Here is a 126742-nt window from a genome sequence, read left to right as displayed (position 1 = left end):
GCAACCAGAAGTCGCACTTTCTCTTCCATGATAGCGTTAGGGCATACTGTTTTTTCTAATATGACACATTTGTTTATAAGTTGCCCAGTGCTCCAAAATGAGAAGACTTTACAATAAGAGGCCCCTATTCATTAAACACGAACATTTAACTTACCAGGTAAAGTGCTACTCCGTATAATTCAGAGTGTCAGTGTCACAACAGATGCAGCTGCATGTTTTTAAATGAAATTTCAGCGACTTCCTAATTTCCGGAATGTCTCCTTATTTGATTGGTCGCTTTGTATGAGTGGGTGGGACTTCTGGCTGCTGCTACCGTACAACTGTCCAACCGCCTACCCAGGCCACAAAGTGTGACGCTTCAGAAAGGTGCGTTTGTCTGGAGTATTCGCAGCAGTAGTTTTTAAAACTTCATAGCTGCTTTCTCAAACGGAGAACAAGGTTTTAGCAGCTCTAGGTATAATGGTGAGTGGAGGCGCCACATGTTCACGGCTTAAATAGAATTTTTGGTTGTTTATTGATTTCGTTTTTTTTTTCTAATTTTGCTGCGTTTCATGCGGAGTGTGTGGCAGCTGGTTAGCACGTGAAGCTAAAACTGGTAGAATCCAAGCGTGCGACTTCCTAGCTGGAGCTGTCAGCGATGGTTAGCTGGCATTCAGAGGCTCTGGTATAGAAGTGATGCTGGTGAACAGCTCAGGGCTAAGCTTGAAAAACTACTAGTTAGCTGCGGTTATCTCGCATGAAACGTTATTTTCCAAATTTCTGCCACAGTTGCAGTTGTTTCCTCATACATAAGTTTACTTTTTTTTTTTTTTTTACAATTGGTGAAGAGTAAAGACTATAATCAATAGAGATGGATGCTAAAACACAGTTGCAGGAGTTGCTCAATTTTTAAAAGAATGAAGCTAACTGCAATATCCGTCTGTGCTTCCAGGTGGCCACTCCAAGTGAAGCCTAATGTGCCAGATGATACACCGGTATGACTGGCAGGAGAGATCGTGGCATTTGATTAGCCTGGCCCTGCAGAGGAGGTCCAGAGTGAAGATGCAGTGCAGTAACCGAGAGCTGGTGGAGTTCTTTATAAGCTATAAACTGTCTCAGAAGAATCACCCAACTTCCCTTCTGAGGCCAACCAATGGGGGCCAAAGGACTGAGAGAGACCTGGCCAAATCCCTGCCTGCGTACAATGGCATAGAGGTTTTAAAATCAGCTCTTCTAGACTCAGGGGAGCAGTTTGGTTTTCTGTTCACACAGTCTTTTAGGGACGTTGCTTCGCACCTCTGCATCACACCAGACACAGCCCAGCAATGCTTCAAGAGTGTGATGGAGGAGTTGTTCAGGGATGGAATTAATTGGGGGCGTATAATTGGTCTGTTTGTCTTTGGTTCTGCAATGTGTCTGGACTGTATTGACAGCAATATGAGTGAGCTGGTACCCGACATTGCAGACTGGATGACTGCGTATCTAGATGATCACATTAGTCTGTGGATCCAACGAAATGGAGGATGGGTAAGTCAGCAGGGGATGAAGTTGACATGAGGTGTGCAACTTTTGGGCTTTTAAAGGGTGGGAAAAGTCATTTAAAACACTGTCTAATCTTTTTTTCCAGGACCGCTTTACAGAGATATTTGGGAAAGGGATGTCTACAAGGAGCTCTGGGGAGTCTCTGAAGAGATGGCTATTTGTTGGAGTGGCATTAGTAACAGGGCTGCTGGTTGGCATGCTCATGACAGATTAACAGTGAAGGTGCTACGTCTCTGCTGTCACTGAACACCCTGTGGAATGCTAAACCGAGGGAGGGAAGCGGTTAATGTTTACATGGAAGCCCAGTCCACATGTGCAGTGACCGTAGTGGGATTCATAATGTGTAACTTGGTGAGCTGTTACAGACTACCTGCTCGCCTTGCTTTGACCAATGTGTTTTTATTTTATTTTTAAACGCACAACAGTTTAGTGGCTGATGTGCCCGTTCAGAGGGCAAATGCTTTAAATGAACCTAATAAAAAGGCGGTGAAAGTGATTCAGCTAGTCTAAGCTCTCTTTTTCCTGTATTATTCAGGGAACAACATGTATGACTGAGACTCTATGTTGTATCCCCCTCCTTTAATGTGTAATTCTCAGCTTCTTTTGACTGTTCTTGAGTTTTTAAGTCTGTTTTGAAAAGTTTTGCTGAGTAAACTGTATGGAGTGCAGAGGCTATCCAAAAAAATCAAATCCATGCTCTAGCAGAGGCCTGTGTTGAGTTCTCTAGGACACACCAACTTCCTCCAACAGTCCAGAGACATGCATGTGAAATTAACTTTTTCCATCTCTTACTAGTATCTAAAATTAAACCATACCAAATTATCCATGTGCAACAGGCTACATATCCATGATTGTATTCAGTGTTTTTTGGCTGTTCCTCTACGGGATCAGATTGGATTATCTGCTACCATTTTGCCCTACTCCTAGCACAGTCTTGTCACATCAACCCCATGCAAGTCCCCTTCACTACATCTGTGGTCTGCCTCTTTTCCTCTGTCTGGCAGCTCCATATTAACCATACTTTGTTCACCAAGTCCACTATTCCCCCCCCCCCCCCCCCCCCCCCGCACACGTCCAAACCCTCTCAGCCTCGTTTCTCCAACTTTGCCTTCAAACTGAGCTGTCACTGTGACATTAACTTCTTCAGCTCTGCCAGTTCCACCTTGTTCTTGTTCTCCATTCTCTTGTCAGTGCCACAGTCTATAAACCATACATCGTAGCAGTGCTCGCTACTGTCTTGTAAACCTCCCCTTTCACTTATGCTGCTATTGTTCTGCCACAAATCAAATGACGTGACTCCATATGAAGTATCTTAAAAGCTGGAATTAAATGAGATGTATTCTTTTACACAATGTGCATTAAAATCTTCTTGAAAATATAAAATCCACATGTCTTTGTCACCATATCAACATGTACACAAAGCTATATACCAAGGTCTGATCTACATGCAAGGGAGATATTCTGCTAATGCTTCTGGGCAGTTATTGAGTCAGTGGGTGCTCCACACCAACTATGCATGAAATAAAAATAGTAGGGCAACAAGAATAAATAACAGACAAGAGGAGTATATACAAAACAGGAGGAAGGCACACAATAAAAATACACATTAGAGGACGGGTTGCAAAGTGCTTGGAAGTAGTGCAATGAAATGAGTATAGAATCCATGTGTGAGTGTCATGAATGATGAGGGTTACTCAGTGGCGTGGATGGGTGGGTGGGGTGTTGGGTGGAATTGCTTTACAGTCTGAATGGCCCAGGGGGAGGAGGTCTTTGTGTCCTAGTTTGAAGTGTAAAGATGTGTACAGTTTTACATCATGCACAGCCTCGCTTAACAGCAGTGTTGCACTTTCTCCACATGGGGGTGCTAATGTACCACATATTCCAAAAGGAGCATGCTTAAAACTAAGCTGTGCTACTTTGCTTTCAGTTACAAGTAATTTCAGACATGACAGCTGTTGTGTTTGCAAGCTGTTCCATCACAGTTTTCTCACAAGAAAGTCAAATTAGACACAGAGAACACGTGAATTCTCCCAGTAATGGGTTTAATCTGTCTGATCACACACCACAACAAGTAGTTAAATCACCCACTTGCCACGCTAGAACAGCTTTTCACAAGATTATTCTGCGAGCTCTGGATGATATAATGATAGTACGAATGGGAAAGGAGACAAGCAGTGAGGCAGCGGGAGAGAGAAGGCTCTAACGGATGGCCTTGTGAGTGAACTGGAGAAGGCCTGTGGTTGCTAATCTATCCCCGTCATTTGTTGCCATTTCCCCAGAGCAGAGCTGACAGCTGCAGCAGATAAACAGCAGATACAGACAGTTGAGGAAAAGAGTATAAATTATGGATGTGCTTGCCAAATCATCTTATTCCTTTAAAAAGAAAAAGATCATGTCTCCCCCTCCCCCCCCCACACTTGTCTCGTGTTTGTTTTGCTCACGATAACTCCTGCAGAGGTGAGCACTGCGGATTGGTCTCCACTTTAGTGTGGTTTAGAGTCAACTTTGAGTAGATGCTGTAAACGGATTCAAATAGAAAGCCACCCTTATCTCGCTCCGTAATTTCACAGGGCACTATCACAAAGTATTCCCATAATCAAGGTCTTTGGGGACTCAGTTGGGTTATGTATTGTAACGGTTGGCTGCTAATGAATGAAGCTGCACTAGGAGGAAACATTTTTCATATTATTTTTTCTACTGTGGATTTGTTAATCGAGTTGAACAAAAAACAAGCAAAAAACGCTTCTATCGATAAATTCTGTCAAAGACTTGGTTTATCACCAATACACCCAGTGGTGCGTGTCATGCAGCGTTATGAGTAGGTGACTTGCCCAGATGTTCACAGGGCCGTACTCGCTGACATGAAACCGAATGCATAAAAGAAAATCTTATTTCTCCTCGAGGTCTGCAGTGAAGCGTGCACGAATCAGTGGGCGACGTGGGTGATAATTTATAGATTTGTCTCGAGGGAAGCATTCTGCGAGCGTACTCGCAGATTATGAAACATGACAGGATTCACTTGGCCCAAACATGACACACTGGTTTTGTAACCAAACTGTTCTTCTACACCCCAGCACCTATTCACCTACAACACCCAGTTACCGGACCTTCAGATGATTACAGTGATATGTGTGTTTGTCTTTGACACCTAAAGAGACACTGTGGCCCTCAATGACTAACTGACAGGGAGTGTTGGAGTGGCTGTGCCAGCAGCAGGTGGATGGTTTGGGGTCTGTGGCCTCAGTGATAACTTATCAGCCACCCCCCAGTACTGAGCGAGCAACCCCAGCCCTGCTGCTCGGCCTAAAAAGTACACAGACATGTATACACTAGTATTAGGCGTTTCTTACATAAGCTGTTGAGGCAAGAGTCTGTTAAGACCCTGAATTCAAGGTGTTTCTTTGCACAGAACAATATGCATCTTGCGTTTTGTCGTAAAATTGTGCCAGAGAGCTTTGCCTTTTTGTACTAATTTAACCCTAATAGGGCAATACTGCTGGGCAATGTGTCCATTATCAAACAGCCTGCCCTGTTTGTTTTTTTAAGCCATATTCCTCTAGAAAAACAATCAAATCAGCTCCAAATGTCTGAATATTAAAATATTAATATTATATCAACATAAAAAAAATCATTCTTTAAGCCTGTTTTAAGTAAATGCATGTACCCTTGTACTTATAAATAATTTTAGGCATTTACATTTTAGTTTATCTGGATTTCTTTTTTTTTTATTTCCTGCTTCTTCACTTGCTGTAGCACAAAGGTCAGAAACTACAGAGAGGTCAGCCAAAAACGAGGCTGAGGAGTCAGTGCACCTAGAGTGTTAAGTGCTTTGTGTTTGTTCAGATAACAATGCATTCAGCTGGTTAACACAATCACAGATGTTCTTACACAGCACATCTTTGAATGCTGTCCCTCTAGGGTTTTTCAAAATAAAACGTAATGGCACCTTAATATGTCACGCACTGTTAGAGTTTAAAGTGAAAAAGTAAAAGTCAAACTAGCCCTTGTTTCTTAAATGTTCACAAGTCACTTTTAATTCCTTTGTAATATATTTTACAATTTTGTCAATCTAGCCGTGATCTCGCCTTTACTTTGTTAAAGTAAATTTGACTGGTAATAGCCTGATCCATTTACTGAAGTAAGAGTTTCAATGTTGGTGAGAAAATTTTTTTTCTTCTACTTCATTAAATTATCTGAACAAAGGCAGAATTCACCTCACAATCTACATGTGCTCAGCTTTCTTTGGCCTACATGGGCGAAAATAAAACACGCAAACGGCAGCGACGTCATGAAACGTATTGTTGTCTTCTGATTTCTAAACACGTTCTCTGTAGTTTGAGACCTTTGACATGAAAGTGGAAAACTGTAAAATTGAAACAAAAATCCCCTTCTGCACATTCAAACAGAGATGAGTAATGAAAAGTACAAACGTGACCTCGTGCGTCCAGTTGTTCTGTAGCTCGTCTAAATATAAAAGCAGTCATAAGTGGTGCACTTTAGTTGAATGTTTGTCACTTATGCGGAAAAGACGATTTGCATACCCGCTATGTACTATTACACTGTCAAAGTGGAGAACTGCCAGCACAAAGACACCATTATACCAGGGCAGGGGAGTACAATAACCTCCCACAGCAGGCCTTGCTGTGGTTAGCTCAGAGAGCTGAGGATTCAAATTACTTAAAACAAAAGCCTTCATAAGTCAAACAGAATAAGTCACGCATTTTTTTTCTTTAGAGTTTTAATATGGTAATATGAATTATGCAAATACAAAACAGACCCCTGAAGCACAAAACTAAGGTATAGCTTTACTTTAAGAATAATAAAAGAAAAATTGTCACACAGATACCGTAAATCAGATTTGTGTTTGTATTTACAGCTGGGAGAATTCCCTTATTAGGGTGTTTACATATGCCAAAACCTGAGTGATTTTATCGGACTTCACACAAGTGCCCAGTCAGCACAGTAACACAACATGTGGATGAAACGCAGGTAAAATACACAGGAAACTCCATTCGCATGACAGCCAACAACACATATGTACAAATAACTGGCAATACAAAGAAGCGGGCTCGTGTCTGAGTATTCACAGGTGCCCGTCCTGTTATGTCACACTAGTGTGGGCACCATGCCAGAGTTGAGGTGGTGTGTGTAGGGTAAGCTGGCAGAGGGATGGAGCGGGGACGGTGTAGGCATGAGGTGAGGCGAGTGACTGTAGGTGAGGAGAGTCCCGGGGCCGAGGGAGAAGGGCCCACCGTTGTCGTCCAGGGAGGGCGGCTGAGTCACCTCCATGTACGGCTCCAACAAGGCGGCCTTCTTGCTCTTCTTGTTCTTGCTGGAGACTTTTCTGTTACGTGTTTGAATTCCGTCCTTCTTCATGGTGAGAGGCCGGTTAACCTGTAGTGAGGAATGAAAGAAAATTTTAAAAAAAAATTAATTAATTTTTTTTAATATTTAGCCAGGTGTTTGTGGATTTATCTGAAATGACTGACTCACGTTATGCAGTTTAAAGTAGAGTCCGCAGGCATTACACACAGGCTCCCCGTTGGCGTTGCGCCTCCACAGCGTTGTTGTGCTTGTGTGACAGTTGGCACAGAGGGTACCTGCGCGCTTGCTGACAATCTGAGACACAGAAAAGGATATAGTCAAGCTTTTCAAACGACCCTGGTAACGACGGATTATTTGTTCGATGGTTTACAAAGGAGGCAACAGAGGCCCGTATCAGCCTGTCATACCAGTCTCTTCTTGGGTCGGATTAGAGGTCTATTTTGGCCGTTCATCTTGTGGTACAGTCCACAGGCGTTGCACAGGTAGTGGCCTGTACCATCCCGGCGCCACAGAGGGGTAGCTGTGGCTCCACAGTTGACACACTCTCTGGCCTCTGTTCAGAGAAATAATGACAGCTTACAGAGTGTAACATATGACCGATGAATGTTTCTTAATATATTATTTCATGTGCAAAGATCTCAGTGACACATTATATAATGGGCAGACTGTTATACTCAATATAGAACAAAATGTTTTAGTTTCACAACACTCTCTCTCTCTCTTGTTTTTGGAACTTGCAGATGCTCGGTTGTTGTTGAAGTACAGATGTTCGAATTTCTATTTTGGGAGAGCTACAAGGGTTGAAAGTTTATTCAAATTTCTTGTAAATGTAACCATCTACAGTTCCATGAAATCTGCATCTGCTGAGAAAAATCTGATAATTTCCAAAACAGCCACCAACTGTCAAGGCTGAACTTTCAGAGCATTTTCATTTTATAGAATATTGTGCCAAAATGGTCCACCCAGGGAAAAGAAAAAGAGGCACCTGTCAATATGTCCTCACCTGGAGTGGATATCCTCATCTTGTTACGGAGTTTAGGGGAGTACGAGGGGTTGATCCAGGCCCCGGGGCTGGAGTAGAGGGAAGCGGAGCTGTAGTCCTGTGGGCCACTCATGTATGAGCTGTAGGGGCTTAGCATGTGTGGGTGGGATGATGGAGTGTACACGCTGCCAGCTGCAGGAGTCAGGTTGAGAAAGCTGCTGCTGGCCCCAGACCCCCCAAGCGGGCTCAGGCGCTCTGCCTTGAGGGCCTCCTGAAGACGGGGACTCTCCCTGCCCTCTCTGCCCGGAGACGAGTATCCATCTCTGGGAGTGGTGAAAGAGGAGGTCACTCCAGGGGTGTAGAGGGAGGTCGGGGTGTGCGAATGCAATGGCGTCTTAGTGAGAGGGCTGCTGCTCCAGGTGGAGACTGGGGGGTTGTAGGGCGAGCTCAGAGAGTGGCTGGGCAGCCCATCCAGCAGCTGAAGGTTGCTGAGCAGGCTCGGTGAGTTGAACATTGGTCGAACTGTGGAAAGAGGGAAAGAAGAAATAAGAGTCAGATCACAATTTAGAAGGCGAACTAGAGGATGGATTTGTTGGGTGACGGTGGCTTTGAAGCACTGACCAGAGCCGTGTCGGTAAGGAGCTGGCGCTCGGCTGAGGCTTGGGGTGGAGAAGAAAGAGGGCAGGCTGGTGTAGTCAGTGTCCTGGCCGGTGAAGAACGTCTCACCCTCTTCTCCCGGAGGCAACAGGCCAGAATCAGAGGAGAAAGCGGCCAGGGGGTCTGAGCTGAGCAGGGATGGAGACACCCAGTGGGACTGCTCTGATGAATCTTCCATGTTGGCAGGTAAAACAGCCTGTGGCGAGTATAGTGAGAAATCTAAATTGTTTTTGCTGTCAAATGCACCAACCCAGGATGAAAAGATCAAAGCTGTGCACAAGCCTCATTTTACACGAGTCATTTATTATTCATTCATGTACTCTTTGCACTCTACACCCTTACACTAATGCATTTGTCTTTACAGTTAGCACAGTTTGAAATAAATATAAAGACACGAGCATCGATTGGCTTTGTTTTTAGGTGTGTGGCTCTCAGTCTTTATGGAGACATGTCGTCAAAATGTCTTGACAGAGACGCCACCAAACTCCTCGCACGCTGGAGGTTTGCGGCTCTCTTAATTCAGATGAGAACGAGAGAGGCCGCGACTTTGATTGAAGCCGATGCATTATCACCGAGCTTCTCTCTTCACAACAACCAGTGCAACTTGAAGTTATCAGGGACAAGATCTCTCGACAGCATGCTTTTTCAAACTTCCTTTTCTAGGATCCTCATTTGACTGCGGCTGAAAGTAAAAACTAAAAATAAACGAGTCTATAAATGTAGCGACACAGCCAGTGACCAAACGGTTAACCAAGTGGCCCTACTACAATAGGTGTGCCAGTTAGATGAATGCAAAAGACGTGCCCTTAGGGATGACTGGCCGTGTGGACAAACAACACAGCAGCACACACAAAGTGTACTGGTGTTTGCTGGCAGATTTTTTTTCTTTTCAAGTCAGAGTGTTAACAGCAGTCTCTGTCACACTCTCACTTATTTGTGTGATTAATAACCCTTTTTGTTTTTGATTTTTTGGGAGCGATTCAATTTTTATCAAAGAAAAACGCAAATTTCGAGCAGATTTTTAGAGCTCGAGATGAAGGCCCCTTTCTGAAAACTGCTTTAAAAGTCGAATCAATGACAAATTCTTCTCCAAAATACCAGCGACGACATCCCACGGCATCATAACGTGCATTATAACAACAGCGGACGAGGCCTCTCCCAGCGCTGTATCTTTAGAGGGAAGAGAAGAGGAAAGAGAAGAGACTGATACTGGCTGATAAACTCTGAGAAAATCTGATAGACAGCATTATTATAATGCTAAATATATCCAGCCCCACTGATACTACATGAAACTAATCTCATCTGATTAATAGAAATCTGTTTGATGAGAAACGCAACAAGCGCAGCGACACAGCAGGGTGAGGCGGCACGTTGTGGAGGACTGATCAAAAGAGACAAAACTAAAAAAGAAACAACCCCAGAGGGATAGATGAAATAATTTGAAAATCACACCCAGCTGCTCATATCACAACACACTTAATTACCTTGAGTGTTATGCCCCTAAACTCCAATGTTAATAGATTGACATTATGCTACTTGCATTAAAACACACTGAACATATATCTACCGTGTAAAGCAGTCGACTTGTTTTTGATCTGGATATAAACGACTTCAAGCTGAGCTCGTGCAGTGGGCGAATTAAATTAATATTATAATTCATCTCTACCGTTACATATACTCGTGGTAATTATTGAAAATTCAATTGAAAATAATGAACGGAAAACAAAAAGTGTCACTTTCACAGAGAAGGAAACAGATTCTCTGTTGCCCTCATGCAAAGTTCTCGCCTCTCGTATCTCCACAATTCACAGTCTGCCAAGCAATAAATTGCCTCAGATGATCGTAATTCTCGCCAGTGAAAGTTTCACATGCACAATTATTCTTAACCAACAAAACTAGCCGGCTGTATTTAACGAATCAAGCTGGTTAACACCAGGTGTTTGGGGTGAAAATATGAGAACAGAAGGCAAAGTGCCGACCGGTCACCTACCTGAGTGGACGCCACCGACGACTGATGGGTGCAGTGAGCTTATAGAGCCGAAAAATGTATGCAGCCAGGTGGGAGGTGGTGCACAGCTGGACCTCACTGTAGGCTGATGGCTACAACTAAAAAAGTTCTCTAACTACCAGCAAAGTTTAGGGCTACGAGACAGTCCGTGGGAGGGGTTGGGGGACAAACATTTTTTTAAAAGACACACCTCTTTGGTCCAGAGAGAACGAGCTTGTGTGGGGCTTAGATGTTACATATGTACAGGCATGAGTTTAAAATCCCATTTAAGCGTGTCATCTACAGATATAAATAATGTAATGAATATTTGTGGCATCTGGAGCGTGTGCGAAAGGTGAAGGCGCTTTAAATCTTAGTTCCTCTGCTCTTCCTTTATGGCTGTGTGTGCTGCTTGTGTAGTATTGATAACGTGTTTGTATCTCTGATGATTTCCACAGAGGAAGCGCCGTACATAAAAAGCATATCAGGACCAAAACCAAGGCCGGTATGAAACAACTACACGTAGTCGATAGGAATCATCAGATCCATTGCACATCATATTTTGTGTGTTATATTGTCTTTTTCTAGATCTTATACTGAAACGCATATACTAATGCAATATAAAATAAACTCCGCTTCCTGCGGTGTGCATGCAGGATGGACACTTTTTTTGTCTGTTGATGAAATGTGCATACAGCCCCTGATAAGACCAAGCCCACATGGAAAAGAGTTTGACAGACATTTGAACAAAGCAAATATAAAATGCAAAGACACAATTTCTTTGTGGTCCAGCAAAGCTTAGAATGGAACACAGTAATGCAAATCGGCGAAGACGCTGCAATCATAGGGAGAGATATGGTCTGAGCACGGCCTGGCTGCGCACAAACCCGACACTGTCAAAGTCATTTGATAGTCAAAGCAGCTCCCCAACTTTCCTCTCTCTTTGTTCATTTACAGTTTTCAGGGAAATCAGGGGAGAAAAACAGTTGGGAAGAATTGATGCCTTTCTTTTTTTTCTTTTTTGAAAAAAAAAAATTAAACACTGGGGGGTTTTTTTAGGAATGAGGCAGATACGTTGAAATGCGTCCGACAAGGCAGCGATGGCTAACAAGTGGTATCAGTTAGGCCAGATGCAAATCAATATATAGGTCATGGCAACTGTTACACAAAAATTCTAACTAAGCCTTTCATTTCCCTAAACGTTCCACACACAGTATCACCGGTTGCTGTGAAATTAGTATCCTGGAACAACAGAAATAAACTGTTAAAGTAGTAAAAGTCAGTGAAGTCAATGTCCCAGGGACCCATAAACAGTTGGATATCAGGAAAAGCAGAGCTGTAATAAAATGTCCTCCTCATCACCTCCGTATAACTTCTGATGACGCCTGTGTCATGTTTTCTTTGTTGTCACGTAGATAAGTGAAGAAGAAACCTGCTCTGTTCGCACCTGTCAGTGTTTGTTTTTGTCCTTTTACGAGATTTGCTGTTGGTTCAATAATAAGACTAAGAGCAAGTGATTATACTAAATAAATAACCAAGCAATACACACACACACACACAAGCGGTGAATACTGTCTGAGTTATTATCTGCTCTTCATCTACCATATAAGACCAATTCAGATTCTTCCAGGAACATTTACACTAAGGCTGATGGTAGTACTATTTGCAAATACTACTTATTGTTCTGCAATGCAATAGAGTACCAGGTAAAACTTTAAAATTAGATTCAGGATTCTGTTATACAAAGCTTAAAGTTTGTCTGACATCATCGTGTAATCAGGGTATGCAGGGAATTTAAACTGTGGATGCTAATTTGTGCAGTGTAAGCCCACTTCAGGCAAAGCTGGATAGGCTCCAGCTTGTGCTATCAATTTATTGTGTTGACAACTTAGGTTTGTCCCCTCTAGGTTTTCCTTTTTAATGGCAGTTATGGCACAGCTAAATGTGAATGTGCTGGATGTGAAACACTGCAGCCTGGGTGAATGAGAGCAGTAGTATCAGAGTGAGATGAGGTCTCTGTGGCAGCGTGGACAGCCGGGCAGGGATGTGGCTGCCGCCACACTGCGAGTGTGCTGCTCTGCTCTGATAAGAGGTTATCAAGATGAAAGGAGGAGGCCAGGAATTACAGGCCCGCCGCTTACTGTCATAAAGCGGTACAGGCATACTGTCAGGGCTACAAGGCCCTACAGCGTGTAAGTGGCTGTACTACATAAATCACACAAGGCAAACACACGCACGCGGACACAGTTTTCTTCTTCTGTTGACAGTATCTCGACAGAGACAGTTTGAACCAACGCTGGAGTGTCTTGTCGGACAGTTAGGAGGTTGCTCAGGGCCTTTGTAGCTGGATGACAGATGACAGTGTGTGTCAACAGTGGAGTATGAGGACAACTTTCAAATTCCCAAGAAACAGGCTTCTGTGAAGGCGGTGGTCTTATCTCTGCAATGCAGGGCTGCAGCACCACTGCTATACCCAGGAGGATAGCGCTCTCTCTTTCTCACCCCCCCCCCCCCCCCCCCCTCTCTCTCTCACACACACACAAATGTTCATACAGTCTGTTTCTGAGGACATTTATTGACACAGTGGTTTCTCTAGGTCCTCACTACAGACTTAACTAAGTGAATAGCCTAAAGCTGTTTCTGACCAAAACCCATAAAACTGAATATTGACACTCACACAGCTTCCGTTTCTTTCTTCTTTCTAAAAGGTGTGAAAGAAAGGAGGGGCGGACGGGGGTCACATCCAGAAGGTCCTCACTTTTTCAAAAAGTCTCCACTCCATTATTGTACACGTCTCCATTACTTTCACTGTGATTGAAATAAATGTTTAGGTGCTTTCTTGGCACCCAAACAAGCGTGGACTTTGTGCAGCAGCACAGCGTTATGAGTGTGTCTCCATCCATTGTCTAATAAAGTTAGGCGGGCACTCACGAGTGCCACTCACAGAGATACGCTAGTTTTTCTGTTGCTGTTTTTTGCAATCTCAGTGTTCTGCTGCACCTCTGACAGTCACTACAGGACATAGATATGAAGGAATCTCAGCATTGTGTCAAGTAGTTGAGTTTTTCTTTTCTTATAGGTTTTATGTTCTGTTTTTAACTTTTATCCGTCGCTGAAGATTGCACAATTTTTTCACCCCTCTTATGATCACAAATATAAATTCTGCATTGTTTCTGTTTTCTGTGTCTGTGTGTTTCAGTAGTAAGTACTACTTCCTAGTTATTATTGTTTATATTTTATATATGCTTTTATGTTAACCTCTTGATAACCACCTTCCAATTTAACTCATACATTAGGATAAATAAGTAACTTTGATACTGGACAAAGAAAAATTGAACTCTACCTCATCTGTCATTAATCTAGAATCGCATTTCTAAAAGCAGGCATCAAGTAAACAAAAGCGTGATAGTATTGGTTTGAAAACACAATAGACAACATGTTAGATGTTGAAACTGATCAATTGTATTGAGTTCTAAAAATGACCGGGAAGATTGGGATTAGAAATGAGTACATCAGGACGGCTCAGCTGGAGATAAAGTTCAAAGGAAAGCTCAAAATGGTCAGGGCGTGCGGTATGTAGCAGATGGAGCCGACAGGCAGGTTGCTGGGGATAGGGTGAGGTGGAAGCAGATGATCTGCTATGGTGACCCCTAAAGGCAGCAGGTGGAAGAGCTGAGGAGACAAGTGACATAAAGCAAATGTTGCTCATTCGTGCCTGATAAAGGATTTTGAGGGTTTCAGCTGCTTGACTCCTTCTGTCATATTTTTGCTTCATAGTGCACCAGATGTTTTCAGTGGGTAGATGAGGGATTGTGACTGACTGCATGGCCTCACTGAAAACAATCAAGGCCTTCACAGAGGCAGTTTATACATCCAGTGTGCGCTGATGTGCCCCATACTATCACGGGTGCTGCCTTTAACCGTGCTCTGATAACAAGCCAAATGATTCCTCTACTCTCCAGCAGCAAGAACACAAAGTCCATGATTTTCAAACACAATATCAGCAAAGAGAGACCAAAGAGTTTACACTTTGCCTCAGTCCATCTCATATGAGGTCAGTCCAGAGAAGAGCTCAGAGTTTCTGGATCATGTTTATGCATGCCTCTATGTCTCTGTATGGTGGAATTTCACCTCACATTTGTGGATGCAGCAAAAAAAGTTTACTGACTGTGATTTTCTGAATATTACTAAGATGGGATTTCCACTTCAGCATCATGTGCGTTTTTTTAAGATCAGTATTGTTTTTTGTTCTTCTTTACGCAGAGATTTACTGAATCGTTTAATGATGCTGTTTAGATGACGAAATTCCCACATTCTTGGCCATTTTATTTCAAGAACCCTTATTTTTAAAGTGTTATTTGTCATTCTGTAAGACCCAACAATGACACTAACTGTATACTGAGTTATGGTAATTATTTCACCTCATTAACCTCATGAATCATGAGATTTTCCCTTGGCTTTTGGCAGTGAATTCAACATATTCTTATGATGATTGTATGATTGATGTATATATATATAGATATATATATATGAACCTGTCCTCAGGCTAACCTGAACACTCAAAAGTGAAACGTAATAAAAGATGTCAGAATTTGATTACTCCAATAAAAGGAAACTCTGAAACATCAAAGTACAAAGTGTGAGTAAATGTCAGCATTTTAGCTTTTCTGATATGTCTCCTTCTTCTTTTAGCCTTTTTTTTTTTTTTTTACATTTAATTAAAATATTGATGATATTTTAACTTTCATTAATAACTGTAACCTCACAATCAGTTAAAAACACTAAACTGGTCATTTAATGATTATTCAAAGCAAGCAACCCTACCTCATGGCTCTTAGCATATCTGTATGAGAAGAAAAATAAACCACCTGAGGTCTATACTGCCCTCTAGTGGGGAATAAAGGAAGGGTTGTTTGTTTTTTTTTACAGTTTTGAGCATTTCATTTTTATTTTTATGTATTTTAATTTGTTTAGTGAACATTTGATGTACTGATGGGCTGTAACAATCCCATTTTTGAGATTTACAGAAAAATAAATCTTTACTGTTCACCAGTGTAACCATTATAGTTTGATCTAAAAAAAAAAATAAAAAAATAAAAAAAAATAAATAAATAAATAAATAATAATAATAATAATAATAATAATAATAATAATAATAATAATAATAATAATAATGTTAAAGGGCCGCTTTCCAAATGTAGAATATAAAGTTTTATTAGTAAAGCCGAACAGTGATCAAAAACACTGATCCATTACAGAGCCTATAGGCTACCTTGGAGTCACTGATAGAGTCACTTAGGTGATCTTCAGTGCAAAATATGTTGAGGTTCAGTTGCTTTAAAATGTTTCAGATCATTCAGTGGCTGAATCTGTGAACAATCTGTGAAGATCAGTCTCACCTTCACTCAAATATTCACATCATATCCAAGATCCAGCTGTGACAGACATTTTTCCATCACCATCAGTATGTGGTGCGTCTAAAGTTTTACACAGATGAGTTTGACTGAAACAGTCATTGCTACAGTAAATGTTTCAGAAGAGCTGCATGACAGTCTGACAGCTACTCTCCACAGAGCCACGGAGATAGAGACTGTGGATTTTATACTGGGTTGATTAGAAATATGCAACGTCATGGCTGTATATACCTGTATATCGAGGAGTAAATGCCTGTATAATGTTAAGTACAAAAATAGAACAAATTAGCGTCTAACTGGGATTTTAGTGCTTGTAAAAACGTCAACTTCTGCAGATTAGTTCACTCCCCTACACAATGACAGCGATTTTATAAATGAGGAAATGATTCGAGGTGTCAGCCAGGTGGTTCAGGTGCAGCAAGAGGGGAGGAGTCAGAGAGAAACTCAGTTCGCTAATTAAAACCTGCCAGCGAGCAGGTTATCTGACCCCAGTTACTGACTCAGAGTTGAAGTTGACTGTTTTTCTGGAACAAGAAGATCCGGAGTTTCCTCAGCTCAGGGTTAACAAACTCAGAGTTGTTCCTGGAGTAGAGCCCTGCTGCTGAGTCTGTGGACCTTTCATACAGGAATGAGGAGAACACGGCTGTGTGCCAATCACCTGTCATGATGCGGTGCCTTCAAAGCACAGCCACTTAATTGGAATTTTAGATACAACAATGACACACAGGGGGCATGAGAAGTATTTATTCGTAATTTGGAACTTGTAGCCATCTACTGGGGATTTAAAAAAGCAACACATAATATATTTGGACATTTAGTTGCAACTTGCCAGCAGTGTGGTAAGAAAGAAAGAAAGAAAGAAAGAATATATTTAACACACGGAGGAAATCACTTGAAAATTTAAAACAATAATAATATTAGTATTTTAGTTATTTTATTTTAATTTCTAAATCTGGCTATAGGCGTGTGACACGTCCAGTCATTGAAGCCGAATATTTCTAGGGACCCGTGAAGGCATCGGCAGCGTGAGCTCTTGTGGGTTCATACCGGCTGGGCCAAACAATCAGACATGGATATGAGTGACAAAAAGGGTCCTATTACACTGAAAATAATCCTCATAGGAAACTCTGGGTGAGTTAAAGGGGCATTTAAAGGTTCTTATTAATTCCACAGTTCCACCGATACTTGTTTCGCTTTCATTTACTCCGGCTCTTTTTCTGTTCATAGTTTAAGACATAATTCCAAATTCTCAAAAGTGTGAAAGTGTGGGCTTGTATTTAACGGCGCAGTGCGATGCAAGAAGAATACTGTGGCTGTCTCCGGTAAAAGAGCGAGAGGTCTTCATTTTGTCGATTTCCACTAAACATGTGAGTGTTTACTTAGGGTGGGAAAATCCTCCGTCATGAACAGATACGTGAATCACCGCTTCACCAACATGTACCGGGCCACTGTGGGGACCGACTTCCTCTCTAAAACAATCAACACAGATGGGGACACAGTCACGCTGCAGGTAATTCACCTGTGGACCTGTGCATTTGGCAGTGAAACAAGCCCCCACACACCCAGGAACAAGACATTCATGTCATATAGGATGATTAATCTCATGTTTCCCACTGTGTGTATGTCAGATCTGGGACACAGCAGGCACAGAGAGGTTCCAGTCTCTGGGTACACCTCTGTACAGGGGAGCTCACTGCTGCGTGCTGGTGTTTGATGTCACATCCAAGGCCAGCTTCTCTGCTCTGGATGGGTGGAGGAAGGAGTTTTTGATCCAAGGGGAACCTAAGGATCCTTCTGATTTCCCTTTTATTGTACTGGGCAACAAAACGGATCTGAGCGACCGAGAGGTTAGTCAAAGTCCTCTTCTTTCAGTCAGTGAGGCATCTCCAGGTTTGCCACACACGTGGCTCAGTACAGTTTTATTAAATGCAGATTTGTTGGAACCACCACTGAACTCTAACATCATTTTTGTCTTACCTGCTTTTCGGCCTGGTGCTGTAGTGGGAACCTGTGTGATCACTTAGGTTTAGGACCTTTAGTCTATATTGAGCTACCTTGTTATAGGGTTTGTTATCTAATTGCTTCAATTTTTCCATTCTGTGTGTATGCAGTCACTGGGCGTTTTTAAATGTAGCTTAGCTTACTTTTGCCTTTAGAACTGCCTCAATTCTTCATGGTGTAGACTCCCCAGGTGGTGGGAAAAGATTCCTCTGAGATTTTGATCCACAGCCTCACACAGCTTCTCCAGATCCATGATGTGAATCTCCCGTTTGACCACATCCCGAGGTGCTCTGTAGGATTCCAATCTGGTGACTGCGGAGACCACTTGAGTAAAGCAAACTCATTGTTAAGCTCAAGAAGCCACTTTGAGATTTTTGAGCTCTGTGGCGTTATCCTGCTGGAAGCAGCCATCTGAAGATGGTCATTAAGGTATAGACGTGGTCAGCAACAGTTCTCGGGTAGGCTTTGGTATTTAAACCATTCTCAGTTGGTACTAAGATGCCCAGTGTGCCAAGAAAATGTGCCCTCTCACCATTACACCACCAACACCACGACCATCAGCCTGAACTGTTGGTAGAATGGAGCCATGCTTTCACGCCTGTTGAGATTTCTCTTTTCTTTCTGAAATACACTTATAAATTACACTCTTGCAAAGGAAATGCAAGTCACAGTGAGTGTTAGATCAAAAGTGAAGTCTCTATTAACATTTTGTATTCTTCTGTTCTATTTTTGGTGTGAGCGCACAGTAAAGTAAGCTGCGTCCAGGGTAACCAGGTGTCCTACTTTATGTGGAGGCTGCACAGCATTATTTATCTCTTGTCCCTCAGTCTCACATTTTGATTGGCTCTGGTATTCAAAAGTCAACACTGCAGGAGAGATACGGGAAGAAAGCATCGGTCAAGTGCAGGTTAACCTCACTGTTCTACTGCCTACCCAAGGAGGAAAACTGTAAATCACAATCAGTGCAGATTTTACTGGAATTGGATGGAAACTACCTCAAAGAGAAAATGCAATGAATCTACAAGAAAGCCTGAAAACTACTTGAAGTCGGTGGAAGAAAATTGTCAGTTGATGTTATTTTGATTATTATTCAGTTTTGCAGAATGAAGAAAGCTGATGCAAAGTGACACACTGCATGTGACTCTCACAAGGAAGTGGCAGCTCAAAATCAGCTGTGACTATCTATAGCCACATCCCGACTCAGACCTAAAAATGATTGATGAAGAAGCCAGCAGCTGAAATAACAGTGAACCCATTTAAGTGTTATTGGGATAGAAAGAGAAACTGTCTAAACAATCTTTAGCTTTCTTTTGTGCTTATGTTATTTGGTTAGACAGAGTTGGAACATTTGAATTAAAATAAAATACAAAAACACAACCTGAAGTCTTACAGAATAACAGTTAACAGTGACTACTATATTACGTATAGTAGTCGCTGCACACTTTGTAGAGATGCGAATGGAAATCATTTTATGCCTGTCAAAGTGTTGTCTTTGGGATTTTTAGATTCTGGTCAAGAAATGTGAACAAATGTTTTTAATGACAGGCTGCTAGTAATGGAGCACCCAACAAATCTGAAATGGGTTTGCTATGTTTTCTGTTATGTGAAGACTTCATGCGTTGAGTTAGGTGGATTTATTTAATGCTTGAATGATTCGTAGATTAGTGTCTATGACTGGATTGAACAGAGGGAAATGCAGTCAGTGTAGAAAGAAAAACTTTGAAAGACCTTCAGAAAGCCTGAAGAACTATTGGTCAGGATCACTGGCTCATTAGGAGCAAATATAAAGAAATCAGGGCTGTGTTTGTCCTTTATATTCTTAATGCTAAGCCTCTAATCTGCATAATCCATGTTTATTAACTCTTACAAATCAGATGTCAACCTCTCAGGATGGCTCTCTGCATGACAAAAGTGACCATTATTTAGTTTGACGTGTTCTGGTCACCACAGGCTTTCCAAGCCCGCTGCTCGTGAAACTCAGTCTGCCAAGAGGCCCATCCTTTAGATTTGTGCGTTTTATTCCACACATTACTCTGATCCGTCATGTGAGTAACATTTTGTTTCCTCTCAGGTGTCTGACAAGCTGGCCCGGCAGTGGTGCGAGGAAATTGGAGCTGAATACTTTGAAGGAAGTGCCAAAGAAGATCTGGATGTAGAGAAGCCGTTTTTGAGAGTGGCTCAGCGTGGCTTACAGCAGGTGATTCAACTCGTCTTGTGTTTACTCTTAATATACACACACGCACAAAAGCCCAATTTTTTTTATGTTTAACATGTTTATTTTTTGATGATAAAAGATACATTACTCCCTACAGTACAAAAAACACACATTGGAAAATACAGGACATTTCCAGATAACCTGCAAACAGCCGAGAGAAACTCGCAACACCTGTGAGTGCTGAGAGGCGCACTCGTCCCAGTGTGGAAGGGGAAAGTTCAGAGACCTCGGCACTGCTGATGAGGACCTATCTAACGAGGGTGCAAAAATAGTGACCCAGCAAAGGTACTGTGGAAGGAAAGGACACAATTGTATACCACATGGAGAGAGGAACAAACTCATTAAATGTTTTTTCTTCTTTTTTTTTTTTTTCTGAGAACCTTCAGCTTATGGTCTAACTTAAGGCATCACTACTAAAATACACTGCTTTTTTGCATGCATGTCTAGTTTTGTTCAACAGACACACCGACACGCACAAAATTATGAATGCATATGAAGAGAAAGTTTTCATTTCTAGAAAGTAATCGGGAGAAATCACAAACAGAACCCGAGGTACGGGCCAGAGAAAAAGCGGCAAACCCGGGCTCTCATCTTCATGGCCGTCGTTACCATCACAACTGAATCCACTCTTACAAAGTAGATATACACTCATGTCCAGTCAGAAACCTCCTCCCTGTACAAGTTTTGTATTGTAATGAACCTAGCAGTGATTCGGACTCCTACAGTGAATCAGCTTGACAGAAGCAAATTAGGGAGACTATATATATTTATATATATATATATACGTTTCTTTTATAAGCAAAGACACAAAAGGCAATCAAGAGATGACCAACATGTAAAAACAGTTTGTTACAGGTAATTATATAAAAGGCCAAGATGTTTCCTTTTTTTTTGTTTTGTCTTTTTTTTTTTTTCATTCTTGCTCTATGAATGAACTAATTTACAAGTGAGTACACTCCAGCTATGTAAGCTTTCTTCCCAAGACATCGCCATTCAAAAGACATATGGGTTTTACATGTCACAGTTAGCTCGCACACCATCTGTAGTCTGGAATACAGAGCCGTGGAAAGGAACAAAAGATTTATTAAATGGATTTACATACATCAAATAGGGGAAGGGAAAATAATTCTACTGATAATTTGCCATTCTAAAACTTAGACGTGAGGACAGCACATTCATAAGCGTAAAAAGCATAGGACAACTGATCGGGATATCATGGAGGGGGAGGGGAAAGGATGGAAAAGATCTGATGTTGGTCTTTTCTAAGCCACTCCTCCCCCTTGTGTTTCCATGTTTGGCAAATGAAGCAACACAAGTATTGAGTAGTAAACAAAGTAAAAACTCCTCTCCCTGGGTCCACATCAAAAGTTCCCTTCAGTCCTATAACCTCTGCGGTTTCTACTTGGAACAAATACAAAAAGTCTTTCTCACTTTCATTGCCATCTGTTAACAAGAACATACAACCAACTGAAGATTTCTTTTTTTTAAAATAGAGTGGCAACTTCAACATTAGCCACAACATCTTCCCATGAACACAAATTATTGGGATGAACAACAGTTAAAAAAACTGATGTATTTTTTTTTCCTCTTAAAAATGCACACAACATACACATACACACAGAAGGAAAAAAAAGCTTAAAAAATACAAAAATAAACTACACAAAAGATCTTCTGCGTCATTGCTTGCTAATTTTTTGGGAAGATTTTTTTTTTTCCATGTGTGCTGCAAGTCTCAGTCCTAGCAAAGTCATTCGTTCTCTACAAATCTCTTCCTTTTGCCATTCTTCCAACATGTTGGCCACCAGTCCTCATCTTGGGGTAAAAAGCGCACAGTGATGACATTACCAGGAGACTGGAGTCCAGTACGATGACTGTACAGACTTGGTTCTCAATGAAGCAAATTAGTTTTGAGCAAAATAATAATAATAATTAAAAAAAAAAAAAAAGTCCTCCTTCACAGAGGACAAGTGCTTTATTTGATTCCATACCGATTTTTTTTCCTCTCATCTATACTAACGCTTCCACAGCCTTTTTCAACACTGTACATCATTCCATGTAGTCTCTCTCTACATCCCCCCCAGAATTCCCCAAAAACACAGGAGAAAAAAAAAAGAAAAAGGGTAACATTGCGCTCAGGCTGGCTCCCAGTTTGTGAAAGATGTAAATGCTTCTCTATACTGTTCCAACTATTGAAATAAGTCAAAAATAGGTGTTAAAAGGATGGAAGGGGATGTGACTGAAAAAGATAATGTGCTTCTAGGTTTGTGTTGCTCTAAAAATAGTACGACCAACAGAACGAGGAGGAAGGAGGATTTTATCTACAGAAACATCTCTCAGATCAACTTTCGTCTCGGCTTCATATGGTTGTTCTGCCTCCATTGCCGTCTTGGTCTGAGACATTGGGGAAGTGGATGGAGGATGAGGTTAGGATGAGGATGAAGAGGAGAAAGGGTGAAGGTCAGTCTTCCTGATAAAAAGACAGCGAGTGGGGTAAAAAAAAGACCAAAAGAAAAGACTGGGAGGGATCTCCAGGCAACCTCACTGGTCCGTCCTTGCTTTCTTTGGACCAGTAGACTTACTGCAGGAGAACACACAAAACCAGAATAAGTGCTGGATGTTTTATTCATCGATGAAATGTTCCTGTGTGCACGATATGAAACATGAATACTGTACTTACGTATCAGGAGAGGTGCCTGGTCTTTTGGGGGCCGGTTTTGCAGAGGAGGCATCTTTGCCAGATTCTACAGGGCATTAAAGTGGAGAGATTCAATCCATCAATAGCAGCCTCAGTAATTAAGTATTTTTAATATTTTAAAGAACTTATTTGTGAACTCACCCTGCAGCCATCGAACTTGTGTGGCAGGACCATAGCCCTTCTCGTTACGGGCGGCAATGCGGAAGATGATCGCTGGCTTGGTGGTGTAGTCGATGTGTGCGTTAGAGAGGCTGGACGACTGAACCAAGCAAGATGGGTTGGGTCCACAATAAACACGCATGAAGGCTAGCTGGGCTGGGGTGGAAGCCTTGGCTTCAGCTGTTTGGTTGCTCTGGATGGCCAGGTACACAGAGTACTCAATGATCTTTCCTGACGTCACCGAGGGTGGCTCCCAGGTTAGGTGGGCACCATCTGGGCTCTGGGGGGGTACAGTGAAAAGATGCTACTTGGTGCCAAAACCATGGCTCATGTGATCACGTATGGCACACCTGTGAGTAAAATCTACAATGCAACAGGGTTTGTTTACCTTGCTGATTTTGATGGCACAAGGTGCCCCCGGGAAGCCTGGTAGGCAAGTCTTGAAAGCCGAAATCTCAGAGAAAGCTCCACGACCGCAGGCGTTGATTCCAGCAACACGGAACTTGTAAGCTGTTCCAGGCTGCAGCTCCATTTTCTTCATCTGGCTGTAGTCTGGTATAATGCCAGAGTCATCCTACCAAACACACAAATACAAGTAGTTGATTAGATAAAGATGGACTCTTGTAACGCACATCGATTTCATTCTGAACAAGAAAAGGCTCCCTGAGACAACTTACATCTCCTTGAGAATCATCTCCTGGCACATAGTAGTGAGTGACAACCATATTTGTCACTTTAACAATCCCAACATCAAACCACTGGTTCTCCTTTTTCACAACAGGCTTCACTGGAGCTGGCTGAGGGGCTTGCTTCTGCATGGGAACAAAAACGGTCAACAAATTCCTCCTTTCCTCTCTTCACCTCAACTGACATAATCAGAAGTGCAGCAGCACCAAAATGACTCACCTCTCCCTCAATGCCATTGGCGACCTCTGCTAGAGTGGCTGCTGCTTGAAGTTTAGCTGGACTTGCCACAGATACAGAGGGTGCAAACGTACTTGATGGCGCAAGCGCTGTGCAATGTCAAGAGCAATACAAAAATAATCAGTCTGCTGTAACAAACAGTAGCATCCAAAGTAACTATAAAAAAAAAAAAAAAATACACAAACATACTCTCAGCTGTGGTGCGTGGCAGGAGAGAAGCCACAGCACTTGTGACTGCAGCGGCCATTTCGTTGTGCCCATTGCTCTCAACAGACGGATCATTGAGGCTGTCGGCAGGAGCAAGACCCTCGGTGGGCAAGCTTGTGTCCACCGTGGCCTGCTGAGCTGCGGCCTGAGCCTCCTGCAATTGTTGCTGCTGTTGGACCAGTGCTGCAAGATCTTGCTGGGTCAGCATGATGGGGATGTTGGTGGGTTGCTGGTTCTCTCCAGCAGCATCGCCTTCATCTGTAAGTTATACATTTTTTATGAATAGCAAGATCACAGAGAATTCAGGAGTTTCACATCTAGAGGAATAGTTTTACTGACAAGTGTCCTGTTAACTACAGCCAGTCCTTGATCTTAGGCTTTGCTATGGTTCAAAATTCGAAAGTCTGAACAAAAAGCTTTGATTCTACTCACTCATTACGGCTTGCTGAGCTGCCTGGAGGACAGCCTGGATAGCGAGGGCCTGGGCTTCCTCTGTGGCTGCTGCTTGTGCAGCCGCCTCTGCTGCTGCAGTGACAGCCAGTTCCTCGTCCGACAGCCCCGTCACCATTAGTGTGGCTCCCTGGCCCTCAGACATCAGCTCTGAAGGAAGGTTCAAGGCTGTCGCTGCTGCTGCTTCTCCCTGGGGAACACATTAAAGCAGTTCCATCAAAAAAACATGGAAAATGCATGACTGCAAAGAGTTTCAAAATCAAAGGCCAAACAGATTTTTTTGCCTTCATACTTTATTCACCTCTGCTTGTGTCTCCATTGCTGCGGTTCCTTCCTCAACAGGTGCAGCTTCTGCTGATGCTGGCTCATCAGTCTGCATGGGTTCCTCTGTGGAGCTAGCTGCAGTGCTTACTCCCTCTGTGATGGATGAGATCGACTAGAGGGAAACAAAGAAATCATACCCCACAATGAGAAAGAAACTCTGGAAATGACATTCTTCTTACATATTCGTACACACATATTGACAAAAGTATCAGACCACACTTCTCAATCTGCAAAGCCACGTGTTTTCAGTCCCATGGCCACCGGTGTTTAAATTCTGGTACCTACCAATACAGTCTGCCTTTACAAACATTTCTGAATGTTTTGTTCTAAAGAGCTCGTAGATATTCAGCACAGTAATGTGATAGGACGCCAACACTCTATCAACACTCTGCTGACTCAATACCTACAGGATTATAAACTTGCTCTGGCTTTCTCGTCAGCACAAGTACTGTGCTCCGGGAGTTTCACAACTTCAGTTTCCATGGTCAAGCAGATCCTTTAAGTGTAATGTGTAGGTGGCCTGGTACTTTTGTCTGTACAGCATATCAACTTCAGAAATGCAGCCCCAACGTGGACATCTACTAGGATTAGTTTTACCACCATCACCTAGTCATACTGGATGGTTTTTAGAAAAGGATCTTATTTTGACAGGAATGATGTGGTATTCTTACAGGCACAGAGGGTCCAGGGGCTGGTGTAGACTGAGTGACAGTAGTGATAGCCCTGCCCTGGGTGGTGCCCGTTGTTGCTGTGGTGGATGCCTCTTCTGTGCTGCTGGTACCTTCTGCTCCTTCTTCTGTCTGCTGGGTTGCTAATGAGACACAGTAACATAGCTGATTTCTAAACAAACTACTTTTACTGCTTAGAGAAAATCAATCATCCGTCATATGAGATCTAGATGTTATTTTAAGAAATATTAAGACAAGTGTAATTAAAAAAAGAAAAAAAGATTGAGTCGCCACACAGTGTATGGAAACCTAACTTGCTGTTAATTATAAAAAAAAAGAAGAAATAAGATTATTCAGGTAAAATGTACACAGTATGTTTACATACCAGTGCCTTCACCTGTCTCCATGCTACAAGTGGCAGTTGTGGCTGTGTTGGTGGTCCCTGTCTCGTGTGTTTCACAGGGAGGGTTGGAGCAAACCCTCTGGACCAGGGCTGTTGTTGTGCTGGTCTGGTCTCCTCCCATGCTGGAGGTGGCTGTGGAGGGAGAATTGGTGGTCCCCGTCTCATGGGTTTCGCAGGGTGGATTAGAGCACACGCTCTGCACCGTGTCTGTCTGGTTTGCATTCATGCTAGATGAAGCTTGTGTGGTGGAGTTGGTGGTGCCTGTCACATGGGTCTCACAGGGCGGGTTGGAGCACGCCTGCTGCACTCCTCCCATGTTCGACGTTGCTGTGGTAGCCGTGTTTGTTGTTCCGGTTTCATGGGTCTCACATGGTGGGTTGGAGCACATGCGTAGCGCAGACATGTTTGAAGAAGCAGTTGTGGCTGTGTTGGTAGTTCCGGTCTCATGGGTCTCGCAGGGCGGATTCGAGCAGACCTGTCCTGCGCCGATTGTAGCTGAGGAAGTGGTGGCCGTGTTGGTGGTTCCTGTTTCATGGGTTTCACATGGTGGGTTAGAGCAGACCTGCCCTGCTCCAATTGTTGCAGACGAAGTGGTGGCTGTGTTGGTGGTTCCGGTTTCGTGGGTCTCACACGGTGGGTTAGAGCAGACCTGTCCTGCACCAATTGTTGCGGAAGAAGTGGTGGCTGTGTTGGTGGTTCCCGTTTCGTGGGTCTCACAGGGCGGATTAGAGCAGACCAGAGTGACAGTCCCAGAGCTCTCTCCAGCAGCTCCAGCCTCAGTGGAAGTGGGTTGCTCAGAGGTTGGTGAAGCCAGGATGGATACTGGTAGATCTTGTACTGGCTGAGCCTCAACACCACTGGGAGTTGTGATCAGAGTCACCTGGGTGGGCTGATTCTGCTGAGAGGAAAGAGATGTCAGCTCTAAGGCAAATAGTATGTTATACATGGTCTAAAACAGAAGAACTTCATTGACTGTCTAAAAATTTCTGAGGAGCAGCTCTCCATTAGTCTGTGTTTACAAGAAGAGGTGGCAACATCTTCACATATGGTCTTTTTCAGCATGTTGTGATATACTACTTAAAGCTTATGACACATGCTACTGCAAGAGCTTCAAAACCAAATGACTAAAATACAAATTTTACAAAGTGGAGCTGCTGGGTATTACCTGCACTGTCATAGTAGAAGAGGGCAGTGCGGAGGAAGAAGTCAGGCTAGTCTGAGCAGCTGAAACTGTAATGGCAGTTGGGTTGATGACCTGGCTGGACAGGGTAGCAATGGTTCCCAGTGTGGTGATGGGAGTAACGAGAGAGGCAGTTGAACTATCAACTGTGCCTCCCGCCAAGCTAGTAGAAACGGTACCAGTGACTGTGCCGAGAGTGGTGACACCTGGAAGAAATGTGGTTTGAAAAATGAAACCAGAGAAACAAAACTGTTAATTTACATAATCATTACTTAGTAATTTTTTCGTACCTGTAGTCCCCTTGACAACCAGAGTTGTGACAGTCGGCTTAACAGCAGACACAGTCACTGGTGTAACCAGACGAACGCCACCCACTGTGCTCATGGGAACAGTGCGTAAAATAGTGCCAGGTTGCCCGGGAGCACCCTTCAAAACCACCTAGAAACAGAAGATTTAGGATAAACAGGCAGCACAACAAACACAATATGTACCAAACACTGCTGAGCAAAAAGAGACAATTTACCTGTGTCAGTCCCTGCTGGCCAGCTGCCGTGGCAAGTTTGGGCACCGCAGTGATGATTTTCCCAGGAGTTCCTGTGGTCATCACCTTTGTGGTAAGGATTGTAATGGGCGTTTTCATACCTGCACTGCTTGTTACACCTGCAAGGACAAACACAAGCATGAATATAATCACTGATCAATCACTAATCCTTAACCTAAAGGTTAATTTACACAGCAAATGCCAAAAAGTGTGCAAACTTGAATGAGAACAGACCTGTAGCTCCAGGCTGGGTCATGATGGCTGACATGGGGATAGTCTTAATGATGGTGGTACCCTGCTTAGTGGTAGTAGGAGAGACTCCGCTGATGTTGAGGATAGTGGGCTTGTTTCCTGTGCCTCCAGCCTGGGAGGTGGTGATGATGGTTGTGGGTTTGCCATCTGCAGAGGTCACCAGCTTCAGGATTGTGCCAGCTGGGAGTGGACCCTTCGTCTGGAAAGAAAGGTGCATGTTATGCAAACTATTCAGGGAAAGACACGTGGTGCCTGTCTCAGGAGTTTTAAGCTACCTCCTGTTTTTTCCTGCACTCATGCAGATAGCTGACCTGTATGATCTGTGTGAGAGGGTTAGTGGAAGCCTGGCCTGTGACAGCTGATGTCTGCACTGGCTTGGTTTGTACCACAGACATCATCTTGCCAAGGTTGGAGATCTGCCGACATAGGAGAGAGACTCAAATTCATGAGTCACCAGAAAACATCGGATATTACGGGGAGGTCAGCCGGATGCTCGACCACTAAACTTGTGGCTCTAGAATCATTCTAGCCCTAACTGACCGACAGTCATGCAGATCACTGACATCATGCTCCCTGTTTTTTCCAACAGTCACTGTAGGCCAACTTTTACACCCTCCCTACTGGTTCAAAAGACACCACCATTGAGTGACCAATCGATACAAAGATGCAGAGTGCGAGGAAGCATTTTACAGAATCCATGGTTTAAAGCATGCCTGTGAAAGCACCAAAGGGTGCTCTCAAGTAGAGTTGCAGTATTACATTATGCTAAAGAATCCATGTTTTCTTACCAGAGTGCCACTGCTGCCCATGGTCAGGGGGCTCTTGACCAGGGTGATGGTCTTGGTGACTCCTCCCACCACAGTGGTCACCACCTGGGCCTGCTGGGCCACTGTGACTGCACCAGACTTGTGCACAGTGATGATGGGTCTGGTGGTAGTGGTGGGAGAGGATGCAGTTGCTGTGCCCACTTGGGCAGCGGCAGTTTTCAACATCCGGGTGGCCGGGTTACTGACCTACAAGCACAAATTTATTATCACAAATGGCTTGTGATAGGACGAGCATAATGTTGGAAATGAGAGTGTTTACTGCAACGTGTACCATGACTGGAGAAGCCACTTTCACTGTGGTTGTGCTGGGAGAAACTGCCACTGTTTTGAGAATGGTAGCACCTGCAGGAACATTGAGGACAGTTCCTGCCGAAGAGGGCGGGATCTTCTGGGTTGCTGCTGCTGCAGCAGCTAAAGCTGCCATGCCACTCATCTGAGGGCTACTTCCAATTGGCTAAAAGTTAAAAAGAAATAAATGTTGACATTATTTGCTGATCTGGCAGTGCAGTTCACAGCGAAAGAACACAATTGTATGAAACTGCTCATACCGATCCCTGGGTGGTCTGGGCTGGAACTACCATTCGAACACCTGGAGGAAGGGATGTCACAGTGACGGGGGATTTCCCCGGCTGGCTGGGACGAACTGTGACAACAGATGCGCCTGTTGCAGACTGCTGAGCTGCAACCTTTAAAACTGCTGTAAAACAAATAAACCAAATTATTCACACCTTGTAGAATTTGGGTTGTTGCAGTTGCTGAGCTTCCTGGTGTGGTAACAACAATGCAAAATTGTAATACCTGTCTGTGGTAAGCTCTGAGCCGACGGTGCTGCAGCAGCTGGCACTGGGCTCTTTGGAGAGTTAAGGGGCTGCGATGGGGTTGCGCTCATAGCTGGAGAGGCTGCAGCTGGAGTTGCAGGAATGTCATACTTCTGCAGCTGCAGCAAGTATGTGTCAGCTGTGGAGACTGCACCCCAACTCACCTCCAGAGAGTTTGTGTTGGCACGGACTAACTGCACCCTGGCAGGGGCGTGCGGTCGCTCTGGGGGGGAGGGGAAGCAGAATTTTCAATACTATCTAATAACGAGCTGTTGTCTCCAACAGCACTCATGTTACAACAGACCTACCTGTTTCCAGGTACCACAGATCTTTACAACAGACTTGGTTGTTCCAAGCTTTACGATAACCATCACGGCCACTCCATACATAAAGCCTGGAATTGATAGCCACAGCACAGTGACCAGCACGGGCCCTGGGGATGTTGTCTTCAAGAGTATCCATCAACACTGTTTCCCAACACATGGTGTCTAACGAAGAATTAAACAAAAGTTAAGAGTGGCACTGCACATTTGCTATTAAAAAACAAACAAACAAACAAAAAAATATGATTCCAATAAAAACAGAGATAGACAAACCGAGGTTCAAGCACGCAAGAGTGTTTGTGCATTTCCACTCTTTTTCGTGTGTGGCCACTTTGACATCATCCATCACCAAAGGTACCCATCCTCCAAAAACATACATCCTGCACAGAGAAATGAATTCGCACTTAGACCATTTAACAAGCACAGGGAATTTCTAAAATGAAAATTAAGTTTGCTGTTGGAAATGTGCAGCAGTCATCTCACTTGTTTGTGATGGTGGTAGCAGAGTGAAGACTTCGAGGAAGTGGCGCTGTGCCGCTTACTGATGGTTTGTTCCATGTCAGGGTATCTGGAGATTAAAAAAAAAAAAATGAATAAAAAATTATCTATTCTTAAATGCAAATAGATAAGGCAGCTTGTGTACAGAAAACTCACAATTTCCTATATTGCTTCTCTAACAGTGAAATGCTCAGTTCCATTTGTTCTGATACTCTGTGAATAGCATCGTGTCTCAGAGGGCTGACGGCAGGGCATTTCAATTTTAGTGTTGTTATTTCTCCATTTACACTTTATAAAACATACCAATGTCAAGTGTCCATAGATCTCCAAGACGACAACCGCTCATTCCTCCATAGATTATTAAGCGCGACTTTCTGGTTGCCTTCTCTGTGTATACCACAGCAGTGTGGCTCTCACGAGGAGGAGGCAGGACTCCGTATGTGATCGGAATATCCCATCCAACCACACTGGAACCTGCACGAAGCTCGAGTGTGTACAGATCATTCAGGTATCTGATGAATAAAAACACAGTGACACTCACGTCGGTGGCTGAAACAGAAAAATATTTGCAGTCCTGCAAAACAGTGCTCCACTGACGACTGTTCAAAAAACCTCTGTACCTGGGAATGTTGTTTTTTGGGTCTTCGCTGTCATTGGCGAGTCCACCAAACAGGTAGCATTTGTTGCCAACCAGTGAAAAGCTGTGGCCAAGACGAGGGCAAGGAGGGGGGCCATTCTTCGGGTTTTTTGCTTTCAATTTTTTCCATTCCCATCTGCTGGCCTGTAGCAGAAACCACAGTGAAAAAAACGATCAGTCGATGGATGGCAGCAGAAGCTGTAACTAACATGTCTTAAGCTGACCACATTCCTTGTTCTGACAACATAAAAATAAGGACAGATTTAGCATCACAATTGTGACTGAACCCTTACATACACTCCCCCCTCATCAAGTCCACATTTATTTAGTGTTTGTTTACAGATCTACTCCATTTCCCAATGATTAAAAATCCACCTGGGATCTGGTGACAAAAACCTTTGGCACACTGCTTCCTTACATCCTTTAATCAGAAACATGTAACATTTGAGAACTTCTCAGGATCGGTTAATAAAATTTGGCAAACCCAAACATACTAGAAGAGCAGAACAACCTAAATTGCAACCTTTCTACTACAGTTTTAAGAATAAAGACACATTACTCCTTTAATGTATTTTCTCAAGACTAGCACAACCAACAAAACCATAACCTTTGCAACACACTTGTGTGCATTTCACAAGTCCTCATAGTTTCAATGACACAACCTTACTAAAATGCTGTACAGCTGAGCATTAAACACTCAGTAACACGTATAGTGATGAAACTTACAAGTGGCCTTGAATTTAATTGTAATAATTTGCCCGTTCTAGTGAATATTTTAACTGTAACAGGGGTGAAACATAACTTTGCAATCAACTTTCTCAATTTTTTTCCTGTATCAGTCATCTCTGATGCAGACAAGAGAAAATTTCGCCTGCAGCTGATAAAGAGACTTTGCAGTACGAGTACATATGAACATTGCTTTGTAAATATCTGACTTAGACACCAGCTATATTTTGTTGCTATAAATACTTTACAAGCCTTCATTATACTGACAAGCAAACTTAGTACAAAAACTGGGGTTATTTTTCAATAAAGGTTTACCTGTAGTTCATAAAGATCGTTGCTGTACTTTCCATACTCCACCATTCCACCAAATACCAGCAACCGTGTGCCATCACAGACAAAACCATATGCAGCACAACCAGGAGGGATATCACCACGGACTGCTGGGATAAACCACTGGTTTGTTGCTAAAAATTAAAACACAATAACAGCAAAGGGGTTATTTCTGGAGGCTTTCCTGTGGCAAATTGTAATTAATAAGTAAAGACATGCTATCACACCCACTAAGGCTTTAAAATGCTTAAAAGTAGAAGCAAAAAATAACCCTCTATTTATTTTTGGAAACATAAACTTAAAATCTATATTAAAGAATGGGAACACAAACAAATGCTGAGTCTGCCTGCCCTTATTGGTTTATAAGCAGGAAACTGGGGCAGAGGATACGCTTAAACCAACCAGCATCATCCATTTTATTTTAGCCCGCCTTTTTTAACGTGTATTAAAATCCTTCTCCGACAGGGGGGGCTAACTTCTGTTTGGCCTACTGGGGCCTGCAATGCTATTTAGTTTTGCGCATTATAAACATATACTGAAATGAACTGTACTGTTTTAGACGTAGAAGTACTTTGCGTTAGCCTTCTAAATATTTTAATTTTATTTGTAAAGAAATGATGCTTTCTGCAGAAACAAATGATAAAGTTCCTTATGCAAAGTTGCGCTTACCGGTGTTGTATACATGCAGCTCATCCACAATCCCTTCGTTTCCACCGCCGAAAACAACCATAAGCTCCTTTATAGCCACAGCTCTGTGTCCATGTCTGGGCCGGGGAACAGGACCAGACCACCCGAGGACCCGTTTCCATCGCGGCTGCAGAACCGACGCCGTGGTCCCAGATACCGCGGAGCCAGGGGCAGACATGACTTCTACCGAAATAAATAATAAAGACGCATTAGTCATGTGTGCTTGAATAGTTCTGTTATCTTTACATAAAACCTATGCAATACAAAAATAACATCTAACCGTGCAATATAGCTAACTTTAAAGCAGGCTTTACAGTTAGCGGTTAGCTTTGGTTAATGAACACTGTCAAAAAAAGACAAGAAAAAACAACAACAGCAATAAACTATATTTGTGCAAAACCTTTCGAGCAACTTCTGCTTTATAGTCTCTTAGGCAGTTATGACGTCGTAGTTCTGTTAAGAATCATAGTAAATCTTGCCATTATCCAAGTTTATTATTAGTTGTTTCTAACCATTGAATTCAATCCATGGAAGCCGCCATCTTGCAACCAAACAAACACCCGCTAACGCTACTGCCCGTCGGAAAAATGGCGGAAGCAAACGAAAAATAAAAATACATGACAACTAACCCACTACATCAACAAAAAACAAGGCAGGATGAATACAAATCCAACAGGTGATTATAAGCCCGTGTTCACAAAACGATACACAGTCGTACCACTAATTTATCCACTACTGCAATCGTTAGCAACAGTCGGCTATTTTCATGCCTCTCTGGGAGTCGCCATATTGTAGCTAACAACTTTAGCATTCTTTGCAACCGCTTTACCGCAATTATCAACGTTATGAAAAATCGAAAGTTTGTGTTAACAGTTGCAAATATTATGGCACTAAAGGGCTAAACACCTATGGGACCTTTTACTCAGATTTACAAAAAGATTAAAGTTGCAATCGCGCAAATTCAAATTCTCATGTTAGCCGTACCCCGTTAGCTCTAGCGGCTAGTTGCTCAACCTAATTTGCTCGAGCTAACGGCGTTAGCTGGCATCTGTCAAAGCGCTGCCAAATTTCTCAATTAAATTCAACGCAATTTAAAGTTTCGCTGTCGTGCATAATTTACCTGATACAAAGGCAAGCTCGGCAACGGTCTTAAAACTGAGCTAAATTGAGTTAAACAGCATAAACACAATGTTATTATGTTTCATGCCGTCTCTGGAAGCAGCCATCTTTTCAACAATCGGCCTAAGTCTACAGCTCCCACAAGAAAAATGGCCGGGCGGTTTGCTACAACAAAACACAACAGAGCGAAAAGGGCACAGACGCTTCAGAATTTTACTCACTTATTTCGATGCAGTTATTGCAAAAACACAGATATGTGCTCTAATCTTGCGGCAATAATCCAAATTCATTCGATTTGTGAAGAAGTATTTCCTCTCATGCCTGCCTGGAAGCTGCCATCTTCTTGACAACCAGAGGCGGAGGAAAATGGAAGAGAGTTGGCGTCACCCAAAGTAAACATGGCGACAAGGACCCACTTGCAAACCGTTTCGGAGGCAAAGGTATATACATTTTTTTTATTTTTGTCAATCTGTATGTGCGAATCGTGCAGTAAGTACCAGTGTACTCTTAGGAACACTGCAAATCGATTTAAAGTAAACACGTTACGACTTTGTGCGAATTACAACAAGTTGTGTTATAGGAGTTGGGTTATTGTCCCTTACTAAAGATGGCGACACCCGTACCGAATCTCCTTTTATTTTAATTTTGTATGCAATTCTGATTTTATTCCCCTCTAAACCTACTTGTATATGCCCACAAATTCTTGACAACAGCGCACGAGCAACAATTTACAGACTTTGCGCTCGCACATATTAATGTTGACACGCCCACGTCCCCCTTTAGCGCGCCCTCCACTGATACAGATACTCTACTACAATGGCTTCAACATTAAAAAAAAACCGTCCCTGGTTTTGACATCAATATGTTCAGCCGTAGGATAAGCGGAAGACAATGGATGGATGATGGGCGGATGGGTGCCATATTCTTTGATGTCAACCTAAAAGACAAGTAAATGCTCTAAAGTGTAAAATGTACGCTCCAGGTAGCGAAATAAAACATATAGTTAAAAAGTATTTCGGTCTATGACCGAGACAACAAATAAAGAAATGATTGTACATTATGACCAATACTGCAAAACAGATCACATCATATTTAGAGCAACTCAGATTTAAAACATAACATATATACACAGTACTTTGTCAAAGTCTTGAGATACTATTCATTTATTTATATCTTGTTAAGAAAATGGTAAATCCATACAGAAAGATGTATTTTTGGAAATACTTTTTTTTTAAGGCAAAAAAAGTTTTTTTCAATTCTACAAAGCTTAAAAGTCAATATTTCACATGACAAGCTTTATTATTTAACACAGCCTTAACTCTCTTAGGCAAGCTTTCGTGTCATTTCATTACGTAGCCTTCAGGAATAGTACTTTCAGGCTACTTGAAGAACATTCAAAGCTCCTTTTTTGGACCATGGCTGCCCTTTCCTTCTCTTTTAATGATCACACACTGCTTCAATAACTGATAGTGTTGTATTCTGTGTTTATCTATCCAGGTGTGCTTTTACTGTCCTGGCAGTGTGACAAAAAAGTCACTGCCAGGTGTAGAAAGTCTGGCTACTTGGAAGCAAAATAGAAAGAAATAAGTGTGGTTCAAGCATTTTAGTTTGGCAGACTAGTGCCAGATATCCGGGTAACCAGCAAGAGAAAAAGGTGAGAGAGTATTAGCATAATTCTGACTTTTTGCAGGTTGAATTTGTTGCTGCGAAGATGATAAGTTAATGTGGCTTAAACAGTCATTGCATGTTCTGATGGACTGCAAAGCTATCCTCAGCAGTAGGCCAGGACTTCTTCTTCTTTTTCTTCTTCTTCAAAAAGTCTGCGCAAATATTTTTTAAAATTATTATTGCCAGACTAAAAAAAAACAAACATATTTCATGATATGAAAAGTTGCTGCCCTTTGTTGCAGCACTATGTTAGTCCATTAGATGGCAGACTTACACTACTGATTTTCTTCCTCCATCAAGATGAGGTGAGGTGACTTTTCAGTGCTTTTGTCTGTCTGTGTACAACATTAAACAAAACTGTACACATGTACATGTACAGATAAACATATACACATACAAACTGTGTACATGTTTATTTGTAACAGGCAGAAAGACGGAGGTTAGCGTGCTTGTGATTTATATACGCGTTTAACTCACTGCTATCATATAAAGAACATTTTTTAAAAAGAAAGGAACAACAAACAAATTAAAAACCAAGCCACTTATATATACATGACTGTCTTGAGCCAGCCTCCATTTACTTGTATTTTATTTCCAAAGAGCCAGTTGATTGTTTGTTAACTCGCTTAACACGAACCTATCAATTATTCAAGCATACAAATTGCACCTAACTCAAAAAACTAAACAATGTTGTGTCTACACATAACGAAAAAAGCTCTATCACAGTTTGGGGCTGTATTTCAGCCAGTGGTGTTGGGGATTTGTCAAGACTGATCTAATTATGAACAAAGAAATGTTCCATCAGATTTTGATCCATTATGCAATACCCTCTGGAAAGAATTTGATTTGCAACGGCTTCATTTTTCAGAATGATGATCCCAAACGCACTGCCAGCCTAGCAAAACCATACCTGGATAGAAAAAACACAGTGAAGCACCACGAGTCATGGATTGGCCTCCCCCGAGTGTGGAGCTCAACATTATTGAACAGAACAAAAGGACGCCAACATCCAAAGAAAAGCTTTGAATGTCCTTTAAGAAGCCTGGAGAACTATTCCTGAAGACTTCTTAAAGAAATCACAAGAAAACCTGCCTAGGAAAGTTCACAGTGTTTTGAAGAATAAATAAAGTCATACCATTGACTTTCAAGCCCATCAGAATATAAAGAAATGAAGGATGATTCACAACTTTTGCACCACGCTGGAAATGACCATCAAATAGGCTATAAGGTCCAACTACAGCTGCACACTCAAATAGGTCTCTTTGTTTTTCTGATCAAACCTAAAATGAAGAAAATTGCCATTGACGCAGAAAAACTAAAGAATAACTATTCCTCATATTGTGTTTGGTCAAGATTGTTTCTATTTAGAAAGAACTAGAAAGAAAGAAACTACAATGGTAAAGCCATTTCAGTGGACATTTCATGCGTGCTGCAGAAAAGGGATTATGTCTCGGAAGTCTCAACAGACAGATTGGAAACTCGTTAGGGCCGTCATGACGATAATGATGAGATAAAAGGATGAAAGCTTCCTAGAAAGCCAAGCACGACCTCTGCCTAAAGAATGAAAACAAAGGAAATAGCAGAGATCATGGAACGCTTGGAAAAATACTCTTGTTCACGTCTTACTGAGTGATGTCTATAGATGCTGTACTGTGAAAAATCTTGATCAGTGTCACTGTTATTTTATTATCATTATTATTGTCATGTTTAGATTTTAACCAGATTGGGTCATGAAAACACAGCACATATATATTTTTTGTAGTACATGCTGACATACTGTCCATGTTTCTCATACATGTGCTCACCTGGATGAGTACAGCAGACTGGGCAAGGTCAGTGGTGCTCAGATGCCAGTAATTGTTTACACTCATTAAGAGTCTTAGATAATGGCAGGAGAGCTGAGCTTTCAAACCCTAAAGAGATCATGATGTCAATCAAGTGACATGGATCAAGGATTATAACAGCGGGATTTTGAGAAGGGATTTTTTTTCCTCCCACCACTACAGCAGGCTGTCTGACTCATTCATATTCATATTTACCCACATCTGTGAGGTTGTTTGGCTTTATAAACTTATATTCAGGAGTTCTAAAGGTAAATAATCTTGTAAAGGGTTGATTTGTCACAGCACAGAGTTGTCACGAATGATGAGCAAGGTTGTAAAGTAGGAGTTCTATGCATTTTGTTGTTTAAAAAGAAAACATCATGCACCAGATTGCACATCATTTAGTTTTTTGTTCACACATCCTGGGATCGTCCACAGATCTTCACTGAGCATCTTCAGAACATGTTCCTAAATGTTTTCTTTTTTTTCTACCAAATGCTTCATTTTAGGGACTTGCACGGAGGGTCACACCAGTGTACAGTAACACAGTGACAAGAACAGTGTCACGTCCTTGATGGTCTTACATTTACCCTCTGTTCTAAATGGATGTTAGCTTTCTTAATCACACACAAAGCCATGTTAACCTGATGGAAAATTACAACAGTGACAAAGAAAATGCAAACATGGGCGCTGGTTTCATTTAGGTATTGGGGTGGAATAAACCCAGTTACTTTTATTACAGCCACTACATTTCTTGCAGTCTGGTGAGTTTGTATGCACCATTTGCACCTTTTCTGCATCAGTAGGTGGTGAGATTTATTATTATTATTATTATTATTTATGGGAAAATACAAAATCAGTTAATCTCAGACTGGAATGCAATGGACTGAGGATCACTTTTGAGTCAAAACACATCTTTTAGGTTTACCTTGTTGCAGATGAAAGAGTCTGGACAAAGGAATTATCCATTCTATTTCTTAACAAGCTACTTTTGTGCCTTCTGTTTGGAATGGTAACTGCCTAAATGTACGTCTATCACCTGCCAATAATATCCATCCATCATCCACCCACCCATAGTCCATCCATCTTCTTTGGTTTGAATTTAAGGTTGCAGGGGCTAAAGCCTATCCAGCTCACACTGAGCAAAAGGTAGGATACCCTCTGGACAGATCACTAATGTGTTGCAGGGCAAACACAGAGAGACAGACAACCATTTACCTCACTTCATGTTATTGTCCCAAGTAAAGAATCTAGGGGTAGAAGACATCTACGGTAAATAATTCTGGACCTCTCATACGCTAAATTTCGAGAGGATGGATTGGTGGGTTTGTATGGTAGTCTGAAGCTGGATGGCATGCCACCTGGTGGAGACTGATATTATTTCTTTAATGCTGGCAGAAGCTCATTACAATGGCATTGCCCCAAATAAAATGACTCATAAGGAAATGACAGCAGTCTAGGGAGCAAAGTAGGATACTTTTTTTTTAATGTTCTCAATGCTTTTATTATTTAAGGTCCAAAACTGAACCGTCACAGGCCAGAGCAGGCTGAGCTGGGTGGGCATAAGAGGTGTTTGTGTTGAAGGCACAGGTGGAGGATGCGCAGAGATGATGGCAGGGTGCTAACCACCAACATGTACACTAAATGTGTTTATGACCTATTTTTGATAAATTTTATTTAAAAAAAATATACATATACTACTTTATAATAAACACATGTACAGCAGACAGTCCTTAGAATTCTCATATGTACTTGTACTGTATGTGTCATTCACATTCACAACAACATCTGTCAAATAAAGAAAGCAGTCTGGGTCAAGTCTTTGTGAAACTCTGGCATTAGTTGTCTGATTTAAGGTTGGCCCAAATGTCCTTTTACAATAATGAGATTGCGGGTTTACTTGTTACTGTTTAGGAACTGTACAGCTTTAACAGCTAAAGCATTATTTTACTGTAAAAGCTTTATAATTACACAAGATATCTGCTAAATAATAAACAAATGTATGCAAAATTTCAGAACCTATACTTTAACTTCCTTTGCTATTAATTTGCACTCATTGCATCAAATGTCCTATATGTACAGTATTTACAGTATTAAAACATTATATATTTCTGAAATCGAGCTGAATTTGTGAATAGTCTTTCTTTTATAGTGTTTCTATGTGGAAAAAAAATTGTCATTCACAGTTACAGGTTTGACCTGTAAGTCCACAGTCTATATTTGTAATTTTGTTGATATTTAATACATTTAAATTCCTGGAGAATTAATAGGAAAACACTGTTAAATTAAACAGTTTCTTTGTTGTTGTTGTTTTTTTACAGTGAGTGTGCATTTCCACAGTAGAACTCACAAAGACAATATTCCCCACTTTCTTCACCTACTTGTCATGAAGAGACTATCAACATTATGTCTGTCCTGCTGTATTTTGTTCTGAAGTGGAAAAAAATGCCCATACTCTGCCGTCTGCAGAGATCCATCCTCTACATCGGATAATCCTTTCTTGAGCCTGATACGATAATGAAGGTCAAGATCATCCATCCTAATACTAACAGCAAGCAGGTTAATCAAGATCAGACTGAATGTGATTTGCTGTCGTAATAGCGTTGGTACCTGGATTAGCAGATCCCAAAACAGTGTCCTTCAACTCTATAGTGGAGCTAATTGAACCATCTTGTGCATTGGTACACGCTAACGTGTTTGCTTATCTGTGGAAACATGTTTGTCAGTAGATAGGCATAACTTCATGCTCATTATGTTGAGCATACCCTAAAAACATATATTGGCTTCTAATTTTTCATTTTTATATTTCTTGCTTCTGGTGATATTCCTGGAGGAGTTGCTTTTTCCTTTTCTGGATAAATCCATCAATACATCCAGTTACAGTCATAGGGGTCAAGTCAGCTGATACTGTGAGAGGCAGAGTACAGCCTGGACAGGGTGACTGCCAACTTCAGAGAGTGACAAGATCAAAGTTACATAAAATTCCAATTAAGACCTACTAATTAACTTGTCATATAGGTTTTTGTTATATGGGGTGAACTTCCTGAGAAAAGCCTCACATGCACAGTAAGAACAATTCCACAGAGGAAGGCCCCATGCAGTTTCAAACCCACAACCCTCTTAATGCTGTCGCTTACTTAATGAATAAATAATTGTTTAATCATTGAATTAATTAAGTATTTAAATGTTTGACAGGCCTGTAAATGTATTCAGACTCCCTCTGCTGCTTTACTCCAGCACACCTACAATAGATGCTGCACTAAACATCACACAAAAACTGCCCTATTCCTGTGGATGTGGACAAAATCACACACTTCAGTGTCTTTCTAGTCCCTTAGGGCCACCTCTCAAACTCAGGTACATACTATGCAAAGGTCATTTTTCTGTAATGAAACAAGCAGATGGGTGACTTGCTGAACATGCAGAAGCCATGTAAGTCATCTTGTTTTCTTACTTGACAGGCAGCAAAGACCCAAGCTGGATCTGCATCCACCCTGAAATGATACATCCCAGCTTTGCTTTTGTACTTGTGAACAACCACCATAAGTCTTTTGATTTGAGATTTGCTTCTATAGTGTCTGTCTTTTCCAAGATCCCCTGCAGTCTTTAACCTAGTTGTCTGTGTTGTCCTTGATAAACAGATCTTTAGGATCTCCTGCCAATTTTTGGCAAACACAAAAGAACAGCATGGACATCACGTGTCTCCACATTCTGGAAACTTGCAGTCTGTAGAAGTCCCTAGTGTTCCTTTCCATAATTAAAAGATCCCAAAAATAATATAAACTAACAAACAGGTTTAAATTACAATGTCTTATTAAAGCAGCTGCAATGCATCAGGAAACAGCAGCTTATATAAATAAACTATAGAAACAGAAATTTTTATCAACATCTTTTTTTCAATGTTAAAAAAAACTGAATAAAGATGCTGAGGATGAGCAGAAATAAGGATGAAGACTCCTCAACATAAGTTGGACCTGCTTCGAGTGGAAATGCATGTCATTTTTTATAAACTGCTGCTGACTGGCTGTGCATATCATAGCTGTATTTTGTTAATATTCACATCCACACCAAATTGCTGAGGTTATGCAATTTTGTTTTTCCTGTATGAAATAGTCTATAACTTTTTTGCCCATTAAAATGAAATAAAGTTAGAAATAAGAAAGTGTTGAGCAAGCTAGTTTAATAATTCTATTTTCCTCCACTAACTTTCTTCCTCTTAAGTAAGCTTATGCACATCCTCCTCTGTATCGGATCGTTGGGACAACAATGAGCAAATTCTGCGATTAACCCGCCAGCTTAAATCGTACCTGAGAGTGTTACCATAAAACCTTCAATCTTGCATGCTAGTACTACAAAGACGCTCCCTTAAGCTCAGTAAAGGCAGCAAAATGCCAAGAAGGTAACACAAAGCTTGAGTTAAATCCCCATGCAAAATAGGGTGTAATCCACTTAACAAGAGATTATCAAATATAATGTGATTGGAAACCAGATTAGCAGGTGAAGACCGGCAGGGAACTTCCTTAGGAAAGAGGGATTAACCTCTTTAACCAAGTTTGGATGCCAAAAACATATCTAGGTTTGCACAGATTTTTGGAAGTCCAAATATGCTTGTGTTTGTTCCCAGATTCAAATACTTGTTAATTCAGATATCTGTCAAGTAACCAAATCTCGGAATTTAGCATCACAGCACGCAACACAGAACTGGAAACCACAGAAGCATTAACACCAGTTAATAAAATGAAAAGCTATGAAGGCAATTAAATTTGTCAATTAATTACTTAGTCAATTAAATAATCAATTAACCACTTTATAGCGATCAGTGTCATGAAACCCTTTATAAACGTCAATACGACGCACACAGCCAATAAAGACAAGAGACGGTAGAATTCCTAACCGCACAGCGTTCATGTCTGCTCCTTAAATTTATTATTTGGCAGAGCGTGCGCGATACCTAATTTGAGCCGTAACATCAGCAGGAGAACGTTGTTCGAAATAAGCAAAATGAGGGGTAAACGTGATATGGAGCTGCCAGAAGACTTCTGGATACCTGTCAGCCTGGACACAAACAACATCACGTCACTTAGCCCTTTTCTGGTTCCACAGGACCACTTGGGGGATACTGCCACCTTTTACGCCATGGCAGTTTTCATGTTATTCATATTTATTTTTGGCACTTTTATCAACGCCCTTACCATTGCATGCACCATCCAATACAAGAAACTTCGATCCCACCTCAACTACATCCTGTTGAACTTGGCAGCAGCAAACCTTCTTGTGTCCACTGTGGGCTCCTTCACTGCCTGCTGCAGTTTTTCATTCAAATATTTCATCTTTGGTGCGCTAGCATGCAAGATCGAAGGTTTCATGGCAACACTCGGTGGTAAGTCATTGGCTGCAGACTTATTTATGCTGATTTCTAGAGGGAGTTAAAGGGTTTTCCTGTCATTGCAGGTATGGTAAGCCTGTGGTCCCTTGCTGTGATAGCTTTCGAGCGATGGCTTGTGATTTGCAAGCCGCTCGGTAACTTTGTTTTCAAGCCCGACCACGCTATAGCCTGCTGTGCATTCACTTGGTTTTTTGCAATGATTGCCTCAGCTCCTCCACTGTTCGGATGGAGCAGGTAAGCAACAGACACAACATACTTCAGAAAATCAGCTGGCAACACAATGCATTTAAGTAGAACTGTACAATCAACGTGCTTCTACTTTTCCTTGCAGGTATATTCCAGAAGGCCTACAGTGCTCCTGTGGGCCAGACTGGTACACCACAAACAACAAATACAACAATGAGTCCTATGTGATGTTCCTGTTCTGCTTCTGCTTTGCTGTTCCTTTGACCACGATTATCTTCTGCTACTCCCAGCTGCTCATCACACTGAAAATGGTGAGACAAAATGAGATGGTTTTGGTCTACTGAAATTATTCTCTTGATGACTGAGAAGCATGTATACTTAAATAAATGCTGTCTTATATCCTATTAAAGCCTAAATCTAACAGGCCAGATCTACTTACCATTCAAACTGACACGCTTAGTATTATTAATATATGCAAGATCAAAGTACAACGTAAACTCTTCTATTTATTCACATGACTTGTGATTTTTTTTTCAAAATAACCTTTCCAACATGACCCTGATCAATCCCACATTAACAGGCAGCCAAGGCCCAAGCTGAGTCTGCCTCCACCCAGAAGGCAGAGAGGGAAGTGACCAGGAGGTGGTGATCATGGTGCTCGGCTTCTTGGTGTGCTGGTTGCCATATGCCTCCTTTGCTCTTTGGGTTGTGAACAACCGTGGGCAGTCATTCGATCTGAGATTGGCGACTATACCGTCCTGTTTCTCAAAGGCTTCAGCAGTCTACAACCCTGTTATCTATGTGGTCTTTAATAAACAGGTCAGTTACATGCTGTGCCGAGTAAGTACTAACTTATTTAGAAGCAAATGGGTTGTCTTCTCCTGGTTTTTAATACACCAAACAACATGTTTTAAAGTTATCTGATGTGCAGGAGCTTTGAATCGATGCTCTACTTTATTTGTGTGTATCTCACTACTGTGACTCTTTTATATCCAACTTAAACAACATGTTTGGTTAATTGTTTGTCCCATTTAGAAGGAATGTAAATAAAAGGGGTTGTAGGTAGGGGTAATCTAAGGGTCAATGGCTCAGTTCCCTTGCTGTGACTCTGTTAGAAGGTAGAGCAACAAGTCAGTGGTTGGATCCCTGGCGACTCCAGTCCATACACGTGTCCTTGGGCAAGATGTTCGTGCTTTGAAGATGTTTTTGGTGCAAAAGTCTACTAACCAACCTATTTTCTTAACTTTATATAGGCTGTACCATATCTTAGCTGTGGTCCTAAAGCTATAAATAATTGAGGTGTTTTTTATGCATAAAAGCTATGATACTTTATAACTTTGCACAGGAGATTTAATCTACAAATATGTTTTTCCCTTGCAGTTCCGTACATGTATGTTAGCGATGATGGGGATGGGAGGAGGTGAGGAGGAGAGCTCAACAACACAATCGGTGACTGAAGTTTCCAAAGTCGGGCCTGCTTAGGCAACACGTCAATGCTTGCTGATTTCTGAACTGTAAATTACAAAGAATGTACATGTATTTTATCATATGTAAAAATGTTACGATTTAAGTAGGAATAATCTGCAAAATGAAAATACAAATAAAAAACAGACACAAAATCTTTACTGAATCTCTGTGCTTGACTGAAAACACGTTTTCACTTGCTCTGTGTTTTTCTCCAACACTTAGAAGTTGTTAAAAAGTGCACTATGAGAGTATATTATAGTGTGCTATATAAAAGTATTTTTGTTATCATTTCAAATGTTATATTTATTATTTATGCTATTTAGTGTGTGATTAATATGTATTTGCACTTTTATTAGCAAAATGTTTTTGTCTTATTGTCTTAAACTTATTTCGTTCAGGTCACTCTCATGCAACCAAAATACAAAATATTATATCGTTCAGAAAGGTGTTTTATAACATAACAATCTGTATTTCACATAAGCACCATGAGCCATAGTCATATCCTTCAGCCATCTTGGTATTTTGAAAGTGGACATGATCAGTGAAGGAGTGGGCATGGCTGAGACACTGGTGGACATCGGATACACATGTAACTGCAACGTGACTGTTCAGTTAGGTAGATCTGTTCGAGGATACCTGGACCCGGGGTATAGAGTATGTTTGGGGAGTGTGATTGTGTGTACATGTCCATTTACGTTTATTCCTACGTTGGGTGAGTGCTGAGTGTTTGTATATGTGTGCATGAGGGTGGGAATGCATGTCTGTGTCTGTGTGTGCCTGTTTGTCTGTGTCTATATGTCAGGTCGGGTCTTAGACTCCACCTCTCTGGGAACTCCCAGGCCCTCCAAGTGTGGAGGCCTATCTCCCCTCACCACACTCCCTGCCGGTGACTGATGCCCTCAGGGGTCGGTGCATTGTTGGTTCTTGGTGTCCGGGGCTGGGCGCTCAGGTCATGTGCCAGCTCACTCCCGGTGGCTACTTGGCGGGGCCTGGCGCCTGCTGCTCGGTCAGGCCTCTTCCGGGGCGCGGAGGGCCCTCGGGCCTCCGGCCTCTGTGCCTGCGGCTCGGTTCACTCTGGCACAGCTGGCTGCCGGCGGAGCCGGCGGGCACGCCGGTGCAGCCCCCTCTAGTTTCTGCCTGGTGGCTACTGGGTGACCCCTCGTCTGGGGATCCTCAGCCCTTCCCATGAAGGTGGCACGGATGCCCCTCCGGTGGTCCTCCTTGGGCTCTTGCACTCTGGGGCCTCTGGATGTCTGGGGCCTGGATCTCCCCCATGCCTGCTTCATGCCCTGGGGGACAGGGCTATGGCTCTCTACATCCTCTTGCAGACCATTACATGGGGAAACCATTTGAATACAAGCGCGCCGATCCACACAGGTGTGCACACAGGTGTTCGCTGTTCGTAGACTTGAATCACACCTTTCTTGGCTGCTACTTCAAAGCACATTGTGCGCTGTCTGTCCTGCGTGCTGCACAACAACGTTCAATATTTGGTATTTGCTGCTGTTTACACTTAGCTAGATTAATGCGATGGTGTTGTGTATAGTATGTTGCTTTGTTTTGTTTTGTTTTTTTGCTTGTTTTCTACTCTTTTTCTCTCAACAGGTGATCCCGGAGATATTTTTTTTCCCCCCTTTCTCACTGTCCCTCTCCCCTTCTGTTTTTCTTTTCCTTCCTCTTTCTTTCTCCCTTTCCTATCCCTCACTCATGTCTGTCCCGTCTGTAACAACTGAAAATAAAATAAAATAAATAATAAAAACAAAGGTTGATCAAATGGACCAATACGGCAATGCCATGATGATCCATTTGGCAAAATAAATCCATTGGGTATCCTTGTTGGTCTTCAGACAACAATTCTGACGGCTAAAGAACCAAATGGGACAGGCAAAAAAAAAAAAAAAAAAAAGAAAAAAAAAGGTAGATCTGTTCTTAACCTTACCCTTGTTTGTCATCCTCTCTGACTCTCAGACCACAGTTTAACTAACATCATAACATCATCGTCTTTCATAAGACTAGAAAAACAACTGTGACCATGAATTCTTCAGAAAAGTGCTAGCATCAATCACGGGAGCTGTGGGATTTTTCCCAAAAGACTTTTATGCAAAAGGACTTTTCAACCAGAAGTCAGTGAAATTGCTATGTTTGGTCAACTTATCCAAACAAAGACAGGGTCACAGGGTCTGCCAGGTCTCTGTCACCAGCAGTAAAAACTAGCTGTCCACCTGTATCAATTGTCACCTTATAGGTTTGGAAATTAAAAAAACAAAAAAACAAAACAAACATAGAATATGGCCTGGAAGTCCCAAGGTCAAAATGGAAGATGCCCAGGAGGGTGGTGGAGAATGACAGAGCAGTGGGACTTCCAGATACAGACAGACAAAATGGTGGCTCCAACCGAACATAGTGGTTGTAGACAAATAGAAGAAGATGGCCATAGTGATGGATGTAGTGGTTCTGAATGACAGCAACATCAGGAAGAAGGAACACGAGAAACTTGAGAAATACCAAGAGCTCAGAGAAGAGCTCGAGAAGATGTGGAGGGTGAAGGTATGAGTGGTCCCAGTGGTAATCGGAGCGCTAGGTGGCTCCAGCAGATCCCAGGAACAACATCGGAGATCTCTGTCCAGAAGATCGCAGTCCTAGGAACAGCTAAGATACTGCGCAGGACCCTCAAGCTCCCAGGCCTCTGGTAGAGGACCCGATAGGATAGACCGCCCCCAGGGGCGAGAGGAAGATTTTTTTTGATGGGCCATCCTGCTTAGTTAATATTCCCTAGTCATCTAGTGTCATCACACACAACCACTGAACTAAAACTGAAAGACACAACCAGCGTCTTTCAGTTGGGGCAAGCAGGGCTAGCAGTGCTTGTATAGTGAAATCTAAAAACTAGGGATGGGTATCGCTTAGGTTTTATCTGATACCAGTACCAAACCGGTACTTTTGAAACGGTCCCGGTGCTTAAACAGTGCTCGAACTGGTGCTTAAAGAATGGAGAACACAAAATTGGTCCAAAAACCTCTCATGTTTAGCTGTTTAGTTGGTTAGGTGACGGGAGTATCTGCCATCAAACAAGAAGACAGCCGCATGTAACTACGACGGTGTTTTTGATAGTTCACCTTACGTGGTTAGCCTACTCAACGTAAATTACACACAAACAACATTAAGCTACTCACGCAGAGAAGAACATCCGTCATCATTTCTGCTACACTGGCAGGGCTAGGGGCCAGGACTCTCCTCTTCGGGTTCTTGGGGGTTGTTGCTAACTCCGGGTCCGATAATAGGCAACCCACCCGCAGTAGATGTGCACGGTGTGAGGTCTCGCAGCAAGCTATCAAATACGGCGCATTTCTCGGCTTTTAACAAAATGCTATACGTCGCCAGGTGTTTTATCAGATTCGAAGAGTTACCTCCTTTGCACAGTATCACCTTAAAGCACTTGTTGCAGGCTGCTGAGTTTGTGTCTTTTGTTGTGATGTACAGCCAGACTTTGACCGCTTCGCCTTGGGCATTTTTAATCTGTAGCTCTGCTCTAAAAGAACGTACGTACCTGGACGCGCCTACTACGCTTGCAAAGGTAAAATGATTGGCTAGAATCCAAAGTGTATGACATTTCAGGAAAAAAAAGCACCGAAATGTGCGCTGCTCTTCGCTCTGGTTACTACCGTTTATGTCAGAACCGGTGCCATTATGGCACCGGATACCGGTACCCATCCCTACTCACAAGACAGCTTCTGAAAATGCATGACTATAGATCAAGTAAAAAAAACACAAACTAAAGCTAAATATATTTTGATGTGAAGTGAGATGTGTTTTATTTCTACTTTTCCTAAAGCAATAGTTCTAAAACACTCCACCAGCCCTCGTCTTTTCCGGCTAACCGTAAATATTTACATGTAGATGAAAACTACAGAAAAGAAGTGTGCAGCAAAATGTAAGCCACTTGCATGACAGTGATGAACAGACAGTGCTGCTTTTTGTGATTTCAAAGAACCGGACCGCTCTCAAGCTGGAGATTCTGTTCTCTTTCCTGCTTGCAAAGGGCTTTTTTTCTGACACGCTATATAAAACATTTACTATGTAGTAAAAGTAAAGGTTTGAGAGTAGGATGAGCAAGTGTTTTTGTTGCATGGCTTCTAAAAGTGAGTCTGCAAGTTTGTCACTCAATGCAAACTGCCAAAATGGAGTTTACAGGCAGAAAATAAAATATATACAATACACAGACTGGTGATCTGTCCCTATTGTAGCTGGGACAGACTCCAGTCACCACCTTCCTAATCTAGAATTGGATAAGTGGAGGAAAATCAATGGATGGATGGATGGATACCAAGACAGTCCTGACTCATAGGTTAAGTATAGGCAGATGCTTCATCTGATTAAGATCTGTGGAATTTGGGTGCCAGGTCAACGGCTTGAACTTTTTGTTTTGTAACTCAAGCCAACCCTAAGATGTTTTTGTGACAGTACCTACTCCTGGACATTGTCCTGCTGGGTCAGACTGCTTCCAGTGCTGGGGGGAGGGGGGGTCTGCATGTTCTGGAACAAACAAAAGTAACATCCACATAAATACCAAAATCCAATGGTTCAAAAAAGTTTCTGGCAAGATTATCAGTGTTACAAACTTCACCTGTCAGTGGTTTAACATTTTGCCTAGAGCGGTGTTCACTGCAGTGGAAGTTTATATAAACTATGCTGTCTGAAGTGGTGACATAATTAACAGGTCACAGAGGAATGTGATATCCTCGGCAGGGGAAGAAATTTGATCTTAAAGGTTTGATAATGTTGCCAATCAATAGAGGGAAGACCCCCAAAAAGAGACCAATGACTCATTCAAAGGACCTGTAACCACCAACTATAAAGTAGATCTGATGAGTAGTTAGCAAGATAAGGGATGAAGAGACAGAAAAACTTTTTCCATAAGTCTGACTACTCCTTCTTGGTGAAAAATAATTGTGCCAGAAAAAAGGATAAATCAACACAACCTGGAGTACTGAGGGGGAGATGCACGCACTGACCTCTTGGAAGTCCCCGTGGATCAGATTATATGGTTCACAAACACACTGCCCTTACACTAGGATGTAATGAGATGATCCTTGCCAAGTCTGGTAATGCGATAGTAATCTGTGTATTAGCTAAGGGTAGGATATGTTGTTATCGGAATGCAAGGAAAGCTTTAAATCCTGTCCTTTAGCCAATTATGTTGAGCCTTAGCAATCATCAAAGTTCCTATAAATGCCGCCGTTAACTCCGCTTCAGACAGACGAGCATCTCAGATATAAGACGGAAGGAAAAATGAAATCTCTGAGTACTATTTGAAATTAGATGCAGTTTATTTGAAGCCTTTTAAAGTTTTTTTTTATTTAATATCGTTAGATATAGATTTTGATCGCAAACTCCATCTAAGAAAATGAGAGGAAATCGTCCCACCGAGTTCCAGGATGACTTCTGGATCCCCATCCCTCTGGACACCAACAATATCACAGCCTTCAGCCCATACCTGGTTCCCCAGGACCATTTAGGAAGCCCGATGATCTTTTATTCCATGTCAGCATTTATGTTCTTCTTGTGGGTGGCCGGCACAATCATCAATGTCCTCACTATCGCATGTACTGTCCAATACAAGAAGCTCCGGTCTCATCTAAACTACATCCTGGTGAACTTGGCTGTTGCGAACCTCCTCGTCTCTTCTACGGGCTCTTTCACCTGCTTCATCTGTTTTGCTTTTAAATACATGTTCCCTGGTCCAATTGCATGCAAGATTGAAGGATTTACAGCAACTCTTGGTGGTAAGGAGCATAATTATAGACTTTGTTAAGTAAGAAAAAAGGGTTACATCATGCATCATATTATTACACTTGAATTAAAATGATGCATGTGAGAGATTTGACCTATGCCAGTTTTTGTTAACCAAAGCGCTCTCAATAGGGATTTTTTTTTTTTATCTAAACTGCAATAATAATAATGATAATAATAATAAGCTATTTGTTTTTCCCATGACACATAAAATACATATTGTGTCCTTATTTGTAGGAGAAATAGAGCTATCAATGTACTGGTGCCAATATCATTGCATACCGTATGGTACTATATAAAGCTAACTTTATTTTGAGCACCAAAATGTTCTTTTTTTTCAAAGAATACCACATAAGGCACTGTTGTTGTTAAAGAAGTTGTTGGTTATGTGCTTATGAGAGCCAATATATAAAAAGCAGCTGCTGTTTCTAAATATTAACGTAGTTATCATTATCTTTGTCCTGTTGCAGGTATGGTTAGCCTGTGGTCTCTTGCTGTGGTAGCATTTGAAAGATGGTTGGTTGTGTGCAAGCCACTTGGGAACTTTGCCTTCAGGTCCAGCCACGCTATAGCATGCTGTGGATTGACTTGGGTCTGCGGTCTGAGCGCTGCACTTCCACCTCTGTTTGGATGGAGCAGGTGAGTACATATAGATTAAGCACTTTATAATTCATTTGCTCTAACCTTGATGTAAATGGTTCTCTTAGGGTTAATAACATATGTATACATATAATAATTGTTTCTCTTTCTAGGTATATCCCAGAGGGCATGCAGTGTTCCTGTGGCCCAGACTGGTACACAACAGGCAACAAGTTTAACAATGAAACCTACGTGATGTTCCTCTTCTGCTTCTGCTTTGCTGTCCCTTTCTCCACCATCGTCTTCTGCTACTCACAGCTGCTGTTCATGCTGAAAGCGGTAGGCAATATGAGATTGGTTAGCAATTGTCGAATCCTATGTTTAGGGCGATTGTGTTGTGTGTAGTTTTGTTTATTAAAGAGAAATACTAGAAGGCAAAACAAACCAGGGAAGGGGTGGGAATGAAGGAAAAAATATATTTTTATACTTACAATTTTCCAGTCTGATGCTGATTCTGACAAATGATCTGTCTCAAAAGGCAGTAAAGGCCCAAGCAGAGTCTGCCTCCACCCAGAAGGCAGAGAAGGAAGTGACCAGGATGGTGGTGATCATGGTGCTGGGCTTTCTGGTGTGCTATATGCCATATGCCTCCTTTGCCGTCTGGGTTGTGAATAACCGTGGGCAGCCATTCGACCTGAGACTGGCCACCATTCCTTCCTGTTTCTCAAAGGCCTCCACAGTCTACAACCCAATGATTTACATCCTCCTCAATAAGCAGGTGAAAAATCTTTGGCAGCTCGGAGTGAAATAAATTTAACTTGGCCTATATTTGCATCCATTTCACTAAACTGAAGCTTTGCTTAGTCTAAGCAGAGTAACAAACATGGAACATCAGCTTTGTGTTTTGTTTTTATTTGAGCTTGTGACTGAGTCAGCCACAGACGCCCTCTAATGGTGGCTGTTAGAAAATACAAAAGGGTTGACCCATCCTCCAAGACAAAATCTGATGGGCAGTTGAGCCTAAATAAACATGGAACAAAAAGAAGACACTCATTTATTGTCAATTTTCATGAAAATGTAAAAAAAAAAAAAAACATCAAGAGGGAGTAAATAATAAGTTACTGCCCTCCAATCACACTGACTTTTGTTGTGCCAGCTTTTGCTTTTATCCATCACTGCTGGTAACATGCTAATGCTGCACTGAGTGCTGGTCTGTCAGTCCCCTCCATCTCCCCTGAGACACTTTAATGTGACTAAGATGGCTTTTTACAAGGACTACTAAACAGATTAATAAGAAGTGACCAAAACCTTCCTCTTTATTCTCTTTTAGTTCCGCTCGTGTCTAAGGCAGATGCTGGGAATGAGCGGAGGTGACGATGAAGAGTCATCAAGTCAATCTACCACTGAAGTCTCTAAAGTTGCACCTTCATAGGTTACTCGTGCCCCATTTGGACAGCTCGCATACTGAACATAGCACAGAAATGCTAATAATGTGACAAACGTATTTTTGCTATTGTTAGTTAGTTTTATGCAGTAAAAATGTTTTAAAAAAATGCAATAAATTTCATTGATGAAGCAACTATTTGTGTCTCTAAAAGGCTCATCACTGCACATAATGATGGACATGATACTAAAGCATACCTTTTTAGCATTATATTTTATTTTAACAATCTTGTTTTGTTTAGTTTTTAGTTTGTTTGTTTTTTTTTTCAGTATAACATTCAGGTCATCAAAACCCATATTAGGTTTCAGAAATACTTACAGTATGATAGAAATATGTGTAAATATGTTTGATAAGTTGTGCTGCAGTTATTATAGGAAGCCCGAAATAATATATTTGTTTATCTTTTTAATGTGTAGTGGTGTAGTGCAAGAGAAAACCAATAAACTGGACACAATGTTGCTGCTTATATTTACAACATTTACTGCTCCTGGATCAGCTCATCACATAGATGGGCTCATAGGATCAGCGGGATATACTTGAGGTAAAAGGAAAATCCACAAATGCACATCAATGTTATTGAAGTGAAGGAAATGGTTCTAGTTTCGCACTTTAGTTTAGTCTTTCGTGGTGTACTCTTCATGCAGAAACACAAACACATGCACACACCTAGCAAGCCAGTAAAAGTTATTGAGTGAAGACAAGTACAGCAGAAACACACTCCTGTAAACATTCACATTGAAATAGAACGGTGAAAAGAAAAGAAAAAAGCTTTAACAATGATGCAAACCAACCTCACTCTTCTGATTTATTCACAGCTCATGGATTTGTTTCATAGCTTCTATTTATAGATGCTCAGAAAGCAGCATTTATCTCCGAGTCCTTATTTGAAACCCTGCATCAATCACAGCTAAATATGGTAAAGAAAATGGTTACATTTATTTGCAGGACATTTGTATGCAAATCCAACATAATGCAAAAGCCACATTACAGTTTTCAGTAAGTGTTTAATGTTATTGAGTCTGCTGAGCAAACACCCACTTTGTGTGTTAAATTGAAATATAATTGTTAATTTGCTACTGTGCTGCAAAAGGTGAGGGTCTGCAGCATTTGGCCTACAGATAGTGTCATAATTAATGACCTTTCACAGCAGTTCCAATAGAGATTAACAGAGAACCCGTTAATCCCATTGCAGCACTATTGGTTTACAATTCACCTAGAGTGTACTTGTACGATGGTCTTTATTGATTATGAACGAATGGGGATGAGACACAAAAGATCAACTTTTATCTTTGTAAAATAAAAATACTAGACGACAGAGAAAGCCCTTTTCCTCATAAAATGGTAGATTTCTTCAAATTCATGCTGATGGGGAAGCAATCAGAGGACACTGTGCCTCTAAGGCATCCACCCCCATACCATAATCATAACAAATGTTCGATTAGATCAAAACGTGCATATGCAGTTTCTTATATGTACCTACACATGCATATAAGAAACTCTATATTCCAGATGATTGTGATGGTTGAAGGTCACATCTTTCAGGCAGCTGCAGCCAAATATTCTCTGTTTTTGCTTGCTTGAAATCAAAATATTAATTGATGTAAGGGGGTTTGTTGACCTCACAGTGACTGATATTGGGGTTTTTTTGCAACTGAAAGCACAAACAAATCTAAAAATGGAACTATAACTACTCCTTCGGTGCTTTTTAAAAAAAAAAAAAAAAAAAATCAAAAACCTAAATGAAAATTGCAAGTTACATTTTGGATCTATAACTCTGTTAACCCTTTGCAAAAAAACAGTCCTTGACAAAATACCAAAAACTAAGATTACTAAGAAACATTGTTGCTAAGAAGTGAAAGTCACACAATCACACATCATACTAATATTTCTGGAATTGATCTCTTTTTTTGCACATCTGTACAGCAGGAGAGAAGGAGTAAAAACTTTGATCATCAAATCCTCCTCAAACACAGATTTGAAATTAATCAGAATTATCTGGTGTGAAGTAAACACAAGAAAGTAAAGATTGGCAAAGATGGAGCTGGTTCACGTCACACCAGTGGAGCAATTTGCAGTCATTTCCTGTCACTGCAAGTTAATGACTGGAAATTACCTAAGACAGCGAATGAATAAACCAGACCTCTTAGTGACTATGGTCATGGAGATACCAGTCGATAGTCGGGAGCAGATCTGAGTTCTGCTAGTAGTGAACTTTTGACAAACACGAATAGTTCAGAACTAGCGGAATTCCAGACCTACCCTCGAAACATCACGCTGTCATGTGGAAAAAGCAGCCAGAGTAAAACAAAACCAAAAAGCCCTTTACCTAGCATCATCCCTACCTCTCAGGTGATATGTAAATTTACATTAAGAGATAGATCCCTAGTTAACTTCACATTTTAGAAATGTCTTTGTTTAACCCACTGTTGCTTCCTAATCTAAGGTGGAAACTGTTAGCAAGTGCTAGCATGAAGAGAGACACAGTTGGAAATACAAAAGTGGAAAAATATAAAGAAAATTTACAACTCCCTCTAGTTTTGAGGTCCATCCTTTTCCTGGTGTAAAGTCCTTGTCCGAGGAAGGGTTCTTATCAAATCTGCATGTCTGCTATCCGTGCAAGAAGTGGACTCAACAAAACTGCAGAGTTAGGGATTAAGGTAAACCACTACAGCAGCTTTGAGGACCCTTAGCTTTCCCCTGAAATGAACTGCTGTTCCGGAGAGATTAAAGTGTTACGGAGCGAGCATGCCAAAAGTAATTACTCTGTGTTAATCTGTTTTGTGGAGCAACATGAGTTGTCCGTATAATCTGCTTTGGCCTGCTTGGAGATGAGAAATCTTCGCTCACTTTTCACTGTGTCAAATAGGTTAGACATTCACGGCTAAGACAGGAGAAGGTGGTGCAACACAGCTGCTGTCCTTGCAACGTCTTCAGCTAGGAACACTGGTGCAGTGCTGCTATCATATAATGTTACAGTTATGGTAATGTTTGTAGCCAGTGAAAGATCCACAATGAAACTTTGCAGATGAGGAATTTCTTTCAGAATCAGATATTTGAAAGCTGACAGCTACTTTGTGATTTACAGCCAAGGAGCTGAGTCACACTTATATTTAGTGCATTACAATGAGTCCCCTTGGAGACAACAGGGTTTGGAAAATAAGTTAAACAGCCCGTTAACAACAGAAATGAACTATTAACCTACTGCGCTGACCTGTTACCTCAATTGTGTTTTTTTGAACAGTTAATACTGACACATCCTCCTCAGTCAGTGGCAAATCCGGACTTTCGGGAGCATACCCGGTGGGACACTTAAAGCATCGCATTGGTTTTGCAGTCGTAAACAAAACATTCTTATCAAATTTAACAATGATCACATTAGTTAACCTGTCCTAAAAGTAGGCCACATGTTCAACTTTCTGTGGCTGTGACCTCTGGGTGGCACTAGATCAGACAGGGAATTCCCTCCACCCAAATCGTTATACTTAGTTTGGCCGAAGCAGCTCAGCTTTAGTCTTTTTAGGTCATAGACTGTATAAAAAAGATTAACATAGTGTACAACTCTGAAAGTTGAAAGCAGTTCATGATTCCTTAAACCTGCTCTAATGATTAAAACTGTCGTCTGCTACCCGAGTTTATGATCTCTGTTGCGAGTGAATGCAGTGTGATTTAAATGTTGTTAATTATGCTCCGTGTTATAGTCAAGAAAGACCACAGAGCAGCATTTGTTTTAAGGAATAATTGTTGCAGCCTCGTAACATTGTTGCTGCCACTGAAAATTACATTTTATTCAGCTTTAAATGTGCATGATGGTCAGCTTGATGAATAATACTTAGGAAATAGCAACTTTAAATATGATTCAGGACTGAGACCTCATCTGTAATCCTAAATATTAATCTAGTGCTTTGCTAGCATCACACAGTGTTTTTGTAGCTGTGTTATCTGGAACCTTTATACTTGTTTTAGCTAACATTAGCTAAGATGTTAATATCTTTGACTCAAACTCCAAAAAATAAAAGTAAATCTATATTTAATTAATTGTTGCAGTCATTGTCTGTCTAACCCAAGGAACCTAATACTGTGTTGGCTCCCCAGAGGAAAACATAGTATTTACTTTGCTAGGCTTTAGCTGTAGCTGTTGGGTTGAGCTTAGGGGACTGACTCAGTCATTTAAGACTATCGGTCTGAAGGAGCTCATGTTTGTTTTGCTGTGTATATTGCTTGTTATTATCCATGTTTACACTGAGACATTGCCACATCGCCATTTGACTCAGCAGCTAAATCATCAATAAACAGCAGTTTCCCAGTTCCCCTGCATGCTAATTTCACAGCACTGCTTTCAAAATGGTTGAAAAATAATGGGAAACGCTTTTCTTCCCACGTCCCATAGTTCTGCTCATTGTTCATCTTGGTTTTAATCAGTTCAAAGAATCTTGTTTTGTAGCTATGCGTGTTTTTTTCTGTTAACTTGAAATTTTCATCTTGAGGAAAAACCCCTGTTTTTACATTCATTAAGTCATTAAAAAAAATCATAACTATGGTACGTAACAGTTTCTGTTAAGAAATCTCTGGTACTGGTTTTCACTTGTAACACTTTGAACATTAGATCAATGGCCACAGATGCATTAGGTTCTCCGAAGGCTTACACAGATCCTCCAGTGCTTTTTCCTATATCAATTTAATCACATAATTAAGTAGCTACAGCAATTATCATCCAGTTGTCACATAATTGCATGAGTTATTGTTAACGTGTGAAGTTGGATTTCATAAACAGCGACTTGGAACAGATCTCCCAGATACACACTATCCTGCAGGATAGTGCATCAGACTGAGGACAGAGGGACTTTAGACAGATTGTGTTCAATGCTCTTTGTCAAAAATGTGAAAACACAATTGAATTTGCAACTCATGAAAAGATTTAAAAACACTCTCACGCAGTCTTGTACCATAAAATTACTGCCAGCTTTTCAATTATCAGGCTTTCCCATAACCAAATGAAGTCTTCAATAGCCACCCTCACAGATCCATCGTGAAGTGACTCATCTTGAATGAGCTAGTTCTAAATTTTATCATTTAAGTTACTTATTAGCCTAAAGACAATCATTCAAACAACCAGTTTCATGAGGCTTGCTCATAATGCTCATAAGTACAAAAAGTGTTCCTCCCTTTGCTTGCCACTTGCCATAAGGGCTATGACGTGTGTTGCAGGGTCAAAGGACTGTCAAAGAATCCGATGAACCCTCTATCCGGAGGGATTAAAAGTATCTTACTTCCCTCACAGGTCAACAACTGAAACCTGCACTATTATAGGACCGCGGATCTCCACTTCTCCACTAAAGCTGCTTTGAGAGTGCTATGCAAATCAGGGCTGACACATATACCTGTTAGGTTCCCAGTAGCATAAATATTAAATATTGCAAAGTGTCTGGATTTGACACCTCTCTGTATTCAAAATTATAAGAAAGTAAACATTTTTTTTATAGGTTAAATGGTCATTTGAGAGATATATGCACTTTTATGTTTGTACTTTTCATTTCTACATGGTTATAAACCAAATGAGCCACTAGAGAACTCAGTGTGGACAAATTAGGACACAAAACTGGCATTTATTTGTTGGTCAAAGATCTCGAAACTAATCCTTATCTGAAGTCAGTGGACGGAAATCCACTTTCAAACAAGATTATTCTAGCATTTTGTCTTAACCTCATTAGTTGATTGTTTTAATTACAGTTCAGGGTTATTGCTTTGCCACTGTGCTGCACTGCCAGTAGGCACATCACAGCTATAATTTGATTGTGACCTAATCCAATCATGGGTTTGTGAAGCATAGGTATAAAAGCAAAAGTCAGATCTGTAGCACCAAGCAGCCAAGGAGGTAGCAAGTGACAAGAAAGGCTAACAGCTCAGGACCTCCTTCTAAGAACAGAATGGCAGAAGAGTGGGGAAAACAGAGTTTTGCTGCAAGGCGGTATCATGAAGATTCAACCAGGGGATCAGCCTTCGCTTACACAAACAGCAACAACACCAGAGGTACGGTATCATAGTATTATTCTCTCATGAATTGACCGGCATAGGAGCTTGTAACAAAATAACAAAAGAAACGATTGCTATTTGACTTGCTAGAGCTGGATTCAAAATCAGTCTTTTAGTCTTGAAACAATAATGTCTACTAATGATGCTATATACAGTTGGGTGTGCATTTTTAGGAGTAACTTAAAACTGTTTTGACCAGTGTATGGTGGCATTCTTATTATAGTATTGTTATCTTATTGGTAACAATCCTTTTTATGCATTCAGTTTGGTAACAAAGATCTGGGCTGGGTTTTTTTTTTTCAAAAAATAAACATGGGCTGCAGTTTGGTGTGCTCCTCCCATGTTTGGATGGAGCAGGTAAACTACTCTGCTGCTTCTTTTAATGTCACAAATGCATACAAAGACAGAGTCTTTTAAACATAAACTACAGACTAAGCATTTTCTTGCTTTAGGTACTGGCCTCATGGACTGAAGACTTCCTGTGGACCTGATGTGTTCAGTGGAAGTGAGGACCCTAGAGTACAGTCCTACATGATTGTTCTCATGCTTACTTGCTGTATCCTCCCCCTGGCTATCATCATCCTGTGCTACCTTGCTGTGTGGATGGCCATCCGTGCTGTATGCTACTTTAATTAGATTTTTATAATCTTCAGTTCAGAGATGTGAGAATAGAAGATTTGATCTCACATTCTTGATTTTTCAACCACAGGTTGCCATGCAGCAGAAGGAGTCAGAGTCAACCCAGAAGGCTGAGAGGGAAGTCTCCAGGATGGTCGTTGTCATGATCGTGGCTTATTGTGTCTGCTGGGGACCTTACACCTTCTTTGCCTGCTTTGCCGCAGCCAACCCTGGATATGCCTTCCACCCTCTGGCTGCTGCTATGCCGGCATACTTTGCCAAGAGCGCTACTATCTACAACCCAATCATCTATGTCTTCATGAACAGACAGGTGGGCTCAATATTAACACAAAGGTAAATTTACCCTGTCAAATCTGTTTTCGTTTTTAACATGCTTTTATTTTATTCCTTCCCAATCAGTTCCGCACATGCATCATGCAGCTCTTTGGCAAACAAGTGGACGATGGCTCTGAAGTCTCCACATCAAAGACAGAGGTCTCCTCTGTGGCTCCCGCATAAATATCCATGTTCTCCATTTTGGGGAAAAAAAGATAAATGTTTTGATTTGTACAGTAAATATTTATTGTTTCCTTTTTTCTTTCTTTTTTTTTAGGTAAATATAGCTTTCTCTGGCAAATGAAAAAGCAAAAAAAAAAATACACATAAAGCAAATGAATCATTATATTACTTGTCTTTTTTCAAATGTAAATAAAAATATCAAGCATATTTCAAGCTGTACTGCTGGTGTATTTTATAACTACTAGTGTAGCAATTGTTTGACCACTATTGCTATTTTCACTGGTGTGATTTGGTATTAAGCAGGAGACCTTACAAACATTTGTGTCTTGAAATGCTGTAGCACAAACCTTCACATTTACTATACACTGCCAAAAGCACTTGACTGAATCAGGGAGTCAAAGATTTCCTCATCTTTATTTTCCACCTGGGATATAACTTCACTCAAAAACGGGAAACCACTCCTCTTATCTTTAGCAGAATGGCCAACTTTTTGAGGATTGGTTGTTGGTTTTCTTCAACTGTCGCTGGAAGAAGAAGAACCAAACAAAACTTAATCACATACTATATATTTCAGCTCCAAATTAATGGTTCTTAAAAAATGTTAATGAAACAACAGCAAGGCTAATTCTTAAATTTGTAAGAGATTTACTGGAATCAAAGTTTTATTCATCATATGTTAGAACTGTTAGAAAATGAAGCTAAATAAATAACCGAGGATCAAATAATTCAAAATTTATAGCAGTGAGCTAGTGTCAGATTTCCTTCTTACACGCCCACGTAAAGATAAACATTTGCGTGACTATACCTGAAAAAGTTTATACCAAGAAAAAAGAAGGTTTTTCAATATCTGTCAATCACACGTGCACACAAATCTGATAAAAATAAATACTAGATGTGACATTAAGATGAAGCTATTCACAAGAGAGTAATATTTGGTACACAGATGCAGAACAAAATCACATTTTGCTCACCTAGTTAAGGAAGTTCACACAAACAGCTTGTCTACATTCACATTAAAAACAAAAAGTGAAAAAGTTAACATCCTTAGAGTCATTCCAGGAGCCTTTCACCTCCTCCTCTCCTACATGGAGTTCTTAACTAATGTTGGCCTGTGAGGCAAGTGGACTTGAGGAGTGCACTGATACACCAGATTAAACCATTATGCCAGCTTTGGTAAATCTCACCCCTTCCCTCAAGCGAACTGTCAATCCGGAGAGATTAAAAGGTTCCAGAGCAAACTTGCCAGACGTGAAGGTTTACGGAGTAAACAGAGTCAGACATCAGAGGCCAACGTGAGGCGTTCCTGCTAATCTGATTTGTGAGGATGTGAGAAATTGTCACCTTCATTATCACGGGCACTCACACTACCAGAACATCAAGAAACAGCTGCAAGAGCAACAGTGTCCTCTGATGCCTTGGGTAAAATCTGAACATGCTAAAACAAATACAAATGTGGCATTTAACATGTTATACTATATTAAACACCTGATCCAAAGTCTGGCACAGGACTGTACCCTTTAATGCTACAGATGTTGGGAGAATGGGACTGCCACCAGCAGTGGGTGATGAGGGTCATACAAAGTGACACAGCATGGATGACAAAAATCATATATGCAGGAATAAATAACAATTTTGTGTTTCAACTCATTGTAGGGTGTCTTCCTCTCTCTTGTGCTCATGTTTATTAAAATAATTGCCAACATAGGACAGTATTGCCAGGAGTTGATACAGTTGGTACATTTTTAGTCCCTTTAAAGCATGACTCAGCAGTACAGGCAACACTAACTGAGTAAAAAAAAAAGTAAATAACTGATTTATAACCAGAAATGAGAGTGAAGGAAAATAGGAACTACTTACTGAACAGTTTAAATTGCAACAGCCAACCTCACTAAAAAGTAGAGCAACTTCACAAAGAAAGGCATTAGCAAATATTCTGCATTGGAAAAGAAGTAATAAAGTATTACTAAAGTAATACAATGTCTGACTGTGATTAGTTCAGGTTTAAAAATGGCTTATAACATTGTTAATCTTCAGGTGTACACCTTAAACCCTCACATTCTGCTGTCAGGAGAATAAGACTACAATGTTCCCGAGAGCTTAAAAAACATGACACAGTAGACTACGTTTTTTTTTCTTTTCTTTTAAAAATATTGTTGATGCTCCCAAACTGCTACTTTAAATCAAGAAATTGCGAGTGAACTTACATAAAAAGAAATCTTAACTGCTTTCATTTAACATGCTAATTAAAATTACTCTTCCTTTCTTTAACAAAACCATATTCAGAATTTAATGGTAATTTTCACTTATACTTTGCATATAAAACAAGGTTAATATTAACATGTTTCACGTACCACTACTCTCTACTTCACTGATTCAATTCAGGGTCATGCTGAGGCTGGAGACTGTCCCAGGTGTTATAGGGTGAGAGGCAGGGTGCACGCCGTGTAGGCTGCAATGATAACATGCATTTAATCATGCAAGTCTTTTTATTAAATATGATTATGAATGGACTGCCACTGATAATGCTTTTATTTATTTTATTTTATTTTATTTTAAGGCAGATTGCGAACTCAGAGTTCTTTGCATGCTCAACCTTTCTCAGCTTCAATAGTCGTCCTCTTTGAACTCAGGCCGTTTCTGGGGTTAAGATTGCAAGAGTTTGTTTTGATAACTTGAAAATATCATTATTAGCTATAATAGAAGTAAAATAATGTCTTTATCAGCTATAATAACACTCTGGTAGTGTTTGTTGTTCATAAACAGAAAGAAATCATAATCTTTTACATTTCTCTGTTTTCGCCACATGGTTTAAGAATTACAGTGTTCATTTATTATAACGACTTTTTATTAAACATTTTTTCTTATGTTTTGTTTGTTTGTTTGGGCTTCTTGTTTTTGTTGTTGTATTATTTTAACATGTTCAAAATAAAGCCACATTGCATCTCAATAAGGAGAGATCGTTAGAAGGAACTAAACATGACTTATTGATATACAGAATTCAATAAAGGTATCTGCCGATTAGACTCTGATGGCCCAAAAAAGCACAAATGGAATGACAGGGATTAGGGCAAGAGCCCCGGAGTCTAGACACTGTTGGTAGAGAATAGAGATGAAGATGGAGGCTTGAATTGAGCCTGAGAATCAAGGGGAAGGTGGAGATGGGGAGGAGGTGGGGTGCACGAAGGCGTCTGCAAGGCAGACTGACTGATGAGCAGTGATATTTAAAGTACGCAGAGTGGAGGCTGGTTGGCTTAAAGCAGGCAGCAGCACAATGAGCTTGACAGCGTGGAAAAGTGGAAGTGATGTAAAGCTTAGATTAGCCACCAAACACCTGGAAAGCAGACAGATATGTGACTACAAATCTTCTGCACTAAACTTATGCATAAATTCATTACATTGGTGCCAAAGCAATTTCAGTGAAGACTCTTTACCAGATGCATTTGCGTGAAATGTTGTATAACGGACCTCAAAGTTATGCATTCTGTAGGCCACTGTTTGAGCTGTCTCCTGGTTCCTGATCTATGCATTGTAATGACTTTGGAATTAAGTTAGAATCAAAAAACCGAATGAGAAAAACTATGCTGTCCAAAACATATTCATGAGTTAAAATGCTTAAAACTAGCCCCTGTCTCAAAAGTGCCTTTTTGTTATTTCTTGGTTAGCCCAAAACAGTTTCTGTTATAATTTGTGCATTATAATGGTAATTAGAACATATTACAATAATAATATTATAACTCAAGCACTTAAATTCTCTGTCTACGCTGTCAGTTATTACTTAAATACGTTTATTTTTCTAAGCTTTTATTTCGACATTTAACCGGATGTTGTTGTTGACGTCATCGTGTGCGCATGTCCACCTCCTTGGGACGCAGTACACGTGAAGTCTGAGAAGAGCAAGGCTAGGGTGAAGTTATGTCTAAAGCTAGTAGGTATCCATCAGTTTATAGCTGAAAGTATTGACTCACTGAATGCGTGAAATGACATTTAAACGTCTTCGTTTTGTATTTTTTTGCATTTAACAGAACAGAAACGAGCCAAACGACTCGGGTTCAGTGCGAAGTTTAAGGTGAGTGCTACAAGGCTAATGGTATCTGTCGCTAACTTTTAGTGCTGCTGGAGCAGTCAGTAATAGTTCGGTTGGTACTGAACTGGCGCTGAGAACCGAGCTTCTCAGCACCCGTATGTAGTCGGTGTCACACTTTAAACGTTTTTCGTGTTTTCACCAAACATTTAGGAAACATTTCATTGTGACGCCAAGACAACCAAAAACATTGTAGGCACTACTGGGAGATCTATGACACTGTATAGCTTTCATTAGTCCCTCGGTTGGGAAAGTCACAGTAGCAGGTTTACAGCGGGAAAATGAATAGAGCAGGAATAAATAGATGCAGGATAGCCAAAAACAACTGGACTAAAAGTCATAAAAGTAATAAAAATCAAATGTACACTGTGCATAGAGTATATTGTATTTGAGCTTATCAGTGGTAGTGATTTGTATCTTTACCATGGTTGGCTGCATTTATTATTCAGTGTAAACAAGCCAGTAAAATGAATGCTTTTGCTTTCACGTGCTGTGCTGATGAGCTAAAATATATTACAACTCCCTGTGTGTTTATCCTACAGGCTAAAGATGGAAGAAAGGGGGATGCTTCGGTGCGGAGAAATACAGAACAGTCCCCTGCTCAGACTGTCAAGGACAGCAGAAAACCGGAAGAAATCAGGAAACAAAGGGTACGTCCTTTGAAAGTCTTGGCTGTACCAGATTTGATGGCACATTGGTGAATCTCTCTCTTATGTCACATCTTACTACATTAGCTTCAGGACCTTCAGGAGAAGCAGAAATTGTCTCGAGAACGAGAGCTTATGAAGAGGAGAAATTTGCAAACCTTCCAGAATGACATCCTTCAGCGACAAAGGGAGTTTGAGCAGAGGGTAAGCACGATACTTAGGACTCTAACTGCATACTTTACAGTTTGCTGCTGTGGTCATTACCATATTCTCCTTTGTCCTCACAGGAGACAGAGATGCAGAGTTTAGAAAAGCATGTCAACTTTGAAAATGAGAATTCAAGGAAAGCGTATTACAGAGAATTTAAAAAGGTATGTAATTGCACTGCACACTGGCCTGTATATGGACCACAACAAGAATTAATCTTCTTATTTTAGACTAAATGAAATTTTGACATTCTTTAAAATCACTCTGTATCATTCAGTATCTTATAGCCTGTTTCCTCTAGTACATACTCTGGTCGGCTTGGCTCGACTCAGCTCGGTTTTTAGGGTTTTCCGTTAGGTGGTAATACTAGGTACTTCAGCAGTAGTAGCTGGGTTCTCGGCCTGGCTTCCAAGCAATCTGAGGTGATTCGAAAATGTGACATCAACAGACTGCATGCCACTAATTGGCTAGTCAGAGACATCACTCGAAGAGTCATGAAATAGTCTCTTTCACAAAAATCAAAGCTGTCAGTTTTGAAACTCGAAAATGAGGGAATTGGTTACGCAAAAAACAACACTGTGATCCCAGGGACTGGCAAAACGACATACACCAAGCAGGAGTTTTACCATCGGCTTCACGTCCTCCTTTGTTGCGGTGTTTGTATCACATACAAATGATGTCATGGGACTTTCACTCCATGTTGCTAAAATGACCACGTGCACATTAGCTGGCACCTGGTTGTTATGGAAAATGACTGAACTTGAGTCAAGCCAAGTAGGTACTAGTCAAAAAGGGCTATTAGAAACATGATGGATGAGAGAGGAGTTGACATGAGCGTTATTTGACATGCTGTTTTTTAAGGTTGTGGAGGCCTCTGATGTGATTCTGGAGGTACTGGACGCGCGTGACCCTCTTGGCTGCAGATGTCCTCAGGTGGAACAGGCGGTCATTCAGAGTGGAACGAACAAGAAGATAGTTTTAGTCCTCAATAAAATTGGTAAGAAGGCCACTAACATTGTGCACATCTCATTTGTTTATTAAAATAGTAAATGGTTTTACTTTGGTTCCAGATTTGGTGTCAAAAGAAATAGTGGAAAAGTGGATAAAGTATCTTAGAAATGAGTTCCCCACTGTGGCTTTTAAAGCATCTACTCAGCAGCAGACTAAGAACTTGGTGAGTAGTGAAGCAGTTATGCTCTAATTATCTAGAAATAAAGATTAAATCCAGGCTGTACTTTGTTTTTAAATGTGACTCCGGCATGAACTCTGCACATTATGTCTCCTGCAATGGGAAGAAACGCAGCAACGTTCCAGTGACACAGGCCACCACAGAGCTTCTCAGCACCAGTGCTTGTATTGGAGCAGACTGCTTGATGAAGCTACTAGGCAACTATTGCCGCAACCTGGATATAAAGACAGCCATCACTGTAGGTATTGTAGGTAAGTGCCGTGCCCTGAAATTCTGAGAGCACCAATAAGTTGGCTACAGACTTCAATCTATCTACACAAAATGTCTTCGGGGCCAGATTGAATCAAAGGTTACACACTGCTGTTTTAGTACCAGGTTTTCTTCTTTTAAAGAAAGGTCGAGTAAATAGGATTTTTTTTCGTTCCATTAATGTTTTGCAGGTTTTCCTAATGTTGGAAAGAGTAGTTTGATCAACAGTCTGAAACGAGCACGAGCATGTAATGTTGGAGCCACACCAGGTGTCACCAAGTAAGTACACATTAACATGCTCAACCTGCATGCCCACACTTGTTTTCTAGATTTACTCTTTGACGCTGAAGCGTGAAAGGATTTCCAGAAAATTAGAATTTTTAAAACTTTTTGATACTGGAATGTTTATTGAACCTTCTGACATTTTTTTAAAATATTAAGTTAATACATCTATTATTGTGAGTTTCATGTAATTTTTGGTACATCCTGCATTTTTGTGCATTTTTTTTTTTTTTTTTACTTTTTTGGGGGGTGGGGATCAAAACACTTGCACAAATTTGACAACTTGCTTTAAGTCTGACTTTTTTGATGTAATTGATTATTTCATTCTTTGTTTCCTGAAAAGTGAGTGAACATGAGTCACAGCCTCTGCCCAGATTTAGAGTTTTTATTATTACAGCTTAGGAAAGCTAAAAAAACAAGTTGCATTATGGTAATTAATTAATGTTCCATCATTCAACTTCATCATCTCAGCTATAAAAATAAAAAAATATTTCAGTTTTTACACACACACACACACACACACGCAACCTCAGTGTAGTGAAGGCATACTTGGCAACTGTGCCAACTTTATATGTTCGTCTAACAAGACACAATTATGATGTGCATATTAATCCTGCCATGGTGTTCTTGATGGGTTTTCTGGATTTCAGGTGTCTTCAAGAGGTACATTTGGACAAACACATAAAGCTTCTGGACTGTCCCGGTATTGTCATGGCAACATCAACGACAGACGCCGCAATGATTCTTCGCAACTGTGTTAAAATCGAACAGCTTGTTGATCCCCTTCCACCCGTGGAAGCCATCCTCAGAAGGTGCAACAAGGCACAAGTAGGTCATGCTACCTCTTCAGCAACTGTACTGAATGACAACACTGCAACTGTACTGAGCACTGAATAATAAGTAGTTCAAACAATGGCTTTGGGGGGGGTTTTGGAAACACAGATCATGGAGCACTACGGTGTCCCAGACTTTCATACAGCTCTGGAGTTCTTGGCAATGCTCGCCCGTAGGCAAGGCAAACTGAGGAAGGGGGGGCTGCCGGACACTGACAAGGCAGCCAAGAGTGTACTAATGGACTGGACCGGGTTGGTATAGCTTTTTAAAGTTCTAGAAATGATATTGAAGCAACGCCTCAGTTTAAGCACTGTTAAATTCATGAAGTTATGTTTCTTAGGGGAAGGATTAGCTACTTCACACACCCTCCAGAGACACACACTCTTCCTACACACGTCAGTGCTGAGATCGTTACAGAAATGGGAAAAGCCTTTGACTGGGACGAGCTGGAAAAGGGAAATCAGGAGGTTCTTGCAGGTAAGCAAGTTATAATTAACAGTATCACAGGCAGGCAAATTAAATGGAACATGATGATAATATAAAACCACGTGCTTTGATCATGTAAACCTGTTCAGATAACTTTAGACTAAATGGTTTGTGCTTTCCACTGTGTCCAGAGTCGTCTTGTCCTGACATTCAAATGGGATTCTGCATGGAAACCACTGGGATGACACAGGGAGGCCAGGGCGAGTTGCACTGTGATCTGGGCTTGGAAGGAGGATCAGTGGAAGCATCATCCTCGAAAGAGGAAACTGAATCTATGGAGGATGATCAGGATCCAGAGGTGAGAAGCAGCAGTAGCCTTAAATTGTGGGTGAATTATAGAATATGATGACTCTGAATGCTGTTATTCATCTCACTTTTTATTTCTGCTATTTTGTTCATCTCAAAACAGTTTGGACCAATGACAGTGGAAATAAAATCACAGAAAAAGACAGAGGTACCCGCAAAGGATGCTGCATCCAAGGCTCCGGATTTAAAGAATATCTTGAACGTGGACCCTCTGCTTCAGGGTCAGGCACTCCTGGCTGCAGGCAAGAAGAGGAAGAAGCTACAGAAAAGAGCTGGTTTGTGCAATTATTCATCTCAGTGTAATACTAATACTCACATTTTAGATATTTTAGAACTGCTCCATAAATCCCGTTGACTACATTCAATTCACTAATATAATTCACATCCTTTTTAAAACACTGTGGAAGTAATGATTCATGGGTCTGTGTTGTGTCCTCTGGCACTGTTTCAGCATTGTTTATTGATGATTTTAACTGATAACTTATCGAGTGCACCGCAATGCTCTGCACAGACTCAGATAAAAGCAGTAAAATTGATTGGACCGTGCCTCACAGGACAGCTAAACAGTGATCAAAAATATGATAAGAAACCAGCTCACAGCTTTTCTTCATTAGCCAAGTCAGTCATGATCACAATTCAAAGAAGTATGCATTTCATTTCATTTAATTATTGTGTTTGTTTTGATATTAGCAACTTTCTTTCATAAACCATTGTAAGTAAAAAGTAGAAAGACATCCTGAGCTAAGATCAGAACAAATCTATCAAGCGAGTTGGGTTTCGTCACAAAAATGTCGCTATACAGAGATAAAATTATTGATGTGTTTGGAAAAGAAACCTCTGCTGCTAGCAGTTTGGTCAGCACAGAAAGTCGTGGTACCAACCAGCTCCTCAGTTTTTGTCCAAAAGGTTGCTTGTATGTGATTTGTGACACTTTTAGCATTTTTGTTTTTAAAATTTATTATAGAAATGATCTAGATTTTGCCCTAATGCTTTCTGGTTTCTTTTTATTTGCTCTGCAGACAAACTTGCCACCAAACTCTCGGACACATTGACATCTGCAATGGACTTCTCATTTTCAGAGTAAAATATTACCAAAATAAAATGATGAATTTAATGAATCCATTTTGGTGGTTTGTCTTTCTTTGACATGGCTATTATTGTTGTTGGGTTAAACATGTGCCACAGTGAACCTGAGAAAAATTGTTTCTGAGTCCCTTAATACTTTCTTTAGAACTTTAAGGTTTTTTTTGTGTTTCTTTCTTTGTTTGTTTGTTTTTTTTACGTCGTCCCTGGTAGATTATATTCCTGTTCAGACACTGGGTATTATAAATATTACGATTTGAATAGTTGTAATATTATTGATGTAATACTTATACTAAGAATTACGTCTTTACTTTTTTTAATAGCTAACCTCTGCGGAACTATTGGCAGACTAACGTAGATTAAAATGTGTCACATTTATGAATTATAGCAGCACTTCAATACTATAATAAGAGGACACTTTGTTCAAGATATCGTTTTGAAAATACAACTTTAAAATTAACAAGTTCCGGGTAAGTTGCGTAAGATGACGTAGGGCCGTCGGTCTGAGGTAAACAACGGTAGAGCGGAGGCTAGTGACTATCAAGTTAGTTTTCACGGATCTGAAGAAATGGCAAAGAAAGCGAAGGACTCAGTGGATGTGTGGCTGTAACTCCTCCTACACTAATCAGATAGTACGTATCTTTAATCTGAAATAAGGTATGTAGCTGTGTAGCGTTAGCTTGTCGCAATTAATGAGGGCTAGCTAGCTCAGATTCAACTTCCTATTTTTACTTGGCCGTCGAGGGGTCGTACGAGTACTGAAATAGCACTGCCTTCAGCTAAAATAGCAACCTTCTAACAAGTGGACTATCACTGGATAGCTTCAAAGTAAATAGTATACGATGGAAATTCTAGCTTGTATTGCTTGTCCTCACATAACGTTGATCTGGGCCCGTTAGCACCACTGAGCTGTCAAATGAACGCCGCCAATTCATGACGATAGAACCTAGCTCGCCAAAAATAGAAATTACGAAAAATGTGTAAAGTAAATAGCAGCCTCCCAACTGTCTGTCTAAATGGTTCCAGAGTTAACCCATTTAAATGATGTTGTTAAAAATGAATTGGATCTTTTATGTTGTAATGGGGGAATATCTGTTAAGAAGGTAGGCGACCACTATTTCAGTTTCAGTTTTCAGTTTTATTTGTCATATGCAAGTTAGCACAGGTCAACATCGCAATGAAATGTATTTGACGAGCAGAAGACAGTCACTCAGCAGAATGGTACAGTAGAAAAAAATAAAATAATGGGATATTGCACAGGAAGGAGCAGCAGTACAAACTAAACAGTACAAAAGTACGCGTACGCCTGCCGTGCGGCGAGTAGGCGGGGTCTGTACTCAGTCGGCCTCGACCAAATTGTCGATGTACACACTTCAAGCAACAATGCAATCTTAAACTTATCACTACGCTCGCAGAAAATAGACAAAGGATGATCACGGGTATTTTTTTCCCCATCTGTGGTGTTTTTATCTTGTCAGTGAGTAATGACACGCTGACAAGATAAAAACTGTTGATCTGTGACAGTTCAATGCCTTAAAGTGACACCAACTCCCTTTGGTGTTCTGCCTAAAAGTGATTTCCGGTATTTGCCAAAAAATGCCCATATTTAAACTGCTGTAAATGACATGTTGGCCTATAATCTATGAAACATATGTTATATATATTTATCTTAATATATATGAGATATATTCTTAACTTTGAGCCACAAACAATATCCCCATCACCAGGTAGAAGCTGCAATCCAATCCGTTTTTGACAAAGTGACTTTTATATATAATTTATCTATCTAGCTAAACACTCTCACTGCCATTAAAAAATATCTTTTTAAAGAGTGATCTGGGCCAGAGGGTATCAAAAAGGAACAATATAACATAACATTTTTTTTTTTTTTTTTTTTAGTATGACATTTTGTTAACTTTTGTCTGTTTTTGTTTTATACTTTGTCATTCCCGTGTGAAGCACTTTGTGGTCTTTTATCTAGAAAGGTGCTATATAAATAAAACTTTACTTGCTTAATATTTCTGCTAATTTTCATCAGAATAAGTGTCTGTTTCTGCAAACATATTTTAAGTGGCCAAATTCATAAAGTAATTGCAAAAGAGGTAATTTCTTTATTATATATACACCCACTCCATAACTCATGTTGTTTACAGTAATTTCACTAATATAAGCATAGACATCATGATCAATTTTGGGTTAACAACACTCTTGGGACACTCCCAATAGGGTTTAAAAATCTGGGACTTTCCACCAGTTGCTCTTGGAACTGAAGAAGCTTGTTGGATGAGAGGTGAAACATCAAGAAATTTAAAGAAGTCCAGTCACTTTTCTTTCCAAGCTCCTTACAAAGAAATTACACATAAAAAAATGCATGGAAACATCAAAAACGTTTTGGCAGATGGTCACTTTTTGGCATAACGCCCATCTGATGTTTTTCCTTTTTTGAGAAATCACTTCTCTTGTATGGAATTACTAAGGTTTCAGAATTTTCTGCAAAATATCTGTGTGAGTGTGGTGTAATAGAATATCAATCCATGTATGTTTAATTACATTTGTTTAAAATATAATAATTCTGAAGTATTCAGATGTGCAAAAAATGGTGTACTAATCTATGTAAATATATATATATATATATATATATATATATATATATATATATATATATATATATATATATATAAAGTGCCAACTTGGTCTAATACAAGGTGCTGGAGATGTAAACAGATACACATATTTGCAGATCTGCTGTGGCTGAAGTGCAACAAAGAAATGTAAGCAGCAGACCAGTTGGCCTTTTTAAGTTGTCTCCAGTTCTTGGGCCAAACTACTTTGTCTTTTCAGCCATTAATATTTATATATGCACTTATATGCACACACATACTTTAAATGCACTTCAACAGTTTTCTGTACACTTTTAAGCATGCACTTGGAGAGCCCTTAACAAATGTACAAATCTTTGTGCAAAAACAGGCTGAGATACAGTTACACAATTCTTCACATTCGTAAATAATTCTGTTGCAATAGTAACCTTGTAATGCTCATTGGGACTGCTGAGCATGGTTGAAACAAGATCTATTTGAGTCTCCTGTGTCTCTGAGTAACAGATAGAACTGTAGCGGACATAACAGAGGGTACATATTAAAAAAAAAAGGGGGAAGTGAAAATGAGAATAAAGAAGTCGGGGCTTGAAGAAGCTTTAAAGGCAGCAGATTAGAGAAACTAGATTTTGTATAAGTACCATTGTAACTAAGTAACAGTCCCACTACTAATTCAAGATCTTAACGTATTTAAATGACTGATTGAAAACCAACAGCTTTCGGGGGTGTTGCAGTCTTACTAATGGTGTTGATTTGTTTGGCATTTTAAAGTAATTTGTTAACATTTTTAATAAAAACAGTTTTGTTAAGTTGTACAATTATGTGTTGAATTCTACAGGTCATATCACAAACTTCTGATGGCTTTGGAATTTAATTACTCAGATTATTTCAAACCAAACTAAGCATTTTCTATGTAAATGTATTTTAGACCTGGCAGTGACATCTGGAATTCTCATCAGAATATTAAAGTGTAGGATTCTGATTTGTGGATTGAGTGGTGTAATAACAATCCATGCTGTCCTACAGGTCCATCCCTAGATCCCCGGATCCGTCTCAGCCATGTCGTCACGTGTGTTGCTGCGGCAGCAGCTGATGCGGGAACAAGCCCAGGAGCAGGAGAGACGCGAGGCTCTTGCTCAGCAACAACAGGCATCTGCCTCTCAGCTTCGGGCCACCAACTCAACTCCAGCTATCTCTGTCACTCTGCCACCTAATGCTGCCCGGCCCCCTCCAGCACAGGTGCCCGTGGAGGTGCTGAAAGTAAGAGCGACCTGTTTTGTTTTAAATTTTTAGCACTGTGTGTGTGTGTGTATATGTCAGTCCACCAGCCCCTAACAGCTGTTTGAATGATCAGGTGCAGACCCACTTGGAGAACCCCACCAAGTACCACATCCAGCAGGCACAGAGGCAGCAGGTGAAGCAGTACCTCTCCACCACTCTGGGAAACAAGGCGATTCCTCAGACCTTGTCTCTGTCCCCCGCCCCCCAGTCCAGTTCTGCCCCAGAAGTGGCCCCTACTGCCTGCAGCGCCCCTAATAGTCCTATGGCGCTGCTCAACATTGGCTCCAACAAGGAAGAAGTAAGGGGAATTCCAACATTGATACCAGTAGTTAAATTTCCTGTGTGCGAGTTTCATTTGATGATACAGCAGATTACATAACCTTTTCAGTAGTTTCCTTTTTGGAAACTTCCAGCGCATTTTTGTGGGGAAGTTGAATATCTGTTGCTCTCTTCTTGCTCGATTAGCTTGTGTTTGCTCTGTAACAATGTGCCCAAAGGTCCCACTGTGAGGATTGCATGCCCTTTGCTGTCATACTCTCGTTGGCCTTTCGTCACAATAAGATGTTAAATACTGCACCGGCAGAATAACCGTGCCAGCACATCTCATGCACACATCACTGTCTTCCAAATTAGGCCTCTTTAAAGCTCTCACATTGGGCTCAGATGTTTAGTGTTGCCACCTGGATTGTTTTTATACAGTGTAAATACATATTCATGACTATCACACCATTTACCTTCTGCCACGTTTGTCTCTTTGTCTGTTTTTCTAGATTGACGATGTGATCGATGACATTATTAGCCTTGAATCCAGTTTTAATGACGACATCATCACCTTGATAGACTCAGGTCTTCAGCTGCCTAGCACGGTATGAAGAACTATGCATTTATTGTTCTCTCCTGAACTTCCTTTTTGAAGGTTCCTCTCCAGTTTAGAGCTTCTTCTTTAATAGTGCAGTAACAGAATAACGCAGACAGCTCCAAGTGAGTACCCTCTGTGAATGGGCGGTCTCTTTCATGTGTGGAATTCTGAAAGTTGTAAGAGCAAATATACACTTCTAGCACTCGGTTACCATTCGTCACAGAAGTGTTTCGTGGGCAGGGTAAAGCGATCAGTGGATACAAGACAAAGAGAAGTGAGACAAAGTCATAAAAAGTCATAAAAAGTACACGGCCAGGTCAAGAAGTAATCTGCAGGGAAGAAACAGGTTTCCAAAATTTCACCGCAAAGCAAAAAATGAGGATTATGGTGATGATTTTGGAGGGCAAGAAAAAGAAGCTGACTGAGGTAAAAAGGCTTTTTCTGATTTTTTGAATTGGCACTGGGTAGTCTTCATCTTTGATATGCAATAGAACATAAATGGTGGGTTTTTTCTTTGCTGTCATTATGTAGCAGCCATTTCTTTTTGATAGCATCTGTCTGATCCACAGAAACCTGCTTTGAGTCTATTTTGAACTCACATAACCGATTGCTCTAAATTAAAGCAGCAGCATTTGCTTCAGAGTAGTCAGGTACTATTTAAGACCTATATTGGAACATGTTGTTTGTTGTGCAGCTCCCAGGAAACCTTTTGGATGTGTACCATAGCCCGGGAATGGCAGCGCCTACTCTTACTGTCAGCAACTCCTGCCCTGCTGATCTTCCAAAAATTAAAAGGGAAATTACTGGTATAGTAACTTCCTTTTATAAACACGTGTCTTGTTTCATTTATTTATTTATTTATTAATAAACAGTTTAGCTTTTCGTAACATGAACGCTAACATTTTGTCTGTCAGATGCAGATGCCAAAGCAATAATGAAAGAAAGGCAGAAGAAAGACAATCATAACCTCAGTAAGTCAAACCTTTGTTTGAGATCATTTTTTTTAACTTCTTGTTTGAATATGATTACAATAAAAATATAGACCGCAATGCAGATTCAGAATCACAACATCCTATTTACTTATTCGTGCACTTCTGCTTAATACCAGCTGATTGTTAGAGGTAACCTTGTGTGCCTTTGCTTCCTCTCTTTGTTGGTTGCAGTTGAGAGGAGGCGTCGATTCAACATCAATGACCGCATAAAGGAGTTGGGCGCTTTGATACCCAAGTCATCAGACCCGTAAGTGGGATATTCATTTTCCACTGCACACATGAAGTTACACTGTTTGAATTTTAATGCCTTGGGGGCCACACATGCGGCGTATAAATCGTAATCATGTCCTCTGCTTCTGTTGTCTTTCCTGTCTTTACTGACATCGCAACAATGGCAGAGAGATGCGCTGGAATAAAGGTACCATTCTCAAGGCTTCCGTAGACTACATTAGGAAACTGCAGAAGGAGCAGCAGAGAGCCAAGGATGTTGAGATGAGGCAGAAGAAGCTGGAGCAAGCCAACCACTCCTTAATGTTACGCATCCAGGTCAGTGTTCAGTTCAGTTTTATTTATGTAGCGCTGTTTTACAGGAATGGTTATCTCAAAGTGTGTTTTGTTGTAAGATGAAGACGTTAGTGAGAGAATCCTGACAATCGGATGAGGCTGTATGAGAAAGCTCCATTTTAACAGGAAGAGATCTCTAACAGAACCAGACTTGACAATGGGCAGCCGTCTGCCATGACCAGATTGCAGTCATGGCTTTGTTGGGTCGATGTGGTGGGTTTGCAGTGAGGTCATGATATGACTTGATCTTCGAGGGCTTGCTAACTGTGGATTTTACAGCCATTAAAAACAAATATCTACTATGGACATCTCTTGAGTTCCATCTTCTGAAGGCTTTTCAGGGAGCTTTCAGAACAGCCTTATAATAAGTAATAGAATAGTGCATCTTAGAAGCTTATGTATGAACAAGTATTTCAGCATCACTCCGAAAAAGGATGCCTCCGATTTACTCGGCAGAGAAAAGATGGCTTTCTTAATTTGCACAGCAAGCCTTTAACAATTTGCTTTAATTTTTCAACATTCTTGGTCAAAAATAATCGATTCTTCAGAGTGTTACAGGAGGCCAAGGTAGTGCCATCCAGACTAAGAATGCGTCTAAATAGGAATGGATCTGAATGGATGTGCCTGGGGAACAATGGTGCATAATTCCTTGAAAGTCAAAGAAAATCAAAAGCCGTTTGTCCACCTTTGCTGTTTAAGTGTAGACAGAAATGTAAGCGGGGCGTGAACTGTTTGTCTTCATAAATGTAGTGACTTCCACGTCCTTGGCCCTGCTCTGTTGTTGTCTTTTCACTCATATTTTTTCTAAACAAAGAAGGTCTTTGTCTTGCTGAAGAAATGTCTGTGTAACTGTCGTCACTACTGTAATACACACAGTAAGTCTGTGAAGTGTCTGCACTCATCCTGTTGGTTTACTCAGACATAAAGTTTGCACAAAGTAGGTGAAATCCACAAAATGTTATGTTTGCTTTATTTAGTTGTCATCTAGTTCTCAACTATTTATTTTTCTTCCTTATTGCAAATTTGGATCAACCAAAAATTCAGACTTGCTTTGTTCCATCTGTGTTTCATCTTATTTAGACAGTTTTTTGGGTGTAAAGTTTAACACGTGGAATGAATTTTTCAATGGAAAAACATAAAAGGAGCTATCCAATATAGGAGTGCAATAGATTATGCAATAATGACATGAGTGATTTCTGGGCATCTGATTAGAAAATATGCTGTTCTTGTTTTCAGGAACTGGAAATGCAGGCACGGCTTCACGGCCTCTCAAACTCCAACAGCATCTCTGCTCTGAGCTCCGACCCCTCTCTGCTCCAGCAGCAGTCCACAGTTCCACAGAGCAGCCAGTCTCTGGCTCCCAACACGGGAGGAGCCTCCAACCAGAACCTCCTTGGTCCGGCAGCCATTGGGCAACCTTTGCCTGCCTCCTTCCTGTCCCCACCCTCCTCAGACTCTCCCGCCGGACTCACCATAAGTAGTCCGCTGGACCTGGGCAGCCTGAGCTTCGCTGAGCTTGATGACCCCCCGGCCTCCGTCCTCTACTCCGATATGGGTTTGGGAGACATACTAATGGATGACGGGTGCACTCTGTCTCCAGAGAGGATTGGCGAGCCGCTGTTTTCTCCTTTGTCACCGGGTGCCTCTAAAACCAGCAGTCGCAGGAGCAGCCTTGAGATGGACGAGGATTTGTGATGATTTGCGTGTGGTCAGAGACTCCGTAGGGACAAGAATGTCAGGAAGTGCAGTTTATCCTTAAACAACTATAGCCTATTTATACAACTGCACAACTGAACTTTAAAAAGTCAAATTTAACTATAATTATGAACAAAACTAACACCAGAAGACAGCAAATTTTAATTTTTGTTTGTTTGTTTGTTTTTTGCTACACAAATTCATTATAATTGTTCCTGTTTGGAGCCAGTCAGACATCAGATGATTATGTCTGAGTTTCTGAATGCAATCTTAGTATAAAATGCAATATTGTACAATAGGGGCATGGACCTAGCATTAAGAAATGATACATTCTTAAATAGTTGTTAAGATTTCTTCAGAGATTTTAAGAGGGATATAAGGTTTGCTTGAATTTATTATATGCATATTTGTAGGGAAGAAAGCTGTGAGGTTTCTTTTTCGTGACAGGACATGTTTGGCACAACTAACTTGTCAAGAAATGCCAATATATAGTATATATTTCATGCGTGTGTGTTTTTTGTTTTTCTTCAGACTGACTGGAATCAGGGTTTGTTAAAAGCAGTTGCATACTCATGCGTGTTGGGTTGTATCACCAGCAACTACAGAAGGGATCTCTGTAAAAAAAGTGAATTGGCACATTGTGTAGTAGTTACAGCACATTGTAAATAAGAGTCTTTTATTTTGAGCAAGTTCTTTGCACCTTATTTTATGGCAGTCTATGCATTTTAAGAAAGCTCGTGTCTGTTTTTATTACTACTACATACAGCGGACAGCTAAGGCCCAGGTCGCATGTATTTGTAATAAAACCTTAAAGGCGGTGAAAAAAATTCACATGCTGCTGCAGCTAGTTAGCCAAAGCAGGATTTCTTCCAGAGTAGCTACAAATTACAAATCAGCATTTATATATATATATATAATTTTCTTTAATACATTCACTCAGTCAGTGGGAATGCAGAACAATTTTCTCCTTTTACAAAAGTACTGTAGTTCATTACATTTTTTTTATACCTGATAATTTGATAAGTAGTTTCTGCAGACTAATGCGTGTTGTCAGTTTGTCTCCATTAACTTTGGTAATCACTGAGTAATTTTTTTAACCAGTTAGCATGTTCTAATAAATATGTGGGGTGTGTTTTTTTTTTGTTTGTTTGTTTTTTTTGGATGATGAAAAGTGATATAATCTAATAATGGATTCCTGCTCATTGTAGTCTGAATTCAGCTGGCTCAGACCTCCTTTTTTAAACCAACCACTAGTCTCACTTCTGTTATAACAATGTATGATGTTTTGTTGAATGAAACCTCAATGCAATTATTATTCCATTAAATAGTCACAAACGTTAGAAAGGGGTTTTTTTTCATCACATGCTTACCGAACCTTGTGTACAGTTAATGAATGTGTGTTTGAGTATTTTTGTTTTTTCTAACACTGATGTAAAGTTTTTAGTTAAAACAGCCAAAAATATATTTAGATCATAGCTTTGAGTGGCATTGATTGGTGGTTACAATAATTTTTTAAGCTCTCCACTGATCGTTCAGAGCGTTGGAGGTACCTTTCAGCTTAAAGCAGCTCCACTCCATCACTCAGCGTTGCTCGTCGTGTTCCCGTAAATCACAGAGTAGAACTTCTTTACTTATTCAGCTTTTACTCTTCTCCACAATATTAACCCTGTCTTAACCAGGCATATACACAGTGACTCATACTCACACCGACTGTTAACTACAAACTAACATGTCTTGTCCCTGCAATTTGGCTTTGAGATTTTTAACAAATAAATGATTGCCATCGGTTCGTGTGTGGATGTGCTTTATTTTCTGGCAGCGGGCGTCAGTGGTAAAGCATCTGAGAGATTTCCATAGCGAGGTCCAGGCATTCTGTAGCTTGGAGGCACAAGTCGCACAGCGAACAGTCGCTCTGGAAGCAGCGAGAAACACCCAGACACCCGCAGAGGTTGCAGTGGTGCATCACCCCCAGGAGAGGCTCGCAGTCGTAGAAGGACGAGCACAGCCACCAGGCGCACCCGTTAACTCCCCTCAGCGTAGACAGGATGCAGTCCAGGGGGTGGCAGAAGAGACAGGCCATGAGGATTGCAGCACAAAGGTCTCGCATAGAAGAGAAGGGTTAGTGAGGAAAGATGCAGAGAGAAAACAGATATATGGGAACAATAAGATGAAATAGGATTTCACTAAAGTTTATTGTCCTTACCCTCTGCTCCTGGGTCAGTGTGAGCAGAAGTGGTTTTAAGGCTTTCTTGGCTCTTGCACTTTGCTTTGGGTGGATGGTTCAATTCATGGACTGTGCTGGCCTCCAGAGAGGACGGCAGCAAGGCGCTGCGAGGTTTTGGCTGCTCCTTTTCCACAGATTGTGGACTGCAGATAGATACTGCTCTGGTCACTCCTGACTTTGGTATATTTTGCATGTTGCATTTTTTGGGAGCTTCTGTGTGAGACAGAAGAAAGTCTTGTGAAAACATTTTTCAGAGGAGAAAATTACACATAAAGAACTCGCAGGTCACCGTACCTACTGTTCTATGGGGGAAGACATTCGCAGAGAGGTCCACTGAAGATAATTCAGTGTTCTCAGTGGAGATCTGCTCTGAAAAACTATTGACTTCAATCAAAGATTCTGGAGGCACAGAAACAAGGAGGAATCAGGTTACTAAGCATGTGTGTTTTCATTATTATCTGTTTCATGTGAGCATACCTGTAAGGTCTGCAGTGGAGTCACGTGTAACGGGCAACTTTGAGGTAGCAGGCAGTGGATCGTGGAGCTCTGCTTTGTCAGCATTTCTATCGTACGTTTTTTCAGTCGTATCTGCAGATTTGAGCATGTCATCCATCGTTGCAATCACTTGAATGTGTCTTTGTAAAATATGGAAAACGATGTTTAAATTACATATTTAATTAAAGATTATAGCGGTGATTATTATGTTTAGATCATTTCTCCTCTTAAACTGGAATAGATGACTTTGTAATGCTGTAATGAAAAGCCTGTGCCACTACCAGAGAGCCCGAGTCTCTAGCTGAGGTTTCGTAGCTGTCAGTAATGAGTGGACATCTTGGGAAGTTAATCTATTATTTATCTCCATTTTAGATACATTCATAATGTAGATGAAAGCTAGTACACTCATATCCTGACAGCAATATGAGGAAGTGAGATCTTGAGTTTGCACTCATTAAAAATTAATTTCTTGAAGTAGTGCTTACCTTCTTTGACATTTTTCACACAGAACATTTTATCCACATTTCTGCTTTTTGATGAAATTTATGAGAGAGACAATCTACAAGGTGAGGTAAGGGCGCGCGAGAATAAGTAAAAAACAATGTGTCAAAAGTAACATATTTAGATTGGTATATTTAATACATTTGAAGATTATTAGTCACAAGCCATAAATACTTGAACACTGTGCTTTGGAAATCTGTCAGCATCTACAAAGTCTCCTTATTAGCTTCATAGGAAACAAGGCATACTTACATTTCACAGCATTTTGTAGAGGACAATCCAACACGCAGCCTTAATCACATCTCTCAGTGGTGGAGGTGTAACTGCTGCCATCGTCGTGCACAAGCTCTCTCTGTCTCTCTCTCTCTTTCCCTCTCTGTGAGTGTGTTTGTGTTAGGTGAGTGGGGGAGACACACCGAAAATGTATATTGCTTATGTAAATAACCTTTTACGTCCTACCTAATATTAGTGGTACTTTTATACTACTGTAGTGCCTACATTTACTATTAATAAGTAAATCTTAACAAGAAACCGTGAAGCTGTATTATTGTATCAGCCTATCAGTGACTAAATGGTGTGTCAACCAATGACTGAATACATATATATCTCAAAAGAAAGAACAAAAACTCAAAGTTTAACACTTGATAGGAAAAGACAGACTGCTGGAACGTGGTATCATTAGCAGGGAATGCAAACAAGGAAAAGAAGCTGAAGTATGCCAAGTTAATCAGGTACTGGACTGAAAGTCAGGGGCAAAAGGTTTGATGGAGTGATGACTCCAAATTTAGTCTAAATCATCATCCTCATATGCAGAGGAGGTCAGGAGAGCCGTCTACAGACGTATGTAAAACAGAGCGGAGGCTCAAACCAGCTGTCAAGCATGCTGGTTTAAGGGTGATGATTTGAGCTTGTTCTGCAGTAACAAGAGATAGTCACCTTTCAGCTGACAAACTCCACTGTATGACAATGTTTTCTAGAGTCAAATGTGAGGCCGTTTGTCCGACAGCTAAAGCTTCTCCTAAATTAGGCCATGCAACAGGATAATGACCCCAGGTACAGAAGCAAATGTACAGCATGGAAGCCCAGACCTCAACCTGACTGAAATGCTGTGTATAAAGGAATGCTTGCAACGCTTGAATTGAAGCAGCAGAGTTGCGGCTGCTAGTTGCTGGTTCTGTAAACTACTCAAACATAGAATGTTTGCGATATTGAACTAAAACAAACGCCTGAATCCTAAATTGTGGATATCCTATTGTGGTGATCGGAAATGTAAAACTAAATGTGATTCAGAAAGTTTTCCTTTGTATATATTACTTTGCATCCAGTGGTTAACATATACTAAAGAGCATATATTTTCATTATAGTCAACAAAAATTGGGACTAAAATCTGGATTTAGATACATTGAAACCTCTTCTTTATTTTGTGCCATGTACTGTCACATATGCTAAGCCTAATTCCACAATGATTGCCCGAGCCTATTCTTGTTAAATGATGAAAAACTCAAAGGCACGTTTGGGCAGTGGATCTGTGTCAAATCAGCAGCTTGCAAAACTAAATCAAAATGTGTGCTATTGATTCTAAAAATAGAAATCACAATAAAGTTCAACATTTACTAAAACCGCCATTCAATCATCTGAGAATCTTTACTCATGAAATTATAACGGTTAGATGAATTTATATGCAGTGATTTACTGATCAATGATAAAAGGGGAGATTTATGCAATAACAAAGACTGTCATGAAAAGTATTTGGCATCTGATCTCCTGTAACCTGCGGAGCTAAGCTGTTTTACCAGCTCTGCTCTCTGATTTTTCTTTTTTCTTTTATGAAAAAACACAAGTTGTCAAAGTCATTTGTTTGCAAATGTATTTCAGAAATATCGACATACTTTTTTTAATCAGCAGAAACTTTATGTCAGTAGTGCAAAAACCTGCACTGATCTGACCTCATTTCTTCCTCATCCTGATTCCTGACCTGGGAAGGGAGAGAAATATTTGTTTTTGTTTGTCTTCTTGTTTTATTTCATTCCTTGTGGGATTTGGATCCAACACGTAAAGTATGCATATTATGCACACACACAAACACACATGCAGCTATTACCCATTTCTTGTATTCTTGAATAAAGACATTGATTTGTCACAATTTATTAGCAGCCAATTGTTTTTATTGTTCAATTATTAAGAAAAAAGAAAAGGTGGGGGTGGGGGGATGTAAAGAAGAGCGTAAAGTAAAGGGAGAGAGGAGAAAAACCCCAACAATCCCCTCTGAGCAAGCACTAGGCGACAGTGGATAGGAAAAACTCCCTTTAAAGGAAGAAACCTATGACAGAACCAGGCTCTAGAGGGGGCAGTCAACTGTCGGGACTGGTTGGGGGGTGACTGTGAAAAGAGGGGAGGGAGATGGGAGAGGTGTTAGTCAAAGGAGCTTGCAAAGAAAAGCGTCTGGACTTCTTTAAGTTACTTGAAGACGTTTCACCTCTCATCCGAGAAGCTTCTTCAGTTTTAAGGTCAAATGGTGGAGAGTCCCAGATATAAACCTAGTGGGAGTATCCCCCCACAGAGGGACAAAAGGACCCCCTGATGATCCTCTAATCGCCTGAGCCAAGGTGTGAAACTGGGTGTGGGTCCCAATCAGCCAGAGTTTCGGGTGAGTTCATTGTGAAACCTGGCCCCACCTTATCATGCGAATTCCTGAGGTCAGATGGCCCAGGATGTGAGTGGGCGTTAAGGCGTCTGGGAAGGGAACTCAAAACTGGATTATAGATGGCAAAGAGTTGGTGTCGTAAACCACCGCCTCTGTTCAAAGATGGTCGCTCACAGTGGACATAGATGGCTTCTTTCACTCCTCTTTCAAACCATTTGTCCTCTCTGTCCAAAATGTGAACATTGGCATCCTTGAAAGAGTGTCCTTTATCCTTAAGATGCAGATGGACTGCTGAGTCTTGTCCTGTGGAGGTGGCTCTTCTGTGTTGTGCCATGCGCTTGTGAAGTGGCTGTTTGGTCTCTCCAATGTAGAGGTCTGGGCATTCCTCGCTGCACTGTACAGCATACACCACATTGTTAAGTCTGTGTTTTGGCGTTTTGTCTTTCGGGTGAACCAGTTTTTGTCTGAGCGTGTTGCTGGGTCTGAAATGCACCGGGATGTCATGCTTGGAGAAAACCCTCCTGAGTTTTTCTGATACACCGGCTACATAGGGGATGACAATGTTGTTGCGTCTGTCCTTCTTATCCTCCCTCGCTGGTGTCTGATCTTCTTTTCTGTGCCTCTTTGCTGACTTTAAGAACGCCCATTTAGGATAGCCGCACGTTTTGAGTGCTTCCTTTACATGTGTGTGTTCCTTCTTTTTTCCTTCAGGCTTAGAGGGAACATGTTCTGCCCGGTGGTGTAGGGTCCTAATTACTCCAAGTTTGTGTTCCAGAGGGTGATGGGAGTCAAACAGGAGGTACTGGTCCGTGTGTGTGGGCTTCCGGTAAACTTCGATGTTGAGGTTGCCATTCTCTTCAATGTGCACAGCGCAGTCCAGGAAGGGCAAACAGTCGTCCTTTGTGTCTTCCCTGGTGAACTTGATGTTTTTTATCCACAGCGTTAATGTGCGCAGTGAAGGATTCCACTTCTTGTGTCTTGATTTTGACCCAGGTGTCGTCTACATATCTGTACCAGTGGCTGGGTACTCTTCCTTTGAAAGAGCCAAGAGCCTTCCTTTCCACTTCCTCCATGTAAAGGTTGGCTACAATAGGTGACACGGGGGAGCCCATGGCACAGCCATGTTTTTGTCTGTGATAGCCTTCGTTGTATTTGAAATATGTAGTGGTGAGACAGAGGTCTAACATCTCTGTGTTAGACCTCGTCTCTGTGCTTGTCCTGCTAGACCTTAGTGCAGCATTCGATACTGTTGACCATAATATCCTATTAGAGCGATTAGAACATGCTGTAGGTATTACAGGTACTGCACTGCAGTGGTTTGTATCATATCTATCTAATAGACTCCAATTTGTGCATGTAAATGGAGAGTCCTCTTCACACACTGAGGTTAATTATGGAGTTCCACAGGGTTCAGTGCTAGGACCAATTCTGTTTACATTATACATGCTTCCCCTAGGCAGCATCATTAGAAGACATAGCATACATTTTCACTGCTATGCAGATGACACCCAGCTCTATCTGTCCATGAAGCCAGATAACACACACCAATTAGTTAAACTGCAGGAATGTCTTAAAGACATAAAGACCTGGATGGCCGCTAACTTTCTGCTTTTTAATTCAGATAAAACTGAGGTTATTGTACTCGGCGCTGAAAAGCTTAGAAATATGGTATCTAACCAGATTCTTACTCTGGATGGCATTACCTTGGCCTCCAGTAACACTGTGAGGAACCTTGGAGTCATTTTTGACCAGGATATGTCCTTCAACGCATATATTAAACAAATATGTAAGACTGCGTTCTTCCATTTGCGCAACATCTCTAAAATTAGAAATATCCTGTCTCAGAGTGACGCTGAAAAACTAGTTCATGCATTTATTACTTCCAGGCTGGACTACTGCAATTCATTATTATCAGGATGTCCAAAAAACTCACTGAAAAGCCTTCAGCTAATCCAAAATGCTGCAGCAAGAGTACTGACAGGGACTAGAAAGAGAGAGCATATTTCTCCTGTTTTGGCTTCCCTTCATTGGCTTCCTGTTAAATCCAGAATTGAATTCAAAATCCTGCTCCTCACATACAAGGTCTTAAATAATCAGGCCCCATCTTATCTTAATGACCTTGTAGTACCATATCACCCTATTAGAGCACTTCGCTCCCGCTCTGCAGGCCTACTTGTTGTTCCTAGAGTATTTAAAAGTAGAATGGGAGGGAGAGCCTTCAGTTTTCAGGCTCCTCTTCTGTGGAACCAGCTTCCAGTTTGGATTCGGGAGACAGACACTATCTCTACTTTTAAGATTAGGCTTAAAACTTTCCTTTTTGCTAAAGCATATAGTTAGGGCTGGACCAGGTGACCCTGAATCCTCCCTTAGTTATGCTGCAATAGACGTAGGCTGCCGGGGGATTCCCATGATGCATTGAGTTTTTCCTTTCCAGTCACCTTTCTCATTCACTATGTATTAATAGACCTCTCTGCATTGAATCATATCTGTTATTAACCTCTGTCTCTCTTCCACAGCATGTCTTTTATCCTTCCTTCTCTCACCCCAACCGGTCGCAGCAGATGGCCGCCCCTCCCTGAGCCTGGTTCTGCCGGAGGTTTCTTCCTGTTAAAAGGGAGTTTTTCCTTCCCACTGTCGCCAAAGTGCTTGCTCATAGGGGGTCATATGATTGTTGGGTTTTTCTCTGTATCTATGAAGCGCCTTGAGGCGACTTTTGTTGTGATTTGGCGCTATATAAATAAAATTGAATTGAATTGAATTGAATTAACAGTGTGCAAATCTGATCGGGTGTGAAGTTGGTCCTGTCCTCCAAGGAGTTGTCTTCTTGTAGTCGTTTTCTGACAGTCTCCACTGCCTCCGTGGTGGGTATGCAAGTGAAGAGAGGGACTACATCAAAGGACACCATGGTTTCATCTGGATCCAGGGTAAGTTTCTGGACCTTGTCAGTGAAGTCGGTGGAGTTCTTGATGTGGTGTGGGGTGTTCCCCACGAGAGGAGCAAGGATGGTAGCAAGGTGTTTTGCAATGTTATAAGTGGCTGAGTTTATGCTACTGACTATGGGTCTGAGTGGGACAGCTTCCTTGTGGATTTTAGGAAGTCTGTAAATGCAGGGTATGGCATCCCCTGGGTAAAGGTGGTGATATGTAAGGCGGTCAATGGTTTTGTCCTTTTCAAAGTCTTGAAGGCAAGCTATAACTTTCTTTTTGTAGCTGCTTGTGGGATCTCGCTTTAAGGCTTCGTAGGTATTGTTGTCACTGAGGAGAGTAGTGATCTTTGTATGGTAATCTGTAGTGTTTAGGACCACGGTGCATCTTCCCTTATCAGCTGGTAAAACAGTGATGTTGTGGTCTTTGCTCAGGGAAGCGACGGCCTTCTTTTCCTGTATTGTGAGGTTGGACGGAGGGACTTTGGCACTGGAGAGGGTGGCTGAGACTTTCATCCTGATTTGCTCTGCTTCTGTCTGTGATAATTTATTAATCCGTATGGCAGATTCTGTGGCTGTGATGAGGTCCACTATGGGCAACTGTTGTGGAGAAATGGCAAAATTGAGTCCTTTGGCTAATACTCTCTTTTCAGGTTCAGTGAGATTCCTGTCTGAAAAGTTCTTAACCCATTTCTCCTGACTGTCTTCAGGTGTGTTTTCTTCTCTGGGTTGTGTAGGTTCAGAATGAGGAGTGTGTGTTTTTGAAAGCAAGGTGTGAAATTTCCTGCGTTGTCTTTCTTTTCCTTTAGAGTGTTGGGCCCGCTGAGCCTTGTCCACAAACTTGTAAACCTCTTCTAAGATTGGAGAGGGTAGAAAGAGGTGTTGAGAGGTGTTAGTAGGTAAAGGGAGGGGGGGATTAAGCTGGAACAGAGGTGGGGGAAGACGAGGTGACATTGGCAGTAGTGAAAGAAGGAGTGTTCTTCCTCCAGAAGAAGCAGAAGCGTTTTTTCTTTTTCTCCAGCTGCTTTTCCACGAGCACCTTTTTCTCGAGGATGAGGATTTTCAGCTCCTCGATTGTTTCTGTGTTTTGCTTCTGCAGCTTGTTGCATTTTTTCTCCACTTCTTCTATTTCGGCTTGCTTTTCTTCCAACCTTTCTTTCAGCACTTTAGATGTTGCCTCCTGTTTTTGCAGTTTTTCATTTTCTCCTTCCAGCTCAGATGCTTTGAACTTCATTTTGTTGTAAAGTTCTTGCAGATTTTGGTTTTTCTTCTCAAACTCCTGGAGAAGAAGTTTTTCTCCTCTCTGCTTAATGACCAGCTGTTCTCTCTCTTGAAGCAGGTCTTGATATTTGTGCAGTGTCTCATCGAACTTTACCTGCAGCATCCTGTCGTTTTCCTCCAGGAGCTGGAGTTGGCACTCCATGTCTCCCTGCTTTCTGCCCAGCTGCTCTTTCTCTTGAAGGATTTCTTTATTTTGTCGCAGAGCTTCATCAAGTTTTCCTTGCAAGCTTTCATTTTGTTGCTTGATGCTCTGAAGCTTGGAATCCATTTCTTTTTGTTTGATTTCTTGTTCCTTTTTCTCTTGGAGAAGCTTCTCATTTGCTTGCAGTGTGCGATCAAGCCTTTTTTTGTCTACACTGTACATCAGCTCCATGTCTCGGAGATTGGAGTGCAGCCCTCTCTTCTTCATGCCGTCTTTCTTCTTCTCTTGGACAAGTTTTTCATTTTCTTGCAGAGCTTCATCAAGCTTTCCTTGCAAGCTTTCATTGTGTTGCTTGATGCTCTGAAGCTTGCGATCCAATTCTTTTTGTTTTAACTCCTGTTGCCTTTTCTCTTGGAGAAGCTTCTCATTTGCTTGCAGTGTGTGATCAAACCTTTTTTTGTCAACACTGTACATTAGCTCCATGTCTCGGAGATTGCTGTGCAGCCCTCTCTTCTTCATGCCGTCTTGTTTCTTCTCTTGGACGAGTTTTTTATTTTGTTGCAGAGCTTGATCAAGCTTTCCTTGGAGCTCCTGGTTCTTTTTGTCCATGTCACGGAGATCCTGTTGTTTCTCCTCAATAATAGCTTCCTTTTCTTGAAGCTGGTATGACAACTTTTTTAGTTCAGCGCTCTTTCGCTCATTTTCCTCCATCAAGAACTTAATCTTCTCTGTGTTTGTGAGCGCTTCATCCTCCATTTCTTCCAAACGCTTTTCCTCTAGTTCTACTTGGTCACACCAAGGAAGAGAGGAAAGGGAAGAGTCTAGTGGCTCATCCCAGGGAAGAGCGTAGGGGTCAGCTTCTTGTCCCTTTGGATTTGTTTGAGACATGTTGGGTCTGGATACAGTTACAATTGTAAAGGATCCAAATATTTCAAAAGGCTTTTCTGGCGAACGGTTCAATGCTGCGAACATCAATGCTGCGAGAAACGGACTAAAAGTCGTTGCTCTTCACCCCTATTTATGGGTTTTAAGGATCAAAGGATCAAAGGATCAGAATGGTGGTAAGATTCTACATGTGTGTGACGTCATGATTCTGTAGGGTTGTCACATGATATTTTTGGAGGAGGGCATTTTTCAACTTGGACAAATTATCAATAAAGTTTCAATTTCTGTTATTTTCCCCAAAAAACGTGTTGTCGTAATAATGTTTTCTACTATAATTGGTGCCAACAGATGGCGGCAGTTTAAAGTGTGTTTTTACTCTGCCCAGGCTGCTACCATAGAAGAAGAATGTAGACCAATAGTACTTTAACGATGTCCGTTGATCGTTTCCGTGTAAATCTTAGCATTGCGTTAGCCGTCAAGCTAAAGGTTTAGCTTCATACTGCCATATTTTCAGAGTAACAAAATATTTAAACGGTCTCACATCATGGTGAGTATTTGAAAAAAATGTTTATTTAATGTGAAGCCTGTGATGTGGAAAGGTTAGCAAGCGTAATTTTGCCTATTGTGTTATACACGGGTGCTTACATCCGAGTAGTGTTGATCTTTTCTAAGGTCCATGGGTTTATCCAACGAGCAGCTAAGTCACCGTTATATCTGTAATTTTGTGTGCAACGTCTTAATGCTAAACAATCCCAAATCAAAGCAACGAAGCAAAGACTAAACAAAAACAAAACAAAACCCCCCCCCCACAATGCTTTTTAAGCTCTTTCTGCGTTCACTGCCTCTGCAAGTGTCAAACTCCCTCGCTTTAGCTGATGCTAACCAACATTTGCGCTTACGGTTCGTATATAAACACAACTGTCAGCCCTTCACTTTTGGTGCCGACAACATTTTGAGCATTTTCTACAGTTTGTGAAATGATCGTCATTGGCATTACATGCCAGTAGTGTTCGCTAGTTGACTTTACCGGGGATTATATTTATTACAATGTTACTGCGTGGAAGTGATCATAGTGTATGCTTATGAACGTGAGTGGTAGGTGTTATTAGTGCGACTTTACCCTTAATTAGTTTTCCCACCGGAAGTAGAGTTGTTTATGCGACGTGATTGCTAGAGCAGTCCCAAACAATCGATCGCGTTTATTAACAGACCAATACTCTCCAAACTTTTAGGGTAAGCTAGAATAGAGATATGGTTGCAATAATACGAACAAGAGCGCAACAGCATATTGATAATGGCGAACTCCAAAGACATGCGCGGGGTTAGGTTAGTTGGCTGTTGGTGTGAGTGGTTGTCTGAGTCTCTCTAATAACCCTCCAACAGCCTGGCGACCTGTCCAGGGTGTACTTTTGCCCTATGACAGCTGGAATACAACCTGAATAAAATAAGTAGGAGAAAATGAATGATGTTTATGAACTGTAGTTAATGTAGTCAGACAATAAGTTACCGAGCAACAGGCCACAAGTCTTGGTGCAGAATCATACTAAGATTTAAAAAATAAAATGTTGGCTCAAGAGTTGGGAGTTCGCCTTGTAATCGGAAGGTTGCCGGTTCGAGCCCCGGCTCGGACAGTCTCGGTCGTTGTGTCCTTGGGCAAGACACTTCACCTACCGCCTACTGGTGTTGGCCAGAAGGGCCGATGGCGCAATATGGCAGCCTCGCTTCTGTCAGTTTGCCCCAGGGCAGCTGTGGCTACAACTGTACACCAGTGTGTGAATGTGAGAGTGAATGGGTGGACGACTGGACGTGTAAAGCGCTTTGGGGTCCCTAGGCGGGACTAGTAAAAGCGCTATACAAATACAGGCCATTTACCATTTACCATTTACCATTCACTGGTGTTTGAAACAGTATACTGTCAGTAAGACTGGAGCAACTGCACACAACTGGAAACTAATAACTAGAGTAGTTAAGTAACATTTTGTTACTGCATCCATTCAGCCAGGTATAATTAGCATGTCTACATATATGTAATTTCTAATGTGGTCCTATGTGGTATGTTGTAGGACAGTGAAGTGTCTGACACTGACCATGTACCAGTGCCTGAGAACACTGGTATGGAGGGGGAGAACGCACCTCTTTACTGTATTTGTCGGAAACCAGACATCAACTGCTTCATGATGTAAGTATATATCAGTTTTATATTTGCAGTACGTGCAGTAGGGGTGGGCGCTAGCTTCAGCAATGTTATCAGAAATTTTTTTTTAAAATGAAGATCTATTTCGAGAAAACTACCAATAATGATATATCCACAGATATAGAAAACAATACTGTAACATTTTATTGATGCTTGCAGTTTGGAGGCAGCAGTATTTGCAAGTGTAACTAAATTCCAGGCATTTTCCATCCTTCTTTTCCTATCAGCTTTTTTGTAATTGTCAGTGTGAACCAAGGTGTCAGCAACAGCATTATAGTGCAAAAGTAGTGACCCAGCATAGATCAAATGTAAGCACAAAAGTAGCCAAGGTAGTGTTTTTCCTGGAAATTTTAAGTGAAAGGATAAAGTAACTGCTTACCACTTTAGTTTAACAATGATTAATGAAATGTAACCGTGTAACTCATCACCTACACCATCCTCCCTATTCTGAGATTTTAAAGAGTACTTGGGTTGTTTAATATTTCCCCTAACTAACAGGGTTGCCAACTCGCAGCAAAAAACATAGGGACAAACTTATGACAAACAAACTTTAGTTGTTCCCCCGTGGGGAAATTCCTCTCTGCATTTAACACATTCACTCAGTGAAGCAATGGGGTGCTATTGAGCAGTGTGTAGGGACGGTACCATAGCCGTTTAGGGGAATTGAACCCCTGACCTTCCGATCACAGGGCCAACACTTTACCTACTGAGCTATCCCTGTCCCAAAGACCCATGTTTCCGCCCGGTTACGGACCGGGGACCTTTCGCCTGTGAGGTGAATGTGACAACCACTACACTACGGAAACCCTGAAGTGATGTCAGGGCTGGGATGTTTGCAGCAGTTTGCAACAGAAAAGCCGATCAGCCTATCATTGATCAGTTTTATGATTTCAAGTAACAACAGGAGAGGGAGGAGGAGAGAAGAAGAGGCGGTCGCTCCATATATCGGTTGTGAAGCTTAGCGTGGGAATTCTTTACAAACTTACACACTTGCTTTACTTCTCTGGGATAACTTTCTCGGAGATGAAATGCCGCTTTGGAAGCACATAGCGGCTCCAAATGCTCAACCAGACCACCGACAGGTCTCACACACCACAGCCGCTCTATCACATGATGCATAATCCTCCGACGTGCTAAGGTCAAGAGCTGGGTCACGCCATGTCGCAAGTTTTGTTAGATGCTTTTGTGATGTTTAATGGATCGGGTTACATTTTTTATTTCTCTCCGATATCCAATCCAATAATTTAGGTCAGTATCGGACCGATATGTAATATCGGATCGATCCATCTCTAGTTTTTACCCAGATGCTTAAAGCCCTTCTTTTCCCTCATGTAACACCAACGGTAATTTCCAACCACTGTTTCCTGTTCCCGACAGACGGTATAAAACTAGTGAGTGTGCGAGTGAGGCCTGGGGGAGTCATTTGTTTACATCTGGGCCACGCACCACCAGCTGCTAGTATCTCCTCCTCCATAGCCTTGTTGTACGTGATGTGGGTTCTTTTCGCTCTTATGCGGTGAAAACATGTTTGTTGTTTTCACTTTTATTGGAAAAAGTGTTCTTATGGTTTTTTTTTGTGTGTGTTGCTATCTTGAACATTGTCTTTTTAGATCTAAATTTGTCTTGGTCTCATACATGATATGACATTTTTATGTCACCTCAAAATTTATACCCGTATTGTCATGTTTAATATGGCACAGAAGTATTTCATACATTAAATGCTTGTTCATTAAATGCATTTGTTTCTCGGCGACAGTGGCTGTGACAACTGTAATGAGTGGTTCCATGGCCACTGCATTAACATCACTGAGAAAATGGCGAAGGCAATCCAGGAATGGTACTGCATGAGATGCAGAGGTGATGATAAAAATTTTGTTTTTACTTTAAAAAAAAAAAAATTCACTCTGGTTCTTTATTTGCCTGGAAATTAACAAGATTCCTCTTCCTTGTATTTGTGATCACCAGAAGAAAACCCCTTGTTGGAAGTAAAATACAGATCAAAGAAAAATCGTGACAAGGAACCCGACTCTGACAGAGGTGAAAGACAGTACAGCACTCCAAGTACTCCAGACTATAGAAGTGAAAGGCGGCGTGGATCCAAAGTAAGTTGTATTATTGTGGTCATTATAAGCAGAGATGGATTCGCTACATGAATGGCTGGGGTTGGCTGATCTTCCTCATAGTCTTATGGAGTGATATGTAATTTAGTAAAGTCTGTACATTTTTTTGCTTTGAATTTCATTGTTTGTTTTCCAGGATGTCCTGGCTCTTATTGCCTCTTGTTAATTTCCCCCAGGTAAAGCGTTCAGTGAGGATGTGCGGGGAATGTGAGCCTTGCAGGAGGACTGAAGACTGTGCTCAGTGTGATTTCTGCAAGGACATGAAGAAGTTTGGAGGCCCCAACAAAATCAGACAGAAGTGCAGGTTCAGGCAATGTGAAGTGCGAGCCAGGGTAAGTCCCTTTAGCTCCATAATGTGTTAACAGTGCCTCATATAGTGTAATAGTATAGTAATTACACATTAACGTGCAAGGGACATCAAAAGTAGAGTGTAAATCAAAAGGTTGTTTTTTTGTTTGTTTGTTTGTCTAAATTCCTATAAATCTTGTGTTCAGAAAATGCTGCGTGTGAAGGATGAGGAATTCTCTCTGAGAGAAAGGAGGGACAATTCCCACCACAGACGGAGGCGGTACTCCGAGGACTACGACAGCGAGGCAGAACTCTACCAGCAGTACAAGACGGCAGGACTGGACGACAGCATGGTAGGAGAACGATTCACATTACGCTGTTGCATATTCAATTCAGTTCAACTCCATTGTATTTATATAGTGCCAAATTACAACAATAGTTGCCTGAAGGCGCTTCATACTGTAAGGTAAATATTAAAGAGAAAACTCCAACAGTTAGATAGCCCCATATGAGCGAGCACTTGGCAACAGTGGGAAGGAAAAACTCACTTTTACATGCACTCACTCAATCACTCCTCTTATGCAGGCGTGGGCCAGTGAGGACGAAGACGAGGTGCCCTTCAGTCCTGTCATGCGTAAGAAAGCTATAAAGGTGAAGCATGTCAAGAGACGAGAAAAGAAGTTTGAGAAGAAAGTAAGGCTGGTTTTCTCATAGAAAATGTTGATATTTTAAGAGCTGCCGCGTGTTAAAATGGTAACATCTGTTTTTGGAAAAAAAAAAACATTCAGAAGGAGTCACGTCGCCACAAGCAGAAGCAGAAGCACAAAGACCGAAGCAGGCACAGTGAGAGGGGGGATTTGCGAGATAGCGGAGGTCAGCGTCAGTGCCTGGGACCGAACTGTGTGGAGGGAGCAAGACCCAACTCTAAATACTGCTCTGAGGACTGCGGCATGAAGTTGGCCGCCAAGTAAGACTTTCTTTTTGCTTTTGTTGTTTTCTCTCAACTTACTGGAAAGCGTTTGGAATTTTCTTTGACATTTTTACTTCACTTTTTTTTTAAGTTTTAAAATCTTTGTTCTTGTCAGCCGGATCTATGAGATCCTCCCTCAGCGCATCCAGCAGTGGCAGCAGAGCCCCTGCATTGCCGAGGAACACGGTAAGAAGCAGCTGGAGCGGATACGCCGGGACCAGCAGAACGCCCGGCTCCGCCTCACCGAGATGGAGCGACGCTTCCACGAACTGGAGGGCATCATCGCCAAAGCGAAGCAGCAGGCTGTTCAGCAGGACGAGGAGGTGAGCGCACGTCTCAGGCATTGATTGTTAATTTGAAACTGGAGATGAAGAACAGGGAACACCTAGATTTGGTTTGGTTCCTGTTTGCAGGTAAATGAAGGCGACAGCGAGGACACAGATCTGCAGATCTTCTGCGTGTCTTGCAGTCACCCGATCAATCCAAAAGTGGCACTCAGACATATGGAGAGATGCTATGCAAAGGTGATCATTTCTTTCATTTCTCTTGATACTGCTGCAAGCTCATTCTTTTCCTAAACACTTATTTTTCTGATTATTTAACAGTATGAGAGCCAGACCTCCTTCGGGTCAATGTACCCTACAAGGATAGAAGGGTTAGTGAAGTTCATTGCTGCCTTTAAGTTTTTTGAATGTTTCTGTAGTTGGATGATTTACTAAGATGATGTTTTTCTTGCAGTGCAACCAGGCTCTTCTGTGACGTGTACAATCCACAAAGCAAGACATATTGCAAGAGGCTTCAGGTTTTGTGTCCAGAGCATTCCAGAGATCCAAAGGTCAGAAAAACAGCTTTCATGGTGTAAAAGCAAAGAAGTGGCAGCGGGAAGCCGCTAAGTATAAAGTGAAGTCAATGTGGAGACTTTAATCTGTCTTTCTTTTGATCGGTTCACAGGTGCCTGTGGATGAGGTGTGTGGGTGCCCTCTAGTGAAGAATGTGTTTGAGCCGACAGGAGAATATTGCAGAGTCTCCAAAAGAAAGTGCAACAAACATTACAACTGGGAAAAGCTCAGGAGAGCCGAGGTGGACTTGGAGCGTGTCAGGGTGGTGAGTTCAACTTCACGATTGATGTGGTAGTTAGGAAAGCTTGCACAGTTCAAACAAAGTCGAAGAAAGTGATGTGTCAGATCAGGTGAGATGTTGGGCAGCTTTCTGGGGAATGCAGGTAATGGACCCAAAACGGTCTGGTTACAGCAGATTTGTTTCGGCTGAGTAGTAGAAATGGGTGGGGGTGGGGGGGTCGCCTTTACATTCACCTGTGCAAATTAAAGGAGTTAAAGTAGGCAGAGCAGTAAAAAGTGGAAGATCCACAGCTCAATCCCGGGATGAGACGGAAATCTCTTTGTGACTTTGTCATTTTAAATAACTAACACTGGCTCTTCCACACTGGTCTGTTTCTTTTCCTTCCCCCCACACAGTGGTACAAGCTGGACGAGCTCTTTGAACAGGAACGTAATGTCAGGACTGCTATGACCAACAGAGCTGGTCTCCTCGCTCTGATGTTGCACCAAACTATTCAGCACGACCCGTTGACGACCGATCTCCGTAGCAACAAGGATAGGTAGTCAGCTCTGCTACTGTTGGATCTGTGGATCGCTGTACGTTTGGGATGCACCGATTGTGAAATTTATGACATCTTGTTTTTTTTTTTTTTACATTTGATTCCATAATGTGTTTCAGGGAAACAAAGAAATCTTCACAATTTCTATTTCTTTAAATTTTAAACAGAAACATCATCCACCACAATCAGTAAATGTGTCATTTGCCAGGCAGAACAGCTGGAATTAACATGTTGGTGCACCCATACTTTGCATAACATGTGTTTTGAGAAATAATGGGTATAAACATTAACAACCAATTTTATGGAGGCTGATTTTCTAACTAGATAATTATTTTAAAAATGTGCGTATGATAATATATATTTTCCTGATAGTAGTAGATGAAGTACTGCTGATTGAAAACTGCTCTTTTTTTCTTTTCTTTTTATGTTTACCCTGAATAAACACCTGAAACCTGTTGTGTATGAGGTGTGTGTGTAAGAGTGTTACTTGTTCCTTCATTTCCATACTTTATGAATGTGACTATCAAGGTTTATAAGAATGATATAATTATATTAATGTAGCTTCACTGAGAATGTTTATGTAGTGTGAAGTAACACATACATACATAAATAAATGGATATAATGAGAGGAAAATAAAAGCTGCAGAAAGACTGCATTGGGAACTGAAACTCAGGGTACTGCAATGCAGATTGTGTCCTTTAAGAAGAGTACTCACACTTAAACACTAATGACTCACCTCAGTTTTTTACATGTGCCAACTTTTTCACACTGGACAAAAACAAGCACCATTTTTGTAATTGTACACATTTTATGTTTTTTACTATTTTTTGTGATTGTGTGTATAGCACAATTCCTTTTACAAAGTTTTTGCATTTAGGTTTTCCTTCTGAAATCCTACTTCAGGCCAGAAGATGTTGAAATCCAATCCAACTTTATTTACAGAGCACTTTAAAAAATACATGATTGACCAAAGTACTTTATAAAAGAACAATGATAAAAGTTAAAAATGAATAAATTAATAGTAAAGCATGAATAAAACAGACAATAAAATATCCCATAAATAAAGTTAAGGACAGAAAGAAATACAATATTGTCATACAATAATTAACTAATGATTTTTAAGATGTGCTCTTGTAAATTCCCTGAAAACACCGAGATTATGTAGTGCCTCAAAAAGACGTCACAATGTAATCTAATATTTAATATTTTTTTAAAATCTGATTTCAGATCGGTCTCTAACGCAGCACTGTTAAAGGGATAAGACGATGGCTACGAAGATGACACTTTCGGGATGAGAGGCATCCCTCCCTTCCGTCTTTTGTTCAGTTCTCTATTTAATCCCGCCCCCTCCCACCACCCCGCCCGTCCGCGCTTGAACAAGTCGTTGAACTAAGGTACAGTTTAATAACGGTGAACAAATGTTAAAAAGTGGTAGGTAGTATTACAGAATGATGCAGTCTACAGCAGAGCTAGCTTAAACTGCTCTGCGGTGATTTGGCACTGATATGGGGTACATTTTTCACTTAGGTGCTACAAATTGAATTAAAAAAAAAATTAAACCAGTGTTTCTTAAATACGAAGGTATTTTTAGGAGCATTTTAAAAAAAAGTTGTATATAAAAAAACAAATATAAGCATAAAAACTATGTTCACTTAGGAGAAGACGGGGCGGTGCCAGTTAGTTGCTTTTGTCTTGCTGTTGGCAGTGAACACACACACGCGCGTGAAATAATGATGTACTCATTAGCGCGTTTTGTCCCGCACCTTATTTACACACACATACACACAAAGGGGAGACACCACAGAACACCTTCACCACATCCAACGAACAGTTCCGTGCTACCCTCCACAAGCTAGGGGGAGTTGCATCTTGAGTGTTCCGACGTCTTTGGTTGTGTCCAATGCTACCGTTTCCGTAGTGCTAGGTGCAGGGTAGCTATCAACGTTAGCTCTAAGTGAATGGGGGGAGCTACGTGTTGAAATCACTATCCCAAACATCTGAGGAATATTACCTAAAGGTGTGTGTGGGTGCGTGTTTTTTAGAAAACCCAAGTGGCCACAAACCTTTGTAGTCCGGTAGCGATAAACAGCTTCTATAAACATCATTTATTTCAGTTTATCGGATTAGAAATCATCCATGGAGATATGCGATAGCTAACGGAGGCTAACGTTGCTCTCGCTTATACTGCTTTTACTTCATCTAATCTAGCGTTGATGTTACACTACTGTTTAGTGTCTCGCTAATCTCAGTGTCACCAAAATATCCGTGCTGCATGTCAAACAACAACACAACTTGAAACAGTAACAAAACTTAGCAGTTTATGCTAGCTAATGCTAACGTTTTGTTTGCTGGCTAACATTGCTATATTATAGTCCCAGCTAATGAACTGTGAATAGATTTATTTCGAAACTAACTTTACAATTTCTCAGCCATTTAGCTGTGTTAACTGTACATGCTGTATAGATCATTTTTATAATCAGCCTCTATTTTTCTTTTTTCACTACAGGCTTTGCCATGATAAATTGACCAGCTTCCAACCAGCAGCCGCACACATTTAACCTCAGAGGCCAGGACATCAAGAGGCACTGTGGACTTAAACATCTTTAAATGGGATGCAAGACGGACTATAGAGGAAACTTAAATTAAACTTGTGAATCAATGGATGAGGAAACGCTTGAAAGCCCACTCCAGGGCACAGAGACTGTGGAAGAAGATGCAGGACAAAACGCAGAGAAGAACAGCTGTCAAGGAGACACTGTAGAAGAGGATGTAGGACAAAGGTCAGAGAAGAAGAGCAGTGAAATAGATGAGACAAATGAAGCAGCCCCAGAATCCTCAGATGGTGTAAATGCAATAGGAAGCCCCAGCTCTGGTCCCATGAAAGAAAAAGCAACAGAGGAGAAAGAGGAGGCAAAATCTCCTGGTGGTGAGCCTCCTGTTGACTGGTTTGAGCCACTTGAAGATGATGATGATGATGCCGAAAGCAATGATAGAAATGATCCAGAGGAAGAGAGTCTGGCAGGAGAAAGTGAAAGGAGCGAGAGTGTGGGTGGCAGTGAGAGCACCATCAAAAAGATATATCAGTAGGTTGAATAATGTTGTTCTTACTATCCTTTGTGGTCATGTGATGCTGTAGCAATATTTACTTATAAAGTTGCTTTTTCTCCAAAATGCTATAGATCATATAAGCCCCTGCAACACAGAAAGGTCCAGCTGATCAGACTGTCACATTACTGCCTAACAGATGTACAGTACTGTGCAAAATTCTTGAGCCACGCTAATTTTTTAAATATTTTACAGAAAAAAAAATAAATTAGGTGCAGTGAATTTAATGAAATGTGCAAATATCCATACAGTGTTTTAAAACAGAGTTTGTAAAATTCTAACAAGCTTTAAAGTTACAATTTGGTTTGACCGAAAGTGTCAAATTTGGATTCATCACTCCATAAGACTCGAGGTCCACTTCTTGTGTAAATTGGCGTCCACCGTTCCCTTCCTTAAGACTGGCGTCTTGACAGCCCACCTATGTGTGTTTGACGAGACTTCAGCGTCACTCAGGTTCTGTTTCAGGTCTTTGCTGAAATTTTTCCTGTTCCTTAAGAACATGATTTTCAGATTCTCTTTATGATTTTTTTTTTTTAGGCTGAGACATCTTGTGTCTTCTGCTTGTCCAGTTTCCTCAAACTACTAGTAACAAAGTACCAAAAGGTACAATTTGAAACAATTTTTTTGTAATTTTTCTGTTATGTTTAGGCAACACTAGTTCATCTCTTGAGTTAAAAGTAACCTTCAAAAAGCCTGAAGAAGTAACCCTCAGGACCACTTTATAAAGAAATGCCAAGAACGTCTGGTTTCATGAAAGCAAAGTATAAAGAAATTAGAGATGGCTTATGACTTTTGCACAGTACCGTGTATGTTACAAGCTCTTTTGGTGTTACTAGAGTGTGCATGGATTCCTGTGCCCTTAAATAGGTTGCAAACTCTAATTGTTAAAATAACTACCAGAATATACCTGCCATGTTATAGAAAACTCTAACTTGCATTTTATTTTACTTGATTGATTACTTTCCTACTGTGAGGTTCAGAGGATGGACATATCTGTGTCACTGTGTAACTGATTGACGAAGCCAGCAATTTGGGAATAGGTTTAGGTCTTTTGCTGTAATCTGATAATGAGCAGCATTATCTTAAATATTTGTGGACTAAATTTAGATGCTATGCTGGTGAGCAAGCACAGGATCCCCATTTTTACCATTGTTACTACAGGGCGGGCAGTGGGGATGCATGCGTGCAAAGATGCTACACAAGCTTTATGACCATTTTAAGCATCAAGTGTATTTTCAAATATTCAGAGGAGCTACCGATGAAAACAGAGCTTTAAATGTCTTATTTGAGCTCATTTCAAACTTCAATGCAACTTTACCTGTATCTGTGAAAAGAACTTTTATTTATTATTATTATTACTCATCATGTTTCTCAGGGTGATGTATTTGCAGTCTCTTTTCCCTCAATGTGATCTAAACATTTCTAAAATGTTTGAGTGTGTGTCTTCTTTTAAATTCAGGCTTCATGCACCGCGCCGTAAACGATCGCACCCTGATGAGGGATGGGTTGAATGCCCTGCACTGGGGGAGGGCTGGAAGCGCAAAGAGGTCGTTCGGCGCTCAGGATCTAGTATTGGCCAAAAGGATGTATATTACTTAAGGTAAATACGGCCTTGTAGGAATAAAGAATCCACCTGTACAGTTGTTGACATATTAATGGTGCTACCTTTTACACTCCTCCTGAAGCGTGCACTGAATATCAAAGGAACATTTTGGTTTTTTTTGTGGTTGTAATTATTTTTTCTCCTTTGCAGTCCTCGTGGTGATCGAGTGAGAAGCAGAGTAGAGCTGATTTCAGTGCTGGAAGGACAGGACTTGTCTAACTTTGAGTACAAGACGGGCAAATTCTACCACGGCGAAACACCGCTCCCAAGAATTCGAAGCAGAAAGGTGTCGCTTGGTGTTTTTCTTTGTATTTTAAGCATGAAAGCACTGAAGATTTGCACTGCATGACTTGGAGTCTGCTATCCTCACCCTCTCATCCTTTAGAGAAAGGTCCGCGAGCGATCCTCCTCAGAGTCCAGCTGGATGGAGAGGGGAGAGGGGGCAGACACTCCTGACTCCCACCACAGACTAACCCCAAGCCTCGGGTCTAAAAACGTCAACTCCAGTTATTCAAATGCCCCCTTGAACAGTACAGTGGGATCGCCGAATCAAGGGTCTCACAGTGAGGATCCACCTGCAGAGGATAAAATTAAACTCCCTGGTCCATCGTCATCTCAGCCACGTCCGCTCCCTTCCATAAATGGAGAGATCGGGTCAGAGGACAGCATACTGTGAGTCTGTTACTACGTGCAAGATAACACCATCATTACAAGTGTCAGCTTCTCGTGATAACTTGAGGTTGGGGGGGGGGGGTCATCATGTGTGTCTGCAGGATCTGTGCCAGATGTGGCATTTCCTTCACAGGCACGTGGTATGACAAACAAAGAAAGAGGCCCTGCTGTCCCTCCTGTTGGGGTACGTTGGCGCATAAGTGTGTAGAATTATAAGTGAGAGGCAAAACTGCATCAGATATATATCTGGGAAACAGTTGGCTGAAGATGGGGTGAAATATGGATTCTCCTTGTAACATTACCTACATTTTTTTCCCCACTTTCAGCAGCATCAAAGACAAAAGAACACCCAATGATTCGCTTCAGAAAGGTAATGTGCTGCGTGCAGGGACACATTGTAACTAATGCTCAAAGGGTGCATGCTAATATTGAAATGCTCTTAAATTCATTTCATTTTCCTTTAAAATTCTGATAAAAACTGTTGCCATGTGTCTTACAATCCACATTTCTCATGAATGTTATTAAATAAGCAAACTGTCTTTCTCCTTGTGTCCATGCCACATGTAGTGGATTCCTTGTGGTCAGTGCGTGGGATGTCATAACACCGACAATTGTGGGCAGTGTGCCAATTGCAAACATGGGCTGCAGAGCCCAGAATCCCGGAGACGCATATGCCGAAAACGCAAATGTATATGTCCTATTCGCAAGGTAAACAGCTACACACTGATTTTTATTTATTTATATACTTTTAAATTACTTGCAATATTGCTTTCTTATGCATTTGGTATGTTCTTCCAGGGCCCTGGAAGTGGAGGCTTCATGCAGCAGAGGCCTTACAGTGACGTTTCAGAGACATTTGACGACAGCATGAGTTTCCAGGTATAAAGTCTGTATAGTCTGAATTGTTAACACTTTGATTGGCTTTGTTTCCTGTTTCCTTTTCTAAAATGTTCATTTGATTTGACAGGGTGAAGTTACAGATTCACAGGTAACACTTTTCTGATCTTATCAAATGTGTTATTTATAGCATCGTGCTGAACAATCACTTTCCTTACTCGTGCTGATGTTGTCTTCACACAGCACCCCAGTCTCAAAAGCAGTGACACGGAGAACTTCTCAGTCAATGTGGATGTTGATGATGAGGATGAGTTGTCAACTGATGACGATGATGATGTGAGTGTTTTAGGTCTTTTTCTTTTTTTAACGTTTGCATAAAGGCATATACCTTTACCACACACAGACACACGGTAGTGACACATTTCATTGAAGCTTTTTAAGATCCTGAAAGACTTAGGAGTTAGTAGTACGATTTAAGAGTGTAGTAATGGACTGAAACAGAACATGCCAGCAATGCATCTACAAGGATGCCAGCTGCCGTTAAACACCGAAGAAGAAGAAGCTGTGTCCGGTATTGTAGCTGTGTCCAAATTCAGGCGCCGCATTTGTAGGCCGATTACTGTACAGCGACGCAACAAAGGCTGTCCAAACTCAAAGACTTCTCCAAATGTGGCCGACAAATGCGTCCTTAATTTCCCCAGATTTGAAGGATGGGTCGGGTGTATAATTTCATTTTTGGAGACGAGCTGGCTGGGAGGTCAAGGTTCAACTCCCGGCACATCGTTTTCAAACCCACCGCCGTCTTTCGCTACTCAGGTTAAACATGATATATAAGTCACTTAGATAACTTAAAAATGTTATTGTTTGGCTTTTTTTTAGTATTTTGTTTGTTCCTGAGTAAATCGGTTTGGCTGAGATTAAAGTTATAGTTTTTACACAGCTGAATAAACGTCAAACAGAAAACTGATTAAACACAAGTGTGAGATGGTTGCGAATTTACTCCGGTGTCCTGATATATTTTAGATAGCAAGGAGCAGACGGCCGAGTTTATTAAACTCCACCAAGAAAATCTGCAAATTTCATTAAAAGTTTAATAAACTATCATCTTATCTTTATTTTTGGTTAGCACATACCTTAAACACTTCAAGCTTTAAGCTAATGATAGTTATATAAGTTCAGATGCATGCTGGTGCAATAAGCTGTACGTTTTACGTCCAATGGATGATGATCTGATTAGTCGACTAATCGCAAAAATAATCGGTGACTAGTCGACTATTAAAATAATCATTTATGGCAGCCCTAGTCTGCACAGTGGGAACAGTAACTCAGATGACCACTTGTGACAACCAAGGTATTCAGAAAAGGATCCCACAGCACATCAATCCTTGAAGCCGATGGCCTACAGCAACATAAGACCGCACTGCATGCCTCTCCTCTCAGAACATGAACATGGAACTGAGGCTCCCCAGTGAGTCATGATACCTGCTACAACATTCACACAGTAGGGTCAGAATTTGCCTTAAACAGCATGAAAGCATGGATCCATCCTGCCTTGTATCAACGGTTCAGGTTGGTGGTGGTGTTATAGTGTTATGGGGAATATTTTCAGAGCACACTCTAGGCCTCTTAGTACCAACTGAACACCATTTAAACATCATTGTAAGTGTTGTTGCTGACTGGATAATGTCACAAAGCTCATCTGAAACTGGTTTCTTGAGTTTACTTTACCCAAATGACATCCAGATAGGGCTCCTGTGAGATGTGGTGAGATGCAGCAACTGTGTGTCTGATCATGTCGATGTGGACCAAAATCTCTGAGGAATGTTTCCAGCACCTTGAATTTTTGCAGCATTTCACAACAGCAACTTCGAGTTGAGTTGAGTGAAAGTTCGTTAGTGTTACAGTTCTGTTCATGCTGGTTTTATATGAACTGCAATGTAACAACGTTTCATGTTAAAAAAGGGACACTTCTTAACAATACATGCAACAACTTCCAGCTCATGTGAGGACTCCTCTCAGGCTGTGATGGGTGGGAGAGAGGTGAATACATTTTATTCCTAAAATGTATTCACCTTTACTATTATTATTATTATTCACAACATGAACCATAAACCAACCATAGTTTCCTTAACTAACTTGTCTCATTCTGCCCCCACTCCTTCCCTCTTGTCCTTGAAGCCTTTTCTTTTTCCCGCCCTCCTTCCTTTGCCTTCAGTTCCATTTCAAAAAAGAGAAAACTTTTGTACTCATTGGCCAAGTTTCCATCCACGTTTAGTACAACTTTTAGCAATATTTCCAGAATGTGTAAATAAATGCAAACATTATTTACAACTGCTATAAAAATATTAGGCTTTAGGTAGATTGTGATCAACAGTTGGGGGCACCAATTCTGCAGACTGGTGTCATTAAACTACTGCAGAAGAAGAAGCACCAGCCGAACCCCAAAGAATGGAAAGCCAATATGGGAAAACACAATGACATTTTTGTGCTGTTTATTAATTATAGGAAAGTTACAGCCTCCACATTGTTTCACATCAGTGGGATTGCTGTTTCATTCAGGCTGATTGCAAACAATAACTTTTCTCCCATATAGACAATCTCCCCTGTACCCTTTAGACACCTCAGCACTAGTCCGTTAAAGACTGTTGGAGTCGACTGCACATTTTTTTTGTCTTTAACTTTCTCTTTATTCAACCAGTTAATTAACCAGAATGATTTAACCAGGATGACACAGTTTTACATTTTGGAAATTTATCGTGGAAATAGAAGTTGTGTAATTCCTAAGACACCTTTTGCCCATGGTAGCCCTTACTTGTCGCATATCTTTGATAAAAGTGTGTCTCTATTAGTAATTTCTTCACTGTTGTCTTGTTATTTTGACCCAATTGTGTGAATTTTCTTGTTTTCAGTGGCACAAAAAGCGGAAGCGACGTTCCTGTGGAGAATGCAAAGCCTGTCTCTGCAGGAAAGACTGTGGCACGTGTGATTTCTGTATAGACAAGCCCAAGTTTGGGGGCAGTAACAAGAAAAGGCAGAAATGTCGCTTACGGCAGTGTCAGAGGCAGGCAATGGTAAGACTCTGACAGATGCAATTTTGTTAAATAGTTTTTCAATGACACTGATTCTTCCAGTATTTATTTAAGTAAATTCCTCTGCTTCTACCTGGCAGAGGCATTTGCTGCCCTTCCAGATGGGACAAGGTGACTACGGACCAGATGGCCCACTTCCGCCAGGCCGGCCTAGACCTCACTACACATACAGTCGCAAGTTAGGTTTAAAGAAAACCAAAGGGTCTCAAATGGGCTATGATTTAAGCGACAATGAAGATGATGACAGTAATTTACAACCAGTGAGTACCTAATGCCTCTGGTCATTTATTTTGTTTCCTCTTTGCTCATAAAGATTATTTTTGAGGTCATTTGGCAGCTACGACTCGATCCCCCCATTAATTGTGAACCTGACCTGGCTTTGCTCTGCCGTTGTAGATTAGTTGGAGCTCGTCACCTGTGAGGTCTAGCAAAAGCTTTTTTGACATGAATGTGAGAAACCACCAATCATCTATGCAGGTTTGAAATCAGATCTCAGTCTACACATATTTTGACAAATGCCCCTCATCTCAAACAGAAACACGATTTCAACGTAACGCTGTCTTTCAGCAGTTGAATAATTCCGAGTTTGGAGTGCAGAATGGGCTGTCAGACGGCGTCCCTCACATCAGCAACCACAGCAACCCCCACCAGGTAAGTTTAACTTGAACAAAAGCGTTGCTCTTTCTGATCCTCACCAAGAGGTTTGCTTCAAATGTCTCGCAGCTCTGTTGTAAACTGTTGCGCTTTTCTGGCTGATTGTGTAAAAAGCTATTGCTGACCAATGCCGAACGACGGCACGATCCTGACTCATCACGAGCCATCAGCCTCCTATTTACACTTTCGTATCATGAACACTTACTGGAACCCCGTTTTCTTAAATCTGTGGTCTTTTTAACCTTTGTTTGGTAATGAAGTCTGAACAAGTAAAGTGTATAATGTCAGGGTTGTTGCTTCTTGTTACAGTTCTCATGGTCCTTTGCTGTTGTTTCAATATTTGACAGCATCATTTAAATGAAGCTTTTGAGCAGTTTGCCTTTATTGCAGTTTACAGAATAGAAGCATGAAAGACAGAATGGTTACAAAATGTAACAATGCCTTCAACCTGGATGGATAAACCAGAGATGTTGCAGTGATTCGGTTTGTGTCTCATTTGGCACGAGGCCACCCACAAAAGTTAATGTGATCTGTTGTAATGTAATGGCTGCATTTTGCTGCCAAGCTGTTTGTGCTCTCTACTTGTCACCACCCTCTCCTTGGCTGTCCTTCAGTTTGTCCTTGCGGTCACTTGTTTTGCCAGTCAGTTTATGGACGAACATATCTGATTTTCCACGATTTATTTCAAATATGATAACAGTCAAAGTTTGTTTGGCCCTCCTTATCTAAACTATGTGTAGGGAGGAGTGTAGATTTCCTTTTTTGACACTTCACCAATTGTTAAAAATGTGGCCCTTTTCATACATGTATCATTTTGTTCATGGTTTTCATTGAAGCTATTTGATGTTTTCCAGAGGTGGTGTTGGTGTCTACACAGAGATAAAAGAATTTCTGCATTTGTCATAGCTGATCTGATCTCATAATTATAGATGAACACAATTTTGCTAAAGTAACGGCATAGTTGTGCACATCTTTATATACCACAGTGTTTAATAATTCAATACACAGGCTAACCCCCCCCCCCCCTAAAACAATAGACTGTAAATAAAAGATGGCACCAAATAGTTTTTAGCAAATTGAATTCTTAAATTTAGCTTCACAATTTTGTTCTTTTTTTAAATTTTATCTAGCCACAAGTGAGCATATTTGGATAAAAAGTTAGAGTGCTGAATTGTAGTTAGCCCTCGCAAGATGTGTTGGCATGGTGTATGAACTGTATGCAGTGTTGGGAAGGTTACTCTTAAAATGTATTCCATTACAGATTACAGAATACATGCCCCAAAATGTATTCTGTAACGTATTCCGTTACGTTACTCAATGAGAGTAACGTATTCTGAATACTTTGGATTACTTAATATATTATCGTGCTTTTCACAACTACGTGAATGTACTATTGCAGTGATTTATTACTGTTACTGAAAGTCCGAACCGTAGTAAAGGGACCTCTGGCTAATACGGTTCCGTGTTGGGCTCGTAGCCTAAAAATAGCTTTACTTTGTTGTCTGGGTCAACTTTGCTTGTGTGAGACAGAGAGAGGCGTTGAAAGGCTGCTCCAACGGAACTTATTGTTTCGGAGGAAAACACGAACAAAGTGTACAGTCGAGTCTCAATAGCTTACTTACAACTGGGCTCATCAGGCACTCTTCTTGGCTGCAGTGGTTATTATTATATTTACATGCTTCCAGCTCCCATTTTTGCCCGAGGATAACTCGTACTTTTCCACTCTCCTTTTTCTCCCTCCTCGCGCTCACAGACACATAACGTGTATGGCAGTCCATTCTCCCTGCAGCACGGACTACACTGCCCATGAGGCTACATTCTTTAGAGCTATACCTGTAGCATTCTGCCTATTAGCTTAGCACAACAACAACAACTGCGCTCTCTCACCCAGGAAACACGCAGAGAGAGAGCGTTTCCCTGTAACCATGGCAACCGTAACGCTGCCACCCGGAATAACAGAACGTAGCTGTCAAACAAAACCAAAACAGTCCTGACCCGCGACAATATGAAACAGGAAAGTACCGCCGTGTAATCCATTTATTTCAACAAAGTAACTGTATTCTAAATACCACCTTTTTAAACGGTAACTGTAACGGAATACAGTTACTCATATTTTGTATTTTAAATACGTAACGGCGGTACATGTATTCCGTTACTCCCCAACACTGACTGTATGGATGTATGCAACAGACACAGCTAGCTGCTAAGTAGTACAAAGTAACAGTTTAATGGGTGTTGTTGTTTTATTTATTTAATTATTTAACCAGACTTTAAGATTTGGGTGTTTTAACATGAGATTCTGTGGGATCTGACTTGTTTTATGAGCCAGCCTCAAATAGCAACTTGAGGAACTACAATGTGTGAAGTTTCTTTGTGGGCTCCCCAGAGGCTGCTACCCGATACTTTACATAATCTCCATCAGCAGCACCAGAGGTTTCCTGTAGCTGCAGACTTCCACAAAGGATTCATTTCTGTCCTCAAACGGTTTTAGTGTATTAATAATAAACTGCGTTGTTGGACTCAATTTGATGTGCAGGTGTGGGCTGGGTGTAGTTTAATATTTATAATTTTGCATTAAGTTAAAGACTAAGGCGTCACTCTCATGAGACCAACTTTGTCAATACAGGAGCAGCAAAACAGATGGGATGCAGAGAGAGCACAAAGTGCCAGAGAAGCTACAAAGCAAGTTGTTGAAGAAGACGAAGATGAGTTGCCCATGGTAAGTGTCCTGCTGAGGCTGCCCATATCCCCCCCAAAAACAATCATATGTGTATGTATTGTTATCCGTTTGTTGTCTGCAGATTACACAGATCTTCAGCTTGGCTGATAACTCGGCTGGGACTGGTACAGATGCAGAAAACCACCTCATGAAACTACTAGACTCTTTACGCTCCTCTGTACTGCCCATATTGTGGTATGCTATAATGGTGGAGGGCCCGCAGCTGCAGCTCATCCAGTGTTCTAAGCAGTCCAGCATGACTGACACCATGGTGCTGATCGACCCGGGCTTCTTCTATCAGGTCACGGTCCAAAAGCAACCGCTGCTCCCCACCCACCCGCTGTACGACTGCTACCCAGCACGTCTAACCTCGGTGACTGAGGTGGTCAACCTGCTTTTGGGTCTGGAGAAGTACTCTGTGTGCCAGGGGATGCCTCCTAAAGAACCATTACATTATAAAGACCCCATCATACTGGAACGGTCATCAACATGTGATTTCTTGGTGAAGAAGAATGTGGGCATTTGTAATAACTGCAGAGCACTTCACTGACTTCAACATCATCACAGACAGAAATGGGGAAAAATGTGAGCAGAGTGGAGACCACTGGTTTTCTGGTGACACTTTGTCCCGTTTTATTGTAATTTTTGGTGATGATGTATATCAAAACTTTACAGACTTACCTCTGGACTGTAAATGGTTTATTTTAAGAATCACCAAAGGCATTTCAGGAGTTGTGACGTTATAATCCAGGCGTGTTTCTTCTCAGACGTTTTATTATGTAGGTGTAGGGCTTTTCTACTCGACTGTTACGTGTCTTGGCTTTGGCAGTGTGTTGGATAAGGCTGAAGTCAGCCCTCTGTGTGGTTACTGTGCTGTTGGTTGATTCACACTCTTACTTGAGGAATATCCCTCACCGTCCTTACCATTATTCCACATTTTAGTAGCCCTTTCAGACAACTGTACTCCTAGGAATTAGCCCACAGGTTTGATTCCCAGCATTAACACTGTTGTCATGCTACCGGGTTCATTCATACTAAATACAACAAAGTTAATAGAAGATTTGTTTTGGTAAAAACAAGTGTGCACCTCAACTGCTTTCTTTTTTAATTTAATAATATATTCACTAGTGTCATCACTGTTGTCACTAGCACTCCATTAGCACTTGTTTGATGTGTTCCATTTTTGCATTTGCTTCCAGTGACAATACTAAGGCCAGATAAATGTGAGTTAGAAAGGGTATCGGGTGGCAAATCAGATGTGTGGATCCATCTGATGTGGTGACCACTTGGGAAATAAGGGAGCTGCCAAAGGTACCCTTCTATTAGAAATAGTTATTTAAATTGAATTATGTGATTATTTCAAATTCATGACCATTCATACTGGATTATAATAATGACATGTTGATTCTGGGCTGAAATTACAAGCATTTTTAAATGTCTTAATCTGATTGCAAATTAGACGATTGTTTGTTTAGCTCTTCCGCTGAAGGCAGAATGTGCTCCTAGCAGCAGCATTTGTGGTGTGATGAGTTTCATACAACCTTTAAAATGCATTGACGTTGTCCCATGACAGGAAAAAAAGTACAATTACCTTCTGAGGTTTGTTCTCATAAATAAATAACTTTAATCTCATAACTTGTTTTTTTAAACAGCTGATGGGTAGGTCAGGTTTTTTCTTGTAAATCTAACCTACCCTCCTTTTTTGCTTTCACAGGGTGAGTTTTTGTGTTTATATTGCAACAGAAATATCTGAAAAGTGGGAAATATATCATCACAAACTGACCTAGTGTGGACTTATTATGCTAAATTTGTATTCACCCTATTACTATGACAGTCTAAAGTCATTAGAGCAGAAGCAAACGTTCAGACACGACCCACAAGCTATAAGTAGGAGCAAGCCGCTGTTTTAAAAAGACCCAAGACATCTGAGATAGTAGTGATTATCCAGAACATACAGTGACATTACTGGTCAAATATGTAATTGAATGTTCCCCAAATAAAGAGACAGTGTGGATGGTTATGAAAAGTATGCATAAGTAACACTTTAAAAAAAAAAAAAAAAGGTACTTGTAATTTCTCTCGATTTCAGCCCAATGTCATGTCGAGTGAGAATATTTCACAATATATCTACTGAAAACTTTATTCACTGACCCCGTACTTAGACTTGACACTAAAAACACCTTTAAGATCTCAAAACACAAAAACCAGTTGAAGATGAATGTAGTTAAACATTCACAAATCTTAAACTAAAACCCAGCAACGGGATTACAGTTGTGACTGGCAGCATGTTAGCTGAGAGCAGAGTACACTTTCCTTAAAGGTTTAGTTTTGGTTTTCCGAGGTTTTTGTTGTTTTTGGAACAACATGCTCTTGTTAAACTGATGATGTAGCAACAATCGTCATACAGATTATGACTCTTTATGAAGCACTTAACGAGTGTCCTTCCGTCTCCGTTCTCGAGTAGTATAACACTTGGCCTTTAATTCAGCTATATAATGTGTTTTGTTTTTGTTTTATAAGTGTATAATAATTCACCCCCCCATTACAAACCTCTTGTAAGTTTTAACAATGTGAAATTTTATACATTCTTGATGTGATTTTTTTTTTTTTTAATTATGTTTTCCTCAAGTAATTGTGCATATGTTGAAATATTTGGGAACAGTGGGTTATTCTTTGAAAAAATATTATTTAGTCTTTGAATTAAAACATATTTGAAGAACTGACGCAGGTTTTCCTCATTTCTGGTCATTTTTGTCTTTGTGGATGTAATGTTTGGCGATAATTTTATAATATTTTGTATTATTTTACAATTTGTCAAATGTGTCTAAATCATCAACTGAGTAGAATTAATTGACTTAAACTTTATATGCAGTAAAATCAATTTGTGGTTGCTGTCCGCTAATTATTGATTTTATGGTTGAGTCAGTGGAACACATAACCTAAAGAGAACATATAGCCTATAAAGCTAAGCAAGCCTTAAACATACTTTGATCAGTTAATATAAATCAGATTCTAGAGAGTGTTCGTGTAAATTTGACAAGAAGCAACAGTGTGATGTTCAGAGTTCAGCTGTGCCTTTAACAAGAGGTTATCACTTTGTCGGTTTTGTTGATCGTTCTTCATGAGCGGTCAAAAGCTTTGCTATGAATTCTGGGAACTCACTCTTTCAAAAAAGATGCTCCAGGTTGTCCTGTACTGATGAAGATAATCAAGGAAGAACCAAGTGCTGTACTTAGGAACTTTCTCGGGCAAAACTGACCATTTAACCGCAAATTTCAGTTTCTCCTTTATGATCTGTTGCCAGGACTTTAGCGCAGCTGTTGTTTGTGGATCTCTCACCCTTAACTTTGTCTTCAGAGAGTGAAATGTGTGCTTCACTTGGCTGGTAACAGGTGTTTAACAGGTCCTTTTTGGTTTTGAGCCACTTTTTTCGCCCGTTATTTGGTGATGTGCTGAAAAAAACTATTTTAATTAGTATTAAGCTGTTTCTGGATCGGATATACTTCTTAATACTTACAGTGAATTTTCTTACAACATTTGAAGCCCTGAAATTAGTCCAATATTCATCCAAACATTAAAAAGTTAGCACTTCAAATGATATTGAAAGCGTTTAATACCAATAACTGTCAGAGTTCCAGAAAATCTGGATCTCTTTGTATAAAAGAAATCAAATCATTGACGTTTATTACTACTGAAGTTATGGAATTAAGGATGGAAGAACGCAATAAACTTCCCATTAAAAAGCCATGTTGGGCTGCTATAATTTGGTATGGTGCTGTCCAATTTATCTCTGACATAGAAAGCAGTAAAACTAAAGCGACTATTTTAATTTTTCGAGTTGAACTTATCAATTTTTAAATCTGGAAAAGTCTCTTGGGGGTTTGGAGAGGGTTACCTTGAATGCTGCACATGAATCCACGCTACTGTGCAACACCTGGGTTACATTCTTATTAGCGGATCGAGTGGCGCACATTGAAGGCATGTACCATCTGGGGAGGGGCATCGTCGCTGTGGTCGTGTTGGAGTCAGCTGGCTGTGTGAAAGAGAGCGTTTTCATGCCGTGCAGAAAGCAGGTCTGTTGAGATGCGCAGAGCTCCGACGCAGCGGAGGTCGCGAGGCTGCTGGTGAATTACAATTGGGATAGTGAAGCATCATGAACGGGCAGCTCTTTTCCGTGGATCTCCGCACATTTTGCCAATAAAAACAAGCAGGAATGATTTTCCTCCCCCTGCTTTCGCTCCAGAGAACCATGGAGACCTCGCAAGGCATCAGTCATGCTCTCTGGTAAGAGGGGATTCTGCTCCAATATGTCCCTTTCCATCCTAAATGGGCGTATTAATTAATAGCTACCAGTACGGCTTTTTAAAAAAATGAGATATTCTCTATAAAATGAAATGCATCGGCCTAAACGCGAGTCCGCAAGACGTCCTCGCATCTGTTCACGCATTTAGCTCGTGTGAAAAGACGTTTGTCATCGTGGCGGGCTGTGACACACCTGCGATGTGTTATCGCTTCCATAATGAGTCCGGTGCGTTTCATTATCAGCCGGTGCGCCGCCGTCTGCAACGGCTATGCAGATGCGGGGATCAGCGCAGACTGGATGTGCGAACGCGTGCTTTATGCTGAGCCAAATCACATGTCCGTACGATGAATGCAAGGACCGCATCAAGTGAGAGCCTTGCGTTTGTGTACGCGTTGTGCCACAAAACAGTGCAACGGGTCGTTTGTGTGGCACGCTCGTCAGGAGGCAGGGGGTGGCAGAACTGCAAGAACGTCTCAAATTCAATTTTTAAAGGAGTGCAAATGTGTGCCAAGCTTCCCGGGAATGCATAACTTCTCCCCTGTTGCTGCATTGTTATGGAGCAAAAAAAAACCCAGACCGGAACATCTTGTTACTGCCGTCTCCTGGGCCTTATTGCTTCACTCCTCTCATTTATTAATACTGCTCGGTCACATGCAGCAGCGTTAAACTCCTATTATTAACAGATCCCTGAGCGAGCCTGTCCGTCAGGATCCCTTTTGGTGGGGTGGGCTCGTAAAAATGTGTTGGTGCCTTTTACAGCGAGTCACTGTAGTCCACCTTTTGGCGTTTCTGGGAAACACCTCTGTTTTTTTACAACAGGGTTTTCCTTTGAAGCCTTATGCTCATTGCTCCTTTTTTATTTACAGTTGTTAGTGCAGGGACAGGACATTTACAAGCGAAGGGGTTGGTGTGCTGGGAGACCATTCTCATGCTCAGTTTCCTCTTGATCACAGGGATTAGGATGAAACCAGTCATGTTAGTGTTTCTGTTCGTCCGTACAGTACAAAGCACTCCCTTTGGCTGTTGTGTTTCAGTACAGTTCAGTCACATTCCATGGACGTAGACTTTGACCCAGATAGCTTTGTCACAGTTGCATTTTTTAATACAATTTAATACCATTGCATCAAGGTTACAATATTTTTTCTTTTTTTTTTAAACAATCCCCTTAAGACATGGGCTGACACAAATTTGAATGTGTAGTTCTGTAGTAGGTAACTGACAAAACATGCACGTTAAGTACAGAGTGTGAAAAGAAACACTGGCTGCTTGATCTGGTTCTAGTTATTTCACTACTTCTTACTAGCACATAGAGTCAAAATGAGAAACATTTAGCTTCATCTAAAGTATCTTGTTGCTAGAAGCAAGGAATAAAGTCTGATCAAGCGACTGTAGTACTACAGATGGGGGAGCGTATTCACCTACTTTTCTTCAAAACACAAAAGAATCAGATCAAGGTCCTTTAGTGTGTAAATATTGAATGTAATGGCGTGGCTGCTGTGGCTGCACTTCATAAGTCTGAGCGAAACAAAAGCACTGAACTTTTTCCAGAATCAGCAAAGTGGATTAGAGCAAGGCACAGAGCATAAAAACAGCGTTGGACATACAGAAATCCCTCCAGGTGTTACAGAGCAAAGGAAAAATGTATAGCAATAATCCCCTCGGACATTAGAGTCACATTCCTTTCTTTATTACTCCACCCTCCTCTCCTCCAACCTCAGCTTAGCGGAATCCAGGTGGATAGCAATCACTGGGCTTTGCTTTGTTTTGCCTGTGGTAGTTGTGTCAAACGTACAAAGGTGAGCATCAAGGCCCGGGGAGGGAGAGAGGACGAGCTATACGATTGGTCAGCCTTGGCTAAGCTGCCCTGCCTTGTGCTGATAAGTGCATTATAAATCAGTATTTCATGGATGTAGAGAGCAAAACGAAGAGATCACATTGGTGCGCGGGGTTGGTTGGAGGGTCACCTAAACCCTGCATAAGCCCTCCATCCACAGTTGTAGGGGTTGTTCAGGTGGAGGCAGCTCTGAATCAGCCGTATGTCTGACCTTGTCCAATCTCTTCTTTGTTGAATCATAAATTACATCTTCCTCCTTACATTTCTACTCCCATCCTCACCAGCAAATCTCACCAATGGCTCTACAGGGTCCTTGGGGTCTGATAGTCAATGTTTGGGAGTTGCATTACTGTTCTCCTATAGATTAGATCAGTATGGCTTTAGACAGGAGAAATGCTGTCCTGGTGCACCAGTGGAAGCAGTGAGGCACTGCTTTGTAACAACTGACACAGACAGTGGTGCAAACTGTAGTTTTTAACTGTCTGCTGCCTATTAACTTCTCAGGAACCAACGGGGGATCCTCATGCTAGCCTAACAGGAGCTGTGTAGTTGTAATCTTTCTCTGGTTCACATGTGTAAGTTGACAACAGCAGCAGCTGTGTCAACACCAGCGGTCAACATGAGGGCTGCTGGCCTCACCTGCCCATAGTTAGCTGGAGGTGGGGTTTCAGCTGCTCCTTTATACCACAGCCGCCTGTTGAAAGAGACCAATAAACCTGCTGTGCAGCATATGGTGGTGCTGCAAAAGCTCCTGCCGCACTGTATTAAGACTTGCAGTTTTAAGTCTTGAATATGTGTATTATAAATTCTCAATAATAACTTTTCCTGTTCCCAGGACTCCTGGGCCACATGAAAGCTGACAGTAGAGAGAGAGTGAATCTGTTTAAGAGCCGAGAGCCATCGTGTTTATCAAGGGAGACGACGCATAAAACTGTTGCCTGTAGGAATGTAGCTTTGCTGTGAATATTTCAAGCTAATATGCATCGCTTCTAAGCTGAAGAGAGAGCATTATGGCTCCTTGTGTGGACACAGGAGGATCAGAGCTACGGTACGGGCTTCAGTGTTTAGCCCGTCTAGAATATTAAACTCTTCCTCGATTTGCATTTGAGTGATACGAGCTGCGCAGGGGCAGCTCGCTCTCATCGCACGGCTCATGTTTTAATCTACACGGTTCCTTCAGTGCTATCTGTACCACCATCCACAGCCCATACGCATGCTCGGCCAACACGTGTTTGAAGCTGTGGTGTTTAAAATCTATATCTCCTCAGATTCTGTGAGGGCGGCTGTGGTTCAGGAGGTTGTTGTCGTCTGTTAATCAGAAGGTCTGTGGTTCAATTCTGAGCTACTCCAGTCTGCATGTTAAAGTGTCTTTGGGCAAGATGCTCTAGTCCTTTGTGGGTGATAGAAAGTGCTGGAAAAAAGCATCAGACGTATGTCATGTCGGGAAAAGGGTTCATGTAGTAGTGCATTTACCATCTCACTCATGCTTCCCCCTGAAGGGTGTTGCAGTCCTGTATTGTCACACCTGTGCCTCTGCACAGCAGGTGTTTACAAAGCTGGCACTTAACTTAAGGTAGTGATGCAGCTGATCCCCTCAGGTGTGTTATCTGTTAAGAGTGGCCATGGTGGATCTGTTGCAACTGGTCTTCACCTTTTCTCTAGCTGCTATTACACAGTGATTACTGCTATGGTGTTTTAACCATAGCCCCATTGTGGCGTCTTTCCATTCTCTTTCTGTAGTTATAAACACTTTTATAATAAGATGCACTGTAGGTTCAACCACTGCTGAACAGCAGGAAAATTTGGGATAAAAAGCAGTAAAACGCTATTCGTACACATGAGGCCCATAGCGACAGGAGGTGTAATCGCGTTAGATTAGTCTGGATGTCTTTGTTGAAGAATTGCTGCAATGCTACGACTTATAGCTGTGACTTTGTCTTTAGATGCTGATGGTATATTTTGCCCTAAAGGGGTGGGGGTGGGGGGGGAGGGGTATGAAGAGCAGAATGTAATGCTTTGAACTTCCTTGCTCAGTGTGCATCAGTAGAATGAATCAAGGGAGACACAGTGGTGCTATTAGAAACTTTTTTCTGAGATGTGATGGTGCCAAGTTCAAACCTTCCGCTTAGCTCAGCGATTCAAAACTGCATCTACGTGTGGATGTGATGGTGACCCCCACCTCTCACTCAAGACTGCAGCTTTGAAAAGCAGTAGTAATTTGGATTGGTGGATGGAAAATTAATCAAATGTAAAATGGGCTTGAAACTTGTTTTTCTTTTTTCTTTTTTGAATACTTCACAAATGGATAACTACTTTTAAATTTGAAAACTTGTGGTTGGACTACACGATTACCTCAGGGAGGAGTAGCCTACAACCAGCCAACAAACATTTCATAGATGTCATTTAGGTGGGTAAGGGATGGTGAATAAAGGTCTTTAAAAGGTATTTGTTAGCCATGTCTGCTAACCCTCCCATAATAGGCTGCTTTTACCCACAAGTCTAAATAACTGGAGGTTATCAGGTGGGTTTCACCCGAATGTAATAAGCTGGAATGTACAGTTATTCCTATTATTTCAAAGTAAAGCAAATGTACTTGTTGGTTTGTGGCTTGCTGTGGACAAAACTAATGGTACAGTTACAAAATATAAGCACATAACACAGAAAGGGGCCATTGCAGAATGATTTGAATTTTTGCTCAAAGACATTACTCTGAAGAAACAACCTGACATTAACAATTACAAATAAGTGAGAAAATTATCCATTTGTGAAATAATTACACAAAAAAATGATACTGAAAGTTTCAAACCCATTTTCATTACGGTCACTTTGACTGAGGTCTTCAATTTGTCATCATAATGCGCTGCCAAAACACGTGTCTGCCATATTTCAGCTACTATTCAACTGCATAACAGAAACAGAACGGATTATTTCACACACTATTTCATGATTTGGTGTCACCAATTTATGTGGCACTGAATTCCTTCTTCACTACATAAATTAAATGCAGCTTGCTTAGGAATTAAACTTTATCTAAGTAAGAGGAAGAATGTGTTATTTCTTGCTAGGATGCTCATTGTAAGGAAGTGTGAGATGTATTGTTATAGTAGCAAAGATGAACCAGTGATATCTGCACTGAGGACTGAGGTTTTAGTGTTTTTATGATGACAGAGTGGGCACATTTAGTTTTGTTTAACAAAAACAAAAAGGGGGGGATTGCACTGAATTTCCTTGGAAATGTTTTGGTTGCTAGACAAAGCCATTCTTAGGGGCATGGCAGCCTTTTGGCTCCAGCTGCCCAGCGACAGTCCAGATGAATACCAAATGTCTCAGTCTCCTCTCGACTGCTTCTCTCTGTGGGTTTACTGTTCGGCTGTTCAACAAAGAACAAACATGACACTGCCTTGTACACTCCCAGGTGAAAATCCCACTTGGTGTATTAGATTAACTGAAAATTTAATCATCGTGAACTCGTTTTTGTGTAACAAGATTCATGTGACGAGCTTTTGTCTGCCACTTGCTTGTGTGAAAGGCTCCTGTTTGTCTGTCAATGGGAGGTCAAGCACGCGGGGGTTTTCGCATGTACGGGAGCAAACAGCACTTACTGGTTCACTTCCAGAACAGGAGCCAACGCAAACTCTGGAAGTATTTCAAGTATGTCTTCACAGAAAGTGAGCGTCGTGTTGTTTGAGGCAGGAAAACAGAACTCTAATGTTTCTGGCCTAAAAAAGGCCAAAAATCTGAGCAGAGCTCTGAGACAGCTGCTCAGACTAACTGATAGATAAATGTTTCCTTTTGAAAGATGGGACACTGGCAGAAGCAATCTTTGGAAATGGTAATTCTGATCCAGCCCTTGAGGCCTTCCATCTAGATTTGTGGGCTGAATGGAGCCGTTTTATGATTTACTCGACTGGCAAGAAGACAGCAGGATGCTTATTTACGGCAGCGATTTGTGAGCAACGCCGAGCGAGAGGTTTTGGCAGAAAACACGATCGCTATTTTTGGATGTCAAGTCTCTACTGGGCATTAGGGAAGAGGCTTTGTTTGTAATGAACCTCCATTATGTAGAAGAGAGTGTATGAACCGTGGCTCACCTGCAACAGTTTAGTAAAAACAATACATGTCTTACTTCCCCCCCCCAGATTATCTGTTGTTCCTTCTCAACAGATAAATAGATGATTATATGTAGACGTTTTAAAATGATGTGAATTTTGTGTGAACCTTGATATTTATGACAGTCGCTTGGAGGAAATGCCACTGATTGCATTCTTCGCCGCCTTTGTTACTTATTCCAACACTTTGCTTCTGGCTCTGTTTCTCTTGCTTTTTTTTGTGATGGTAGCTTTGAGCTTGTGAGCCATGAAACACACAGGGATTAGATTTCTCCCTCTGTATCTGTCCATACATTATTAATGCTACTTATCTCGTCTCATTTTCCTTCTCTTTGCAAATTAATTGGCTACTAATTGCATCCAAGGGCTAATTTTGGAGTATTTAGAGTATTACTCACTTTCAGAAGGCCTAGTCTACAAGATATGTTTGGACTGTAGATGAACTTACTCGCAAAATGTTCTCTAGAACTCATTAAATCCTAAATTTATAATCTTGCATACTCATCATAACTGGGTTTATTGTGGTTTCATTTAAATAGTTGCTATCACCTGGTGCCTTTTTTTTTTTTTTGATCTAAGACATTTTTTTGTCTTTTATCTTTCTGAGTCAAATATTCTCCCACAAGTCTGTTGTTACAGAAACTAACTTGTATTTAGTGATACAGTTTTTAAGTACCTGAGCAGAGGGACAGCAGCGCCCCCTGGTGGAGCCTTGTGCCATCTGATCGAATGCTTTTTTTTTGTTATTATACATATATGTGTATGTGTATGTATGTATGTATGTATGTATGTGCTGTGGCTGCTACTTCCAGTGCTCAGTTACAGTTACTTCATGTTACTTGAACCGAAAAATTAGTTTTAGTGTTTGGATGTAGCTCAGGAGGTAGAGCAGGTCAGTCTACTGATTGGAAGGTTGGTGGTTTGATCCCTGGCTACCTGAGTCTGAATGCCAAATATCCTTGGGCAAGATACTAACCCCAAGTTGCTCTCTGATGCATCCACCGGAGTATGAATGTTAGTTAAAAAGCATAGAAAACAGCTTCGGTGAATGTGGCATATAAACGCTCCAGGAGAGTAGAAAAGCGCTATATAAGAATCAGCCCATTTGATTTACTTGACTACTCACATAAGTCCAGTGTACTGGCTCACATTTGGGTATATTTGAAACAAGTTTTTGGCAGAGTTCTAAAATATTTGTGTCTTGTACCTCCAGATAACACAAAGCTGGCTAATGATACATTTTAAACCTTCATCTCTTTCTCAGGTGAGGGTGTGGCTGAGAGCGTGAATTGTAAAGTCCCCAGAATTACATCACATGGAGGTCAAAGGACATCTGATCACATCCATGGGTTTGGGGGCTCCTGGTGAGTAATGATGACTTCTCACAGTGTAAGGATTCACACTTCCATCTGTGGGCAAGTCTGAAAAGGCTTGAGAAACCATCAGCTTGCTTGTTTTCCTGACAGTTTTTTCTCTAGGGAACTGCCAGCTGAAAAAACATCTGTCTTTGTGAAGACCCTTTGTTCACATGCTGCCACTACAGCTGCCAGAAAATCTTATCAGAGCACTCTGAGAACTGACACCTTCACAAACACGACACTGTGATACAGTATAAACATAACCCACAAGATTGCGTTTTTAATGAAATCACTGCCAGTTTGAGTCCACATCTGAATTTCACCGTGCCCAAAAGTGACTTTCATGCGTTGTGCCTCCTAGATGTTCAAGGCTGCCAGGATGGCAAGCTGCAGGCTGAGAGGATCGCAACTCTGCAAGAGAGGAAGCAGGCCTTGGAGGCTCTCCTCAACGCCAGAGTGGGAGAGCTCAAACAAGTCTGTTTGCAGGAAGCTGTGAGTCGATCTCGCTTCATCTTCGAAACGCAGCTCAGCTTAGATTCTCTCTCCGTATACCTCGAGCGATGAGAGGATAGCTGCAGTGTGGTTTAACGGCAAATTTAAGTCTTCTGTAAAAATGAGACTAAACGTGAACATCTGAGCTCAGCTGCAGCTAACAACTTGTTGAAAATGGGATATTTTTCACAGACAAAATCTTTGCTTGCTTGCTTCTGAGAGCCTGTCAGTGCATGTTAATGAATCCGCAGCTGCCTCAGCTTTTCTTTAACAGCTGTTCAACACGTCCCTGTTTTCAGCTGGATGGTGACTCATTCTATCTGTGTGCCTATTTATCGATTCAGAAGTTGTCTGCTCTGTTGTCAGTGTAGCTTACTTAGACATCTGAAGCACTTCTCAACTGCAGAGTTATGGTTCTGCTTTAGAGGTAAATGCTAAACGCAGCCAAATTATTGCTGGCATATCTCGTGCCATATCTAGACCATTTAAGGAATTTTTTTAAAGAGACTTAAAGTAATCCGTTAAATGGTTATCACTTTATGAAACAGTTTGCACCTCAGTGGCCAGTGAGAAGGATTTCAGTAACTGGGGGCTAATCGATGTCCTCTGCAGGAGCTGACTGGGAAATTGCCACGTGCTTTCCCATTGGAGACAGGAGAGAAACCCCCGCTGGTGCAGCGGAGAGCTGGCCTAGCGCCCATTGCCAAGGCAGAGGTAAGTCAGCACCTTGAATATCAATTGTGTTTACGCAGTAGCTGTACCGTTTTGTATGTGTGTGTGTGTGTGTATACTCAGTCTAACATGGGTGACTTTCCCTGGCAGCAGGATGAGGCTGCCCAAAGAAAGCAGATGAAAGCCATCTTCACGGGTGCTCTGTACAGACACTCGGAATCAGACCGAAACGTTCCAAATAGCAAAAGAACGGTCCATCGGGGCTGTCACACAGGTACGGTACCATGGCAACTAATCCCACACCTGCACACTTAACCCCCCCCCCCCCAAAAGCTACACAATAATAATAGCACGATGCTGAAAACGTCATCTTTGCACTTTTGCATTTTTGTTTACCTAAGCCACCAGGTGTCATGCTGCTTTGCCTACGACCTATATCCTTTGTGTTTCAGAGGACACTGTCATGTCAGAGAGTACCAGCTCCATGTCAGATTCAACATCCCATGACAATGGTGAGTCAACAGTCTCCGTGTGTATCCACATTCACCAAAGAAATAACTGAACCTCTGACCCAACATCATTCTTAAATCATGAGAATATGCAGTGTTATTAATGCTCTGCACCAAAAGTTGCACACATTTTTCACTTTTAAGGCTTTTATTGAAAGTTGACTACATCAAAAGAGGATTTGTTGTTCTTCCTCCTACAGAGTCTTCACCGAGCGTGGCTGCCGACCAGCGATCTCTGTCTCAGCCGCGACTTACTGCAGGCAGCCCTGACCACAGAATCAGCAGGAAGCTATCCCCAGTGGAGATTTATTACGAGATGAGGACACGGCGCAACTCTGTCACTAGCTCTGTTAGGTGTGTGTCTTAAGGTGACCCTGTGCAGCCTGCCTGCTCTGTTACATTCACAGCATAAGCACACAAAAGTAAATGATCAGGATTGTGTGGGTTACAAATGCTATATGCATCTTGTGATTCTTTGTTTTTTGGTTTTCTTCCACAGCCCAACTCACTCTTTACCTAGAAGTGCTTCTAACGTTGAAGGCAGAAGCGTTCCAGCAACTCCTATGTTGGCCCGAACTGCTCCCATCAGCGTTCATGTCAGGTAATCTGTGAACTGGGCTGCTTCTGTCTGATGCTGCACACCTCCCTCCTCCTGTCATAACTGTATGGTTGGAAATGGCTTAATGACTTAGCCAAATGAAGACAGAGACTTCAGGTTGTAACAGCGATTAGTGCCAAATTCAGCTACCAGCAAAGGTTTTTAATTTTTTGGACTTTAGGCATAAAAAATGTTCCTTTTATAAAAAGTAACTTTTCTGTAAAATTCAGTTACATGAATTAGCTTAACGCTGCTATCACTCACTCTGCTGTATCTAAAGTTCTTTAGTTTCCTCTCTGATTACTTTGCGCTGCTGCTGTGCTCATTTGCTGTGCTCATATCTTAGGTCAGATGCATCTGGTGGAAACGGGCTGAAACAGTGGTCTGGCAGCCTGGATGTGCCATACATGATTCCGCTGGCTCAAGAAGGTTCTTCCTCTGACCGCCGCAGCTGTCCGTACAGCTCCCGAGCCAGGCGCAGCAACAGCTCTGAGGCCCTGCTGGACAGATCGAGCCTACCAGACGACCCAGCCCCTAGAAACGGCATGCCGCAGAGAGGAGGGCCCTACAAGAGTTCGGAGACGCTGACAGATGGAAAACTGCGGCATATTCACTTGGGCAGCCCCGAGGGGCATGTGGACAGCTCTGTTGAGCAAGTCAAAATGCGTCTGTCTATGGGTGGCAGGGGAGCAAGCGGTGGCTACAACGAACTTTTGATGGACTACATCTGGGGAAAACAGCAGAGGATGCAAGTGCAGCACCATCTGTACCAGTCCACAGGAAGGATCTGGCAAGACATGTCCTCCCCTCGCTCATCCACTGCAGCAGTGCCTCCCCATGCCAATGGATTTTCCCATTCCCAGGTGCACCTTCCCAGTGCTGCACCTCCCTACAGTCCCATGGTCCTTAGAGGATCCCAAGCTGAACTACGCAGGGTCAAGGTCACCAGAACCAAATCTTGTGGACCTTTTATTCCTTTGCAGCAACATCCCCAAGATGCAATTCTACTATCAGCGTACGAGTCCCCCCTTCCTGTTTCTGGAACCACCACATCGTCCATTCCCAACCTTCACCCTTACCAGACTGATTTGTCTGGTCCCTCCTTCAACCGCAGACCCCCACAGTTTTCTCTTCCTACTCCAGAAGACTCAACAAGAAGCCTGCATAAAGCCCTGGCTCTGGAGGGCCTTAGAGACTGGTACCTGAGGAATGCTCTTGGCTATCCTACTGCTGCCCCAAAGGGTCACGAGGCAGGGATCTCTCGTCTTTCACACCCACACCCACTGGTGCACCAGGCCCAGTCTGTTCAAGGTGAACCAACTAACCTCCAAAGGCCTCAGATACCCCAGTCAGCCAGCTTCCATGGTCACCCTCTCCATGGAAGGTCAGTATTTTTAAACGTGATTGACTAGCTGATGTTTCAAGTTAGACTTCATACACACTGCAGAAACACAAGCCTAATAAACGTCAATTTTTCTGTTGGTTTACATTAACACCAGAAAAATGTAACATTACTGTTGCCATATACATGTACAGCATGGATGCATTACTGAAATCTGTGTGTTACAGATGATTTGTCTGTCTTCTTAGATGTTGGCAGCAATGCTTCCAACAGATGCTGGTGCTGTTACACTCACTCTGCCCCCAGCCAATCCATCTATCATTCTCTTTTACAACTGACACTGTGTTATTTTCTTTTTATTATTTATTTTTTTGGGCTTGGTCAGCATTATCGCCTGCTGCTGGCATCCTCATGCCAACACTCTTTGTTGTTCCTGATTGCTTCCAAGGATGGGCCTCTCCAAGCTCTGTTATAGTCTTGCACACTTTTTTTTCCTTTTTTTTGTGGACCCTAAGAAAATTAATTTCTTAGTGGTTTTACTGCATGCTTCTTGTGGTGTTTATTTGTTTCCTCTCTTATTTTTTTTAATTTTTCGGGAAGTGCAATATTGACTTGTTTTACCTCCCCCCCACAGGTCGATGGAGTTCTCTCTCTATCAGGAGACATCTGATCCACAGATGCAAGAGGTGACTCCAAAGGAGCCCAGTGCTGACCCAGGCACCTTGGTCTGAAGCAGCAGCAGCACTCATGCACACATCAATGCACTACATACGCAAAAACAGTGTAGCTTCACATGGACTCCTATATACTACTCCAAAAATTAAGGGAACACTTAAATCACATGCTGTATCTCAATGAATTAAATATTCAAACTGAAAGTCTTTATGACACACACTGTGTAATTTGTTGAGAACAAAATAATGGAAGAATATAGTTGGAAAGCCTTCTGAAGGCTGGATTCAAAATGACAACAAAAGTCAATGTTATAAATTGTTCAAGTGTTCCCTTTATTTCTTTTGATCAGTTTAATTCCACACACAAGTTGATTATAATGTGACCTCAGCAGCATCGAAAAACATGACAACCTCAGCAGAAAGAGACTGAAGTAAATGACAAACTGTAGCTGTAAAGTTGGAAAAAGCCTGGGCAAGCTCCCTGTGTTATACCTGATTTTTGCCAATATCAATGTCAACCCCAGTGTTTTGTGGCTGTACACGGGTGCTGACTTGCAGAGCATCTAATACCAATATGATCATACTCTACTTCACATATAAATATTTCTGGTCCAACGCGAACGGCAAGAGCCTTTCCATTAATCCTGAAAAGTCTGCCGAGATATACTTTTTTACAGAATATATACAGCTGTAAAGTACTATTTTGTATCTTCTGAGATATAAAGAACTGTTATATTAAAGAGGTAATTTATTGCTCATTAACCATGTTATATTCAAAGATGTTATGAGCTCACATCGTTTGAGACGTATTACATGCCAGTGAACGTGTGTTTGTAAATTATATAAACCGCAGAAACATGCTTCAGTCCTCATCTGCCGTTAACGTCACAGCCATTTGTAGTTTTCATATTTGATAAAAGTGAAGTGGGCCATGAACTGTAGCGTAATGGTGTAGCAGACAGGAGTGCCTAAATGTTTAATATCAAAATTAAACCTTGGTTAAAGTTGCTAGTATTAAGACTGTGAGATTTAGTTTTTAAAAATCAGACTAAAGCGTATCACAGTGTGACTCCGTTTGGGTATTTGGAATGATGTCATATGTATTTTGGTGTTTTGGGGGTTTCAGCTCAGTGCTGGTTGATAAATGTAGCCTTCTCTGTGCTGACCTTAGATCAGTTTAGGACCAACCTTAGGGCTGTAGTGAGACCTTCTGTATGGCAGTAGCACTTGACTGTGTGACAAGAAATGACTCGTATCAAATCAGTTTTTTTTCTGCATTCACTTGCGGAGGATTTGATTGTCATACAGAGCACTTTATGAACATCTTAAGCCTTAACCCCTATGAAATTGTCACCAAGATGGATAACAGTCAGTAAGAAGGTTTTTCTTTTCTTTTCTTTTTGGTCTTCAAACATCTGTTGAAGGTCTGGGTGGTGGTCTGTACATAGTGTGGCTTGTACTGATGAGTCTCAAGCTAATGTTCTATTCCCATACTAACAATGTAATTTTCCGAACTAACCACATAATAAGTATAATCAAAATAACCTGCCCTACTCCTTCAACCCCACTTCCCCCCCAAGTGAGAACTATTTAATTGGTTATAAAAAATTGAGGATGACCATGTGACCAGAATAGGGCCGCTGCAGTACTGAATGGTGGTGTGAGCAGGTCTCATACCAGTAAATGTCTTTGTGAGAATACATGCTGTTTGTATTTGTAAGGAATCTGTTTGACATGTTTGCTTTCTTTTAAATATTTTTTTTAACATCGTGTCATGTATCTCTGTATATCAGTAGCATTATTACATTGTTTTCACAATCAGCCTGGGTAGCATTTTGCAATGTACACTACAGAAACCAGAAGAAGTAAACTGAAAATATTTGTATTGTTGTAACAACATAGCATGTCTCTTTCATGGTTTTAGTATGATTTTACCTTTTTTTTTTTTCTGTATTTGATCTTCAGACTCATCTGAATGTAGTTTTCTTTTGTGTGTGCTTGTGATGTTTTTGCTCAGTTACAAACTGTAGCGCACTGTGGAACATGAACCTCGTGTCTACGCCTGTCTGATGTGTTCATATCCTCTGTTTCCTGCTTCATAGAGCTCCTTCCAGCTTGTTAAAGACTGAAATCAAAGACCAAACTGCTGTGCACTGGGGGTCATAAAGGTATTTTTCATATAATGTACTCTAAGTTCAAAAGAAATAATATAAATTTAGCTCTAAAGCAAATGTATTCAAACTATATTATATTTATGAACCTATAACGTTTTGTAGCCATCTACTGTAGCCCTTTCTCATCAGTGCAGGAATTAGTAATGTATGTTTAAAATGTCATTAAGCTGTGTGATATGTTTAATATTTGGTTATACTTTATATTTTCTTTATTTCTTAAAAAAGAAAAGATATTTAAGTGCAGCTGTTTTCTCTTTTCTTCTCTCTTTATAACCAGGCCTATGAAGTTAGGCTAAACAAGGCCTGCTCTGTTCTGTATGTATGAGATCTAAATAAAGTGTCATGTTGAAATCAAAATTCAAATGCGCCAGATGCTTTTGTACTATATGCAGCAAAGTTGTGCTGAAAATGACCTGTGGTTGTGCTAAACCTACCACTTCTAAACTATTAACCAGAGTATAAGTGGATTTATCAAAATGGTATAACGTCATCACCAGTGCAGTTCTTGGTAATTGATCTGTGCTAGTGTGATAGGATTTTCTACTCTCCAAGTACACTGAAATGTCTTAAATTATCTTTTTGGAAATGGAAAAAATATACGCACATTCACTGTGAAAAATGAAAACTGACCCAAAATGCTTTGGAGGCACATTTACATTTAATGTATAAAAACAAAACAAAACCCTAGTTTAAAATAAAGCTGAAAAGAGTATTTTGTTGTTTTAAAGAAGTATTGCAGAAAGTAAAAAATCACAACGATTTAGTGGTCATTAAAATATGTTCAAAATCATGGCGCACTGCTCTCCCCTACAAAAGCTGCCTTTTAAAGGTTAAATTATCTGCAGTACTGGTCCTGTATTTACTTAAAAAAATAAATAGATAAATAAAAAAATTTAATTTGTTTAAAAAAAAAATAAATTAAAAAAAATAAATATATATATATATATATATATATATATATATATATATATATAATATAA

At 41.1% G+C, this 126742-nt stretch overlaps 14 protein-coding genes across 26 annotated transcripts; 10 read left to right on the top strand and 4 right to left on the bottom strand.

Moving 5' to 3' along the window:
• The first annotated feature begins 331 nt into the window (after nt 1-331).
• LOC102798100 (bcl-2-like protein 1) lies at nt 332-2904 on the top strand. 2 transcript variants are annotated; one of them, XM_087840566.1, is made up of 3 exons: nt 332-366; nt 932-1506; nt 1607-2904. In XM_087840566.1, the coding sequence occupies exons 2-3, from the start codon at nt 955-957 to the stop codon at nt 1733-1735; spliced, it is 681 nt and encodes a 226-aa protein (XP_087696692.1). In that variant the 5' UTR covers nt 332-366; nt 932-954; the 3' UTR covers nt 1736-2904. The 2 variants fall into 2 exon arrangements, with proteins under 2 accessions (XP_087696692.1, XP_006784769.1); XM_006784706.3 differs by having other exon boundaries at nt 332-462.
• Nucleotides 2905-6241: 3337 nt separating this feature from the next.
• gata1a (GATA binding protein 1a) lies at nt 6242-10593 on the bottom strand. Of its 2 annotated transcripts, none has more exons than XM_006784708.2 (6): nt 10476-10593; nt 8450-8681; nt 7850-8350; nt 7254-7399; nt 7015-7140; nt 6242-6915 (listed from the first exon to the last, which is right to left on the bottom strand). In XM_006784708.2, the coding sequence occupies exons 2-6, from the start codon at nt 8661-8663 to the stop codon at nt 6628-6630; spliced, it is 1275 nt and encodes a 424-aa protein (XP_006784771.1). In that variant the 5' UTR covers nt 8664-8681; nt 10476-10593; the 3' UTR covers nt 6242-6627. The 2 variants fall into 2 exon arrangements, with proteins under 2 accessions (XP_006784771.1, XP_006784772.1); XM_006784709.2 differs by lacking the exon at nt 10476-10593 and adding an exon at nt 9584-9592.
• A 6354-nt stretch (nt 10594-16947) lies between these two features.
• On the top strand, nt 16948-20816 carry si:dkey-13a21.4 (ras-related protein rab7). The gene is made up of 5 exons (XM_006784712.3): nt 16948-17017; nt 17270-17396; nt 17515-17733; nt 19959-20084; nt 20200-20816. The coding sequence occupies exons 1-5, from the start codon at nt 16956-16958 to the stop codon at nt 20284-20286; spliced, it is 621 nt and encodes a 206-aa protein (XP_006784775.2). The 5' UTR covers nt 16948-16955; the 3' UTR covers nt 20287-20816.
• hcfc1a (host cell factor C1a) lies at nt 20141-34252 on the bottom strand. 6 transcript variants are annotated; one of them, XM_035904991.2, is made up of 28 exons: nt 34092-34251; nt 32734-32934; nt 32050-32198; nt 30992-31152; nt 30675-30883; nt 30357-30441; nt 30147-30253; nt 29859-30038; nt 29531-29773; nt 29281-29429; nt 29004-29186; nt 28694-28918; nt 28217-28321; nt 27888-28104; nt 27636-27772; nt 27403-27550; nt 27098-27318; nt 25915-26830; nt 25533-25672; nt 24830-24973; nt 24520-24727; nt 24070-24345; nt 23863-23969; nt 23634-23768; nt 23345-23530; nt 22939-23236; nt 22780-22843; nt 20141-22680 (listed from the first exon to the last, which is right to left on the bottom strand). In XM_035904991.2, the coding sequence occupies exons 2-28, from the start codon at nt 32927-32929 to the stop codon at nt 22641-22643; spliced, it is 5229 nt and encodes a 1742-aa protein (XP_035760884.1). In that variant the 5' UTR covers nt 32930-32934; nt 34092-34251; the 3' UTR covers nt 20141-22640. The 6 variants fall into 6 exon arrangements, with proteins under 6 accessions (XP_035760884.1, XP_035760888.1, XP_035760887.1 ...); XM_035904995.2 differs by having other exon boundaries at nt 24839-24973; XM_035904994.2 differs by having other exon boundaries at nt 25915-26827.
• Nucleotides 34253-42359: 8107 nt separating this feature from the next.
• On the top strand, nt 42360-44442 carry opn1sw2 (opsin 1 (cone pigments), short-wave-sensitive 2). Its single transcript, XM_035904998.2, is given in 6 exon segments — nt 42360-42741; nt 42813-42981; nt 43079-43244; nt 43514-43571; nt 43574-43752; nt 44314-44442. Coding segments are annotated over 6 exon segments (1053 nt in total). The 5' UTR covers nt 42360-42362; the 3' UTR covers nt 44416-44442.
• Nucleotides 44443-49671: 5229 nt separating this feature from the next.
• Nucleotides 49672-52402, top strand: LOC118453397 (blue-sensitive opsin). The gene is made up of 5 exons (XM_035905106.2): nt 49672-50183; nt 50661-50829; nt 50943-51108; nt 51308-51547; nt 52100-52402. Exons 1-5 carry the CDS (start codon nt 49805-49807, stop codon nt 52199-52201), a joined length of 1056 nt encoding a protein of 351 aa, XP_035760999.2. The 5' UTR covers nt 49672-49804; the 3' UTR covers nt 52202-52402.
• Nucleotides 52403-58137: 5735 nt separating this feature from the next.
• On the top strand, nt 58138-59380 carry LOC102800125 (red-sensitive opsin-like). Its single transcript, XM_087841189.1, has 5 exons — nt 58138-58240; nt 58555-58600; nt 58696-58861; nt 58953-59192; nt 59282-59380. Exons 1-5 carry the CDS (start codon nt 58138-58140, stop codon nt 59378-59380), a joined length of 654 nt encoding a protein of 217 aa, XP_087697315.1.
• Nucleotides 59381-63206: 3826 nt separating this feature from the next.
• gnl3l (G protein nucleolar 3 like) lies at nt 63207-68779 on the top strand. The gene is made up of 15 exons (XM_006784714.3): nt 63207-63305; nt 63403-63446; nt 64004-64111; nt 64196-64312; nt 64396-64479; nt 65177-65312; nt 65386-65489; nt 65611-65755; nt 65945-66032; nt 66686-66863; nt 66978-67120; nt 67210-67346; nt 67487-67653; nt 67765-67936; nt 68681-68779. The coding sequence occupies exons 1-15, from the start codon at nt 63293-63295 to the stop codon at nt 68743-68745; spliced, it is 1701 nt and encodes a 566-aa protein (XP_006784777.2). The 5' UTR covers nt 63207-63292; the 3' UTR covers nt 68746-68779.
• A 456-nt stretch (nt 68780-69235) lies between these two features.
• tfe3b (transcription factor binding to IGHM enhancer 3b) lies at nt 69236-78518 on the top strand. The gene is made up of 9 exons (XM_006784715.3): nt 69236-69376; nt 72368-72601; nt 72696-72920; nt 73393-73488; nt 74176-74287; nt 74396-74452; nt 74645-74720; nt 74872-75019; nt 76274-78518. Exons 2-9 carry the CDS (start codon nt 72401-72403, stop codon nt 76730-76732), a joined length of 1374 nt encoding a protein of 457 aa, XP_006784778.1. The 5' UTR covers nt 69236-69376; nt 72368-72400; the 3' UTR covers nt 76733-78518.
• Nucleotides 78519-78557: 39 nt separating this feature from the next.
• On the bottom strand, nt 78558-79569 carry LOC118453741 (uncharacterized). Of its 2 annotated transcripts, none has more exons than XM_087840563.1 (4): nt 79434-79569; nt 79246-79355; nt 78936-79131; nt 78558-78832 (listed from the first exon to the last, which is right to left on the bottom strand). In XM_087840563.1, exons 1-4 carry the CDS (start codon nt 79567-79569, stop codon nt 78558-78560), a joined length of 717 nt encoding a protein of 238 aa, XP_087696689.1. The 2 variants fall into 2 exon arrangements, with proteins under 2 accessions (XP_087696689.1, XP_087696688.1); XM_087840562.1 differs by having other exon boundaries at nt 78936-79169; nt 79251-79355.
• Nucleotides 79570-86435: 6866 nt separating this feature from the next.
• Nucleotides 86436-87914, bottom strand: LOC148102707 (uncharacterized). The gene has a single exon (XM_087841264.1). The coding sequence runs from the start codon at nt 87912-87914 to the stop codon at nt 86436-86438; it is 1479 nt and encodes a 492-aa protein (XP_087697390.1).
• A 222-nt stretch (nt 87915-88136) lies between these two features.
• Nucleotides 88137-95477, top strand: cxxc1b (CXXC finger protein 1b). Its single transcript, XM_006784718.3, has 14 exons — nt 88137-88374; nt 89891-90006; nt 91778-91878; nt 91987-92123; nt 92318-92473; nt 92636-92782; nt 93015-93122; nt 93218-93396; nt 93515-93722; nt 93813-93923; nt 94005-94054; nt 94138-94234; nt 94351-94503; nt 94875-95477. The coding sequence occupies exons 1-14, from the start codon at nt 88372-88374 to the stop codon at nt 95019-95021; spliced, it is 1713 nt and encodes a 570-aa protein (XP_006784781.2). The 5' UTR covers nt 88137-88371; the 3' UTR covers nt 95022-95477.
• Nucleotides 95478-96925: 1448 nt separating this feature from the next.
• mbd1b (methyl-CpG binding domain protein 1b) lies at nt 96926-110176 on the top strand. 4 transcript variants are annotated; one of them, XM_087840560.1, is made up of 17 exons: nt 96926-97035; nt 97525-98101; nt 99583-99723; nt 99877-100012; nt 100112-100398; nt 100500-100582; nt 100728-100768; nt 100966-101106; nt 101197-101277; nt 101366-101386; nt 101479-101571; nt 104145-104306; nt 104405-104584; nt 104721-104801; nt 104895-104975; nt 107605-107697; nt 107780-110176. In XM_087840560.1, the coding sequence occupies exons 2-17, from the start codon at nt 97677-97679 to the stop codon at nt 108245-108247; spliced, it is 2514 nt and encodes an 837-aa protein (XP_087696686.1). In that variant the 5' UTR covers nt 96926-97035; nt 97525-97676; the 3' UTR covers nt 108248-110176. The 4 variants fall into 4 exon arrangements, with proteins under 4 accessions (XP_087696686.1, XP_087696685.1, XP_087696684.1 ...); XM_087840559.1 differs by having other exon boundaries at nt 104892-104975; XM_087840558.1 differs by having other exon boundaries at nt 100725-100768.
• A 1545-nt stretch (nt 110177-111721) lies between these two features.
• On the top strand, nt 111722-126105 carry ccdc120b (coiled-coil domain containing 120b). Of its 2 annotated transcripts, none has more exons than XM_006784721.2 (10): nt 111722-111981; nt 119208-119307; nt 119663-119793; nt 120406-120507; nt 120619-120739; nt 120918-120977; nt 121175-121328; nt 121474-121575; nt 121919-122956; nt 123549-126105. In XM_006784721.2, the coding sequence occupies exons 2-10, from the start codon at nt 119259-119261 to the stop codon at nt 123643-123645; spliced, it is 1854 nt and encodes a 617-aa protein (XP_006784784.1). In that variant the 5' UTR covers nt 111722-111981; nt 119208-119258; the 3' UTR covers nt 123646-126105. The 2 variants fall into 2 exon arrangements, with proteins under 2 accessions (XP_006784784.1, XP_035760793.1); XM_035904900.2 differs by having other exon boundaries at nt 120616-120739.
• Nucleotides 126106-126742: the final 637 nt, after the last annotated feature.

This window comes from Neolamprologus brichardi, chromosome 5 (assembly GCF_056152115.1).
Source record: "Neolamprologus brichardi isolate AB-2024 chromosome 5, ASM5615211v1, whole genome shotgun sequence".
Classification (NCBI taxonomy): Eukaryota; Metazoa; Chordata; class Actinopteri; order Cichliformes; family Cichlidae; genus Neolamprologus; species Neolamprologus brichardi.
This window is presented reverse-complemented; position numbering and strand designations above follow the sequence as displayed.

Bases quoted from the DNA above. Each gene is read 5' to 3' on its own strand.
- LOC118453397 (XM_035905106.2), top strand. From the start codon at position 49,805: ATGAGAGGAAATCGTCCCACCGAGTTCCAGGATGACTTCTGGATCCCC. The intron at 51,109-51,307 runs GTAGGCAATATG...CTGTCTCAAAAG, and splicing joins TGCTGTTCATGCTGAAAGCG to GCAGTAAAGGCCCAAGCAGA. The intron at 51,548-52,099 runs GTGAAAAATCTT...ATTCTCTTTTAG, and splicing joins ACATCCTCCTCAATAAGCAG to TTCCGCTCGTGTCTAAGGCA.
- ccdc120b (XM_035904900.2), top strand. From the start codon at position 119,259: ATGGAGGTCAAAGGACATCTGATCACATCCATGGGTTTGGGGGCTCCT. The intron at 120,508-120,615 runs GTAAGTCAGCAC...TTTCCCTGGCAG, and splicing joins CGCCCATTGCCAAGGCAGAG to CAGGATGAGGCTGCCCAAAG. The intron at 120,978-121,174 runs GTGAGTCAACAG...TTCCTCCTACAG, and splicing joins TTCAACATCCCATGACAATG to AGTCTTCACCGAGCGTGGCT.
- LOC102798100 (XM_087840566.1), top strand. From the start codon at position 955: ATGTGCCAGATGATACACCGGTATGACTGGCAGGAGAGATCGTGGCAT. The intron at 1,507-1,606 runs GTAAGTCAGCAG...CTTTTTTTCCAG, and splicing joins TCCAACGAAATGGAGGATGG to GACCGCTTTACAGAGATATT.
- cxxc1b (XM_006784718.3), top strand. The intron at 94,055-94,137 runs GTTAGTGAAGTT...TTTTTCTTGCAG, and splicing joins TACCCTACAAGGATAGAAGG to TGCAACCAGGCTCTTCTGTG. The intron at 94,504-94,874 runs GTGAGTTCAACT...CCCCCCACACAG, and splicing joins ACTTGGAGCGTGTCAGGGTG to TGGTACAAGCTGGACGAGCT.
- LOC148102707 (XM_087841264.1), bottom strand. From the start codon at position 87,914: ATGTTCGCAGCATTGAACCGTTCGCCAGAAAAGCCTTTTGAAATATTT.
- mbd1b (XM_006784719.3), top strand. From the start codon at position 97,677: ATGGATGAGGAAACGCTTGAAAGCCCACTCCAGGGCACAGAGACTGTG. The intron at 101,107-101,196 runs GTAAACAGCTAC...ATGTTCTTCCAG, and splicing joins GTATATGTCCTATTCGCAAG to GGCCCTGGAAGTGGAGGCTT. The intron at 101,278-101,365 runs GTATAAAGTCTG...TTGATTTGACAG, and splicing joins ACGACAGCATGAGTTTCCAG to GGTGAAGTTACAGATTCACA.
- hcfc1a (XM_035904991.2), bottom strand. From the start codon at position 32,929: ATGTCTGCCCCTGGCTCCGCGGTATCTGGGACCACGGCGTCGGTTCTG. The intron at 29,774-29,858 runs GTAGGTCTGTTG...CCTCCCCCCCAG, and splicing joins TCTGTGGTACCTGGAAACAG to AGCGACCGCACGCCCCTGCC. The intron at 24,728-24,829 runs GTATGAAGGCAA...TGTGTTCCCCAG, and splicing joins CACAAGCAGAGGTGAATAAA to GGAGAAGCAGCAGCAGCGAC.
- gnl3l (XM_006784714.3), top strand. The intron at 65,313-65,385 runs GTAAGAAGGCCA...CTTTGGTTCCAG, and splicing joins TTTAGTCCTCAATAAAATTG to ATTTGGTGTCAAAAGAAATA. The intron at 65,490-65,610 runs GTGAGTAGTGAA...TGCAATGGGAAG, and splicing joins AGCAGCAGACTAAGAACTTG to AAACGCAGCAACGTTCCAGT.
- LOC102800125 (XM_087841189.1), top strand. From the start codon at position 58,138: ATGGCAGAAGAGTGGGGAAAACAGAGTTTTGCTGCAAGGCGGTATCAT. The intron at 58,241-58,554 runs GTACGGTATCAT...TCAAAAAATAAA, and splicing joins AAACAGCAACAACACCAGAG to CATGGGCTGCAGTTTGGTGT. The intron at 58,862-58,952 runs GTATGCTACTTT...TTTCAACCACAG, and splicing joins TGTGGATGGCCATCCGTGCT to GTTGCCATGCAGCAGAAGGA.
- tfe3b (XM_006784715.3), top strand. From the start codon at position 72,401: ATGTCGTCACGTGTGTTGCTGCGGCAGCAGCTGATGCGGGAACAAGCC. The intron at 72,602-72,695 runs GTAAGAGCGACC...TTGAATGATCAG, and splicing joins TGCCCGTGGAGGTGCTGAAA to GTGCAGACCCACTTGGAGAA. The intron at 73,489-74,175 runs GTATGAAGAACT...TTTGTTGTGCAG, and splicing joins GTCTTCAGCTGCCTAGCACG to CTCCCAGGAAACCTTTTGGA.
- si:dkey-13a21.4 (XM_006784712.3), top strand. From the start codon at position 16,956: ATGGATATGAGTGACAAAAAGGGTCCTATTACACTGAAAATAATCCTC. The intron at 17,397-17,514 runs GTAATTCACCTG...TGTGTATGTCAG, and splicing joins GGGACACAGTCACGCTGCAG to ATCTGGGACACAGCAGGCAC. The intron at 17,734-19,958 runs GTTAGTCAAAGT...GTTTCCTCTCAG, and splicing joins CGGATCTGAGCGACCGAGAG to GTGTCTGACAAGCTGGCCCG.
- gata1a (XM_006784708.2), bottom strand. From the start codon at position 8,663: ATGGAAGATTCATCAGAGCAGTCCCACTGGGTGTCTCCATCCCTGCTC. The intron at 8,351-8,449 runs GTCAGTGCTTCA...CTCTTTCCACAG, and splicing joins TCCTTACCGACACGGCTCTG to TTCGACCAATGTTCAACTCA. The intron at 7,141-7,253 runs GTATGACAGGCT...TCTGTGTCTCAG, and splicing joins TCCGACCCAAGAAGAGACTG to ATTGTCAGCAAGCGCGCAGG.
- LOC118453741 (XM_087840562.1), bottom strand. From the start codon at position 79,569: ATGGATGACATGCTCAAATCTGCAGATACGACTGAAAAAACGTACGAT. The intron at 79,170-79,250 runs GTACGGTGACCT...TGTCTCACACAG, and splicing joins CTTCCCCCATAGAACAGTAG to AAGCTCCCAAAAAATGCAAC. The intron at 78,833-78,935 runs GTAAGGACAATA...CTTCTATGCGAG, and splicing joins CACTGACCCAGGAGCAGAGG to ACCTTTGTGCTGCAATCCTC.